General features: G+C 45.8%; 2 protein-coding genes, 1 non-coding gene and 3 pseudogenes across 9 annotated transcripts; 3 read left to right on the top strand and 3 right to left on the bottom strand.

Annotated features, from left to right (window-relative positions):
* The first annotated feature begins 549 nt into the window (after nucleotides 1-549).
* Nucleotides 550-65,583, top strand: ZNF341 (zinc finger protein 341). 6 transcript variants are annotated; one of them, XM_053574613.1, is made up of 15 exons: nucleotides 966-1,133; nucleotides 8,386-8,496; nucleotides 12,410-12,606; nucleotides 17,794-17,943; nucleotides 23,649-23,900; nucleotides 27,100-27,298; nucleotides 29,221-29,311; nucleotides 31,483-31,676; nucleotides 36,463-36,653; nucleotides 40,574-40,782; nucleotides 53,728-53,824; nucleotides 55,769-55,901; nucleotides 60,677-60,788; nucleotides 61,051-61,121; nucleotides 62,860-65,583. In XM_053574613.1, exons 1-15 carry the CDS (start codon nucleotides 1,103-1,105, stop codon nucleotides 63,390-63,392), a joined length of 2,571 nt encoding a protein of 856 aa, XP_053430588.1. In that variant the 5' UTR covers nucleotides 966-1,102; the 3' UTR covers nucleotides 63,393-65,583. The 6 variants fall into 6 exon arrangements, with proteins under 6 accessions (XP_053430592.1, XP_053430588.1, XP_053430589.1 ...); XM_053574614.1 differs by having other exon boundaries at nucleotides 27,100-27,277; XM_053574616.1 differs by lacking the exon at nucleotides 966-1,133 and adding an exon at nucleotides 4,010-4,049.
* Nucleotides 20,519-20,625, top strand: LOC128574291 (U6 spliceosomal RNA). Its single transcript, XR_008376668.1, has one exon. It is a non-coding gene; the product is annotated as a U6 spliceosomal RNA (small nuclear RNA).
* A 1,010-nt stretch (nucleotides 65,584-66,593) lies between the features above and the next one.
* On the bottom strand, nucleotides 66,594-68,493 carry LOC128573924 (serine/arginine-rich splicing factor 10-like; annotated as a pseudogene).
* Nucleotides 68,494-80,040: 11,547 nt separating this feature from the next.
* CHMP4B (charged multivesicular body protein 4B) lies at nucleotides 80,041-140,534 on the top strand. Its single transcript, XM_053573949.1, has 5 exons — nucleotides 80,041-80,402; nucleotides 132,487-132,664; nucleotides 134,686-134,800; nucleotides 137,790-137,916; nucleotides 139,658-140,534. The coding sequence occupies exons 1-5, from the start codon at nucleotides 80,213-80,215 to the stop codon at nucleotides 139,720-139,722; spliced, it is 675 nt and encodes a 224-aa protein (XP_053429924.1). The 5' UTR covers nucleotides 80,041-80,212; the 3' UTR covers nucleotides 139,723-140,534.
* Nucleotides 129,334-129,709, bottom strand: LOC128573632 (cytochrome c oxidase subunit 7B, mitochondrial-like; annotated as a pseudogene).
* LOC128573631 (40S ribosomal protein S8-like) lies at nucleotides 134,811-136,388 on the bottom strand (annotated as a pseudogene). The gene has a single exon (XR_008376502.1). The product of XR_008376502.1 is annotated as a 40S ribosomal protein S8-like (transcript).
* Nucleotides 140,535-142,248: the final 1,714 nt, after the last annotated feature.

The raw sequence follows: 142,248 nt of genomic DNA on the forward strand, positions 1-142,248 counted from the left end.
AGTCTATGGTAGGCCAGTTGTATGAGGATATGACATGGGCGAGATCCATGGCTAATGGTGATGAAGATTCTCTGACTGGACATAACTTTTGTGGGGTTTCAGAATCTTCTGCTAAGCCAATGTTTTTCAACCGTTTTTATCCCACAGCACACTTGAACCTACAGCTAAAATTCAGCAGCACGCTTAAATTAGGTTGATCCCCCCAAATTAAAGAATACACTCACTGTGCTTTGAATTTCTTTTGAAAAGAATCTTTAAACATTTTCATGGTGGGCAGGGCCTGTGGCTCATTGAGTAGGGTGCCCGCCGCATATACCGAGGGTGGCGAGTTCGAACCCGGCCCCGGCCAAACTGCAACAAAAAATAGCCAGGTTTTGTGGCGGGCGCCTGTAGTCCCAGCTACTCGGGAGGCTGAGGCAAGAGAATTGCTTAAGTCCAAGAGCTGGAGGCTGCTGTGAGTAGTGTGACGCCAGGGCACTCTTCCCAGGCGATAAAGTGAGACTCTTCCCCACACCTCCCTCCTTGGAAAAGGACTAGTGTACTTCCAGCCCTATGGCAGCAGTGCAAAGCAGGCCGTCATCCCTGCAGCATGAATGAAGACAGGGTCATTATGGGACTGGGGTCCGAATGAGGGGCGCATCTCATCCTGGGGAACCTGGATGCGGCCCCCAAGAGGTGGGGCTGGGAGTGGCTGAGGCGGGTAGTGGGATTTATGTGACAAAAAAGGGGTCCCACGAGCAGGGATGGAGGCCTGTGTGGAGAGGAAATGGAGGTTCTCAGAAGGTGGAATGGGGGTGAATATAAGAGAGCTTAAAGGGATCATGACCAGGCAGAGAAGGGAGGACACGTGGCTCCCAAAAGGCAGAGGTGAGGATCGCCGAGGGAGGAGAAATGAGAGGTCTATGAGAGGAGGCAATCTGCGCTGCACCGTTGGAGGGAATCCTCCAGGCCGGGTGGGCTGGGGGCTGTTGGGTTCCAGGGCCGTGGGCTCGGCGGCGGCTTCCGGGCGCCCCCTGGCGGTCCCTTCGCCGCCGCTGCGGCTCCCACAATGCTCGCGTAGCCCCGCTTCATCTCCCGCAGCGGAGACTGCGACGGCTTCAAGATGGCGCAGGCGATCTTTGAGGCCCTGGAGGGTGAGCTGCAGCGGGGCCGGGGGAGGCGGCTGTTCCGCGCTGCGCCCCCTCCCGCCGCGCCCTCGCAGCGCCCGGCCCAGGGCGCGCGGCGGCTGCGGGGCGGAGGGTGCCGGGGCCGGAACAGCCGCGGGGCGGAAGGGGCGCAAGCAGGAACAGCCGTGGGAGCCAAGGCCGGGCGGGGGTGGCGCGAGACGGGACCAGAACAGCCGCGGGAGCCGAGGCCCGGCGGGGGGCACCGGGCCCGGAACAGCCGAGGAGAGGTGGCCCGGCGGGGAGGGAGGCCGCGGGACCAGAACAGCTTCACGCCGGAGGCCCTCGGGCGGGCGTGGAGGGGTTCCTGGGGGGAACAACTGAGGGCGGCGGCCCGCCAGGCCCGGAACGACCGCAGCGAGGGAGGTGGCTCTGTCGACGCCAGCTGGCTAGGGCTGCCCAGAGGGGACAGTGGTGCGGGAGCAGCTGCAGACCTGGAGAGCCTGGCGGCCTGACCGCGGAGAACTTCTGTTGAGCCAGCCTGTGCCTGGTGCTGGAATGTAGTATCTTAAATTCAGATACCCAGGCGGCCCAGGAAAAGACAGGCGCCACCTGTATGCAAAATCGGGACTCGGGAGTTCACAGACCCAAACCAGCCCTGTACCATGCTGAGTTTTACGAACTCAGACCGAGAAACACTAGGTGCCAGCGATGTATCTGCCTTGGACGTTGTGCTCCCAGACCCAAGCCTGTAAACACTGGGTGCCCGTTGGCTGTCCTGTGCCCTGCATGATCCTGGGATGGGATTGTGCCTCGGGTTCAGAGACTTGTGGACTTTGGAGACAGCTAACACTGAGCGCCTCCATGTCCATTTGCTGGGCGTCAGGAAGACCAGCCTTAGCCGTTTGGGGCCATGGCACAGAGTAGATACCATGGGAAATACAGACCAAGAATGTTTTTTGGGGAGGGGATGAGATGGGTATAACAGTGTACAAACTGGATACTGGCCTGGCAGAATGAGGCTGAGGCTTTGAGTCCTGCGTCTCCTAGATCTCAGCCACTTAACCTTCTTGGTGGATCAAGAGTTTTCACCAGGACTCGGTGCGGCGCCCGTAGCTCAGTGGTTAGGGCACCGGCTACACACACCGGGATTGGGTGGGTCAAACCGGGCCCGGGCCTGCTAAACAACAATGACAACTGCAACAACAGCAAAAAAATAGCTGGGTGTTGTGGCAGGCAGCTACTTGGGAGTCTGAGGCAAGAGAATTGCTTAAGTCCAAGAGTTTGAGGTTGCTGTGAGCTGTGATAGTACAGTACTCCACTGAGGGCTCATAATGAGACTGTCTCAAAAAACAAAACAAAACAGTTTTCACTGGCAAATGGGTAACCCGCCCATCTAGAAGGATTTGATTTTAGGAATACTTATTGAGCCAGGCACACAGTCCCTGCCCCACAATTTGGTGGGAGAGAGAAATTATAGAACAAGTAATTAGTAGAAACTGTGGAATTATAGCCAGATGTGGTGGCCCAAGCCTATTATACTTGCACTCTGGGAGGCTCAGCGGGTAGATGGCCTGAGGTCAGGAGTTGGAGACCTTCTTTATTAAAAATAGAAAAACTAGTTGTGACTGGCACTTGTAGTCCCAGCTACTTAACCCAAGGATCTGACATTGTTGTGAGCTATGACACAGGGCACTCTACCCAGGGTATAGAGTGAGATTCTGTCTCAAAAAATAAATAAAGAAAAGAAAAGGGCTCAGTCTGTGGCTCAAGCGGCTAAGGCGCCAGCCACATACACCTGAGCTGGCGGGTTCGAATCCAGCCTGAGCCTGCCCACCAAACAACAATGATGGCTGCAGCCAAAAAAAAAAAGCAGGGTGCCTGTAGTTCCAGCTACTTGAGAGGTGGAGGCAGGAGAATCGCTTGAGTCAGGAGTTGGAGGTTGCTATGAGGTGTGATGCTACAGCACTCTACCAAGGGCAACAGCTTGAGGCTCTGTCTCAAAAAAAAAAAAAAGAAAAGAAATTGTGGAATTATAAGGTGGAAGGGAGGGGCAAAAACTTAACCTAATGGGTCCAATGAACACTATTTGGGTGATAGGTACACCTGTACCTGGGACTCAAACATTACAAAAGCAGTCCATGTGATGTTTGTACCCCCTTAATGTTTTGAAATTAAAAATTATTGGCCGGATGGGCGGCGCCTGTGGTTCAGTGAGCAGGGCGCCGGCCCCATATACCGAGGGTGGCGGGTTCAAACCCGGCCCCGGCCAAACTGCAACAAAAAAATAGCCGGGTGTTGTGGCAGGCGCCTGTAGTCCCAGCTACTTGGGAGGCTGAGGCAGGAGAATCGCCTAGGCCCAGGAGTTGGAGGTTGCTGTGAGCTGTGTGATGCCATGGCACTCTACCGAGGGCAATAAAGTGAAACTCTGTCTCTACAAAAAAAAAAAAAAATTATTGGCCGGGTGCAGTGGCTTGCGCCTGTCATCCTAGCACTCAGGGAGGGCGAGGCAGGTGGATTGGCTGAGCTCACAGGTTGGAGACCAGCCTGAGCCAAAATGAGACCTTGTCTCTAAAAATAGCCTGGTGCTGTGGCCGGTGCCTGTAGTCCCAGCTATTTGAATCACTTAAACCCAAGAGTTTGAGGTTACTGTGAGCTGTGATGCCATGGCATTCTACCAAGGGTGACAAAGTGAGACTCTGTCTCAAAAAAAAAAATTATGGTATTATAGGAAAGATAACAGTAAAAGAAGATGACCTTAGCTGGCCTTGTTGCTGTGAAGAAAATAAACAGGGAGTGGTGGATGTGGGGAGGAGTCAGGGGAAAGGGTCAAGGACTGTGGGAGATCCAGAGAAGAGGGTCATCAGAATGACCCAGGCAGTGGGAGCTGCATTTGCAGAGCCCTAGGGGAAGAGACGTCTCCTAGGATCCACAGTTCAAGTGTGGGTGAGCAGCTAGAGATGAGGCCTCACTGGGTTTGATGAAGCCTCTAAACTTTATCTTGAGATTAGTGCAAAACTAAGAAAGGGTTTCCAGCAGGGGAGCAGCACAATCTGATGTATGTTTTATAAAGTTCACCCAGGCTGCTCTGGGAAGACTGGAGGGGGCTGGAGTAGCAGTGGGAGGTGACTGATGAGGCTACTGAGATTGTCCAACGGAGAACTGATGGTGGCCTGGACTAGGGGACAGCAGTGGGGATGGAGAGAAAGTGGATTTGAGGCATATTTGAGAGGCAGAATAGGCTAGGCTTGCCAAAGGACTAGACATGGCGTGTGGGGAGGGAAGAGCAATGTGTTGAGGGAAGAATCCAGGGGTAACCCATGGGCTGTAGCTGGTGGACAATGGTGCCCTGTTCTCATGGATGAGGATTATTGGGAGAGAAATACATTGGGATGACACATTTCTTTGAGTTAATTTTTAGGCTGGATTTTAAAAAATGAAACTTTTGTAATTTATTTTTTTGAGACAGACTTTTGTCCAGGCTGGAGTGCAGTGGCTCGACTGTAGTTCACTGCAACCTGGAACTCCTGGGCTCAAGAAATCTTCCCATTTGAGGCTCTTGAGTAGCTAAGGAGTACAGGCATATGCCTCAAGCCTGGGTAATTAAAATACATTTTTTTTTGTAGAAGTGGAGGGTCTCCATGTATTGCTTAGGCTACTCTTGATTTGGGGCCTCTGATGATCCTCCATCCTGGTCTCACAAGGTAATGGGATTGCAGGTGTGAGCAGCCATTTGCATGGATGGCAAACTTTTTATTTTGAAATCTTTTTTTTTTTCCCTGTAGCTTTGCATGCAGTGGTAAGAAATAATAGAATGATTCCCATGTATCCTTTACCCAGTTTTCCCAAGTGGTACCATTTTGCAAAACTATAGTCTGTCAACACCAGTGAACCTACAGAAGAACAGTTGCATAACTATAAGGTGTTGCCCTTTCATAGCCATCCCCAGAATCTCTCCCCTTTTTCCACCATCCTTGATGCCTGGTACCCTAATCTGTCTCCCTTTCTAAAATTTTGTTGTTTCAAGAATGTAATATAAGTGGAATCGTGTAGCACATAACTTTGAAGATGGGCTTTTTTTGTCCATCATAATTTCCTAGAGATTCATCCAAGTTGTTGTATCAATAGATTTGTTCTTTTTATTTTATTTTATTTATTTTTTTGAGACAGAGTCTCACTCTGTTGCCCAGGCTAGAGGGCTGTGCTGTCAGCCTAGCTCATGGCAACTCAAACTCCTGGGTTCAAGTGATCCTCCTGCCTCAGCCTCCTGGGTGTCTGGTACTACAGGTGCCTGCCACAATGCCTGGCTAATTTTTTTTTTTTTTAGTAGAGAGGGTGTCTTGCTCTTGCCCAGGCTGGTCTCAAACTCCTGAGCTCCAGGGATCCTTCTACTTCTACCTCCCAGAGTGCTAGGATTATAGGTGTGAGCCACTGCACCTGGCTAGTTTGTTCCTTTTTTTCGAGACAGAGTCTCAAGCTGTTGCCCTGGGTAGAGTGCTATGGTATCACCGCTCGCAGCAACTCTTGGCTTAAGCAATTCTCTTGCTTCAGCCTCCCAAGTAGCTGGGACTATCGGTGCCTGCCACAATGCCCAGCTACTTTGTGGTTGTAGTTGTCATTGTCGTTTGGCAGGCCCAGGCTAGATTTCAACCTGCCAGCTCTGGTGTATGTGGCTGGCACTCTAGCCACATGAGCTACAGTCACCGAGCCGCTAGTTTGTTCCTCTTAATTGCTTAATAGTAATCCATGCTGTGGCTATTCCACAGTTTAATCATTCACCCATTGAAGAATAACTGAACTGTTTACAGTTTTTTACTCTTATAAATAAAAGTGCTATGAATGGGCAGTGCCTGTGGCTCAGTGGGTAGGGTACAGGCCCCATATACTGAGGGTGGCAGGTTCAAACCTGACCCCCACCAAATTGCAACAAAAAAATAGCGGGGCATTGTGGCAGGCGCCTGTAGTCCTGGCTACTCAGGAAGCTGAGACAAAAGAATCACATAAGCCCAGGAATTGGAGGTTGCTGTGAGCTGTGTGACTCCATGGCACTCTGCCTAGGGTGTTGGAGTGAGAATCTGTCTAAAAAAAGAAAGCAAGCTGGGCGGCCCCTGTGGCTCAAGGAGTAGGGCGCCGGTCCCATATGCCGGAGGTGGTGGGTTCAAACCCAGCCCCGGCCAAATAAAAAAAAAAAAAAAAAAAGAAAGCAAGCTGGGTGGCGCCTGTGGCTCAGTGAGTAGGGCGCCAGCCTCACATATCGAGGGTGGCGGGTTCCATCTCGGCCCCAGCCAAACTGCAAAACAAAAAAATAGTCAGGCATTGTGGTGGGCGCCTGTAGTCCCAGCTCCTCAGGAGGCTGAGGCAAGAGAATCTCCTAAGCCTAAGAACTGGAGGATGCTATGAGCTATGATTCCACAGCCTCTACCATGAAAATCTGTCTCTAAAAAAAAAAAAATGGCTTGGTGCCCGTGGCTCAGGCAGCTAAGGCGCCAGCCATATACACCTGAGCTGGTGGGTTCGAATCCAGCCCGCGCCCGCCAAACAACAATGACAGCTGCAACCAAAAAATAGCCGGGTGTTGTGTAGGGTGCCTCTAGTCCCAGCTACTTGGGAGGCAGAGGTAGGAAAATCGCTTGAGCCCAGGAGTTGGAGGTTGCTGTGAGCTGTGATGCTACAGCACTCTACTCAGGGCTACAGCTTGAGGCTCTGTCTCAAAAAAAAAAAGTGCTATGAACATTGATGTGCAGATTTGCACTCAAATGCTAAAACACTGAGAATTTTGCATAAAATGGTAGAAGATTTACTGAAGCTTATTCAGGTGAGCATGAACCCCAGGTTTGCCACTCAGATAATGGGGGTGAGTGAGACTGCCCCAGGACAGTGTAAGAGGGAGAGGAGAGAGTCCAGAAAGAAGGAACACTTCAACATAGGCGTACTTGGGGTGGACAGAAGAGAGTAAAGGAGGCTGGAAAGAGGCACCGGAAAGGTCAGAGGAGGCCCAGGGAGTCAGCTGGTTCATCTGTCGACCACAAATTCAGATTATGTTATTTATTGAGAAACAGAAAAGACAAGTGCATGTTAGAATATAAGGAAAGCAGGGGCGGCGCCTGTGGCTCAGTGAGTAGGGTGCCGGCCCCATATACCGAGGGTGGCGGGTTCAAATCCAGCCCCGGCCAAACTGCAACAAAAAAATAGCCGGGTGTTATGGCGGGCGCCTGTAGTCCCAGCTACTCGGGAGGCTGAGGCAGGAGAATTGCCTAAGCCCGGGAGTTGGAGGTTGCTGTGAGCCGTGTGACGTCATGGCACTCTACCGAGGGCAATAAAGTGAAACTCTGTCTCTACAAAAAAAAAAAAAAGAATATAAGGAAAGCAAGGATGTCCAAGTGTAGATTTGTAGGGTTTGCAGATGAATGAGACTGGGCAACATGATTTCCCAGGGGCTGTATCATTTAGAATTAGAGTCAGCTGTGAGTAAGAGAGGAGCCCAAGACAGTAGTGGCTTATGTAGATGGAAGGTTATTTCTTCATGTGAACATTAGGGGAAGGCAGTCTAGGATATGAAGGTTCTACAAAGTACTTACAGGCCTAGGATCTTTCCAGCTTTTCATCCTGCAACCCCTAGGGTTTGTTCTCACAGTTTAGGATGGTGGGTATAGTTCCTACCATCATATTGTTGTTCTAGGAAGCATAATGGAGGATGGAACAAAGAAGGGGGTCACATACCAGGCAACTTTTAAGGAGACTTCCCAGAAACTGCCATATAATACCATTACTGGCATCTTGTTGGCCAGAGTTTAGTCATTCCCTAGTTGTAAGAGAGGCTGGGAAGTGTAAATTTTTTTTTTTTTTTTAAATAGAATCTCACTATGTCATCCTCATTAGAGTGCTGCAGTGCCACAGCTCACAGCAACTTCAAACTCTTGGGCTTAAGCAACTCTCTTGCCTCAGCCTCCCAAGTAGCTGGGACTACAGGCACCAGCCACAACACCAGGCTATATTTTTTGTTGTAGTTGTCATTGTTGTTTAGCAGACCCGGGCTGGGTTCGAACCCACCAGCTCTGGTGTATGTGGCTGGCACTGAGCTGGAAAGTGTAATTTTTATTCTGGGACCATGTTTCCAGCCCAAAATCTTGGGTTCTATTACCATGGAAGTAGAAGAGAAAATATGTTGGGGCATAGCCAACTGTCTTTGCTGTGGAGGGTTGCAGTGTGTCTGGCTTGTAAAGGTGAAGTCAGAGCAGGATGCTGAGCTCACATCTCACAGAGGCTACATTTGTTTTTTCAGGGATGGACAATCAGACTGTTCTGGCTGTCCAGTCATTGTTGGATGGCCAAGGAGCAGTCCCTGATCCAACAGGCCAGAGTGTCAGTGCACCCTCTGCTATCCAGCCACTGGGTGAGTATCTGCTTGGGTTCATCAGTGGAAGCGTGAACGGTTCCTCATGAAGAATGGGATGAGGGGGCTCATGTGGAGGTGTGAACTGCCCACTGTGGGCCCTAGGATGCCTTCTGGTGTTTGAACCCTCTTCCTCCCAACCTGGATTTTTAGTCTCATGCCTTTCTTTACTTAGCTCTGGGGATACCCTCTCTCAGCCTCATAATGAATGTGGGAAGATGGAATTTTGATGTAGGGAGTGGTGGGAGCCCCAATGCTTGGCACCTTTGCCCTGGAAGTGGTTTTTTAGCCTCCTCTCTGTGGAAAGATCAGACTGAGCCTAAATTTCTTTGGTTTATAGGCCAGGCCCATGAGACACAGTGAGAGCAAGAGACTACTTTTGGAAGTTTCTGTGTGAATCTGTATATTCATTTATTCATTGCACAAACATTTTTGAGTACTTGGGGATCATACTAGGGACAGAGAGATACACACCTAGGTTTAAATCCTTGTCCCCATAGTTCCTACTCAGTTTCCACATCTGTAAAATGGGGGGTAATTGTCTTACCTTGTAAGAATCTTATGAGAATACTTGGGATTCAGTTTCAGTTGTTATAAATATGAAAGTTTCTTGTGGTTTCTATGAGATTAAAGTTTATTTCTCAATTACATAAAGTCCCTATGAACATTTGGAAGGGGTATGGTGACAATCAGACCCCTTCTTAATGTGACTCTATTGCCCTCAAGCTGCGTCCAGGGTGGCTGCTCCAGCTCCCATTTTGATTTCCACCTTCCAGCCAGCATGAAGGGAAGAAAAAAGGGAAGTTGCATACACAGTACACTTCTGTCCTTGTCCCATTGGTCAGAATTCTGTTACATGACATGCCTAACCGCAAAGAAAGCTGGGAAATACATTAACAAGGATGTCATGTTTCCCACTAACATTTGAATTATGCGTAAGAAGGAGATAATTAGAATTGAATAATAATTAGACATTTCTCCTGTAACATGTTAGGTGCTTGACATAGTGCATGGCTGTGGTAGGATAGTAATGGGTGTTAGTAACTGTAGCTGATCATTCATTTACTCAACCAAGATCTTTTTTTTTTTTTTTTGAGACAGAGCCTCAAGCTGTTGCCCTGGGTAGAGTACTGTGGCATCACAGCTCACAGCAACCTCCAGTGCCTGGGCTTTAGCGAGTCTCCTGCCTCTGCCTCCCAAGGAACTAGGACTATAGGCACTTGCTACAATGCCCGGCTATTTTTTGGTTGCAGCTGTCATTGTTTGGCGGGCCCGGGCTGGATTCGAACCTGCCAGCTCAGGGTATGTGGCTGGCACCTTAGCTGCTTGAGCCACAGGCACTGAGCCTCAACAAAATTCTTTTTTTTTTTTTGAGACAGAGCCTCAAGCTGTCGCACTGGGTAGAGTGCCTGGCGTCACAGCTCACAGCAACCTCCAACTCCTGGGTTCAAGCGATTCTCCTGCCTCCACCTCACAAGTAGCTGGAACTACAGGCGCCTGCCACAACGCCCACTGTTTTTTTGGTTGCAGCAGTCATTGTGTTTGGCAGGTCCGGGCTGGATTCGAATTCGCCAGCTCAGGTGTATGTATGGCTGGTGCCTTAGCCACTTAAGCCACAGGTGCAGAGCCAACAAAGATCTTTTGAGAACTCTTTTTTTTTTTTCTTTTGTAGAGACAGAGTCTCACTTTACTGCCCTCGGTAGAGTGCCATGATGTCACAGGACTCACAGCAACCTCCAGCTCTTCAGCGATTCTCCTGCCTCAGCCTCCCGAGCAGCTGGGACTATAGTCGCCCGCCACAAACCTTATAAGCCCAGGAGATATTGTAGTTATGGTGATAAAATAAGATACATTTCCTTCCCTTAGGGGATTTGCAGGCTGGTAGTGATGAGAAAACTGTAGAATGAGAGGTTTGCTAGAGGACGGAACTGTAGCCACTGATATTAGGAAGGCTTCCTGGAATTGGGCATGGGGGCTCACACCTATAATCCTAGCACTCTGGGAGGCCTAAGTGGATTGCTTGAACTCAGGAGTTCAAGACCAGCCAGAGCAAGACCAAGACTCCATCTCTACTAAAAATAAAAAACTAGCCAGGGTGGCGCCTGTGGCTCAGTGGGTAGGTGCCGGCTCCATATACTGAGGGTGGTGGGTTTGAACCCTGCCCCAGACAAACTGAAGCAAAAAAATAGTTGGGCATTGTGGCTAGTGCCTGTGGTCCCAGCTACTCGGGAGGCTGAGGCAAGAGAATCGAGAATCTCTTAAGCCCAGGAGGTGGAGGTTGCTGTGAGCTGTGATGCCATGGCACTCTACCAAAGGCAATAAAGTGAGACTCTAAAAAAAAAGAAAAGAAAAACTAGCCAGACATTGTGGTGGGTGCCTGTAGTTCTGGCTACTTGGGAGGCTGAGGCAAGATGATCGCTTAAGTTCAAGAGTTTGAGGTTGCTGTGAGCTGAGACGCCACAGCACTCTACCTAGGGCAAGAGAGAGAGGCTCTGTCTTTTTTTTTTTTTTTTTTGAGACAGAGCCTCAAGCTGTCGCCCTGGGTAGAGTGCTGTGGCGTCTCAGCTCACAGGAACTTCCAGCGCCTGGGCTTAAAGCGATTCTCTTGCCTCAGCCTCCCAAGTAGCTGGGACTACAAGTGCCCGCCACAACGCCCAGGTATTTTTTGGTTGTAGCCGTCCTTGTCTGGCAGGCTTGGGCTGGATTCGAACCCACCAGCTCAGGTGTATGTGGCTGGCATCTTAGCTGTTTGAGCCACAGGTGCTGAGCCTAGAGGCTCTGTCTTTAAAAAAAAAAAAGAGGAGGAGGCATTCTGGAGGAGGTGACATCCAAGCTGAGCCTTGTAGAAGCAGTTGTTCTGAGAGAAGAAGCTTGGCGTGGGGGTATGGGGTTATAAAAGCATAGAAGAGTGTGAACATATTTGGGGACTAATGAATAAATTCAGGAAGGATAAAGATTTTGAGGTTCTACAGGCAGTTGGATCTGAGGGAAAAACACGATTTTTGAATTTCTCAGCTTTGGAGTGAACCCACTTTACTATTTGCCTTTTTTTTTTTTTTTTGCGGTTTTTGGCCAGGGCTGGGTTTGAACATGTCACCTCTGGCATATAGGGCTAGCGCCCTACCCCTTTGAGCCACAGGCGCCACCGAGACAGAGTCTTAAGCTATCGCCCTGGGTAAAGTGCCATGGCATGGCAGCTCACAGCAACCTCATACTCTTGGGCTTAAGCAATTCTCTTGCCTTAGCCTCCCAAGTAGCTGGGACCACAGGCCCCCGCCACAATGCCTGGCCATTTTTTTGGTTGCAGCTATCATTGTTTGGTGGGTTCAGGCTGGATTCGAACCTGCCAGTTTCGGTGTATGTGGCTGGCGTCCTAGCTGCTTGAGCTACAGGTGCCGAGCCATGTTTATTTGTTTTTGAGACAGTCTCACTCTGTCCCCTGGGCTAGAGGGCTGTGGCTTCAGCCTAGCTTACAGCAACCTCAAACTCTTGGGTTCAAGTGATCCTCAAGCCTCAGAGTAGCTGAGGCTACAGGTGCCCGCCACAATGCCTGGCTAGTTTTTCTATTTTTAGTAGAAATAGGAGTCTCACTCTTGCAACGGCTGTTCTTGAACTCCTGAGCTCAAGTGATCCTCCTCCCTCAGCCTCCCAGAGTGTTAGTACCTAGTTGCACATGGCTGGCTATTCCTGCAGGTGCTGGTGTGGTTTTTGAAAGCTGCTAAGAAGCATATAGTTGATGCTTGACCATGCTTGCCGACTGATGGGGTACTGCTCAGATTGCTATTCTCATGGTCAGCCACAGGTCTCCTCCTGTTTCTCACAGTGATGCCTCCTGACTTATTCTTGTTTTTTGTTTTCATTACTCTGCTCCATCTGTGGCCCCTTCCCACTACTCCATGGTTATGACCCCTAGATGATGAGGATGTCTTTCTCTGTGGGAAGTGTAAGAAGCAGTTCAACTCGCTGCCAGCATTTATGACCCATAAGCGGGAACAGTGCCAGGGGAATGCCCCCGCCCTGGCCACAGTCTCGTTGGCCACCAACAGCATCTACACACCGTCAGCAGCACCCACAGCAGTCCAGCAGGCCCCACCTCCTGCCAATCGCCAGGTATTCATTCATTCATTTGTTCATTCATTCATTGAGCAAGTCTTTTTTGGTCACCTACTGAGTATTAGGCATTGTGCCAGGCTCTGGGATTACAGGTATGGGTGACACAGACCGAGTCACTGCCCTTATGGAGTTAGTAAGATGCATAGTACACAGACAAATAAAGATGTATTTTCTCAGCATGTTAAATGCAGAGGGGTGGGGATATCAAGGTGGGAGGTTCTGCCATATTGTATATGGTGCTTGGAGGAGAACTCTGAGAGGTGACATTTGAGTGGATACCTACAGAAGTGAGTCATGCAGCTAGTTTGGGGAAGAGTGATCCAGGTGGAGGGAGCAGCCAGGTGCAGAGGTCCTGAGGTGGGAGAGTGCTGAGTTGATATCACGAGCTACAAGGAAGTAAGAAAAGGAAGCTACAGGGAAATTTGACCCCTTGATCTGGGAAGTGTTAGTGGCAGGGCTGGATAGGAGAGGATGGAAGTTGAGAGAATGGGTCCTAGAAAATTGTGTGAGTCCTGTGGGCTTTTTTTTTTTTTTTGTAGAGACAGAGTCTCACTTTATGGCCCTCAGTAGAGTGCCATGGCATCACACAGCTCACAGCAACCTCCAATTCCTGGGCTTAAGTGATTCTCTTGCCTCAGCCTCCCGAGTAGCTGGGACTACAGGCGCCCGCCACAACGCCCGGCTGTTTTTGGTTGCAGTTCAGCCGGGGCCGGGTTTGAACCCGCCACCCTCGGTATATGGGGCCGGCGCCTTACTGACTGAGCCACAGGCGCTGCCCCGTCCTGTGGGCTTTTACTCACAATGAGATAGCAGTCAGAGAGGCAGGGTGCTGAGCAGAAGAGGGACATTCTCTGATGCAAACTTTAAACATGTCACTCTGGCTGCTGTACAGAGAATACTTTTTTTTTTTTTTGGAGACAGAGTCTTTGTTGCTCTTGATAGAGTGCTCTGGTGTCACAGCTCACAGCAACCTCAAACTCTTGTGCTCAAGCAATACTCTTGCCTCAGCTTCCCAAGTAGCTGGGACTACAGGTGCCCACCACAACACCTGGCTAGAGAATACATTTTGATGGGGTCAAGAAAGAAAGCTAGGGGGGCTGTTGTACAAATCCAGGGAATAGATGGTGGTGTTTGACCAGAGTGCTGGCAGTGGAGGTGATGAGAAGAGGTGAGATTTCAGAAACATCTTGATAATGTTGCTGACTGAGTTTGTGGATCAACTGGGCGAGGACTGAGATAAAGGAGAGTCAAGGGTGGCTTGTGTGTTTAAATTGCCATTAACTAGGGTGGCGCCTGTGGCTCAGTGAGTAGGGTGCCGGCCCCATATACCGAGGGTGGCGGGTTCAAACCCAGCCCTGGCTGAACTGCAACCAAAAAATAGCTGGGCATTGTGGTGGGCGCCTGTAATCCCAGCTGCTTGGGAGGCTGAGGCAGGAGAATCACGGAAGCCCAAGAGCTAGAGGTTGCTGTGAGTCCTGTGACATCATGGCACTCTACTGAAGGCCGTAAAGTGAGACTCTGTCTCTACAAAAAAAAAAAAAAATTTGCCATTAACTGAAATGGGGGTGTTTTTGGCAGAAGATTTTCTAGTAAGTCAGTAGTTCGGCTAGACAACATTGGATTTGAGATGCTCTTGGACATTTAAATGGAGACAGTGATGATCTAGAGAGTGTAGGAGAAGGCCAGGCTGCAGGTATCAGAGAAGCTTCTAGATTCCTCAATCAAGAATATAGTTCTGGAGCAAAGACACTCTGGGTGGAGGGCTCTTAAAGTTAAAGACTCTTCCATAAAGGGGGCTCAGGATGCCAGGTCAAGGGGACAGATTTCCTTCTAGCTTCCTTTTCTCTTCTTATTGCTTTAGAACATTATTTTCATCCATTATGTAGATATAATTCCTGCCATAAAAATAAAAGCATGCACTGAAACTTTTCAAGTTGCTACAGACATCTTTTTTGGAGACAGAGTCTAAATGCTGTCCTCAGTAGAGTGCTGTAGTATCACAGCTCGCAGCAACCTCAAGCCCAGCTGTATTTTTGTTGCAGTTGTCATTGTTGTTTAGCAGGCCCGAGCCAGGTTCATATCCACCAGCCTTAGTGTTATGTGGCCGGCTCCCTAACTACTGAGCCTGCCACAGACATCTTCTAACACAGAACATACTCATTTTTCTCACTCCTTGATTGTGAGTTTTGCTCAAAGGAAATATTCCCCTTCCACCCTTTTTTTCAATAAAAGGAGAGAGGGAAATTCCTCCAGTACTGGACAGGAAAAAACTTCAGAACACAGCAGTTGGTTGTGGGCAAGGAGAGAGTCCCCCTCCCACCCTCCTAAGTGACTTGGATAAAAAGTAGGATGTAATTTCTCATTTTTCTTTCTTTTTTTTTCTTTTTTGAGACAGAGCCTCAAGCTGTTGCCCTGGATAGAGTGCCATAGCATCACAACTCACAGCAACCTCCAACTCCTGGGCTCAAGCGATTCTCTTGCCTCAGTCTCCCAAGTAGCTGGGACTACAGGCGCCCGCCACAATGCCTGGCTATTTTTTTTTTTTTAGTTGTAGTTGTCATTGTTGTTTGACAGGCCCAGGCTGGATTCGAACCCGCCAGCTCCGGTGTATGTGGCTGGTGCCTTAGCTGCTTGAGCTATAGGCGCCAAGCCATAATTTCTCATTTTTCATCCCAGGCTAACTCATATGACATTATAAAAATAGAGGCAGACCAGAATCTATGCAACCTTTCCTGGCTATAACACAGGGCATTTCCCTAACCTGTCTGAGCTACCTTTGCTTGATTGAGGGCAAAAACATCACCTCTCTGAACAGAGACTCTGAACACTGGGACCCAGAGTCTCTGTAGTTGCTGGAGGTTTCACAGAGACAGGTCAACTAGTAAGATGCCAAGAGCCTATCAGTAAAGAAAAAGAGAAAACAAACAAAACAAAGCACCCTTTACAGTAGTCACTGGTGTTTTGACACTTTTTTTTTTGATACAGAGTATCATTTTGTCACCCTTGGTAGAGTAAGTGGTGTCATAGCTCACAGCAGTCTCAAACTCTTGGGCTCAAGTGATCATCTTGCCTCAGCTTCCCGAGTAGCTGGGATTATAGGCACCCACCACAATGCCTAGCTAGTTTTCTATTTTTAGTAAAATGAGGTCTCACTTTTGCTTAGGCTGGTCTCGAACTCCTGAGCTCAGGCAGGCTACCCACCTTGACCTTCCAGAGTGCTAGAATTACACACATGAGCCACTACATCCTGCCAGACACCTTCTTATAAGGTCTATCATCCTCACTATTGCCCTTTGTGTGACATTATTAATCTTACTATTAATTTATATGTTTTCAAGTAATACCTGTTTCCCTTCACCTTAATACCTGCTTCCCTTCACCTTTTTAAAAGTTAAAATTTTAGGCTCAGCACCTGTGGCTCAAGTGGCTAAGACACCAGCCACATACTCCTGAGCTGGCGGGTTCGAATTCAGCCCGGGCCCACCAAATAACAATGATGGCTGCAACCAAAAAATAGCCGGGCGTTGTGGCAGGCGCCTGTAGTCCCAGCTACTTGGGAGGCAGAGGCAGGAGAATTGCTTGAGCTCAAGCCCAGAATTGCTTGAGTTTGGAGGTTGCTGTGAGCTGTGATGCCATGGCACTCTACCCAGGGCAACAGCTTGAGGCTCTGTCTCAAAAAAAAAAAAAGTTAGAATTTTATTGGGGTGGTGCCTATGGCTCAGTGAGTAGGGTGCCTGCCCTATATACCAAGGGCGGCAGGTTCGAACCCACCCCAGCCAAACTGTAACCAAAAAAAAAAAAAAAAATAGCCAGGCATTGTGGTGGGTGCCTGTGGTCCCAGCTACTGGGGAGGCTGAGGCAAGAGAATCGCTTAAGCCCAGGAGTTGGAGGTTGCTGTGAGCTGTGACGCCATAGCACTCTACTGAGGGCATAGTGAGACTCTGTCTCAAAAGAAAAAAAAAGTTAGAATTTTACAAGTTAATGTCCCTCTGACAGTATTCCTCTGCCCCTACATAACTGTTGAGGGATAGCCTTTTTTTTCTTGAGACAGTTTCACTTTGTTACCCTTGGTAGAGTGCTATGTCGTCATAGCTCACAGCAACCTCAAACTCTTGGGCTCAAGTGAATCTCTTGCCTCAGCCTCCCAAGTGGCTGGGACTGCAGGAGCCTGCCACAACACTCAGCTATTTTTTAGAGACAAGCTCTTGCTCTTGCTCAGACTGGTCTCGAACTCCTGAGCTCAAGCAATCTACTGGCCTCTGTCTCCCAGAGTGCTAGGATTATAGGCGTGAGCTATCACGCCCAGCCAGGGATAGCCTTCTTGATTTAAGATACTTTAACATACTTATTTAAGTACCTGCAGGAATTATATAGTACTATTATTTCAGGGTTTAATAAAAAGGATATATAATTTATATATTGTTACATACCTTCGATTTTCATGTAGTACCTTTTACCTGCTGTGTGGTATTTTATGCCATGATTATATTGTGTACTTTTCTTTTCTTTCTTTCTTTCTTTTTTTTTTTTGAGACAGAGCCTCAAGCTGTTGCCCTGGGTAGAGTGCTGTGGCCTTACAGCTCACAGCAAACTCCAACTCCTGGGCTTAAGCAAGTCTCTTGCCTCAGCCTCCCAAGCAGCTGGGACTCCAACAGGCACCCACCACAATGCCTGGCTATTGTTTGATTGTAGTTGTTAGGTAGGCCCTGGCTGGATTTGAACCTACCAGCTCTGGTGAATGTGGCTGGCACCTTAGCCGCTTGAGCTACAGGCACTGAGCCTATATTGTGTATTTTTTCAATTCATTCCCCTATTTATAGTTTTTCACTATTAGAAGCAAGGCTATGCAGAATGCAGAATACTCTGGTTCTGGACTTCCTGTAGGCATGCCTAAGCGTTTCTCTAGGGTAGATACCAGGAAGTATTATTGCTAGGTCACAGGGTATGTGCCTTACAGGGAGGTGTAACTTATTCTCCTTGTTTGGTAGATGATTAAATGGAAGCTTAGCGAGGTAGAAGGATCTGCCTAGGTCACACAGCAGGGAGCAGCAGAGGTGGAAATGGAACTGAGGTCAGTGGGACTCTAGAACCTGGAACTTCTGCATCATGCTCTCAGCTTCCTTACAGAGCCTCAGACACATTCACACATCCTCTCTCATTCTCTTTCTCTCTCTCACCATCCAGATCTCCACATACATCACGGTGCCCCCATCCCCACTGATCCAGACTCTGGTGCAGGGGAACATCTTGGTGAGCGATGATGTGCTCATGTCTGCCATGTCGGCCTTCACATCCCTGGACCAGCCCATGCCCCAGGGCCCCCCGCCTGTGCAGGTAAGGAGGTGGCAGGCATTTTACACGGTCTTGGTCTTGCGTCTACACCTGAATATCAACTGTTGCAAATTCAGAATCTTTTAGAAAGAGGAGGGCCTGGCCTCAGCTCTTCCAACACTAAAAGGGACTGTCAATTTCTCCTTGGCCACCTCTGCTGCAGGAAGCTGTAACTTTCAGGTGGGGACCCAGAACCATGTGAGGTTTCACAGACATAGTCTGGCTATTTTTTTTTTTTTTGAGACAGCCTCAAGCTGTCGCCCTGGGTAGAGTGCTGTGGCATCACAGCTCACAGCAACCTCCAACTCATGGGCTTAAGCTATTCTCTTGCCTCAGCCTCCCAAGTAGCTGACTGCGGGCACCCGCCACAATGCTATTTTTTGGTTGTAGTTGTCATTTTTTTTTTGCAGTTTTTGGCTGGGGCCGGTTTTGAACTCACCACCTCAGGTATATGGAGCCAGCGCCCTATTCCTTGAACCACAGGCACCACCCCTGTAGTTGTCATTGTTGTTTGGCAGGCCTGGGCTGGGTTTGAACCCACCAGCTCTGGTATATGAGGCTGGTGCCTTAGCTGCTTGAGCTACAGGTGCCAGGCCAGTCTGGGATTTTGATTTCTCTTTTGTTTTGTTTGTTTGTTGGTGTATTTTTTTCTTTTCCTTCTTTTCTTTTTTTTTGTAGAGACAGAGTCTCGCTTTATGGCCCTCGGTAGAGTGCCGTGGCCTCACACAGCTCACAGCAACCTCCAACTCCTGGGTTTAAGCCATTCTCTTGCCTCAGCCTCCCAAGCAGCTGGGACTACAGGCGCCTGCCACAACGCCCAGCTATTTTTTGGTTGCAGTTTGGCCGGGGCCGGGTTTGAACCCGCCACCCTCAGTATATGGGGCTGCCGCCCTACCGACTGAGCCACAGGCGCCGCCCCCATTTTTTTCTCTTTTTTAGATATAGGATCTAAAAGAAGTCTATTGCCCAGGCTAGAGTGCAGTGGCATTATCTAAGCTCACTGCAACCTCATACTCCTGGGCTCAAGCAATCCTCCTGCCTCAGCTTTTCAAGTGGGTAGGACTAAAGGCATTTGCTACCACACCTGGCTAATTTTTCTGGGTTTTATAGAGATGGGGTCTCACCCTTAGTAAGGCTGGTCTTGAACTTCTGGCCAGACTCCTAAAGTGCTAGGGCATGAAGCCACCATGTCCTGCCTTGACTTCCTTTTCTTCTTTTTTAAAAAATATGTATTTATTTATGTATTTATTTATTTGAGACAGAGTCTCACTCTGTAGCTCTAAGTAGAGTGCTATGTCATCATAGCTCACAGCAACCTCAAACTCGTGGGCTTAAGCAATCCTTTGGCCTCAGCCTCCCTGAGTAGCTGGGACTATAGGTACCTGCCACAACACCCAGCTAGTTTTTCTATTTTTAAATTTTTATTTATTTATTTTTATTGTTGGGGATTCATTGAGGGTACAATAAACCAGATTACACTGATTGCATTTGTTAGGCAAAGTCCCTCTTGCAATCGTGTCTTGCCCCCCAAAGGTGTGGCATATACCAAGGCCCCACCTCCCTCCCCCATTCTAGTTTTTATTTTTTTTTTGAGACAGAGCCTCAAGCTGTCGCCCTGGGTAGAGTGCCGTGGCATTACAGCTCACAGCAGCCTCTAACTCCTGGGCTCAAGTGATTTTCCTGCCTCTGCCTCCCAAGTAGCTGGGACTACAGACACCTGCCACAATGCCCAGCTATTTTTCTGTTTGCGGCCATCATCGTTGTTTGGAGGGCCCGGGCTGGATTTGAACCCGCCAGCTCAGGTGTATGTGGCTGGCCCCTTAGCCACTTAACCCATAGGCGCCGAGCCTAGTTTTTCTATTTTTAATAGAGATGGGGGTCTCGCTGTTGCTCGGGCCAGCCTTGAACTCATGAACTCAAGCAATTCACCCACCTGAGTCTCCCAGAGTGCTAGGATTATAGGTGTGAGCTACTGTGCCCAGTCTTCTGTTTTTATTCTTAATGAAACTCCCACGTCCATTAGAAAAACATTAGAAAGTGTATGGTGTCTTCTTCCTTTGATGAGGGCTTTAAAAAAAGAAAGAAAATATACAGCGGCTTCTTGGGATTTTCAGGACGTGAGGGATCTGTGATCAGACCAGCAGAGGGTGCAGGTATTCTACTTCTCTCTCTGTCCCTGGGTTTTTCCTTCAGGAAAGAAATACTTTTGATTATGTCAACCTAGATTTTTTCCCCAAACATATTTGCCTGTGGAATCCAAGGAACACCAGGAGAAGGAGCACCCGTGATGAAATGCTGGTCAATGTCATCATTTTAACAGTCGCAAAGGATCCTATCATAAGGATCGACCATGCTCTGCCTACCCAGGTTTCTAAGTATGAGCATGTAGGTCATTGCCATTTTTTGCTATTATGAAAACCGCAGGCGTATCCATCCATGTACAGATATCTTTGCCTTACCTACTTGATTATTTCTGTATAATAAATTTATAGAAATCAGTCGTTCACTGTAGCTCACACCTGTAATCCTAAGACTTTGGGAAGCCAAGGTGGGAGAATCACTTAAGACCAGGAGTTTGGTGCTCACTTCGGCAGCACACATACTAAAATTGGTACGATACAGAGAAGAGTAGCATGGCCCCTGTGCAAGGATGACACGCAAATTCGTGAAGTGTTCCGTATTTTTATAAAAATACTAGAAGAGAGTGCAGGGAAAACCCTTGAAGAGATCGGTCTGGGCAAGTATTTTATGAGGAGGACCTCCCCAGGCAATTGAAGCAGCTTCAAAAATACGCTACTGGGACCTGATCAAACTAAAAAGCTTCTGCATAGCCAAGAACACAGTAAGTAAAGCAAGCAAACAGCCCTCAGAATGGGAGAAGGTATTTGCAGGTTATGTCTCCGACAAAGGTTTAATTACCAGAATCCACAGAGAACTCAAACATATAAGCAAGAAAAGAGCAAGTGATCCCATCTCAGGCTGGGCAAGGGACTTGAAGAGAAACTTCTCCGAAGAAGACAGGAGCATGGCCTACAAACATATGAAAAAATGCTCATCATCTTTAATCATCAGAGAAATGCAAATCAAAACTACTTTGAGATATCATCTAACTCCAATAAGATTAGCTCATATCACAAAATTCCAAGACCAGAGATGTTGGCGTGGATGTGGAGAAATGGGAACACTTCTACACTGCTGGTGGAAATGCAAATTAATACATTCCTTTTGGAAAGATGTTTGGAGAACACTTAGAGATCTAAAAATAGATCTGCCATTCAATCTTATAATTTCTCTACTAGGCATATACCCAGAAGACCAAAAATCACATCATAACAAAGATATTTGTACCAGAATGTTAATTGCTAAGTCATGGAAAAAGCCCAAGTGCCCATCGATCCATGAATGGATTAATAAATTGTGGTATATGTACACCATGGAATATTATGCAGCCTTAAAGAAAGATGGAGACTTTACCTCTTTCATGTTTACATGGATGGAGCTGGAACATATTCTTCTTAGTAAAGTATCTCAAGAATGGAAGAAAAAGTATCCAATGTACTCAGCCCTACTATGAAACTAATTTATAGCTTTCATATGAAAGCTATAACCCAGTTATAACCTAAGAATGGGGGAAAGGGAGGGGAGGGAGGGGAGAAGTGGGCGGAGGGAGGGTGATTGGTGGGATTACACCTGTGGTGCATCTTACAAGGGTACATGTGAAACTTAGTAAATGTAGAATGTAACTGTCTTACCACAATAACTAAGAAAATGTCAGGAAGGCTATGTTAACCAGTGTGATGAAAATATGTCAAACGGTCTATAAAACCAGTGTATGGTGCCCCATGATCGCATTAATGTAACAGCTATGATTTAATTAAAAAAAAAAAAAAAAAAGACCAGGAGTTTGATACCAGCCTGAGGATAAACTAGACCTTCTCTCCAAAAAAATATCATAAAAATTAGCTGGGCATGGTGATTCATGCCCATAGTGCCAGCTACTCTGGAGGCTGAGGCAAAAGAATGGCTTGAGCCCAGGAACTTGAGGTTGCAATGAGCTATGATGACACACTGCACTCTAGCCCAGGTGACAAGGCCAGATCTTATCTTTCTTTTCTCTCTCTCTCTTTTTTATTTTAATTAATTAATTTATTTTTTTGTAGAGACAGAGTCTCACTTTATGGCCCTTGGTAGAGTGCCATGGCCTCACACAGCTCACAGCAACCTCCAACTCCTGGGCTTAAGCGATTCTCTTGCCTCAGCCTCCCAAGTAGCTGGGACTACAGGTGCCCGCCACAACGCCCGGCTATTTTTTGTTTGCAGTTTGGCCGGGGCCGGGTTTGAACCCGTCACCCTCGGTATATGGGGCTGGCGCCTTACCGACTGAGCCACAGGCGCCGCCCCTCTCTCTGTCTCTTTTTTTTTAATTTTAGCATGAGCCCAAGTGGGCCCATGATGCTGAGAGTAGCAGCTAAGCAGAGAATCCAGACGTTGTCTTTAAAAAAAAGTAAAAATGTATAGAAGTTAGTGGCCGTGTTTCCGGGGCCCACAAGCACCCACACATTCAGTGATTCTCTAGAAGGGCTCTCAGGACTCAGAGGTGGTTGTACTCATGGCTGTGGTTTATTATAGCAAAGGGATGCATACCACTGATCTGTCAGGGGATTAGTTAAAAAGTACACACCAGATCTGCAAGGAAAAGAGACATGTCAGGTGGGATCTGGAGGAATGCAGCCACAGGTGTCCAATCTCTCTCTTTCAGGAAGAGGGAAGGACCTGTACACATATACTTCTTCCTCTAGCATGGAGTGCAGCAGTGTGTGTGCAGTGCTTCTTCCCAGGAAAACACACCCAAGACTCAAGGGCCAGGGATTTTAGTGCGGATTTGTCTCATAGACAGGTCACCATGATTCCACCAAAATTCCAGTCTGCCAGAAGGGAATAAGTCATTTACTATAAATCACGTTTTGTTTTACAAACAGGGTGAGGTGGTACAGTGTACCAGTGCCTTGTAGAGGCAAAAAGCCTATAAATAAAGAGAATATTCCATAATACCAGTAAAGAGCCAGTCTTGTAAACTCTTCTTTTTTTTTTTTAGAGACAGAGTCTCATTTTGTCGCCCTCAGTAGAGTGCTGTAGCATCATCGCTCACAGCAACCTCCAGCTCTTGGTCTTAGGCAATTCTCTTGCCTTAGCCTCCCAAGTACATTGGATCCAGTACATTGTATCCACTGTGCTGGGGATACCATGGGGTGCAAAACTAGACCCTATTGCTGTACAGTGCCTAGAGGCACCCGCCACAATGCCTGGCTATTTTTTTGTTGTAGTTTGGCCGGGGCCGGGTTTGAACCCTCTACCCTTGGTATATGAGGCCGGCGCCCTACTCACTGAGCCACAGGCACCACCAGCAAGCCCTTAAGATAGCAACATTTAGCCTGCTGTGCATGTATTAACTCTTTCTGACATAAAGTGGATCGTTTCTGCCTACTTTCATAGAGAAAAGGCACAGGAGCACCAAGGTGATGCCTACTCTTAAATCTCCCATGACTTTGTTTCTCTGTCTCCTCTCAGGCTTGTCCTGTGAGCTGCCCTGTGAGTGAGTAGCTGTTCTTTCCTCATGGCTGACTAAGGCAAATGTTCTTCCTTGCTGATGAATAAGATGGTTGGTATCAAGAGACTAAAATGCTTTAATTTTTCATTTCTGATTTCAGAGCAGCCTGAACATGCATTCTGTGCCCAGCTACCTCACCCAGCCTCCACCACCTCCTCCACCCCCTCCACCACTGCCCCCACCCCCACCCCCCCAACCCCCACCACCCCCACCCCAAAGCCTAGGCCCCCCTGGGCGTCCCAACCCTGGTGGAAATGGCGGGGTGGAGGTATACAGTGCCGCTGCGCCGCTGGCTGGGAGTGGAACAGTGGAGATCCAGGCGTTGGGGATGCAGCCCTACCCACCCTTGGAGGTGAGCAGAGGGGGTGAGGGGTGAGGCCGAGGGGGACATTGATAGTGGTCATCACAAACAGCCTGGACCTTTCCTGAGCACCAACTGTGTGCCAAGCACTGTGCTGGGGATACCATGGGGTACAAAACCAGACCCAGTTGCTGCCTTCGTGGAGTATACCACATCATGAGAGAGAAGCGCTTTAATCAAAGCCTCACCTGCAAATGAGAAGATGGGATGAAGTGGAGGTTATGGCAGAAATATAAGCTGCTCTTAGGTAATGCTCAGAATAGTCAGGGAACACCTGCCTTTGGTGAGAGGATTCTAAAAAATTATCTGCCTAAGTGTCTCTTACATTTTTTCATAAGCTAGCATCAACTAGCTATTGCTGAAAGAAATATCCATAAGAAGTGCTCCAGTGGCACAATTGGTTAGCGCACGTGGTACTGACAAAGAAATATCCATAAGATATAAATGACATATAGCAATAAATGTTTATTGTTCATGTGTTGACAGTGGTGGGCTAGATAGCTCTGCTGATCTTGGCTAGGCTTACCAGGCGTCTGGAGGTTGGCTGGCTGTTAGCTGCTCTAGAATGGCCTGGGCTGGGACATGTGGGATGATTTAATTCTGCTCTGTATAATTCTGGTCCTCCAGCAGGTTTCATGACCACAATGGAGATGAAAAATGGAAGCAGAAATGCCCAAGTCCTCTTGAGGTTTAACCTTGTAAGTGACACAGTGTCACTTCTATTGGCCAAGGCAGGTCACAAGGCTAATTAGATTTTAGGGACTACAGAAATAGATGCTACCTCTTAATGGGAAGAGCTATAAATTTACCCTGCAAGTCATGGATACAGGAAGTGTTGAAGGATTGGGACCATTATATAATCCATGTGCTATACTGATTCCCTGCTGACAAGCTCTGAGCTACAGGGTACTCTCAAATGCTGAGTTCATAGAACCATCCCAGACACTGGAGGTAGAGGGTGTGGTTATGACAGAAATAGTCTGCCTGCACTTGAAGTCACACTAACCCAGATTTCCCTAGAGTCCCGCCACACAGACATCCATCCATGTCAGGTAGTGTCTGACACACGGCATGTGATGTTATGAGAGCCTTCAAGGGGATTTGCAGGGAGAATAGAGCAGGCTTCCCTAGGGAATCTATTGAATTTGCTGACATGACTCTGGTGGCTTTGCAGACAGAGGAAACCAGCACAGGGAAACTACTGCTATTTATTTTCGTAAATAAAGGTGCTCTTCGAGGGCCCAGCCTGAATCTTACTCAACTTTGCATCCCGAGCACCTCGCAGAATACCTGGCCTGTTGTACACCTAGTATCCACTTAAATAGGGCCCCCACCCCCGACCTCAGTTTCTTCTTCTCCCAAATGGGAACTCTCCTTGGAGAGCTGTTGAACATAATGACAGCCTAACCCAGTGGCAGTCATGTAATTACTCAGTGATGCCTGGAATGATAAGAGAATTTATTCATGTGACAAATATTTATTAAGTGCCATAGTGGCTAAAGTTTAGCAGGAAAATAGAAACCATGCGAGGTTATTTCTGGCATTGGACTTTGATATAGGAAGTTAAGTGCTTGTAAAGCTGATAGAAGGGCTGGAGGAACAAAAGTCAGAGTTTGTGGGTTTCAAGTTCAGTGTCGTGGCTTAGCCTGCAGAGCCAGGGCACTGCCACTGCATCCAGAGTTGAGGGACCTGTAGGATTCTATTGCCAATGTCCTAGCTGCCTTGCAGTTCTCAGGGCAGTGATGAGGAGGGGAATGTAGAGTTCAGCCAGCCACTCCAAAGCTTATCACTGCAGATACCGTGTCTATGTTCCACCACAGCTGCTGGGGGAGAATGCTGGTTTCTAATTCACTTCTGCCTTCTATTTTTTTAGAGACAGAGTCTCACTTTGTTGCACTCAGTAGAGTGCCATGGTGTCACAGCTTATAGCAACCTCCAGCTCTTGGGCTGGAGGTGATTCTCTTGCTTCAGCTTCCTGAGTAGCTGGGACTACAAGTGCCCACCACAATGCCTGGCTATTTTTTGTTCCAGTTTGGCCTGGACTGGGTTCAAACCTGCCACCCTTGGTATGTGGGGCCAGCATCCTACTCACTGAGCCACAGGCACCGCCCCCACTTCTGCCTTCTAAATTCCATGCAAAAGCTTCTCAGGCACAGGACCTAATCTGTGTTGGCAAGGGAATATCGCTCTAAGCTTCCTGCCCTTGCATTTCAGGGGTGAGCATGGTAGGGTTTGGGAATGGTGCCAAGAAACAATAGACAAGATCTGGCAGAAGTACCTACTGATCCATGTTAGATGCTCACTGCATGCTTCAATGAATTCATTCATTTAGCCAATATCTATTGTGCGCCCTCTCCATGCCAGGCATTGTACAAGGCCTTGATAATAGTGTAGAGTGAGCAAAAGCAGACAAGAAGCCCTCCCCTGGGGAACTAGGTAGATGATAGACAAGATAAATAAGTAAAATATGTAATTTTAGATAAGTCTGAGGAGAAAAATAAAGCAAGAAAACGATAGGAAGTGAAATTTTGGATAGGACACCCTGGGAAGACCAATGAATGATGAATAAAGTTTTTACAATGCCCCAGTGTCATGATGTAAGCTCAGTGTTAACTAAATTTGAATGGCTCAGAATTCATTTGGTAATTTCTTGTGGATTCCACGTCAGTTCTTAGTCAAGAGAAGCCTGCTACTGTGACATTTTGTTATATCAGTAGACTAGCCGGTGAGGGCACAGTCCTTCTGGATTCTTGGTTCTCTTGTGCTAGAAAACTACTGCTGCTACTAACAATGCCAGTAATAATAGCTGATGTTTACTGAGTGTTTACCATATGCCAGCCAGTGTTCTGAGTCTTTTTACATATTACCTCATTTAATTCTCACAACCCTATGAAAGAAGTGTTATGATTCATCCCATTTTACAGATGTGGATACTGAGGCAGAGAAATTAAAAGATATCCAAGGTCACTCAGTTAGCAAGTGGTAGAGTCAAGATTTGAACCCAGGCAGCCTGGCTCCTAGCTGTTCTGACCTGCTGGCTTCATGAAGTCCTGAGGGGTCACCAGGTAAAGGGATTGGTGATGTAGGCGGGGAGAGGCTGAGGTTTGACAGAGGCAAATGAGTGCCCCTGGCTGGGCAGTTTTTCCCCTCCCTTCACCAGGATCTCTCCCTGACCATGCTGTCCTTCTAGGTGCCAAACCAGTGTGTGGAGGCTCCAGTGTACCCGACACCCCCGGTATACAGCCCCGGCAAACAGGGATTCAAACCAAGAGGACCAAACCCCAGTGCCCCCATGACCAGCGCCACCGGGGGCACAGTGGCCACCTTTGACTCTGTTTCACCAACGCTGAAGACCCGACGGGCTAAAGGTGCCAGGGGACTCCCGGAAGGTGGGCCCCCAGCCTGCCCTGGGCATCTTACCTCAGCATTGGCTAATCCACAGGCTGCTTGGTGCTGGTCTTGCCTTTTATGATGGTTGGGATGAAGTTTGATTGATGTAATGAAAAATCCAAAATAACAGTCACTTTAAAATGATAGAATTTTGTTTCTCTCCTGTGTAAATCAAGGCCAGAAGGAGACAATGTGGGGATTGTGTGACTGCATTGTCACTAGGCACGTGTGTTTCTTCTTTCTGTTCTGCCATCCCCAGAACATGGCATCAGTTAGCAGAGTGCCTCATCATCTGTGGTGGCTGCTGGAGTTCTAGTCATCAATTTTATATTCCAGGTAGTCAGAAGAAAGAAGAAAAGGATAAAAGGGGGCATCTCCCAGCTTCCAGAAGTTCTGTATGATATATATATATATATATATATATATTATTATTATTGTTTTTTTTTTTTGAGACAGAGTCTCACTTTGTCACCCTTGGTAGAGTGCCATGGCATCACGGCTCACAGCAACCTCAAATTTTGGGGGCACTAGTGATTCTCTTCCCTCAGCCTGCCAAGCCTGCCACCATAATACCTGGCTATTTTTAGGAGACAAGGTCTCGCTCTGGCTCAGGCTGGTCTTGAATCTAAGCTCAGGCAATCCCCTTCCTTGGCCTCCCAGAAGGCTAGTATTATAGGCGTGAGCCACTGCGCCCAGCCTTGTATGATATTTTTGCTTACATCTCCCTGGTGAAAACTTAGTCACGTGGCCATACCTGCACATCGCTGCAAAAGAAGCTGGGAAGTATGTCTTTTGGCCAGGAACATTGATGTTCCCATTATGAGGTTTATGAGGAGGGAAGAAGGGGAGAGTGGATTTTTTTTTTTTTTGAGACAGAGTCTCACTATGTTCCTGTCGGTAGAGTGCTGTGGCATCACAGCTTACGGCAACCTCAAACTCTTGCGCTTAAGCAATTCTTTTGCCTCAGCCTCCCAAGTAGCTGGGGCCACAGACGCCTGCCTCAACACCCGGCTATTTTTTTGTTGCAGTTGTCATTGTTGTTTAACTGAGCCGGGTTCGAACCTGCCACCCTCGGTGCATGTGGCCGGCGCCATAACCACTGTGCTACAGGCGCCAAGCTGGGAGAGTGGATATTAAGCAAGTAGCAGTGTCTGTCACCCCTTAGGAAATGCTAAGCATGGGGTAGGAGGTGGTGTTGGAAGCGGCAGGCAGATAGAGAAGAGAAATAGAGAATTTTTCAGTGGGTTTCTAGTCGTTTACTTCCTCCCTTCCTTCTAAAAATTGTTGAGCTAGGCTCTGTGTCAGGTGCTGGGGATCTAGTATTTTGGTCTATGATTTCTTCTGCCCTCAGTTATACATAATTCAATGGGGACAACAGTCTGAGAATAAGTTAATATTTATGGTTTGCTCTAGGAAGGAGGTTAGGGTCTCGTTACTGAGAATAACTCTGGAGAGGCTAGAGAATTATACAATCTATCAATGTGTAGAAGAGAAGCCTTGTGGGTATCTGCCAGACAAGACGAGCATTTCAGTCAGGTAAGAATAGCAAGTGCAAAGGCCCCAAGGTCGGACTGTGCTTGAGGTCTTTTAAGGTCAGGAAGGAGTCCACTGCTGCTAGATGGAGAGAATGATGTGGTTGTCAGGAGTTAGAGGATGCAGAGTGCTGTAGGCCAGAGCAGAGAGGTTGGATTTTATCGTAGGGCAAAGGGGAGCCTTTGAGGTATGTGCCTTGCTTTTCCAGCCAGAGCATGTCCTGGGGTCCCTTCCACGGGCACTGAAAAGCCCTGTGCCTCTTCCCCTGCCTGTGCATGGGGGTAGACTTCCCAGGCTGTTTACCATCTGGTTGGCTGGAGGCTGCCTGCCCTTGGTACCCCTGGCTGTGCCCCTGGCCTCACTGTCCCTCCTCCCACTTGTCTTTCAGCTGCTGGGAAGCCAAAGGCTCAGAAACTCAAGTGCTCATACTGTGACAAATCATTCACCAAAAACTTTGACCTGCAGCAGCACATCCGAAGGTATTCAGGCCTGGGGCAGGGGAACAGGTAGCTCCTGGGCAGGTCTGGCTAGAGGAACATCTGCGTAGAAGCGAGACTCCCTCCTCAGTTCCTTAGTCCCGGTGGTGATCCAGGCCTCATCCGTCCTATCATAGTGTTCATGCTGTAGTCCAGGTCAGGGTGATTTTCCCTCTTCTCTCCCAGGAGCAGGGCAAGGAACCTGTGAAAGCTGTGGGCGCTGCCCACTGGGACTGGGAAGGTCAGGGAGAGACGGGGTAAGGGAGGACATGTACTGAACTGAGAGGGACTTTGCAGATGTGTGAGGGGTGCCTTGGGCCTCTCTTCTGCAGAAGGGGCTGATCTGCCAGGGCTGCCTGCTCTGCAAACGTAACTGAGCTTTCTGCTCACTCAGTAGTAACCAGGACGTCTCTTATCCCAAGAACATGTAAGGAGCCCCTCTGGGCCTCAGTTTTTCTATCTGTGAAATGGAGGGGTGGGCTTGTTCAGGGTTTCTCACAGAGTGGGATACGTTGGTACATGAGATGATTTTAGGTGGTTCGTGGATACGGTATTGAAAAGTTCTAAAAGATGTAGTGAGAAAATGATTCCCTTTGCCATTTTAGTACTTAGAGAATCAATAGAGAAAGCTCAATTTGGTGCTAGTCTGTTTTTAACACCTTTTATATACTTGCTCATCTCTTAGAGAGAGAGGAAGCATGTGTGTGGATGCAAGCCTTAGATTCCTTATTTTTTTTTTTTGAGACAGAGTCTCATTATGTTGTCCTCAGTAGAGTGCTATGGTGTCACAGCTCACAGCAATCTCAAACTCTTGGGCTTAAACAATTCTTTTGCCTCAGCCTCCCAAGGAGCTAGGACTATAGGCACCCGCCACAATGCCCGGCTATTTTTAGAGACGCAGTCTTGCTCTGGCTCAGGCTGGTCTCCAACCTGTGAGCTCAGGCAATCCACCCGCTTCGGCCTCCCAGAGTGCTAGGATTACAGGCCTGAGGCACAGCACCTGGCAAGAAATTGAATTTTTTATTTCATTTTATTTTCGTAAATTTAAATTGAACTAGTCCCATGTGGCGTGCCTATCTTATTGGACGGTGCAGCTATAGGTCTTCCATTTTTTGTTACTTTATGGCAAGTGGTTTTTCATATACAATAACAAAAGGAAGGTATATTTTAAAATTATTTTCAGTTTTTAAAAAGTGAATTGAAAGGTTGGTCGTGGTGGCTCACACCTGTAATCCTAGCACTCTGGGAGGCCAAGGCGGGTGGATTGCCTGAGCTCAAAGGTTACAGACCAGCCTAAGTAAGAGTGAGAACCCATCTCTAAAAATAGCTGGGTGTTGTGGCAAGCACCTGTAGTCCCTGGTGAGGCTGGGGAGGCTGAGTCAAGAGAATCACTTGAGTTCAAGAATTTGAGGTTGCTAGGCTTGGCACCCGTAGCATAGTGGTTATGGTGCCAGCCACATGCACCAAGGCCTGGTGGGTTTGAACCCAGCCTGGGCCAGCTAAACGACAATGACAACTGCAACAAAAAAATAGCCAGGCAAAAAAAAAAAAAAAAAAAAATAGCCAGGCATTGTGGCAGGTTCCTATAGTCCCAACTACTTGGAAGGCTGAGGAAAGACAATCGCTTAAGCCCAAGGGTTTGAGGTTGTTGTGGGCTGTGATGCCACGGCAGTCTACCCAGGGCGACAAGAGTGTGAGGTTGCTGTGAGCTATAATGCCATGGCACTCTTCTCAGGGTGACAAAGTGAGACTCTGTCTCAAAAAAAGAAAAATAAAAAAAATAGAAAAGTGAGTTGATTTGAAAAAAATGTTAAATTGTGGTATAAGTGCTGTGCTGGGATAGCTAGGATATTTTCTCCTTCAGATAACAGAGTATCATTAAAATGGGCTTAAACAATTAGGAAATGTTTTCTTTCACAATATGAGGTGGTCAGAGAAAAGGTTCGCTTCAGGATTGGTTGATTCAGCACCTCTCTAGTGTGATCAAAAGCCCAGGGTTTTCCCATCTCTGGTCTGCCTGCCTAGCGAGAGGGCTTGTCCCTGCGGTGTCAGAATGGTGGCCAGCAGCATCTAGATGATGTTCTTTCTGGGTCTTGCTGGCAGCTGTGAGCACCTGGGCTGCGTCTATGTCCCTGTTCTCACAGGAGGATGCTGACAAGCCTTGTTTCCCACAGCCACACTGGTGAGAAGCCCTTTCAGTGCATTGCATGTGGTCGTGCCTTTGCCCAGAAATCTAATGTCAAGAAACACATGCAGACCCACAAGGTGTGGCCTCCAGGGCGCAGTGGTTGCACCGTTTCTCGTAACTCTGTGACTGTACAGGTCATGGCCCTGAACCCCAGCAGGCAAGAAGACGAGGAAAACACAGGTGGGTAAAAATGAGAAATGCTACTCTTCCCACCCCTCTGCTACTCCTCTGCTGCTTTGCAGCTTAATGTTGCTAGCTGTGTGACCTCTGGCAACCTCCCTGACAACTCTGGGCTTCAGTCTATTTTATCTATAAAATAGAAGACAGGATGAAAGGAAGGATGACTGATACACAATACAGTACATCATTAATACTGTACCCATGGGAGACATCACTAATCAATCACCTATCTTTTTTCTTTTCTTTTTCTTTCTTTCTTGTTTTTTTTTTTCTGGTCCTGGATTTCATCTCAGAATTTATTTTCAATATATTGCTCCAGGCAGTCACTGTAGTTGATCAAGAGGTGAAACTTATTTGACCTCCATGGGCTGTTGGTCTCTAGAGCCCCTTCTGCATTGTGGTATTCTCACCTAAGCCATCTTTTGGCCCTGAGCTAATGATCCTGTTGCTAATATAGTTTAGTTTCTCTCTTGTGTGGGGGTTGAGGACTTATTAGGTTTAGAGCAGTGCTGGTCAATAAAAACATAGTATGAGCAATATATACAATTTAAAATTTTCTTTTCTTTTCTTTTTTTTTTTGAGACAGAGCCTCAAGCTTTCGCCCTGGGTAGAGTGCCGTAGCATCACAGCTCACCGCAACTTCCAACTCCTGGGCTCAAGCGATCCTCTTGTCTCTGCCTCCCAAGTAGCTGGGAGTACAGGCGCCTGCCACAACGCCTGGCTATTTTTTGGTTGCAGCCGTTGTTGTTTGGCGGGCCCAGGCTGGATTCAAACCCGCCAGCTCAGGTGTATGTAGCTGGCGCCTTAGCCGCTTGAGCCATAGGCGCTGAGCCAATTTAAAATTTTCAATTTTTATGGCCAGGTGCAGTGGCTCATCCCTGTGATCCTCATAGTCTGGGATGCCAAGGTGGGAGGACTGCTTGAGCTCAGGAGTTTGGCACCCAGCCTGAGTGTCTCTTCTAAAAATAGAAAAATCAGTCAAGCACCATGGCAAGCACCTACAGTCTCAGCTTCTTGGGAGGCTGAGGCAGGAGGATCACTTGAGCACAGCAGGTTGAGGTTGCTGTGAACTGGGCTGAGGCCATGGCACTTTAGCCTGGGTGACAGAATGAAACTCTGTCTCAAAAAAAAAAAAAAACCCCACAGTTTTTCTTTTCTTTTTTTTTATAAACTCAAGGTTTTATTTTGGAGGCTTTTTTTAATGTTTGAGATAGAGTCTCATCTATGTCACCCTCGGTAGAGTGCTGTGGCATCACAGCTCACAGCAACCTCCAACTCTTGGGCTTAAGTAGTTCTCTTGCCTCAGCTTCCCAAGTATCTGGGACTACAGGTGCCCGCCATAACGCCCGGCTATTTTTTTTTTCTTTCTTTATTTTTTTTTATTGTTGGGGATTCATTGAGGGTACAATAAGCCAGGTTACACTGATTGCAATTGTTAGGTAAAGTCCCTCTTGCAATCATGTCTTGCCTCCAGAAAGTGTGATACACACCAAGGAAAACCCACAGTTTTTCAAATAAAAAGATGAAATTAGGGCGGCGCCTGTGGCTCAAGGAGTAGGGCGCTGGTCCCATATGTAGGAGGTGGTAGGTTCAAACCTAGCCCCGGCCAAAAACCACAAAAAAAAAAAAAAAAAGGATGAAATTAATTTTAATCATGTATCTCTGCAGTCCCCAACCGCTAGGGGTTAAACTGCTACCCATCCATGGCCTATTAGGAACTGGGCCACACAGCAGGAGGTAAGGTAAGCTTCATCTGTATTTATAGCCACTCCCATCACTCACATCATTGCCTGGGCTCTGCCTCCTGTCGGATCAGCAGCAGCATTAAATTGCTTTTTTGAGACAGAGTCTCACTGTGTTGCCCTCAGTAGATTGCCGTGGCTCACAACTCACAGCAACCTCAAATTCTTGGGCTGAAGCGATTCTCTTGCCTCAGCCTCTGAAGTAGCTGGGGCTACAGGTGCCTGCCACAATGCCCAGCTATTTTTTTGTTGCAGTTGTCGTGGTTGATTTTAGCTGGCCCTGGCTGGGTTCAAGCCCACCAGCCTCGGTGTATGTGGCTGATGCCCTACCCACTGAGCTACGGGTGATGCCAGCATTAAATTTTTATAGGAACTCAAACCCTGCTGTAAACTGCATGTGCAAGGGATCTAGGTTGTGCGCTCCTTATGAGAATTTAATGCCTCATGATCTGAGGTGAAACTGAGGCAGTGATGCTAGCACTAGAGAGCAGCTTCAAATACAGTGTGGGACCATCTAGTTGCAGGAAAACAAGCTCAGGGCTCCCACTGATTCTGCATTATACTGAGTTGTATAATTATTTCGTTCTATGTTATAATGTAGTAATAAGAGAAATAAAGTACACAATAAATGTAATGTGCTTGAATCGTACTAAAACCATCTTCCACCCCTACCCCAGTCCGTGAGAAAATTGTCTTTCATGAAACTGGTCCCTGGTGCCAAAAGGGTTGGAGACTGTTGATATATCTTATTTAACCCAGTATATTATCATTTTAATATATAATATAAATAAATTGTTAGATAGTTTTATGTTTGTTTTTTTTTTAGAGACAGAGTCTCACTTTGTTGTCCTTGGTAGAGTACCGTGGCATCACAGCTCATAGCAACCTCCAACTCCTGGGCTTAGTGATACTCTTGCCTCAGCCTCCCGAGTAGCTAGGACCACAGGCGCCCACCACAACGCCCGGCTATTTTTTGTTGTAGTTTGGCCAGGGCTGGGTTTGAACCCATTACCATTAGTATTTGGGGCAGTGTCCTACTCACTGAGCCACAGGCACCGCCCTTTATGTTCTTTTTAATACTAAATATTTGAAATCCATGTGTATATACATTTATAGTACATCTGGATTTAGATTGTCCATGTGTCTTTTTTTCTTTCTTTTTTTTTTTTTTTTTGAGACAGAGTCTCACTGTGTTACCCTGGGTAGCCATGGCATTATAGCTCACAGCAACCTCAAATTCCTGGGCTCAAGCTATCCTCTTGCCTTAGCTTCCTGAGGAGCTGGGACTACAGGTATCCACCATGATGCCTGGCTATTTTTAAAGGTGGGATCTCACTGTTGATCAGGCTGACCTCAAACTCCTGACCTCAGGTAATCCACCCATCTCAGCCTCCCAGAGTGCTACGATTGCAGATGTGAACCACCTTGTCCAGCCTGGACTGTCCACATTTCAAATTCTTGGTAGCCACATGTGTGTCATGACCACTGTATTACTGCACAGTGCAGTGCAGAGCCTAACTCCTTCCCATGCAGCCTCAAAGGTGAGCTGCCGGCCACGTGCCAGCTAACAAAGGGAGTGATTTGCGAGCAACATGTGGCCATTTTTATCTGATTGTCTCATTAGCACTTCCTGCTGGAACTAGCCCTACTATATGCCCTCTGTGTTCTTGTGAGCTCCTTAAGAAACCATTTCTTGCATTTTTTTCAAAACTCTTATAGTATCTAGTACCAAGTTTCAACCATTTAGCAGATATTTATGGAGAGCTACTATGCGCCAGGTCACTGGCCCTAACAGAGATGAGGTCAGAGGTCCCTGATGTCAGGAAAGGAGGGAACAGGTGTAGTGAGGGAAGGAGAAGGATACAGATGCTTATAATTGGAACAAGAGGCTGGAGGCATCATGAGTACAGCTAAGTGTGCTGTGCACAATTTTTAACAACCATGGAAAGGTCTGCGCAGTGTCCAAGAGGAAGGCTAGAGAGGGAAGGCTGAAGGTAATAGCTGCTTCTTAGGGTCAGGCGCTATGGCTTACGCCTGTAATCCTAGCACTCTGGGAAGCAGAGATAGGTGGATTGCTTGAGCTCACGAGTTTGAGACCAGCCCAAGCAAGAGCAAGACCCCATTTCAATTTTTTGAGACAGAGTCTTACTCTATCACCCTGATAGAGTCGTAGCTCACAGCAACCTCAAATTCATGGGCTCAAGTGGTCCTCTTGCCTCAGCCTCCCTAGTAGCTGGGACTGCAGGCACCTACCACAATGCCAGGCTAGTTTTAGAAATGGAGTCTCACTCCTGCTCAGGCTGGTCTCAAACTCCTGACCTCAGACAATCTGCCTGCCTCAGCATCAGTAAGAATCCATCTCTAAAAATAGCTGGACAGTGTGGTGGGTGCCTGTAGTCCCAGCTACTCAGGAGGCTGAGGCAAGAGAATCTCTCTCTCTCTCTCTTTTTTTTTTTGTAGAGACAGAGTTTCACTTTATCACCCTTGGTAGTGTGCCATGGCATCACACAGCTCACAGCAACCTCCAACTCCTGGGCTTAGGCAATTCTCTTGCCTCAGCCTCCCAAGTAGCTGGGACTACAGGCGCCCACCACAATGCCCAGCTATTTTTTTGTTGCAATTTGGCCGGGGCTGGGTTTGAACCCGCCACCCTTGGTATATGGGGCTGGTGCCCTACTCACTGAGCCACAGGCACCACCCATGTCTCTTGAGCCCAAGAGTTTGAGGTTGCTGTGAGCTATGACATGACAGTACTCTACTGAGGATGACAAAGTGAGACTCTCTCAAAAAAATTAAAAAATAGCTGCTTCTTAACTGGGAAGTATTTCAGTACCTTAACATCAGGAATGGCTGTATCAGTGCACACCAGCCCAAGGTGAGCACAGCACTTCGAGCATGGAGTCCAACACCAAGCACGTAGTAAATGACAGGTGAACACAGAAGGGGATGCAGTGGGTGTTCTGTGAGTCCTGAATGGTGTGTCTCCTTGTCCCAGCCCTTCCTCAGCCCTTCCCAATGGCTTCCTTGTCTGGCTTTCTCCATAGGGTTAGGCCAGCCCCTGCCAAGTGCGCCACAGCCCCAGGCCTTGCCCACGGCAGGTGAGGATGAGGGAGACAAGCTGGAGCCCAAGCAGGTGGTCCTCATTGACAGCTCCTACCTGTGCCAGTTCTGCCCCAGCAAGTTCAGCACCTACTTTCAACTCAAGTCCCATATGACCCAGCATAAGAATGAGCAGGTAGGTGGGCGGTGTACAGATGGCAAGGGGCCATACCTCCCCAGGGTAACTGCTGCCTGTGCTGGGGTCTTGAATGTTGCCTGGAAAGGGGCGAGAGTCAATTGAATCTTCTTCCACAGCTCTTTTTCCTCAGGATAGATTCCTAGCAGAGGGGTGATGGAGTTAAGAGAGGTTACCCTTGGGACAAATCACAGAAAACTTAGATTCAAACTGGCTTAAATAATTAGGAAGTTTATCATCTCACCTAACAAGAGACCCAAGATAGGGAACCCCCAAGCCTGAGACAGCTGACTCAACCCAGCATCCGGTACCCTGTGTCTTTCTAGCTCTGGTCTCTGCTGTCTCAGGTCTGCCTTGTCCTTTACTGATGGTTCACCCTGTGGTCCTGGGATGGTGGTCACTCTTTCCAGGCAGCAATCCAAACACCATGACCAAAAAGGGGTTATCTGGGCAGCGCCTGTGGCTCAAAGGGGTAGGGCGCCGACCTCATATGCCGGAGGTGGTGGGTTCAAACCCAGCCCCAGCCAAAAAAAAAAAAAACTGCAAAAAAAAAAAAAGGGGGGGGGGTTATCTTTTCTTTCTTTTTTTTTTTTTTTTGTGGTTTTTGGCCGGGGCTGGGTTTGAACCCGCCACCTCCGGCATATGGGACCAGCGCCCTACCCCTTTGAGCCACAGGCGCTGCCCAGGGGGTTATCTTTTCTATGTCTTTTTTTTTTTTTTTTTTTTTTTTGAGACAGAGGCTCACTTTGTCAGCTTCTGTAGAATGCTGTTCCATTATAGCTCACAACAACCTCAAACTCTTGGGCTCAAGCAATTCTCTTGCCTCAGCTTCCCTAGTAGCTGGAACTACAGGCGCCCACCACAACACTCAGCTATTTTTTTTTTTTGAGACAGAGTCTATGTCACCCTCAGTAGAGTGCTGTGACATCACAGCTCACAGCAACCTCAAACTCTTGGGCTTAAGCGATTCTCTTGCCTCAGCCTCCCAAGTAGCTGGGACTGTAGGCGCTTGCCACAGTGCCCAGCTATTTTTTTGTTATAGCTGTTATTGTTTTTTTGTTTATAGCAGGCCCAGGCCGGGTTTGAACCCACCAGCCCCAGTGTATATGGCCAGTGCCCTAACCACTAAGCTATGGGTGCCAAGCCAGGCTATTTTTGTTGTTGTTGTTGTTTGTTTAGCAGGTCCAGGCCAGGTTTGAACCCACCAGCCCTGGTGTACATGGCCAGTGCCCTAACCACTGAACTATGGATGCTGAGCCTTCTATGTCTTTTTTAGCAGCCAAGAAACATTCCCTAGAAACACTCCATGGATCTACTGTTGGTCAGAGCCTGTGCAGGTGCTTTATCATTTAGGAATGTTTTATTATCCTGCCCATAGTAGAAAACTGGCTTAATAGAGTTTTATTTCTCTCACATCAAAAAAAGTCAGTGTTAGGCTTGTATAGTGGGTCAGATATGTCATTATAGACTCAGGCTGCTTCTGGCTTTCTGCTCCGCCATCCTTTGCTTATGGCAGTCATCCTCAAGGTTGCAGATTGGCTGCTGTATCACCATCCACTGCATCTGTATTCCAGTCAAGACAAATGTAAAAAGCAGAGAGAATTTCTCCAAGGAAGATTTTGCCTTTGCATTCTGTCATCCCCAAAGACTACTGCCTGTGTGTCATTGGCTAGAAAGGAGTCACATGGCTGAGCTAGATGTAAGGGGCCAGGGCAATCAAGTGTTGTAACTTGGCATGTTGCTACCTTGAGCAAATCAGGGTTCACTTCGTTGGGAACAAAGAATGTGTGACACTGTGTAGGCAAGCAGCAGTATGTGTTCCTTATCAAAGTATAATTTTCAAAATGTTAAAAACAATACAGATGGGCGGCACATGTGGCTCAGGGGGTAGGGCTCTGGCCCCATATACCAAGGGTGGCGGGTTCGAACCTAGCCCTGGCCAAACTGCAACAAAAAATAGCTGGGTGTTGTGGCAGGCGCCTGTAGTCCCGGCTACTCGGGAGGCTGAGGCAAGAGAATTGCTTAAGCCCAGGAGTTGGAGGTTGCTGTGAGCCGTGTGATGCCACGGCACTCTACCGAGGGCAATAAAGTGAAACTCTGTCTCTACAAAAAAAAAAATAGCTGGGTGTTGTGGCGGGCGCCTTTAGTCCCAGCTACTCGGGAGGCTGAGATAAGAGAATCACCTAAGCTCAGGAGTTGGAGGTTGCTGAGAGCTATGACACCACAGCACTCTACTGAGGTCGATAAAGTGAGACTGTCTCTAAAAAAAAAAATAAATAAATAAATAAATAAAACAATACAGATGAGACTTGAACATGAATCAGAATTTTACTTAATACAGTGATGAGGGAACTGGAAGGATGACAAACCTGGTTCAAAAGAGGATTTGAGATGCTGATATCTATACCTAGTAACCGTCAGTGAAATAAAGGAATACTGAAGTCAGATTGCGAAGTTAAATACAATCAGGTTAAAAATCCTACAAGATAGCAAAGCCCATGACTTTTGGGGTTATCTTCTCTAGCTGACAAAAATCAATGCTTTGGATCAGGTTTTTGTAAGTTAGCATTTAATTTTACTTCATCCCCAGAAAGTGAGATGAGCCTAAGTAGGCTTAGTAAAAAGCAGTTCTCAAAAGTGAGGTCCCCAGGCCAGCTGCAGCATCATCACCTGATTATTCCTTGTTAGGAAGGCACATTTTCAGACCACCCAGATCTGCTGAATCAGATACTCCAGGGGTGGCACTCAGCAATCTGTGGTTCTGATGCCCTCTCAAGTTTGAGAGCCGCTCCTCTAGTATGACATTAAAAAGCCTCGCAATCATTTTGTCACCAGGTCTTGGATAATTTTTCTAAATATATTGGCTCGCCGCTTGTAGCTCAGTGGCTAGGGCTCCAGCTTCATACACTGGAGGTGGCAGATTTGAATCCAGCCCGGGCCTGCCAAACTACATTGACAACTATAACCAAAAATAATAGCCAGGCATTATGGCGTGCATCTGTAGTCCCAGCTACTTGGGAAGCTGAGGCAGGAGAATTGCTTAAGCCCAAGAGTCTGAGGTTGCTGTGAGCTGTGACACTAAGGCACTCTACCGAGGGCAACATAGTGAGACTCTGTCTCAAAAAAAAAATGGCTTGGTGCTGTAGCTCGTAGCTCAAGTGGGTAGGGCACCAGCCACATACACAGGAGCTGGAGGGTTTGAATCCAGCCTGGGCCTACCAAACAACAGTGACAACTACAACTTAAAAATAGCCAGGCATGGTGGCGCCTGTGGCTCAAGGAGTAGGGCGCTGGTCCCATGTGGCGGGTTCAGACCCAGCCCCGGCCAAAAACCACAAAAAAAAAAAAAAAAAATAGCCAGGCATTGTGGCAGATGCCTGTAGTCCCAGCTACTTAGGAGGCTGAGGCAAGAGAATCGCTTCAGCCCAAGAGTTTGAGGTTGCTGTGAGCTGTGATACCACGGCATTCTACCCAGGGCGACAGCTTGAGACTCTGTCTCAAAAAAAAAAAAAAATATATATATATATATATACCCATGCTACACAGAGCCTGAGGGGAGGGTAAAGGGGCCATTGTCACTGGCTGGGAGGAGAGAATCATCACAATAAAACCAGAGCTCCATTTCTATACTATGAAGAATAGAGTATGAATGTTTTTATCACAACAAATAAGTAAGCAAGGAAATGGTTATGTTAATCAGTTAGATGTAATCATTCCACGTGGTATATCAAATCAGCATATTGTATCCCATAAATGCGTAAATGTACACAGTTATTATTTAATAAAGAATTAAAAAAAAACAGGCCTCCAGCAGCAGGGGAGCAGGGGGAACAATGTTGGGGTCCTCCAGCAATGTCCTAGGCCATGCCACAGCAGGGGTAGCTCTCCTGCTTCCTATCACCTGCCTTTTTCCCCCCAAGGTATACAAGTGTGTGGTCAAGAGCTGTGCCCAGACATTCCCAAAGCTCGACACATTTCTGGAGCACATCAAGAGCCACCAGGAGGAGCTGAGCTACCGCTGCCACCTCTGTGGCAAGGATTTCCCTTCACTATACGACCTAGGTGTGCACCAGTACTCCCACAACCTCCTGCCACAGCACAGCCCCAAGAAGGACAGCGCTGTCTACAAGTATGTGCTCTCCCACTCCCTTCTCCCCAGGTGGACGGCGGGTAGGCAGGGGCACAGTGGTCTGTGGCCTTGGTGCTTCTGACTGCTCAGGACCAGTGAGTTACTCAAAGGGGCACGGAGGCCCCCAGCTGGGATCTAGTCTGACAGAGTTGGTCTGGGCCTTGGCACTAGGATGGAGGAAAAGATATTGGCTGTCTTTATATTATTATTATTATTATTTTGAGATAGTCTCACTCTGTTGCTGTGGGTAGAGTGCTGTGGCGTCATCATAACTCACAGCAAACTCAAGCTCTTGGGCTTAAACGATCCTCCTGCCTCAGCTTCCCAAGTAGCTGGGACTACAGGCGCCCACCATGATGCCTAGCTAATTTTTCTATTTTTAGTAGAAATGGGGTCTTACTCTTGCTCAAGCTGATCTTGAACTCCTGAGCTCAAGCAAACTATCCGCCTCACTTTCCCAGAGTGCTAGGATTACAGGTGTGAGCCACCATACCTGGCCATCTTTTTTTTTTTTTGGATAGTGTCTTACTTTGTTCGTCTTCCAGTATGGTCATAAAGAAGTTCTCTTTGGCAGAAATGGTGAAGGGCTTCCTCAGTTTTGCCACTTGCTTTTAATCCTCAGATTTTCAAATAATCTTCTTTGAAGGTATCAATCCTGTGATCATCATTGTTGAGTTTCTTTCTCTTGAGTATCTTCCTGTCCCTCTGCCAGGCCCTCCTTTGCAAATGGTATTATCTGTAGATATCTAACATCACTTTCATGACTTCATGAAATCGTACATTTTTGCCTTGGAGTCATTTTGTTTTGTATTTGTCCTGTGTGATCTGAGAGCAGCTGCTTCATAAAGCTTACACGTGCAGATGGTGGTGAAAGGCGAGGAGGGGGTTTGTCTTGAGGTTCCTTCTAGCTCATTAGTGAATGTTTTCATGTTAGAATGGCTTCTCTGGGCAAGGCGAGGTTACTCACACCTGTAATCCTAGCACTCTGGGAGGCCAAGGTGGGTGGATTGCCTGAGCTCACAGGTTCAAGACCAGCCTGAGCAAGAGCAAGGCCCTGCCTCTAAAAATAGCTAGGTATTGTGGTGAGTGCCTATAATCCCAGCTACTGGGGAGGCTGAGGCAAGAGAATCGCTTAAGTCCAAGAGTTTGAGGTTGCTGTGAGCTATGATGCCGTGGCACTCTACCAAGGGTGACAAAGTGAGACTCTGTCTCAAAAAAAAAAAAAAAGAAAAAGAATGATTTCTCTGTGCAGACTTGTATCTGCAGGTATTTGGCTGATGACTCTGTTAACGAGGCCCCCTGTAACTCCTGAGTGAGGTTTCTGAGGTTCAGAAATAAGTTATTCTGGGTATAGACCTTGAACTTAGAATGCATAGACTGCTCAGGGAGACAGGTGTATAAATAAATGCTACCATACACACATATATAAGGTATGTAAGTATCACAGTGGAATGCAGGTAAAGGAAGCTGTCTCAGGAGCAGTGGTATTTGAAATGGGCTTTGAAGGATGAATAGGAGTTTGCCAGGTAGACAATAGGTGGGATGGAGTGTATTCCTAGCAGAGGAACAGCCAGTGTAGAAATAGAAAATAGCAAGTGTTTTAGAATGATTTTTGTGTAGAAATGGGAAGGGGATATTTAGATGGGACTTGTAGGAGAAAGTGGGGCCAGGACATAAAAAGCCATATAGAGAGCTTTTATTTATTTATTTATTTATTTATCTTTTAAGGTTTCACATTTGGGTGATAATTTTTTTTTTTTTATTGTTGGGGATTCATTGAGGGTACAAGAAACCAGGTTACACTGATTGCATTTGTTAGGTAAAGTCCCTGTTACAATTGTGCCTTGCCCCCAAAAGGTGTGTCACACACTGAGACCCCACCCCCTCCCTCCTTCCCTCTCTCTGCTCTTCCTTTCCCCCAGCTCCCTCCCTCCTTCTCTCTGCCTCTGCTTTCCCCTTCCCTCACCTCCCACCGTGTCATTAATTGTCATGTCTATCAAAATTGAATACATAGGATTCATGCTTCTCCATTCTTGTGATGCTTTACTGAGAATAATGTGTTCCACTTCCATCCAGGTTTATACAAAGGATGTAAAGTCTCCATTTTTTTTTTTTTTTTTTTTTTGAGACAGAGCCTCAAGATGTTGCCCTGGGTAGTGTGCTGTGGCATCACAGCTCACAGCAACCTCCAAGTCCTGGGGCTCAAGCAATTCTACTGCCTCTGCCTCCCAAGTAGCTGGGACTACAGGTGCCCACCACACCGCCCAGCTATTTTTTGGTTGCAGCCATCATTGTTGTTTGGCGGGCCCAGGCTGGACTTGAACCTGCCAGCTCAGGTATATGTGGCTGGCGCCTTAGCCGCTTGAGCCACAGGTGCCAAGCCAAGTCTCCATTTTTTTTAATGGCTGAATAGTATTCCATGGTATACATATACCACAGCTTGTTAATCCATTCCTGGGTTGGTGGGTATTTAGGCTGTTTCCACATTTTGGCAATTATAAATTGAACTACAGTAAACAGTGTAGTGCAAGTGTCCTTATGATTAAAGGATTTTTTTCCTTCTGGATAGATGCCCAGTAATGGGATTGCAGGATCAAATGGGAGGCCTAGCTAGAGTTCTTTGAGTTTTTTTTTTTTTTTTTTTCTTTTTTTCAGTTTTTGGCCAGGGGCAGGCTTGAACCCACCACCCCTGGTATAGGGGACCAGGCTTGAATCCACAGTTTTGAGATTTTGTGATGTGGGCCATTCTCGCTGGGGTTAGATGATATCTCAGGGTGGTTTTGATTTGCATTTCTCTAATATTCAGAGATGATGAGCATTCTTTCATGTTTGCTAGCCATTTGTCTGTCTTCTTTAGGGAAGGTTCTATTCATCTCTCTTCCCCATTGATATATGGGATTGTTGGCTTTTGTCATGTTTATTAATTTGAGTTTTCTGTAGATCCTAGTTATCAAGCTTTTGTCTGATTCAAAATATGCAAATATCCTTTCCCATTGTGTAGGTTGCTTTGGTTGTTGTCTATTTGCTTTGGTTGTTGTCTCCTTAGCTGCACAGAAGCTTTTCAGTTTAATTAAGTCCCATTTGTTTATTTTTGTTGTTGTTGCAGTTGCCACGGCAGTCTTCTTCATGAAGTCTTTCCGCAGGCTGATATCTTCCAGTATTTTTCCTATGCTTTCTTTGAAGATTTTTATCATTTCATGTCTTAAATTGATCCATCTTGAATCAATTTTTGTGAGTGGAGAAAGGTGTGGGTCCAGTTTCAGTTTTTTACATGTGGATATCCAGTTCTCCCAGCACCATTTATTGAATAGGGAGTCTTTCCCCCAGTGTATGTTCCCCAGTGTATATTGGTTTATCGAAGATTAGGTGGTTGTAAGATGTTAGTTTCATTTCCTGGTTTTCTATTTGATTCCAAATGTCTATGTCTCTATTTTTGTGCCAGTACCATGCAGTCTTGACTACTATGGCCTTGTAGTATATAGCCTAAAATCTGGTACGCTGATGCCCTCAGCCTTGTTGTTTTTTTTTTTTTTTTTGAGACAGAGCCTCAAGCTGTCACACTGGGTAGAGTGCTGTGGCATTACAGCTCACAGCAACCTCCAACTCCTGGGCTCAAGTGATTCTCCTGCCTCTGCCTCCCAAGTAGCTGGGATTACAGGCACCTGCCACAATGCCTGGCTGTTTTTTGGTTGCAGCTGTCATTGTTATTTGGCAGGCCCGGGCTGGATTTGAACCCGCCAGCTCAGGTATATGTGGCTGGCACCTTAGCGGCTTGAGCCACAGGTGCTGAGCCAGCTTTGTTTTTATTACTAAGAACTGCCTTAGCTATACGGGGTTTTTTCTGGTTCCATATAAAACGTAGAATCATTTTTTCCAAGTCTTGAAAGTACAATGTTGGTATTTTAATAGAGATGGCATTGAATTGTAGATTGCTTTGGGAAGTATAGACATTTTAACAGTGTTGATTCTTCCCAGCTATGAGCATGGTATGTTCTTCCATTTGTTAATATCCTCTGCTATTTCCTTTCTTAAGGTTTCATAATTTTCTTTTCTTTCTATTTTTTTTTAGGGACAGAGTCTCACTTTGTCGCCCTTGGTAGAGTCCTGTGGTGTCACAGCTCACAGCAACCTCCAACTCCTGGGCTTAGGCGATTCTCTTGCCTCAGCCTCCTGAGTAGCTGGGACCACAGGCACCCGCCACAATGCCTTGCTATTTTTTGTCGCAGTTTGGCCGGGGCTGAGTTTGAACCCGCCATCCTCGGCATATGGGGCCAGCGCCCTACTCACTGAGCCACAGGTGCTGCCCCATATTTTCTTTATAGAGGTCCTTCACCTCTTTTGTTAGGTATATTCCTAGGTATTTCATTTTCTTTGAAGGTGTGGTGAAGGGAGTTGTGTCCTTAATTAGCCTCTCATCTTGACTGTTATAGGCCTATACAAAGGCTACTCACTTGTGGACATTGATTTTATATCCTGAGACATTACTGTATTTTTTGATGACTTCCAGGAGTCTTGAGTCTTTGGGATTCTGTTAGTATAAGATCATATCATCAGCAAAGAGGGAGAGTTTGACCTTCTCTGCTGCCATTTGGATGCCCTTTATTTCCTTGTCTTGCCTAATTGTACTGGCTAGAACTTCCAGCACTATGTTGAATGGTAATGGTGACAGAGGGCAACCTTGTCTGGTTCCAGTTCTAAGTGGAAAGCTTTCAGTTTTACTCCATTCAGTAAGATATTAGCTGTGAGTTTGTCGTAGATAGCTTCAATCAGTTTAAAAAATGTGCCACGTATGCCTATACTCTTCAGTGTTCTAAAGAAAAGGATGTTGGATTTTATCGAATGCTTTTTCTGCATCTATTGAAAAGATAATATGGTCTTTGTTTTTGCTTCTGTTGATATGGTGGATAACGTTTATGGACTTGCATATGTTAAACCAGCCTTGCATCCCTGGGATGAAACCTACTTGATCATGATGTATGACTTTTTTAATGATCAGCTGTAATCTATTGGCTAGGATTTTGAGAGAATTTTTGAGAGGATTTTTTGAGAATTTTTGCATCTTTATTCATTAGTGAAATTGGTCTGAATTTCTCCTTGTTAGTTGGGTCTTTTCCTGGTTTTGGTATCAGGGTGATGTTTGCTTCATAGAACGTTTTGGGGAAGATTCCTTCCTTCTCAATTTTTAGGAATAATTTCTGCAGTATGGGAATAAGCTCTTCTGTGAAGGTTTGATAGAATTCTGGTGTGAAGCCATTCAGACCAGGGCATTTTTTTGTTGGGAGATTTTTTATCATTTCTTTGATCACAGTGCTTGAAAGTGGTCGTTCAGGAGCTCTTTATCTTCCTGGCTAAGTCTAGGGAGAGGGTGTGATTCCAAATATTGATCCATTTCCTTCACATTGTCAAATTTCTGGGCATAGAGTTTCTGGAAGTATTCAGAGCTATTCAGAGATACAAGATAATCTCTTGTATTTCTGTGGCATCAGTTGTTATTTTCCCTTTATCATTTCTGATTAAGGATACTAGAGATTTTCTTTTCTTTTTTTTTTTTTTTGTAGAGACAGAGTCTCACTTTATGGCCCTCAGTAGAGTGCCGTGGCATCACACAGCTCACAGCAACCTCCAACTCCTGGGCTTAAGCGATTCTCTTGCCTCAGCCTCCCGAGTAGCTGGGACTACAGGCGCCCGCCACAACACCCGGCTATTTTTTGGTTGCAGTTTGGCTGGGGCCGGGTTTGAACCCACCACCCTCGGTATATGGGGCTGGTGCCTTACCCACTGAGCCACAGGCACCGCCCGAGATTTTATTTTCTATTTCTAGTTAGTCTGGCCAAAGGTTTATCTATTTTTTTCAAAAAACCAACTCCTTGTTTCATTAATTTTCTGAATGATTCTTTTGTTTTAAATTTCATTAATGTCTGATTTAATTTTGGATATTGCTTTTCTTCTGCAGGGTTTTGACTTCGATTGTTCTTCTTTTTCCAATTCTATAATATGCCTTGTGAGTTTGTTGATGTGCTATCTTTCTGTTTTTCATATGTAGGCACCTAAAGCAATAAATTTTCCTCTCAGGACTGCTTTTGCAATATCCCACAGGGTTTGGTAGTTTGTGTCTTCCTTGTTGTTATGCTCACGGAAGTTAATGATTTACTCTAATTTCTTCCTGTACCCAGCTGTCATTCAGCATAAGGTTGTTTAATTTCCATGCCTTTGTGTGGGGTTGAACGTTTTTGTAGGAGTTGAGTTCCACTTTTAGTACCTTATGGTCTGAGAAGATGCAAGGTAAAATCTCAATTCTTTTGATTCTGTTGAGGTTTGTTTTGGTGTCCTGGGATATGATCAATTTTGGAGAATGTTCCATCGGGTGATGAGAAGAATGTATATTCTTTATCTTTGGAATGGAGTGTTCTATATACATCTATCAAGCACAGTTGTTCTAGGGTCTCATTTAAGTCCCTTATATCTTTTTTTTTTGAGGTCCCTTATATCTTTTTTTTTTTTAAGTCCCTTATATCTTTGTTTAATTTCTGTTTAGAGGATCTTTTTTGAGAGGAGTGTTAAAATACCCTGTTATTATGGTGTTATAGGATATCATATTGCTGAGACTAAGTAAGATCTGTTTTAAGAATCTGGGAGCAGGCAGTGCCTGTGGCTCAGTGGGTAGGGCGTTGGCCCCATATACCAAGGGTGGCGGGTTTAAACCAGGCTCCAGCCAAACTGCAACAAAAAAAATAGCCAGGCGTTGTGGTGGGCGCCTGTAGTCCCAGCTACTTGGGAGGCTGAGGCAGGAGAATCGCTTGAGCCCAGGAGTTGGAAGTTGCTGTTAGCTGTGATGCCATGGCACTCTACCCAGGGCGACAGCCTGAGGCTCTGTCTCAAAAAAAAAAAGAAAGAAATATCTTCTTCTTGTATTTTTCCCTTCATCAATACGAAGTGACCATCTTTGTCTTTTTTGACTTTAGTTGCTTTAAATCCACATGTATCTGAAAATAAGATTGCAACCCCTCTTTTCTTCTGGATTCTGTTTCCCTGAAAAATTGTCTTCCAACCCTTAACTCTGAGTTTTAATTTATATTTTGAGGCAAAGTGTGTTTCCTGCAAACAGCAAATGGATGGCTTGTGTTTTTTAATCCAGTCAGCCAATCTATGCCTCTTCAGTGGGGAATTCAAGCCATTAACATTTATTGAGATAATTGATAAGTGTGGTAGCATTCTATTCATCTTATTTTGTGAAAGTTCAGGGGCAGCACCTGTGGCTCAAAGGCGTAGGGCGCCAGCACCATATGCCAGAGGTGGTGGGTTCAAACCCAGCCCTGGCTGAAAACTGCAAAAAAAAAAAGAAAGTTCACTGCTTAGTTGTGTCTTTTGCATCATTGTGGAAGCTAGGTTCTGTTCTTTAATTTCTAGGTGCTTACTTTGCTGGTGGTCCATTGTGATGGTCAATGTGTAGAATAGGTTAAAATATTTCCTATAGAACTGGTCTTGTTGTGGCAAATTTTCTCAATGTTTGCATATCAGTTAAAGATTTGATTTCTCCGTCAATTTTAAAGCTTAGCTTTGTGGGATATAGAATTCTGGGCTGGACATTGTTCTGTTTAAGTAGATTAAAGGTAGATGACCATTGTCTTCTTGCTTGAAAAGTTTCATTAGAGAAGTCTGCAGTAACCCTGATGGATTTGCCCCTGTAGGTCAATTGGCGCTTACTGCTGGCAGCTTGCAAAATATTTTCTTTTGTCTTAACTTTGAACAGTTTCATCACAATGTGTCTTGGAGAAGCTCTATTTAAGTTGAGGTGACCTGGGGTCTGATATTCCTCTGAAAGGAGTCTGTCAGAATCTTTGGGAAATTTTGATTTATAATGTTCTCTAGAATGGCTTCCATTCCTCTGGGGCATTCTTCCCCTTCTGGGATACCTATAACTCGTATGTTTGAACTCTTCATAAAGTCCCATAATTCTGTCAGTGAACATTCTGCTTTCTCTCTCTTCTTTTCTGCCTCTTTGACTATATGAGTTATCTCAAGAGCTTTGTCTTCTATCTCAAGAGCTTTGTCTTCTACCTCTGAGATTCTTTCTTCTGCATGATCTAATCTGTTGTTGATACTTTCTGTTGCATCTTTAATTTCCCTAATTGCTTCAGTTCCTTCAGCTCTGCTATATCCTTTCTATATTCTTCACATTGTTCATCTCTTATTTGATTCTGTTTCCAAAAGGATTTCCTTTTCGTTATTTTCCACTTTCTCAGCAATTTCCTTCATTGTTTTCATCATCTGTATTTTAAATTATCCTTCTGTCATTTCTAACATTTATAGGTGGAATCCTCTGAAGTAGCTACCTCACAGTCCCTTGGGGGGGGTGCTCTGGACTGGTTTTCCTCTTTCTTTTTCTTTTTCTTTTTGAAACAGAGCCTCAAGCTTTCACTCTGGGTAGAGTGCTATGGCATCGCAGCTCACAGCAACCTCCAACTCCTGGGCTTAAGCGATTCTCTTGCCTCAGCCTCCCAAGTAGCTAGGACTATAGTTGCCCACCACAACGCCCGGCTATTTTTTGGTTGTAGTTGTCATTGTTGTTTGGCAGGCTTGGGCTGGATTCAAACCTGCCAGCTCTGGTGTATGTGGCTGGCACCTTAGCCACTTGAGCTATAGGCGCCGAGCCGTCTGGACTGGTTTTTTATGTTGCCAGGATTTTTCTGCTGATTCTTCCTCATGAGTGTATTCTTTTACCTGTTTCCTTGCCCTAATTTTCCTTTCACTTTCTCTTGCTCTTTAATTTACTGTGCCTGTGGCCTAAGGTTTTTGTTTTTTTTTTTTTGTGATTTTTGGCCAGGGCTAGGTTTGAACCTGCCACCTCCGGCATATGGGACCGTTGCCCTACTCCTTGAGCCACAGGCACTGCCCATGGCCTAAGGTTTTGATGAGTTCTTTTGGTACAGGACCAGAAGGATGAGAAGATTGAAGAGCAAGAAGGGAAAAAAGATTTAAAAAAAAAAAAAGGAAAAAAGAGAAAGGAGGTGGGGTATGTAAATGGGAATATTGACAAAAAGAAGAGAGGTGTAGAAAGAGGGAGACAAGAGTAAGATAGGTATATAGTAGGGTACTTTGATCCAACCTTAAACCCCCCCAACCTCTGGGAGTGCTGGGTTGGGTGGTTCCCTTGAGGTCAGCAACTCTTTGCCTGCCTGTTCTGACACAGTACCCCACCTCCACCAAGTAGAGTGAAAAGACAAAAATAATATAAATGGAACCAAAACAAACATGCAAAAAACCTTACAGGATAAAATTGGGGGAAAAAAACAAATAATAGGGGCAGAAACACTAGCAAAAATGAAGTTCTATTGTCAAAGAAAGCAACAATGGAAATTTATATTTAAACTAGAAAAATGAAGAAAGAAAAAAAAGAAAAATCTAGAGGGAAAATGTAGAAATAAAACAAATAAAAAACAAACTGAAAACCAAAAACAAAGCAGTATATATATCTTGCTGAATACTGTCTGGGCAACAGGTGATCTTCTGGGGTATGAGATGTTAATCACAATGCTGATACAACTGTACAAGAGGGAGACTGGAGGCCTCTGCTGGTTTCTTAAACCCCACAGGATTGGGACCCTAAATCTCTCCTCAGCCTGGTTAAAAGACACTTTAAACTGTTAACCTTGGCTAAGCAGAAGCTTTCCCAGGAAAGCACTTGTCCCTGGGATCTCTCCTGGCATGGCTGCCCACTTAACCAGTGTGCCAAAACTGGTCTCACACTATGCCCCGGAGGGCCAAGCATGTAATCTGCCAAACACTGAAATCTCCGCACCTCAGTCCCTGCCTTTTGGCTGCTCAGTCACTAGATTACTAGCCCGAGATCTCTGGGCCCAATCCTCGCATTGTGACCCTGAGGGCGGGGCCTGCAGGGGCAGTTCTCCCAACTGTGGCTGCGTGGGTGGCCCACAGCCGAACAATATTAGCTCCATTCCGGCTCAGTGCTCAGTCCGGGGCCCTAGACAACGCTTCAAGTCATCCACACTCTCGCCCACGTTCTCCCAAAGTAGCTCAACCAAGTGCCCAAGTCCAAAAAAACAACAAAGCCCACAGGTAAAGCCTTACTGCTTATAATCTTGCTGTTGCTGTAAGTGGGTGGCCTCCCACCAAACGAATGCACGCTACCACTTGCCAGTTCTTCACTGCTTTTGTCCTCCTCGTGGGGTCCAGAAGTCTCTCACTGTCTCCCTGTGTCCCCAAAGATATGTTTCTGGGCAGATCCGACCAGCCAGACATGCCTGGAGTCTTCTCTCCCCAATCTCACCATGCCCGGTTGCAAATAGGTTGTTACTCGGCTGCTATTTTGCTCCTCCTTATATTTATTTTTTGAGACAGTCTCACTCTGTTACCCAGAAGTGCCATGGCGTTAGCCTAGCTCACAGCAACCTCTAACTGGTGGGCTTAAGCGATCCTCCTGGCTCAGCCTCCCAAGCAGCGAGGGGTACAGGTACCTGCCACAATATCTGGCTAATTTTTTCTATTTTAAGCAGAGACTGGAGTCTTGCTCTTTCTTGCTCAGGCTTGAATCTCAAGTGATCCTCCCACCTCAGCCTCCCAGAATGCTAGGATTATAGGTGTGAGCCACTGCATCTGGCCATAGAAAAGCTTTGAGAAATTGACAGAAGGACTGGAATTCAAGAAATGGGATATAGGGCAACTTGTCCCAGGGGAGAAGGGGAGATGGGGTCAAAGAGGCCAGCCAAGGGGCGGCACCTGTGGCTCAGTGAGTAGTGCACCAGCCGCATACACCAAGTGTGGCAGGTTCAAATCTGACCCTGGCCAAACCGCAACAAAAAAATAGCCAGGCGTTGCGGCAGATACCTGTAGTCCCAGCTACTCAGGGGGCTGAGGTAAGACAATCACCTAAGCCTAAGAGCTGGAGGTTACTGTAAGCTGTGATGCCATGGCACTCTACTGAGGGCAACAAAGTGAGACTCTCTAAAAAAAAAAAAGAGGCCAGCCAAAGGGCAGAGATTTCTAGTCAGTGATGAGTAATTCCCATTTGTGTTTAGGGAGAGCTTTCTTTTATTTTTGCCCTTACACTGTGTGGATTATCTGCGAATTCCTAGGGCAATGTGACTTTCTAGGGTGAGATGCCAAGCTCTGACTTAGGGACATTGATTCCTATAATCCTGGGAGGTAGGTGGTATTCTCCCCATTTTGAAGATGACAACACTGGGGCTCAGAGAGAAGTGACCTGCCCACTAGAGTAACAACATCAACACAGAGCTAAGACTCAAATCCTAGTCTGAGACCTTGAAAGCCTCACAGCTCTGGGATTTTGATTTGCTGGTTGAGGATTACACCCAGTGCTAGCGGCCCTGTGCAATTGTCTTGCAGGACCAGAGAACCAGTGGCCCTTTGTAGATGTTGGAGCTGCTGTCCTAGCCCTAAAGTAAGGCCTCAGTAGGCAGGCCACCATCTGGATGTCCAGAGGTTCTAGTGGCTGGGCGTGGTGGCTCATGCCTGTAATCCCAGCTCTCTGGGAGGCTGAGGTGGGTGGATCGTCTGAGCTCATGAGTTTTAGATCAGCCTGAGCTGGAGAGAGACCCCATCTCTAAAAATAGTCGGGTGTCGTGGCGGGTGCCTGTAGTCCCAGCTACTTGGGAGGTTAAGGCAAGAGAATCCCTTGAGCCCAAGAGTTAGAGGTTGCTGTGAGCTATGATGCCATGGCACTCTACTGGAAGCAACAAAGTGAGACTCTTTCTCAAAAAAATAAAAAAATAAATAAGGGATCTAGAACCACATGGCTGTACTTAAATCCCATCTTGACTACAAACCATAAGAATGACTTTGAGCCAGGTATTCAACCATTCTGAGCCTCAGTTTTCTCATTTGTGAAATAGGGATCACAGTGGTGCCCACCCTATTGAACTATTTATAAGGGTCAGGTAAGACAGGCTGAGGCACTTAGACATGGTACCTGGAACATGTAGGTGCTGAATAAATGTGATTGCTACAGTTATTATTGTTTGTATTACTAAATACAGGTTTGGCTACATGCAATAGAGCCCCAAAATGACAGTGGCTTACACATGTAAGAGTTGATTTGAGCAGGGATGGTGGCTTTGCCATATTTTCAAAGTTTAGACCCCTTCATTCTGGTTCCTCTGTTCCCATAAGCCACATTCCCTGGCCTGCCTGAGGATATATTCCCAAACCTCTCAAGTGAATTTTTTGTGCATGCAACTATATCATTACTATATTTTTTATTTAAAAATAAGATTTATCTAGCTTGGCTTGGTGGTGTACAACTATAGTCCCAGCTACCTGAAAGGCAGAGGCAGAAGTATTGCTTGAACCCAGGAGTTTGAAGTTGCTGTAATGATCACGGCACTCTACCCAGGGCAACAGAGCAAGACTCTGTCTAAAGAAAAAAATAAAAATAAAAAATAAAGGCTTCCTCTGGCTGCCCTGTGGAGATGGACTACAAGGGGGACCGTGGGAGCAGACAGGTCAGTGAGAAGGCTACTGCCCATGTCTGAACAAGAGGTTATGTCAGTTCAGATGAGGACAGAGGCAGTGGCCATACAGAAGAGTAGATGGATTTGAGACTGAGTCATTAATAAATATAGATTTTTGGCCAGGCCCGGTGGCTAACACCTATAATTCTAGCACTCTGGGAGGCCAAGGTGGGTGGATAGCTTGAGCTCACGAGTTCGAGATCAGCTTGAGCAAAATTGAGACCCCTGTCTCTACTAAAAATAGAAAAACTGAGGCAGGAGGATCGCTTCAGTCAGAGTCAGAGGTTGCTGTGAGTTATGATGCCATGGCATTCTATCCAGGGTGACAGCTTGAGACTGTCTCAAAAGAAAAAAATATATATAGCCTTTTGTGTCCTGATGTCACCCTTGGGGTGGGGGGCTTGTCCCTGTGTCTGCTGGGTCTCCTTTCTCACCTCTCCTGCTTCTTCCCACTTAGGTGTGTCAAATGCGTCAACAAATACTCCACTCCTGAAGCCCTGGAACACCACCTGCAGACCGCCACTCACAACTTCCCCTGCCCACACTGCCAGAAGGTGGGTGCCTGTAGCCACATAGGAGCAAGAAGGTGGAGGGTACACACCTCACCCTTTCATCCTCCCCTTCTATCTCAGTACATGTAGGTTGGACTCAAGGACTTCTCCATAGATGACACTGTATCTTTGAAGAGCAAGAGCTCTGCTGCCCATCTCAGCTGCTACATTCCAGGTGTGGCCATTCTGGGCTGCTGCTGAGCCAGGCGAGGATGGGCCATATAGGCTGAGGCCTCTCCTGGGTCCAGGCCCGGCCTCTGAGCAACCACCTCCCAGCTTCCTAATGGATTATTATCCTTATTATTATTGGTTGTTCTTGTCGGTGACTCTGGAAACCCTCACTAAAACCTGTTCCTAATATTATCAAATATCCAGGAAGTGTTCCAATACCCAGCTATCTCAAATCATCATGACTTTTTTTTTTTTTTTTGAGGCTAAGTGTCACTGTATCGCCCTTGGTAGAGTCCCGTGGCATCACAGCTCTCAGCAACCTCAAACTCTTGGGCTCAAGCTATTCTCTTGCCTCAGCCTTCTGAGTAGCTGGGATTATAGGTGCCTACCACAATATTCGGCTATTTTTGTTGTTGTTGTTATTGCAGTTGTCATTGTTGTTTTAGCTGTCCCAGGCCAGGTTAGAACCCGCCACCCTTGGTGTACGTGGCCGGTGCCCTATCCACTGAGCTACAGGTGCCAAGCCCATCATTACTTTTGTAAACTTTAAATCAGGTCCATAAGTTGTGATAGACTGATAACTACATAAGTTTCTATTAATCAGCAGTTCCCCAACCATTGCTTCTTTTTTTTCCCCCCCTTTTGTTTGCTAAAGAAACTGAGCCATTGGTCCTGTGGAGTTTCCCACAGCCTGAATTTTGCTGATTATGTCCCCCTAGTGTGTTTAATTTGTTTCTGCATCCTGCTCATTTTCTTACAACCTTACATAGCAGATTTTCCAGGGCAGCCCTGGTTTCACTTTGGCCTCATTCTAGATGTTTCTAATTATATAGCCTAATTTTGAGCTTTGGAATTTGTGATTCAAGTAAAAGATATCATGAATTGAGCAAGATTCATGTGCCAGACACTATTCTGAGCATTTTACCTGAATTGACTCATTTATACTCTAGGAGGTAGGTGTACTCTTACTATCCCCATATGACAGATGGGGAAACTAAGGCACAGAAAGGTCACCCAGCTAGGAAATGATGGAGCTAATAAGTAGTAGGGCAAGTTGAGTCTGTGCCCTTGACTACCACTTTACCAAGTGAATGAATGAATGAATGAATGCCTTTTCTTTGCTTGAATTGAAAAGAGATTTTGGCTTCTATGTTTTCTGGTTTTTAATTACCTTTGCATTCATTCCTGTAGTTATTTGTTCATTTTTTCCATTCATTCCTCTACTTGTCAGTTATTTGCCTCGGGCCCTGTGCTGGGGAACGAAAGCTCTTTGTCCTCTTGGAGTTCCTGTGTAAGCAAAGGGCTGTCATCCAGTGGGTTAAATGCTGACTTAAAAGTATGGGTGGACATTCAAAGGCAGAATTTGCTTTGCCTGGCATGCCATGAAAGAGTCATGGATGGCTTCAAAAAAGCAGTGACACTGAGTTTAGTCTCAAAGTTGAGGTCTGAGTAGGAATTTGTCAGAGAGAAAGGCCCTCTGGGTAGGAAGAATATCTTGGATGGAAGCTCAGAGCAGGAATGTTTTAGCGGGGCTCATGGGTAAGTGGTGGGAACCATGAAACTAAGAAGATAAAAAAAAAATCTGAGGGCTGAGTCTGAACTCTAGCCTGGGTGACAGAGTTAAAAAATTAAGATCTGAGGGCTGAGTCTGACACCGTGGGCCACGGGCCCTGGGGGTCAGAAAGAAAGGTATCTCCCTAGGGCTGGAAATGAAAGGCCCTTGAGCTGAGGGGCCCTGGTGAATCAGACTTGAAGTCCACACTTCTCTTCTGCCAGGTATTTCCTTGTGAACGCTACCTGCGGCGTCATCTGCCCACCCATGGCAATGGGGGCAGGTTCAAGTGCCAGGTATGCAAGAAGTTCTTTCGGCGGGAGCACTACCTCAAACTGCACGCTCATATCCACTCAGGTGGGTGCTCTGCCCCCTCCCAACTCCTGTCCAGCCCCCTCCTTCTCAGACCATTCCCACAGGGCAGCTAGAGATGTCTTTCTAAAACATACAAATGGGGCGGCGCCTGTGGCTCAGTGAGTAGGGCGCCAGCCCCATATGCCGAGGGTGGCGGGTTCAAACCCAGCCCCGGCCAAACTGCAACCAAAAAATAGCCGGGCGTTGTGGCGGGCGCCTGTAGTCCCAGCTGCTCGGGAGGCTGAGGCAAGAGAATCGCGTAAGCCCAAGGGTTAAGAGGTTGCTGTGAGCCGTGTGACGCCACGGCACTCTACCCGAGGGCGGTACAGTGAGACTCTGTCTCTACAAAAAAAAACAAACAAAAAACTAAAAAAAAAACAAAAAACAAACAAACAAAAAAAACATACAAATGATCAGGACATTCTCTGCTCCAAACTTCCCAGTATTTTCTGTTTTGTCCTGTTCAATTTTAGTTTTTACAGTAACCACCAACAGGTTGTGGTTTGTAGTTTGCAGCTGGAAAAATACTCCTAATTCCCTTCCCCAAAGGTAACTCTTTTTTTTTTTTGAGACAGAGTCTCAAACTGTCACTGTGGGTAGAGTGCCATGGCGTCATAGCTCACAGCAACCTCAAACTCTTGGGCTTAAGCGATTCTCTTGCCTCAGCCTCCGAAATAGCTGAGACAATAGGCACCCACCACAACGCCCAGCTTTTTTTTTTTAGTGGTCTAGTGTGGCTTATTTTGGTTTAATTGTATATCTGTACAACATGCTTCCTTACTTTTATGAAAAATAAGCACATGATACACTGTGTGCCCTTTTTTTCATATCAATATACCTTGTTCTCTGACAGCACCTTGTTTTTCACAGCTGTAGTATCCCTGTGTGGACTTTTTTTTTTTTTTTTTGTAGAGACAGAGTCTCTCTCTATGGCCCTCGGTAGAGTGCCGTGGCCTCACACAGCTCACAGCAACCTCCAACTCCTGGGCTTAAGCGATTCTCTTGCCTCAGCCTCCTGAGTAGCTGGGACTACAGGCACCTGCCACAACGCCCGGCTCTTTTTTGGTTGCAGTTTGGCCAGGGCCGGGTTTGAACCCGTCACCCTCGGTATATGGGGCCGGCGCCTTACCAACTGAGCCACAGGCACCGCCCCCCTCCGTGGACTTTTTATCTGGTTTTAGTCAGTTCTGTATGGATGAACACTTAAATTATTTTTCACCTATAAGTTTGTACACAGAATGTGATGTGGGTCCCTTTGCAAGCTTTCTGAGTATATTTGTAATGTACGTTTTTAGCAGTGGAAATGCTAGGTTAAAGTGTATGTGCAGTATTAAGTTTTAGTTTGGGATAATGGTAAGTTCTAGAGATACATGGTGGTGATGGTTGCACAACAGAGCAAATGTACTTAATGCCACTGAACTGTACACTTAAATGTGGCTAAAATGGTAAATCTTAGGGTATATGTATTTACCACATAAGTGCTCCTACTTAGCACTTTGGGAGGCGTTGGTGGATCACTTTATCAGCCAAGGTGTGAGACCAGCCTGGGCAACCAGCAAGACTCACTTTTTAAAAAATACAAAAAACTAGTCAGGTGTGTTGGTGTGGGCCTATAGTACCAGCTACTGGGGAGACTGAGTCAAGAGAATCACATGAGCCCTGCAGCTTGATTTGAGATTTCAGTGATTAGGCCGCTGAACTCTAGCCTAGGTGACAGAGTTAAAAAAAGAAAGAGAAGTTAATTTGGATAGATATTACCAAACTATTCTCTTTATGGGTTTTTAAATTATTATTCAAAAGTGATATGTGCTCATAAAATGGAAGCAGACTGGGCACGGTGGCTCATGCCTGTAATCCTAGCACTTTGGGAGGCTGAGTGCCAGGTGGATTGCTTACACTCAGGAGTTCAAGACCAGCCTAACCAAGAGTGAGACCCTGTTTCTATTAAAAATAGCAAAAATTGGATGGCGCCTGTAGCTCAAGGAGTAGGGGCGCCAGCCCCATATACCAGGGGTGGTAAGTTCAAGCCCAGCCCCGGCCAAAACAGAAAAAAAAAAAGCAAAAATTAGGTGGACATTGTGGCAGACACCTGTAGTCCCAGATACTCAGGAGGCTGAGGCAAGAGGATTGCTCAAACCTAGGGGTTTGAGTTTGTGTGAGCTATGACACCATGGCACTCTACCCAGGGCAACAGAGTTAACTCTGTCTCAAGGGGAAAAAAATGGAAGCAATATAGAAGTACATAGAATAGGGCAGCGCCTGTGGCTCAAAGGGGTAGGGCGCCGGCTCCATATGCTGGAGGTGGCAGGTTCAAACCCAGCCCTGGCCAAAAACTGCAAAAAAAAAAAAAAAAGAAGTACATAGAATAAAATGTTAAATTCTTCCTTTCTCTCTCCTAACACTGCCACCCCTTCTGTATCTTCTTTTGAGACAGAGTCTTACTTTGTTGCCCTAGTTAGAGTGCTGTGTTGTCATAGCTCAGAGCAACCTCAAACTCTTGGGCTCTTCTTGAGTCAAGACCCACACTAGACCAGGAGTTACCTTTGGGGAAGGGAATTAGAAGTATTTTGCCAGATGCAAACTCAAGTCATCTTCTTGCTTTAGCCTCCTGAGTAGCTGGGACTATAGCTACACACCCAGCTAATTTTTTTCTATTAGTAGAGACAGGGTTTTGCTCTTGCTGGTGTTAACTCCTGAGCTCAAGTAGTCCACCCACCTCAGCCTCCAAGAGTGCTGGGAGTGCAGGTGTGAGCTGCCACGCCGGCTGTATCTTCAGTATATATACAGAAGCACATGGCTAGGGCTTTGGGAGTTATGAGGATTGTGTTTTTTCTAACAAAAATGGGACCATGTTAAGTTGTTCTACAGTTTTCTTTCTCCCCTGGGAATATGTCTAGGAGGTTTGTCCAAATCAGGAAACACAGATTGACCTTAATCTTTTTAAGGATATAGTGCATTCCAATGTAAGAACCAGAATTTCCAAATCAACTGGATTGGCTTATTTATTGAGACAGAGTCTCACTTTGTCGCCCTCAGTAGAGTGCTATGGTGTCATAGTTTACAGCAACCTCAAACTCCTGGGCTCAAGTGATTCTCTTGCCTCAGCCTCCCAAGTAGCTGGGACTACAGGTGCCCACCACAATGCCAGGCTTTAATTAATTAATTTATTTTTGAGACAGTGCCTCAAGTGGCATCATAGCTCACAGTACCCTCCAACTCTTGGGGTCAAGTGATCCTCTTGCCTTAGGTTTTTTTTTTTTCTTTTTTTTTTTTTTAGTAGAAACTGGGTCTTGCTTTTTGTTCAGGCTGGTCTTGAAGCTATGCACCAGCCTCAGCCTCCCAGAGTGCTAGGATTACAGGTGGGAGCCACTGCACCCGGCCTTCAGTCAGTCTTCTCGTCTATAAAATGGAGATTGTGGTAGTACTTGTCCCATGGTTTCTTATGAGGGTTCAGTAAGATAGTGAGATTTCCTCCTTCCCCATGGTGGACGCCATTGCAGCGAATGCCATGACCTTCCACCCTGCCCAGCAGGCCACACCTCAGACTCACCCTTGGCTCCTCTCTTGTTCACACAACCCATGGTCAATCCATGGGCAAGGGCTGCTGTTCTACTTTCCCAACATAGCTTGTCTTGAACAATTCTTGTCTATTGTACACCAATGTGTATTGTAACACACCTGTCTATTGTATCCACACTCACTTCTGTCAGCCAGAGGGAGCTTGTTGTTTTTTTTTTATTGAGACAGAGTCTCACTTTGTCACCCTTGGTAGAGTGCTGTGGCATCATAGTTCACAGCAACCTCGAACTCTTGGGCTCAAGTGATTCTCTTGCCTCAGCCTCAGATGTCCACCACAATGTCCGGCTATTTTTTGTGTTTGGTTAACAGGCCTCGGCTGGGTTCGAACCCACCAGCCCCGGAGCATGTGATCGGCACCCTAACTACTGAGCTACTGGTGCCTAAGAGGGAGCTTGTTAAAACCTTAAGTGGATCCTACGTGCTCAGGCCTGTAATCTTAGCACTCTGGGAGGCTGGGGAGGGTGGATTGCTTGAGCACAGGAGTTGGAGACCAGCCAGAGCAAGAGCAAGACCCCATCTCTACTAAAAATAGAACAACTAGCCAGGTGTAGCGGTACACACTTATAATCCCAGCTACTTGGGAGGCTGAGACAAGAGGATGGCTCAAGCCCAGGAGTTTAAGGTTGCTGTGAGCTATGATGCCATAGCACTTTACCTGGGGCAACATAGTGAGACTCTATCTCAAAAAAAAAACCCCAAACTAAAAAACCTTAAGTGGATCCTGTCCTTTCTCTGCTGAGGGCCTTGCATGGCTTCTCATTTGGTTGGAGTAATAGCCAAAGTCCTTAGCGTGCCCTCCCAGGTCCTCCTAGTAGGGCTTGGCTGCCTTGCTGACTTTGCCTCCTGCCTCATTGTCCCTCCACACCCTCAGTTTCAGCCGCACTGGCCTTCCCGTTGGACCTCAGACACCAACGTGTTTCTACCTCAGGGCCTTTGCGCTTGCTTTCCCTTCTGGGCTGGAACCCTCTCCCAGGTCTCCACATGGCCTGCTCCCTTGTTATGGCAGGTCTCTTCCACCCGACCACCCTAAGCCCCTGCTCTCCCTGGCAAAACAAAGTCAGGAGGAGTAAGAGAGGCTGTTTTCCCCCCAGAACATGCCCCCAGAGGAGCTGCTGCCCTGAGTGGTCAGTGGGGACCAAGGCCCTGTATTCAGACCCCTTATGGGGCTTTTGCTCTCCCTGCCTGTGGGTCTTCTGCAGGTGAGAAGCCCTACAAGTGCTCAGTGTGTGAGTCTGCGTTCAACCGCAAGGACAAACTGAAGAGACACATGCTGATCCATGAGCCCTTCAAGAAATACAAATGCCCCTTCTCGTGAGTAGAGACTGCCATGCAGCAGGGTGGGGGCAGGTTCCCCAGAGGGACCGCCGGGGAGGATGGGGCTGAAAGTCAGGCCTGAGGGCGGAAGGCCTCTCTCCTTTTATCCTGTCCTGGGTCCTGCTAACCTCACTCACCCTACTTCTTGCCCACTCCTTAGGATGGACAAGGGTATTCCTCATGCCCAGGGCTATTAGAGGGGCCAGCAAGAGAGTCCTAAGCTTAGGAAGCTCTCCTTGACCATGGCTTTGGGTTTTAGGACACACACCGGCTGCAGTAAGGAGTTCAACCGGCCGGACAAGTTGAAGGCTCACATCCTCTCCCACTCTGGTAAGGGACTCGTGGGCCTGCCAGGAGGGTCTTGTTCAGCTCAAGTTCCTTGGGCCAATCCTACCAGGAAGAGAAGGAGCAGACACATCCCATGAGGCTTATTTTCCCTGCATGCTACATTCCAGCCAACAGACTTTCACTCTTGTAGGCTGTAAGTCAGGCTTTTGTTGGGGACCTTACGGTGAACAGAAATGAATCACAGTCCCCCAGTTCAAGCTGACTTGAGAAGAGATAACTAAACCAGAGTTTAAACTAAACTTAGATCAGATTCCAAGCAGATCTAAGATCTGGCCTACTAAGTTTCCTTGGTAGAGCAAACCAGGATCTATAAACCACTCCTCGGTTTCCCAGCAACTGTGCAGAGCAGCTTGGCCGACCTTCCATATACTGTTTGATTTTTCAACCCTGGTACCGGTGACATTTTAGGTCAGATAATTCTGTCTTAGAGGGCCATCCTGTGCCCTGTAGGATGTTTAGCAGGATCTCTAGTCACCCACTGGGTGTCGGTGGCACACCTGTCCGCCCCTACCACCACATACAGCTTTTACAACCAAAAATATCTACGGGTGTTGTCAAAAGTCCTCTGAAGTATAAAGTCACCCCTGTTTGAGAACCACCTTTTCCAGAAAGAATCTAGTGGCTAAAGAAAGTTTGAAAACTGGGAGAATAGATCAAGGATTTGGAGACAGAGGTGCTAGGGTTGAGCCTTGGTGCTGCCACTTTCCTGCTGGGCAGCCTCAGACAAGTCACTACCCCTCTTGAGCCTCCATCCTAAGGAGGCTGAGGGGCCTAAAGGCATTTGTGGAAGGTGCCCAGATTGAGTGGGGGCTGGAGTTGACTTCACAGTGGTCATGGAGGCACCAGTGATTCATTCAGTGAGTAGTGACTCTTGGGAACTGACTGCATGTCAGGCAGTGGGTGTGCTGAGAGAGCACCAGACAGGCAGAACCCTACTCTGCCCTCTTGGGAAAGCTTAACATATTTAGTGTAGGAAACTGAAAAGAACCCATGAATAAATAAATACATAACAGCAAAGTATACAGAGTGCAAAGACAGAAATAAACACGGCGATGGGCAGAGTATGAAGGCTGTGGGCATTAGGGAAGCCTCCGTGAGGAGATGACAGCCTGCTGAGTCTAGAGGGATGAGAAGAGCCTGGAAATACCTTTCCAGGGTGAGGGGATAGCAATGCTAGTCTTGAGGCAAGGGGTGTCTGGGGGTGTTCAAGACAAGGAAAGGTGGCGGTAGGCCTGGAGCCCAGATGGGCCTGAGAGGTGAAGGGATGATCATACAGTACCATGCCTGTGGGAAATTTGGTTGGGGGGCGCTTTGCACAGGGAATGTCGTGATCATTTGTATGTTTTACAAAGAGGCCTCTAGCTGCCATGTGGAGAATAGTCTGAGGGGCCCTGGGTAAGGGAGGCAAATAGGTTAGGAGGTTGCTGCTCTGGTCATCCAGATGAGAAAGTTAGCTAAGACTTAGGGATTGAGCAGGTTGTTCCAGGCAGAGGGAAACAGCAAGTGCAAAGGCCCAGGGGTAGGAGCCAGTGTGGTACATGTGAGGAGAGTAAGTGTGGCTGTCACTGAGTGAGTAGCTGGAGAAGGTAGGAGATGAGAGTAGAGGACCCTGGAGCCAGATCCTACAGATGCTCATAGGACCGGAGACTGGATCCCAGTACGGGGCACTGTTACAGGGTAAGGTCCGGGTACTCCCCCTTGACGTCTCCTTGCTCCCCAGGCATGAAGCTCCATAAATGTGCCCTGTGCAGCAAGTCCTTCAGCCGCCGTGCCCACCTCGCCGAGCACCAGCGCGCCCACACAGGCAACTACAAGTTCCGCTGTGCTGGCTGTGCCAAGGGCTTTTCTCGCCACAAGTACCTCAAGGATCATTGCTGCCGCCTTGGCTCCACAAAAGACAAGGACCTGCAAGCCCGGCGGCCCTCCCGGAGGAGGGCAGCTCCCCGCAGCAGCAGCAGCAGTGGTGGGCACAAGGTGGTCACCCCCTTGCCTGACTCACTGGGGCTGGAGGAGCTGAAGGACACAGGGACTGGGCCAGTGCCTGAGGCTGCCCCAGGCAAGCCGCCCTTTGCAGAGCCAGATGCTGTGTTGTCTATCGTGGTGGGTGGTGCAGTGGGTGGAGAACCTGAGCTGGTGGTGCCTGGACATGCAGAAGGGCTGGGCTCCAACCTGGCGCTGGCGGAGCTTCAGGCTGGGGCCGAGGGCCCATGTGCCATGCTTGCTGTACCCGTCTACATCCAGGCCTCAGAGTGATGGGCCTGGGATGTTTGCTCCCATAGGTTGGCCTGATACTTACATTTGGGCCCAGGGCTTCTGGGGGAAGACAAGAGATCTTTCCCCTTGGAAGGAAGAAGTCCTTTTGAATGTCATTCATAGACCGTGGCCTGGGGCATGCTCCTGTGTCCCTTATCCTGCTGGAAAGCCCTGCAGCATTCTGGCATCTGGGGCAGGACTGCCTATGCTCTCTGAATGGCACAATGGCAGAGAAATGGTCTGAACCTGAGCAGCCCAGGGTCTGTCTGGTCTGGGCTGGGGGTTGGGTCACCTAAGATAGAAGACAGGATGGTCCTAGCTACTCTACCTCCAGGCTGCCTTGGGATGGCTTCTGGCCAGCTGCTCTTCAGGAGGCCTGACATGGTCAGAGTCCTGTCTTTATCTGTTGGACTTTTTCACAGACAGTTCCTCACAGTGTCCTTAGACAACTCTGTGATGTAGACTTTTAGGAAGCACTCAGCTATCATGGCTAGAGTGCAGCTATAGACCACATCTGGCTTCAAATCCAATAATTGCCACACACTTGCTGTGTGATCTTAGGCAGGTCACTTCACCTCTCTGATCCCTGTGTTTCTCATCTGCACAGTGAGGCTTATGATAGTACTACCTCATAGGGTTGTCATGGACCCAGTATAATGAAATGTGCAAAGGGCTGGCATGGTGCCCAGCATTTGGAAAGTGCTCAATAAATGGGTCCAAAGGGCTCAGGCCTGAGCCTTGGCAGTTTCTTTCTTAGCTCCTAGGTGGCAACACTAAAGCTTGTGGGGCCTGAGGGAGTCCCATGCCCCTTCACAAGCCAACAGCCATGAGGAGGTCAGCAAGGAGGGAGCAGGTTTGGTGCTCCCAGGAGAGTTATTACAGAACGTGATCCATGGAAACACCCAAGGGAAGGGGTTTATACTCGCTTGTGAAAGTTCACCTAAGCCTCACCCCAAACCTTTTGGAATCAAACTGACCAGAGCCAGAAGTCCTCAGGCGGGTGGGTGTCTGTATGATCGTCTATACCCCCCTGTCTGGCAGCCCTTGCCGCTAGTCCAGGTGGGAGGCAGGAAGGACAAAAGGGGCCTTGACCAGTATTTCCCCATGTATCTTCGCAGCTGCTCTCTGGGCCACATTACTTCTATTATAGGAAAAGGGACATGCCAGGGTAGTCTGACTCAGATTGATGGACTGAGTGTCGCAGTTTGGCCGGGGCTGGGTTTGAACCCGCCACCCTCGGTATATGGGGCCGGCGCCCTGCTCACTGAGCCACAGGCGCCACCCGATGGACTGTCTTTGAAGGCTAGCATGACCCTCAGACATCTGTGTTGTGACCCAAGGTTGGATTTCAGAGCCTGGCCTGATTTCCCATATCCTCAGGAAGGTTATGATGCGGCAAGAAGGACAAGTTGATGGGGTTGAGTGAAGTCTTTAAGTGTACCAGTCTTCAAACAAGCCAGAGGAGGATTAGTGACAGGAAGTCTCAGAAGGGATGCCATTGGGTGGGGTCTTGGCATGAAGTGCTTTGATAGATAGTTAGGGGAAGGCATGCCAGGTAAGAGTAAGGCACGAACAAAGACCCCGAGCTGTGACGGTGCAGAGCCAGTCATGTTCTGGGGCCAGCAAATGGCCCAGGGTGACCGGAAGTTTTGGAGGAATAGTTGGATAATAATAATTGCTAATTTTTCAAGTCTTCTCCATGTGATGGACACTGTCACATCGCCTCAGCTTATCAGGTAAATGCTATTTCTTTATTTTACAGATAAAGAAAAGTAGGCACAGAGAGCCAAGTTCCTAGCCCTAGCTCATACAGTTAGTAAGCCACAGAGCTTGGATTCAAGACAGCATGGCCTGCCTGCAGGTGCTCTTAGCCACTTTGCTCTGTTGAAATAGGGGTTAATCAAAAAAAAAAAAGAGAGATCCTTGAGTGTTGGCTTAAGGTATTTGTACTTTATTCTCTGCATAAGGAAGACACTAAAGATTTTTTTTAATCGTAATAATGATATTAAAGGAAGTATTTAAAACCTCATCTCCATACTAATGTGATTATTTAAGTTGTATTTATGTTGCTTTTTCCTGTACACATGCATGCACATTTATTAGAACTAACATTTATCAGGTGCCTCTCAGGTGCCTGGCACTGTCCCAAGTGCTTTGAAGTATAGGCTACTTTTGTGTGTGTGTGTGTGTGTGTGTGTGTGTGTGTGTGTGTGACAGATCCTCAAGCTGTCGCCCTAGGTAGAGTGCTGTGGCATCACAGCTCACAGCAACCTCCAACTCCTGGGCTCAAGTGATTCTCCTGCCTCTGCCTCCCAAGTAGCTGGGACTACAGGTGCCTGCCACAATGCCCAGCTATTTTTTTTTGGTTGTAGCCGTCATTGTTGTTTGGCAGGCCAGGGCTGGATTCGAACCCGCCAGCTCAGGTGTATGTGGCTGGCGCCTTAGTCACTTGAGCCACAGGCACTGAGCCTATTTTTTTTTTTTTTTTTTTAGTAGCGGCTACTTTTAAATACTCCTGTAATCCTAGCACTTTGGGAGGCTGAGGCAGGTGGATTGGTTGAGCTCATAAGTTTGAGACCAGCGTGAGCAAGAGTAAGACCATATCTTTCTCTTTTCTTTTTTTTTTTAGTTTCCAGTAATTTATTTAGGACCTGTTACCCATGAATCAGTATAAACTTATTCATATTTAGGGATTAGTTTCCACAGTACAAAGTTCAATTTCCTTTTATTTGTCCTAAAATGCTTTTTTTTTTTTTTTTGTAGAAACAGAGTCTCACTTTACCGCCCTCCGTAGAGTGCATGGCGTCACACAGCTCATAGCAACCTCCAACTCCTGGCTTTAGGCGATTCTTTTGCCTCAGCCTCCCGAGCAGCTGGGACTACAAGCGCCTGCCACAACGCCCAGCTATTTTTTTGTTGCAGTTTGGCCGGGGCCGGGTTTTAACCTGCTACCCTCAGTATGTGGAGCCAGCGCCCTACTCACTGAGCCACAGGCGGCACCCTACTTTTTTGGTTTTATTTTTTGAGATAGCCTCAAACTGTCACCCTGGGTAGAGTGCTGTGGCATCACAGCTCACAGCAACCTCCAACTACTGGGCTCAAGTGATTCTCCTGCCTCTGCCTCCCAAGTAGCTGGGACTACAGGTGCCTGCCACAACGCCGGCTATTTTTTATTTATTTTATTTTATTTATTTATTTATTTTTGGTTGCAGCCGTCATTGTTGTTTGGCAGACCAGGGCTGGATTTGAACCCACCAGCTCAGGTGTATGTGGTTGGCACCTTAGCCGCTTGAGCCACAGGAGCTGAGCCTAAAATGCTTGCTTTCAAACTTGAAGGGACTTCAATTACTCCATGCAGTTTTTGATAATATTCTTTTATCTTTTCAGACCAGAGTCAAAATATTTGTACAGTATTCATACTGCAGCACCTTCCACCCATCCTTTGGTCGCTTGAACTACCCTTCTTTGGTTCTTTATCCACTTTCAGATCTCTCTTGAAGTGTAGTGAGCAGAACTGTACTGGGTATTCCAGCTGCAGTTTGGTCTTAAATAAAAGAAGGATGTTTGTCAGTTTGGTTTTCTTTATTCTTCTCGGTGGTATATAGGATTTCGTTAGTTGAACTGGATGTAGTAGCTTACTGGGCCAAATTTTCAAGCGAATAATACAGTAGTTCCCAGGTCTTTTCCCTGGGTTGTAACTTAACAGCGCATACTGTATGTCGCACCTTTCCTCTCTCACTAAAGCATTGTCTCTCATTTTTCTTCTTGCTTACTTAGCTATCAGTGTCGGAATGGCTTCTGCTACATGTGGTCTTCCAATTAGTCTATTTCTAGGACTATAGGATCTTCTATAGTTGTAATCAAAAGACCGACTCCTTGATCTCCTTCTTTCATAACTTTGGCTTCTAGAACATTTATATCTATCATAATCATCATAGCGTGAAGAACTATACACATTTCTTCCTTCCTTGGCTTTCATCTGATTTGATGTCTTCCAATCTTCCTGTGCAAACTGTATTTCAATTTGCGATCCACAAATCCATTTTCTTTTTCTTTTTCTTTTTTTTTTTTATTAAATCATAGCTGTGTACATTAATGCAATCATGGGGTACAATGTGCTGGTTGTATATACAATTTGAAATGTTTTCATCAAACTGGTTAACATAGCCTTCATGGCATTTTCTTAGTTATTGTGTTAAGACATTTATATTCTATACCTAGTAAATTTCACATGTACCCTTGTAAGATGCACCGTAGGTGTGGTCCCTCCAATTACTCTCCCTCCACCCATTCTCCTCCCTCCCCTCCCTCTCCCTTTTCCCCTTCTTCTTGGGCTATAATTGGGTTATAGCTTTCTTATGAAATTGGTTTCATAGTAAGACTGAGTACATTGGATGCTTTTTCTTCCATTCTTGAGATACTTTGCTAAGAAGAATATGTCCCAGCTCCATCCATGTAAACATGAAAGAGGTAAAGTCTCCATCTTTCTTTAAGGCTGCATAATATTCCATGGTGTACCTATACCACAATTTATTAATCCATTTGTGGGTCCATGGGCACTTGGGCTTCTTCCTTGACATGCAATTATGAATTGGGCTGCAATAAACATTTTGGTACATATAACTTTGTTATAATGTGATTTTTGGTCTTCTGAATATATACCTAGTAGAGGAATTGTAGGATTGAATGGCAGGTCTATTCTTAGATCTCTTAAGTTTTCTCCAAACATCTTTCCAAAAGGAACGTATTAGTTTGCATTCCCACCAGCAGTGTAGAAATGTTCCCTTTTCTCCACATCCACGCCAACATCTCTGGTTTTGGGATTTTGTGATGTGGGCTAATCTTACTGGAGTTAGATGATATCTCAAATACAAATCCATTTTCTGTCCAAATTATGCAAAGCATCTTCAGCATTATGAACATGCTCAAATTGAACATAAGCAAATCCTCTTGACGGCGTGTGTAGAAATTAAGTGGAAGGTAGACATCAACTATAGGACCATAACCACCAAATTCACAACGTAAATCTTCAGACCTAGTGTCGGCCGCCACGTTCCGGATGAACAGAGACATGTTGGGGTGGGCACAGGTAGCGGGACATGACGCTGTGGGGTGAGTCTCTGCCCAGGGCACTAACTGAGACCATGTCTCTTAAACGTAGCTGGGCAGCCGGGTGCGGTGGCTCATGCCTGTAATCTCAGAACTGTGGGAGGCTGAGGAGGGAGAATAGCTTGAGCTCAGGAGTTCAAGACTTGCGTGAGCAAGAGTGAGACCCCGATTCATGAAAAAAAGGAAAAAACTGAGCCGGCGCCACTGCAAGTGCCTGTAATCCTAGATTCTGGAGGCTGAGGCAGCAGGATGCCCACAGCCCGAGTCTGAGGTTGCAGTGAGCTACAACACCACTACACTCTGCTCAGGGGCATAGGGTGGGACTCTGTCTCAACAACAACAACAACAACAAAAGTAGCTGGGCATTGTGGCGGGTGCCTGTAGTCCCAGCTACTCAGGAGGCTGAGGCAAGAGGATCCCTTGAGCCCAAGAGTTTGAGGTTGCTGTGAGCTGTGACGCCACCTTATTCTACCAAGGGTGACAAAGTGAGACTCTGCCTCAAAAAAAAAAAAAAAAATTGGTTTCTGATCTCTTCCAAAATGAAATCCAAAATTTCCCCCATAGATTTCACAATTACAATGTGGCCCTACCTAACTCTTTAAACTTTCTTGTCTGAGACAGAGTCTCACTATGCTGCCCTCGGTAGAGTGCTGTGGCATCACAGCTCACAGCAACCTCAAGCTCTTGGGCTTAAGCAATTCCCTCACCTCAGCCTCCCGAGTAGCTGGGACTATAAGTGCCCGGCTATTTTTGGTTGCAGTTGTCATTGTTGTTTAGCAGGCCTGGGCCGGGCTTGAATCCGCCAGCCTCGGTGTATGTGGCCAGCGTCCTACTCACTGAGCTATGGGCACCAAGCCTAACTCTTCGAACTTATATCACACTACTCTTTCCTTCTCTCTCCCCCACCCCAGCCACATGAGCCTTCTTGCTGCTCCACCATCATCTGAGCTAATTCCTGCCTCACAGCTTGGCAGTTGCTATCCCCTCTGTCTAGAATGCTCTTTCTCCAGATTTTCATATGGTGGCTCCCTTCCTCTTTCACCATTGTTTGAAAGTCATTTCCTCAGAGAGGCCTTCTTTGGCCAATGTGTTTAAAATAGCCCCCACCCCCATCATTCTCTCATTCCTTCTCCTGTTTTATTTTTATTCATTATCCTCGACATTATGTCAGACATTTCTTTTTTTTTTTTTTTTTTTTGCAGTTTTTGGCGGGGCCAGGTTTGAACCCACCACGTCCAGTATATAGGTCTGGCGCACAACTCTTTGAGCCACAGGCGCTGCCCAGACATTTCTTTATTGTCTTTATCTTTATTGAAACAACTCCATAGTTTGCAACTTTATTGAAACTCCACAAAGGCAAGGAGTGCCTATGAATTGTTTAGTCAATATTTGTTTTTTGTTTTTTATTTGAGACAGAGTCTCACTTTATTGCCCTCAGTAGAGTGCTGTAGCATTATAGCTCATAGCAACCTGAAACTCCTGGACTCAAGGGATCCTCTTGCCTCGCCTTCCCCTGTAGGATGGGACTACAGGTGCTCGCCACAATGTCCGGCTATTTTTAGACTCAGGGTCTCGCTCTTGCTCAGGCTTGTCTTGAGTCCGTGAGCTCAGGCAATCCACCTGCCTCAGTCTCCCAGAGTGGTAGGATCACAGGCGTGAGCCACCACACCCAACCTTCAATGTTTGTTAAATGAATGAACAACAACTTTGAGAGAACAAGGCTGGCTTTACCCATCTCCTCTTCTCACCCCAGGGAGGGCCAAGGGTGAGTTTTCCCCAGTAAGAATCTGCCATTTAGGCTGAGAAATTGTTTACTTGAAGTCCTGGGAAATAATGTCTGACACAAAGGACACATTCCTTTGTCTGAAAGGGAGCAGAGAATATCTGGGACAAATGACTGAGGTGGGGAGTTGCAAGTCTTGGTTGACAGAGCAGGTGTCCCTGTGCCCCAGGAGAACCAGCTGGACCAGTTTAGTATCCCCTGTGGAGGAGAGGTAGAAGTGGCAGCTGCTGGTGCTTCCAAAACCCAGAGCTGTCAGCAAGTGACCACCATGGCTCTCAGGGCCTACTTACCACAAGTGCCTGGTATATACTTAGGCACAGAACCCTGAGAGGGGAAGGCAAAGCCCTACTTCAGGGCCTTGGGTCTTTTGTAGAATCACAGAGAATAAACTGAGGCCCAAAGAGAAAAGGGATCTTGTCCAAGGTCTCATCATGGCCTCCCAGGTCACTGCTACATCAGTCCATTCCTTTATTCATGTAACAAATATTTACTGAGTACTGACTACGTGCCAGGCACAGTTCCAGGCATTGATGATACATCATGAGCTAAACAATGATCTGTAGAGATCCTGTGTGGAGGAAGCAGAAGATAAACAATACACCAAGTAAATAAGTTATATATCATGTTAGATGGCGAGGAGTACTGTAGAAAAACAAAACAGGTGAGTAGAAGTTTAGGGAGTGTGGGGTGGGGGGCGCTGGTGTTTGAGGAACAGCAGAAGGGCCAGTGTGGCTGGAGTGAGGTACTGGAAGGAGGGCACAGAGATTGACAGGAGGATCATGGAGGGACCTAAGGGACTATTTTATTTTTATTTTTTATTTTTTTTTGAGACAGAGTCTTACTATGTCTCCCTCGTAGAGTGCCGTGGCATCACAGCTCACAGCAACCTCAAACTCTTGAGTTTAAGCGATTCTCTTGCCTCAGCCTCCCAAGTAGCTGGGACTACAGGCACCCTTCACAATTCCTGGCTATTTTTTGTTGCAGTTGTCATTGTTGTTTAGCTGGCCTGGGCTGGATTTGAACCTGCCAGCCTTGGTGTATGTGGTTGGCACCATATCCACTGTGCTACAGGTGCCAAGACCTAAGGGAAATTTTAAAGGACTTTAGGTTCTTTTGGGGGTTTTTTTTGAGACAGAGTCTCACTACGTTGCCTTCAGTAGAGTGCTTGGCATCACAGCTCACAGCAACCTCAAACTCTTAGGCTTAAGTGATTCATTCTCTTGTCTCAGCTTCCCAAATAGCTGGGATTACAGGCGCCCGCCACAACGCCCAGCTATGTTTTGTTGCAGTTGTCATTGTTGTTTAACTGGCCCCACCTGCCACCTTTGGTGTTTGTGGCTGGCACTGTAACCACTGTGCTATGGGTGCCGAGCCAGGACTTTAGGTTTTACTTTCAGTGACATGGAGCCCCTGGAGGGTGTGCGTGGTGTAGTAAACGGACCTGACTTTTTTTTTTTTTTTTTTTGTAGAGACTGAGTCTCACCCCATGGCCCTCTGTAGAGTGCCGTGGCCTCACACAGCTCACAGCAACCTCCAACTCCCCGGCTTAAGCGATTCTCTTGCTTTAGCCTCCCGAGCAGCTGGGACTACAGGCGCCCGCCACAACGCCCGACTATGACCTGACATTTTTTTAAATTTTTGTTTTATTTATTTACTTTTGAGAGAGAGTATCATTTTGTTGTCCTCGGTAGAGTGCTGTGGTGTCATAGCTCACAGCAACCCGAAACTCTTGGGCTCAAGTGATTCTCTTGCCTCAGCCTCCCAAGTGGCTGGGACTACAAGCGCCAGCCACAATGCCCTGCTATTTTTAGAGACAGGGTCTTGCTCTTGCTCAGGCTGGTCTTGAACCCATGAGCTTCAGGCAATCCACCCGCCTTGGCTTCCCACAGTGCTAGGATTACAGACGTGAACCACTGCGCTGGTCTTTTATTTATTTGAGACAGAGTCTCACTCCGTTGCCCTGGGTAGAGTGCTATGGCATCATTATAGCTCAAAGCAACTTCGAACTCCTGGGCGCAAGCAATCCTCCTGCCTCAGTTTTTCTGTTTGTAGTAGAGATGTGGTCTTACTCTTGCTCAGGCTGGTCTTGAACTCCTTGGCTCAAGCAATCCTCTCAGCCTTCCAGAGTGCTGGGATTATAGGTGTGAGCAACCATGCCTGGCCCTCTCACACTTTTTTTTTACAAGGAATCCTGATGCAGCCTCAAAATCTTCTTAACCCATCAGTCCAGGTGGCCAAAACCTGGGGGTTGGTACGTAAGAGTAAATCAGAGTTTTCTGCTTTTATAACCTCGAAATATGTTCCTAGACTCCCAGAGTTACAGCATGAGGGAGTCTGTTACCATCCTCAGTTTATCTCTGTTTATGAGACTGATGGTGGAGCAGCTGCAAAGTTCATATGTTCTTTGGGTAATGACTCAAACCCAGCAAGTGTTTTGTGCCTGGGGGTAACAAGACTTAGGTAAGAGGTGAGGGGCCAGACCACTTAGATGTGGAAGGGAAGGATTGCTGTACCCATTAGGAGGCGACTGAAGCCTCCTTGTTTTTATTTTTTGCTTTGATAAAAATATTGCAATATCCCAATTACAGAAAAAACACAAGTATGACTTCTGTTTCACAATTAATTCTGGTATGGATTCTTTCTTTTTCTTTTTTTTTTTTAGAGACAGAGTCTCACTTTATGACCCTAGGTGGAGTGCGTGGCATGGTGTCACAGCTCACAGTAACCTCCAACTCCTGGCCTTAGGTGACTCTCTTGCCTCACCCTCCTGAGTAGCTGGGACTACAGGCGCCCGCCACAGTGCATGGCTATTTTTTATGTTGCAGTTTGGTCGGGGCGGGGTTGAACCCCCCACTCTTGGTATTTGGGGCTGGCGCCCTACCCACTGAGCCACAGGCGCCGCCCTGGTATGAATTCTTGTCAGTGTTAGCATGTCTCTCACATTTGATTTTTTGTTTTGTTTTTATTTTTATTTATTTATCGATTGGTTGATTGGTTTTTTTTTTTAGAGACAGAGTCTCATTTTGTCGCCCTCAGCAGAGTGCCATGGTGTCACAGCTCACAGCAACCTCCAGCTCTTGGGCTTAGGTGATTCTCTTGCCTCAGCCTCCCGAATAGCTGGGATTACGGGCGCCCACCACAACGCCCGGCTATTTTTTTGTTACAGTTTGGCCGGGGCCGGGTTTGAACTCGCCACCCTCGGTATATGGGGCTGGCGGCCTACTCACTGAGCAACAGGTGCTGCCCTATTTCTATTTATTTATTTTTTGAGACAGAGTCTCGCTATGTCACCCTTGGTAGAGTGCTGTGGCATCAAAGCTCACAGCAACCTCAAATTCTTGGGCTTAAGTGATTCTCTTGTCTCAGCCTCTCAAGCAGCTGGGACCACAGGTGCCCACCACAACACCCGTCTATTTTTTTGTTGCAGTTGTCATTGTTGTTTAGCTGGCCCTGCCACCCTCGGTGTATGTGGCTGGCACCCTACCCACTGAGCTATGAGCACCACCTTGTTTTGGTTTTATTTTGAGACAGATCTTATTTTGTTGCCCTGGTTAGAGTGCGTGGCTCACATACTCTTGGATTTGAGCAATCCTCTTTCCTCAGCCTCCCAAGTAGCTGGGACTACAGGCATATGCCACAATACCTGGTTAGTTTTTTATTTTTATTTTTATTTATTTATTTATTTAGAGACAGAGTCTCACTATGTCACCCTCGGTAGAGTGCTGTGGGCTTAAGTGATTCTCTTGCCTTAGCCTCCCAAGTAGCTGTGACTACATATACCTGCAACAACGCCCAGCTATTTTTTGTTGCAGTTGTCGTTGTTTAGCTGGCCTGGACTGGGTTCGAACCCACCAGGCTTGGTGTATGTGGCTGGCGCTGTAATCACTGTGCTACGGGCGCCGAGCCTACTTTTTTATTTTTAGTAGAGACGGGGTCTTGGTCTTTCTTAGGTTGGTCTCAAACTCCTAGCTCAAGCGATGCGCCCGCCTCAGCTTCCCAAAGCGCTGGGATTACAGATGTGAGCCACTGTGCCTGGCCCATCTTTCACATTTGAAAAACTTCTTCCACTCTATGAGGTTGAGTAAAAGGAACTCTAACATCTTCTGGGAATGGCCACCTGTATGTGCACGCAGGGATTGTGGCAGATTAAAACAACAACAACATCCAACACATAGTTTTTGTCACATGTAGATCATAGTCTGAGGGAGGAGACAAGACTCATGTATGTGAAGTGATAGGAAAAATCCAACTAAGCTCTCATTTATGTGAAACTCTGCTCCAAAGCAACTTTATGTATTTGAAAGGTCCAGGAAGGAATGAGAAAGACCTTTGAAGAGCCATTTTGTTCTTCGCTGAGAATTAGTTTACTCCTTGTTCTCATGTCAGACTAACAAATACAAAAGTATGGAAGCAGCAAATTAGAATGGTGGATTAGGGGAAGTATTGACTACTAGATGCAGGCTCACTGCTGACGGATGGGGAAGTAATTCTCTTCTTTTTTTTCAGACATAGTTATATTATGTCCCCCTCGGTAGAGTGCCGTGGTGTCACAGCTCACAGCACCTCAAACTCTTGGGCTTAAGTGATTCTCTTGCCTCAGTCTCCCAAGTAGCTGGGTCAACAGGCGCCCTCCACAACACCTGGCTGGGTGGTTTTTTTTTTTGAGACAGAGTCTCACCTTGTACAGTGCTGTGGCGTCACTCGCATCAATATCAAACTCTTGGTCTCAGGTGATTCTCTTGCCTCAGCCTCCCAAGTAGCTGTGACTACAGGCACTGGCCACAAGGGCCTGGCTATTTTTTGGTTGCAGTTGTCATTGTGGCTTTAGCTGGCTGGGGCCAGGTTTGAACCCAGCTTTGGTGTGTGTGGCCGGCGCCCTACCCACTGAACTACAGTCCACCCTGGCTGTTTTTTAGTTATTGTTGTCTTTGTCGTTTAGCAGGCCCTGGCAGGGTTCAAACCCTCCAGGCCCGGTGCATGTGGCCGGTGCCCTAACCATTGAACTATGGGCACGAAGCCTGGGGAAGTAATTCTTGATAGCAAAGATAAGGGAAAACAATGAAATGTGGCCCCACAACTAGCTGGGCCAGTTTTCTACCTCTACTCCCCCTCACCCATTCCTTAACATTTATCCTTTTGAAAGTTCTGAGTGTCCCCTAGTTCAGTTGTTATTGTCCATAATGATGATCCAGAATACCTAGGAATAAAATACATATATATATATATATATATATAAAATTTTGAGACAGAATCTCACTTTGTCACCTTTGGTAGAGTGTCGTGGTGTCATAGCTCACAGCAACCTCAAACTCTTGGGCTCAAGCAATTCTTTTTCCTCAGCCTCTCAAGTAGCTGAGACTATAGGCACTGGCCATAATGCCCAGCTATTTTTAGAAATAGGGTCACATTATTGCTCAGGCTGGTCTTGAACCTGTGAGCTCAGGCAATCCACCCGCACCCAGAGTGCAGGGATTACAGATAATACATATTTTTAAGCACCTGCTGTGTGCCAGGTCTATGTAATTAAGCTTCACATTCTGTATCTCACATAAACTTTGAGGAAGTCCGGTTATCATTTTCAATTTACAGTTACAGAAAGGGAGGGACAAGGAGTAGAGGAAGTACTTTGCCCAGGTAAGTAGTCAAGGCAGGTTTGGACCTTTGCTGTCAAAGTGCAGTGTCAATGCTGCTAGCCTCTACTACATTTCAAAGAAGTGCTGAACATGTAACCCCAGCTCACACTTGTAATCCCAGCACTTCTGGAGGCTGAGGCAGGAGGATCTCTTGAGGCCAGGAGATTGAGGGTGCAGTGAGCTATGGTCACACCACTATGCTCTAGCCTGGGTGACAAAATTAAACCCTGTATCAAAAACAACAAAGAACCTGTTAGGTAAATAAAGAGTAGAAAGGCATTCCAGGTAGAGGGAACAGCATTTGCAAAGACAGGGCTAGTAAGTTAAGCTAGACAGTCACTCACTTTACTGATCTATAAAATAAGAACAGTAGTATATGTCATCGGCTGCCTATAAGAATTAAATGTGATAATACATGTAAAGCACTTTACACATTGTCTGGATCATAGATTGTGTACTGTGTTAGTTATTGTTTTTTTTTTTTTTTTTAGAGACAGAATCTCACTTTGTTGCCCTTGGAAAAGTGCTGTCGCATCATGGCTCACAGCAACCTCCACCTCCTGGGCTTAGGCGATTCTCTTGCCTCAGCCTCCTAAGTAGCTGGGACTTCAGGCGCCCACCACAATGCCCGTATTTTTTGTTGCAGTTTGGCCGGGGCTGGGTTTGAACCTGCCACCCTCAGTACATGGTGCCGGCGCCCTACTCACTGAGCCACAGATGCCGCCCTTTGTTGTTTACTTTTTTTTTTTTTATTTTCTCCCACAGCCGCCTCCCTTTGTTGTTTACTTTTTTTTTTATTATTATTTATTTATTTATTTGCAGTTTTTTGGCCAGGGCTGGGTTTGAACCCGCCACCTCCAGTATATGGGGCCAGCACCTTACTCCTTTGAGCCACAGGTGCCGCCCTGTTGTTTACTTTTTTGAGACAGAGTCTTACTTTGTTGCCCTTGGTGGAGTGCTGTGATGTCACAGCTCAAACCTCAAACTCTTAGGCTCAAGTATTTCTCCTGCCTCAGCCTCCTGAGTAAACTAGGACTACAGGTGGCCGCCACAACGCCTGGCTAATTTTTCTATTTTCAGTAGAGACAGGGTCTCGCTCTTGCTCAGGCTGGTCTTGAACTCCTGAGCTCAGGTGATCCACCCACCTCAGCCTCCCAGAGTGCTAGAATTACATCCCAGCTATTCTTGTTTTTTTTAACGGAATAGTCTCCCCCACATCTTATGTTCCAAGATCCCCTGTGGATGCCTGAAAACATGGAGGGCAGAATTATATACTATATTTTTTCTCTTTATATATGTACAGCTATGATAAAGTTTAATTTATAAATTAGACACAGTAAGAGATTGATAATGTAACTAATAATAAAATGGAACAATTATAAAAATATACTGTAATAAGTTTTGTGAATGTGACCTCTCTACCTCTCTCTCTTTAAACATATTACACTGTACTCATGCTTCTTGTGATGATGTGAGGTTATAGAAAGCCCATGTCATGAGATGAAGTGAGGTGAATGACATAGGCATTGTGATATAGTGTTAGGGTTGCCATTGACCTTCTGATGGTAAATCAGAAGGAGACTTATCTGCTTCCGGTGATCTCAGATCATCAAGCTATATGATGATGTCATGAGTTGCATATCAGGAGCAAATGGTGTGAATGGATGGTTGAGGATCCTCAATAGCAAGGGTTTTTTGCTGAAAACTTTGGAAGAACCTTATAATTAGAAGTTATTGTCTTTTTCTTTATAATTCATGGAAGTGCTATTGCAGAAGCTATAATCCTTCAGTGGTCATTTGGGTGACTTTAATGCTGTGTTCCATCCAAGGATTATATTCTATAATATCTTTTAATGTCTGTGAAATCTGAAAGATTTCAGCAACTTTCAGTCATGTCCACGTTGTTGGTTCTGCTTAGGTTACTTCTTCGCTTTCCTCTTTCTCTTATAGATGACTGGACAAGTTCTTCTAATGTTTAATTGGTTAACACAATGGCCTTCAATACGTTCTTCCATTTCTTCACCAAGCATGCTGGCAAATCCTTGTCCACCAACTTGTCTTGCTGGAGACTCTCAATATAAATACAACTTTATATATTTCTCTCTTTTTCTTTCTTTTTTTTTTTTTTTTTGGTAGAGACAGAGTCTCACTGTACCGCCCTCGGGTAGAGTGCTGTGGCGTCACACGGCTCACAGCAACCTCCAACTCTTGGGCTTACACGATTCTCTTGCCTCAGCCTCCCAAGCAGCTGGGGCTACAGGCGCCCGCCACAACGCCTGGCTATTTTTTTTTGTTGTTGTTGTAGTTTGGCCGGGGCTGGGTTTGAACCCGCCACCCTCGGCATATGGGGCCAGCGCCCTACTCACTGAGCCACAGGCACCGCCCTCTTTTTTCTTTTTTTTTTAAATTAAATTAAAAAAAATTTTTTTTGAGACAAAGTCTTACTTTGTTGCCCTTGGTAGAGTGCTGTGGCGTCACAGCTCACAGCAACCTCAAACTCTTGGGCTCAAGAGATTCTCTTGCCTCAGCCTCCCAAATAGCTGGAACTACAGGCACTCTACCTGGCTATTTTTAGAGAGGAGGTCTCACTCTGGCTCAGGCTTGTCTGGAACCATGAGCTCAGGTAATTCACCCTCCTCTGGCTCCCAAGTGCTAGAATTACAGGTGTGAACCACCGTGCTCGGCCTAACTTTATATTTTTCAATCCAAACCTGTTCCTGAGTCTGTGTAATCATCCCTTATTTGTCATAAATAGGTTGGCGTCACTTGTTTCAGGGAATTCCTTGAGGAAGTCTTCATATAGGCTCAATGCTTTCAGGTGCAACATGTCACATCTTTTTGTTAATGACTTCCATCCACAGATTTAATGCTTTTTCTTTTTCTTTTCTTTTTTTTTTTGAGACAGAGCCTCAAGGTGCTGCCCTGGGTAGGGTGCTGTGGCATCACAGCTCACAGCAACCTCCAACTCCTGGGCTCAAGCGATTCTCTTGCCTCAGCCTCCCGAGTAGCTCGGACTACAGGCGCCCGCCACAACGTCCGGCTATTTTTTGGTCGCAGCCGTCATTGTTTGGTGAGCCCGGGCCGGATTCGAACCCGCCAGCAGAGGTGTATGTGGCTGGTGCCTTAACCGCTTGAGCCACAGGTGCAGAGCCAATTTAATGCCTTTTCTATCTTAAGCGCTAATGTACAGTGGCTGTAACTTTTGCAGTTTGAAGTTCAACAGCAAAACTAGCATGAATTTCTTTTTGCTTCTTTATAATTTCACAGGGAAAAGACTCGTTCTAACTGTAGATCATAGCAGCCTAAGCATACAATTTTTTCCTCTTTCCTTTTTAAGTAGAGAACTTCCACCTTTTCTCTTGAAAGAAGCCCTTCATCGCTTCTTTTGGCATATCTGAATTACCAGCATCACTATTCTTGCACTTTGGGGCCACTGTGAGGTAAAACAAGAGTTACTTGAACACAAGCATTGTGATACCCCACAGTCGATCTGGTCACCGTGAACAGGTTGGACAAAGGGATGATTAACATCCAGAGCAGGCTGGCTTGAGATTTCATTATGCTACTGAGGAAGGAAATCTAAACCTTATGAATTGTTATTTCTGGAATTTTCCATTTAATATTTTCAGGCCTCCGTTTGTGCGGATAACTAAAACTACCGAAATCAAAACCGCAGATAAGGGGGGGCTACTGTGCTTACTAAAATAGATAATGCTACTACTTAGCTTATATGACCATTGAGTTGACAGAGTTGGAACTGGAGGCACCTGTTGCCTTCAAGATGTTTTTAAGGCAATTTTACATGAATATACAACAGCCATAGCTATATTCTACATTAACAATAAAATTTTAAGCACTGTTGTGTATCTAACGCCTGTGTATCTAGTTATTTCTCTCCCTGTTCTTCTACCCCTACAGAGCAAGGTCCAAGTAAACTACATTTCCCAGAATGCCATCATGCCTTTTGACCCCAGCTAGACCAAAAAAACACGACTCCAGAGTGCCTCCGGCCGGAAGACTATAGCCTCCCGGCATGCAGCGCGCCTCCTTCCATTAGGTTTGAGGCGCGGCGGGCGCGTTGCCCGGCGGGAGTTGTAGGAAGTGGTGCGTTGCCCTGACGCCGGCCGGGCCGGGCGTGGGGGCCTGTGGGAGGTGGCGAGGCCTGGCCCAGCTCCGGGGCGGAGGCAGAGGAGAGGCCTGCGGCGGCGGGGAGCGGCCGGACTGGAAGCGGTCGCCGGAGCCGAGCCGAGCCGAGCCGGAGCAGGCGGCGAAGGCCGGCGCGGCGAGCAGCAACCATGTCTGTGTTCGGGAAGCTGTTTGGGGCTGGAGGGGGTAAGGCCGGCAAGGGCGGCCCGACCCCCCAGGAGGCCATCCAGCGGCTCCGGGACACAGAGGAGATGTTAAGCAAGAAGCAGGAGTTCCTGGAGAAGAAGATCGAGCAGGAGCTGACGGCTGCCAAGAAGCACGGCACCAAAAACAAGCGCGGTGAGTCGGCCCGGCCCCTTCAGACTCCCCAGAGACTCTCCTTAGCCTCTCTGGGCCCGGACTCTCCCTTCGTCAGACTCGCCTCGGAGTCTGCTCCGACCCTGGAACTCTCCCCTGGGAGCGGGACTTCTGGTTTGACTCCCCTGACTCCCTTCAGTGTCTCCCCAAGACTTGAACTCTTCCTTCTACCATCAGACTCTCATTCCACCCTCTTAGGCTCTCCCTCCTCTGCCAGGCTCCATCAGACCCTGATCTCACAGCACTTTCCTCCGCCCTCACTCTGTTGCTTTTCTCTTTCGTCTTTTCCTCCTCCCTTTGGCCTCACCCACCTTCCCAGCTGCTGCTGGTGCCTCCTTCTTGGCTCATTTCTGCCTTCCACCATAGCGTTTATTTGCTTCCTGGTCCTATCCCAGCTCTTTCCCCATTCCTCTGTGGAGTCTGTGATCTGCCCCAGCCTCTCCCCATCCCCCTAACTCAGAATTCTCCTTGAAAAGCCTCCTCGATGGCGAGAAAAGGGGACTGGTTCCCGTTCTGTTTACTTGCTGAGTGAACGTGAGCAGTTGCATTCCCTTTGAGGCCTCTGTTTCCCCACCTATCACCCAGGGTTTGGCTTCCGTGAGGCCTAAAGTTCTTCCAGCTTCTGTGATTCACTTTTTGTTGCCTTACAGCCTGGCCTTATCTGAGTTTCCCGTTGTGCAACCCTTCACCGGGTGACTCACTGCTTCCCCATCCCTCTGAACCATAAATACTGTATGTACTTCATGCCTGCCTTCCCTTGACTCCTCCCTAGCCCCCACTACAACCGAGTATTCCACCTTGATACACGTTTACTTTTCTTCCTGTTGTGTGGCTTTCTGGGCATTCTTAGTGCTTTGTATTTTTCTTTTCCTTTTTTTTTTTTTTTACCACTAGACAAGGAGGGATGTATTTTTCTAAAGTAAGATGAATGTGAAGATGCTTTAATAACTGTAAAGTAATTTAGATATGTTACATGTTTGATTTTGTTGTTATGGCAATGTGAGCGTGAATCATAGTGACAGCCCTCCCCCCATTGGGGTTTAAAAGTTACACAGACAACTTTTTAGCCCAGAAGCCTGCCAGTAACTAGCTGGTGAACTTGAGCTAGTTAAATTACCTTTCTGAAAGGAAGATTATGGATTTACAAGGCTCAGGACACAGTGGGAGCTAAATAGATGTTTTCTTCATTCCGACAGAAGAACAAAATAGCCTATCCTGAGAGACCTCATCTGCTCATAGTCAACATTATTCTGGAAATTCTTGTTTGAGTGCTTACTGCATGCAGTGTATTCACAGGGGTGAATAAAATACAGCCTTCACCCTAATGAAGGAGAAGACAGAAATAGGAAAATAAATGAGGAAAATAATTGTCTAAAGAAAACGAAAAAAGATGATCAGATAGGGAATGATGGGGCGGGAGAACTGCCACTATAAATAGAATGGTCAGAGAAGGCTGTTTTGAAAAGGTAAAGTTTGTTTTTATTTATTTATCTTTTTTTGAGTTAGAGTCTTACTATGTCGCCCTCGATAGAGTGCTGTGGCGTCATAGCTCACAGTAACCTCAAACTTTTGGGCTCAAGCGATTCTCTTGCCTCAGCCTCCTAAGTAGCTGGGATTACAGGCGCCTGCCACAATGCCCGGCTATTGTAGTTGTCATTGTTGTTTGCAGGCCCAGCCAGGTTCAAACTTGCTAGCCCCAGTGTGTGTGGCCAGTGCCCTAACCACTGAGTATAGGCGCCAATCCTGAAAGGGTAAAGTTTGAACTGAGCCTTGGGAAGGAACCAGCTCTGTAAAAATCTGGGGAAGGAGACGTCCAGGCAGGGAGAAGAACACAGGAAAAAGGTCTGGAGGTTGGCAGATTTTAAGAAACAGAAAGAAGACTCCTGTGTCTGGAATGTAGTGATTTAAGGGAGAGTGATATGAAATAAGGGGGTGGGGATTAGACGTTGAACTTCTTTCTAAAGAGTTTGGATTTTATTCCAAATGGATAGAAAGCCATTGGTGGGTGATATGGTGGAGTGTGTCCTAATCTTTGATAGGGTTTTAAAAACATCATCTGGCTGCTTTTTTGGATAGTGGGGTGTGGGTGAGGGTGGGAGCAAGGAGAACAGTGAGGAGGCAGTTTAGTTGTCCATTTGTGGCCTATGATTCCAGTTTTAGCTTGGAGATGGAGAGGAGAGTTACATTTTGTTATTGCTAGATTTTTTTTTCTCATGACTGTCTCAGTCTGGCTCCTCTGATGTTCATGGTAATTAGAGTCATTGTTTTTAACCTGTCTGCATTTTGAAATGCTGGAGGAAAGTGTTAGTTTACCTCTTCCGCCATCTCAGAGGGCTCTTCTCCTATGGTCTTTTGGTCTGGAGCTAGTTTACTTTGTGAGTTTTAGGGGAGATTTAAGCTGATTGGCTTTCAAGAGGCTTGGAGAGAGGCTGCCAGCAGGTAGTGGAGAACCAATCTACTTTGCTGAAAGCAATCTGTCTTCCTGAGTTTGCCTGAGAGCATAAGAGCTACTATATTTCTTTTTAACGTCCTCTGGGGAAAAGGTCTTACCTTACCGGACTGGATCTGCTTACTGGACGAGTGTGGTAAGATGTTAACACCACTACATACCAGTCGGTTAGTTTACTGATTGACTCACCACTGTACTAGGAACTCAGGATTGGAAGTGTGTATATGTATGTTTGTGCGGGGTGGGAGGTAATTATAACAGTGCAGTAACATGAGTTTATACCTGGGCTGAGGCTGTAGAGCAGGAGGTTCCTGTCCAGAAGGAAAGGTTAGTTAAGGGACTGGCAGAGGAAGGAGAATGTGAGATGGGTCAGCAAGGAGTTTGATGTGTTTGGGGAGCAATGAGAATGTCTTCACTCAAGTCTGTGGGGTGGGACAGGAGGTAAGTAACACTGGAGAATGGCTTGTAATCTTTAGATCTTAACCTAGAGGTGGTGAGTAGCCATTGGCCATCATTTAAAGCAGAGGGTCATATCGGCTTGGAATTTTGAGCATGTTCCAGCAGCAGCTTAAAGGAAGGAGTGTAGACTGACCCGGAAGGGACTGGAGGTAGGAGTCCAGTAAGGGATAAGGATAGAGTGTTAGAGATCTGTATTTGAGCTGTACTTTCATCACTTAACTAGCCATGTGCCTAGGATATGTTACTCTGCACCTTGGATTCTTCCTCTACAAATCACAGTGCTAGTGTGTGCCTTATAGGATTAAAACATATTGTGTATGCAAGGCTGGGTACGGTGGCTCACGCCTGTAATCTTAGCACTCTGGGAGGCCAAGGTGGGTGGATTACTTGAGCTCACTGATTCGAGACCAGCCTGAGCAAAAAGTGAGACCCCATCTCTGCTAAAAATAGAAAAACTGAGGCAAGAGAACTGGTTGAACCTAAGAGTTGTAGGTTGCTGTGAGCTATAACACCATGGTACTCTACCTAGGGCAACAGCTTGAGACTCTGTCTCAGAAAAAAAAACATATGGCTTGGTGCCTGTGGCTAAAGCAGCTAAGGCACCAGCCACATACACCTGAGCTGGCAGATTCGAATCCAGCCCAGGTCCACCAAACAACGATGACGGCTGCAACCAAAAAATAGCCAGGTGTTGTGGCAGGCACCTGTAGTCCCAGCTACTTGGGAGGCAGAGGCAGGAGAATCCCTTGAGTCCAGGAGCTGGAGTTGCTGTGAGCTGTGATGCCATGGCCCTCTTACCCAGGGCAACAGCTTGAGGCTCTGTCTCAAAAAAAAAAAAAAACACATTGTGCGTGCAAAGCTTTTAGCACAGTGCCTGCGGTGTGGTAATTGATCAATAAATGTTTGCCATTATCATTACTGTAAGGAGACTTGTAATTATTCAGGTGGGAACAAAGGGCCTAATGTAGAAGCATGGAAAACTGGAAGAGAAATAATACATGTCAGAGACTTTCTGAAGGAGAATCAAAGAGACTTGGTGATTTATTGGAGTTATGGGAGTAGGCAGGATGAAGGTGAGAAGTCGAGGGTAATTTTCACATTTATAGCTAGGGCAACTGGGTGGATGGTGATGCCATTGTCCCAGTTGGGAAACACAGGAAGATGAGCAATACTTCATAATTGTATAGTCCTTTGAGGTTTGTAAAAGACCTTTTTTTATTTCGTGTGAGTCTCACAGCATCCAATGAGACTGAGTTCCGAGAGGTAGGATGTGATGATCACATTGACTTCTGTGCCCTAATACCTAGCACCATGCCTAGCACATGGTTAATGCTCAGTATTTTTTTTTTTTTGCAGTTTTAGGCCGGGGCTGGGTTTGAACCCGCCGCCTCCGGCATATGGGGCTGGCGCCCTACTCCTTTGAGTCACAGGTGCCGCCCTCAGTAAGTATTTTTCAAACAAATGGAAACAATCTTTTGAGTATGTTCTGCTATTCCCTTTGTACAAACAAGAAAGTGAGACCCGAGAGGGGATGTAACTCAACTCAGACCAATTCTTCTGATGGCTGTGTGCATCTTGTGTTCTGTTTATTCTCTTGATGGCCAAAGGTGTCATCATGGCTATCATCATAGCTCAGCTCATTAAACACTTGTTCAAAGTGTGTGCTGAGTGGGAAAAAGAGAAGTGAAATAGAACCAGGCTCTGCCTTATGGCATGTATAACCAAATGTGGATGTTATCTTTTTTTTGAGGCAGAGTCTTACTTGGTCACCCTCAGTAGAGTGCTGTGGTGTCTTAGCTCACAGCAACCTCCAACTCTTGGGTTCAAGCTATCTTCTTGTCTCAGCCTTTCAAGTAGTTGGGACTATAGGCACCTACCACAAGCCCAGCTATTTTTTGAGACTTGGAAGCCTCAGCCTTCCAAGTGCTGGGATTACAGGCGTGAGTGACTGCACCAGGCCTTGATGCTATCTTTTTGGCATACACATTGGAAAGATGATAAATTGCCTTGAATTGTTCTGAAGCAAACCTCAGAACTTGGATAGATTATTTGCAATGTGTAGATATGTCCCAGGCAGTGGTTTTAGTTAGGGACAGAGAGCAAAATTTGGATTGCATGTTTTTTTCAAATTTCTCTTTCTTTCTTGTAGTCATATATTTATTATCAAGCATTTGGCAGGCTTTTACTGTGTCCTCGGCCCCATGCTTGGTGCTGGGAGTACAGAGATAAACCAGACACGGTCTCTGCCATCCACAGGACTTAAATATTTGTCACTTATGCAATAATAGTTATCTCATGTGGCTATGATAAGGATTAGCTATAATAGATGAAGAAGTGTGGTACATTGTGGCTATTGAGTAAGTGTACGTTCCTTTTCTGACAAAGTTATCATTGATCAGACTTCTTTGGTTTTTTTTTTTTTTTGTAGAGGCAGAGTCTCACTTTACTGCCCTCGGTAGAGTGCCGTGGCGTCACACGGCTCACAGCAATCTCCAGCTCTTGGGCTTACGTGATTCTCTTGCCTCAGCCTCTGGAGCAGCTGGGACTGCAGGCGCCCGCCACAACGCCCAGCTATTTTTTGGTTGCAGTTTGGCCGGGGCTGGGTTTGAACCCACCACCCTCGGTATATGGGGCCAGCGCCCTACTCGCTGAGCCACAGGCGCCGCCCTGGACTTCTTTGGTTTAATGGTCAAAATGGAAAAGTTCTTCACTTTGAGCTGGATGGAAATCAGGATTAAAGTTTAAATGAACTGACAAAAATCACCCAACCATGGCTCAGAGGGTAGGGGGCCAGCCACATACACTGAGGCTGGCAGGTTCAAACCCAGCATGGGCCAGCTAAAGCAACAATGAAAATTGCAACCAAAAAAAAAAAAAAAGCCAGGCATTGTGGCGGGTGCCTGTAGTTCCAGCTACCTGGGAGGCTGAGGCAAGAGAATCGCTTAAACCCAAGAGTTGGAGGTTGCTGTGTGCTGTGAGCTGTGACGCCACGGTACTCTACCCAGGGCGACAGCCTGAGACTCTGTCTCAAAAATAAAAAACACCCAAACTTAGGTCTTTTTGTTGGTAACTTTCTAAGTTGTACTCTGTTGGTTTTCTCCCTAGGAAAGACGATCAAAGATTCTTCTCTTTTTTCTTTTTCTTTTTCTTGTTTTTTTGAGCCAGGGTTTCACTATGTCGCCTTTAGTAGAGTGCTGTGGCGTTACAGCTCACAGCAACCTCAAACTCTTGGGCTTAAGTGATTCTCTTGCCTCAGCCTTCCAAGTAGTGGGACTACAGGTGCTTGCCACATGCCCAGTTATTTTTTGATTGCAGTTGTTTAGCTGGCTCGGGCCGGGTTCGAACTCACCACCTTCCGTGTATGTGGCTGGCGCTGTTACTACTGTGCTGTGGGTGCCGATCCAGATTCTTTTTTTTTTTTTAAGGCATGGTAACTAGTTAAGGAAATGTGTACCTTAGGTGGTTCAAATTTCCCTTTTTTCCTGTTGTAATAAAGAAGAAAAGAACTTATAGAAAGGATCATATTTTAGGATCAGTTTTATAAGAGAATTGTATGAGATTAAAAATGAGACTGGTATCTCAGATACCCTACGCTGGTACATTTCTGTGGGTTTATGGATGCAAATAAGTTCATTTACAGGTTAATTTAAGTTCATCTGATGGATGCATAGGGGCCAGGAGCTCATGGGAAATATAGCTTCATTAAGTTGTGCTCTTGCTGGAGCCAGGCTGGCTCTCTCATGTTTAATAAAGTCACTCTGAAACATCAGCATCTGGGTAGATACCTTAATGAGTTAAATTTATATTGAATGTGGCCTTTTGGTTCTCTGGAGTCAAATGTCAGATTGAAAAGCACAGCGTTTTAATGGTGCATGTGCCAGCAGGCTATCTTATCCCAGAGGCCCAGGGATGGAAAACCTGAAACCCACCCAGGGAACTGAGCAGTAGGAATTTCCCTTGGTGATGCTTAAGTTTCTTGTTTGAAAAAAAATGGTTGGCCAGATTGGGTTTGGTTTACTTCTTAAGACAGATGGAGTGTCAGAGGCCGTATGTGTTGGTTGTCCAAACATGCCGACGTCTTTAATTCTAATGACAAAATCTTTTTTTGCCCCATTTGGCAGAGAGATTAAATATTTTTAAGTGCCTACCAGAGTAGGTTTATAATGTGATTTGAAATTCAAGATAGATTTTGTTTGGAAGTTTAAGTAAGTGTGAAGACCTTTTGAGTAGGACTGTTTTGCTTGAGGAAATCTTGAGTTGTCCAGAGTTGGGTTTGAGTGTGGAGAGCAAGGTCCTAGAGAGCACCCTATGAAGATGGGTGCAGCTGTCAGTCTCTGAGGCAGAAAGCCAGGATCTGATCTGTTTACAGTGGTCCAGAGCTCTGATGGGATGCCAGGGCCCACCTGAAAGAAGAGGCCTTGAGGAATTTCAATGGATAGGAAAGGTTTATAAAAACTTGGTTCTCTTACTTAGGATTGTTTTTATGCTGTGCCACTGTCTTTAAAAGAGAGTAGATAATTAAGAAAACACTTTAGATTGGTCATTTCGAGCATGGATGTTTATATTAATATTTTGAAGGAAAATTTGAGCATAGCAACAGGAAACAACATACTGGTCTATTTTGAAGCTCTTTGGCTCTAGTCAGCAGACATTTATTGCATTTTCTCTAGGAGGAAGTCAGTGTGGTAGTGTAAGCAAATGATTCCTGGTTTGAATGCAGCTTGACCACTCATCAGCAGTACCTTGGCAGTACTTACCCTCTCTGAGTCTCAATTTCCCTATCTGTAAAAAGGGAATACTAATAGTACATAGCATTATTTATTATTATTATTATTATTATTGTTGGGGATTCATTGAGGGTACAATAAGCCAGGTTACACTGATTGCATTTGTTAGGTAAAGTCCCTCTTGCAATCATGTCTTGCCCCCAGAAGGTGTGGCACACACCAAGGCCTCACTCACCTCCCTCCTTCCCTCTCTCTGCTTCCACCCCCCCATGATATTATTTTTTTTTAAGAGACAGAGTCTCACTGTACCACCCTCAGGTAGAGTGCCATGACATCACACAGCTCATAGCAAACTCTAACTCTTGGGCTTGCACGATTCTCTTGCCTCAGCCTCCCGAGCAGCTGGGACTACAGGCACCCGCCACAACACCTGGCTATTTTTTGGTTGCAGTTTGGCCGGGGCTGGGTTTGAACCCGCCACCCTCGGCATATGGGGCCGGCGCCCTACTCACTGAGCCACAGGTGCCACCCAGTACATAGCATTATTATATGAGGGTATGAAATAAGACAAAGAATGTGTAGTACCTAGCAGACGGCCTAGCACATACATAGGAGAGATGTAAATGTTTCCTTGGTTTCCTAGATAGCCTTCTCCCCACAAAGATTCATAGTTCAGGGAGGAAGACACATACAAAAGGCAAACCATAGCAAGTGTATAAACGAAGTGTTAGAGGAAAATACAGCAGGAAGAGATTAGTTCATTTTTGAGATTGGGAGGTCATCTCACCCAGTCACCCATCCATGCCCAAATTCTCTTTGTGGTATTCCTACCAAGTGATTGAACCAATTGAACCCCTGTGTTGACAGGATTTATATGAGGAGGTACTCTATTCTCTCACACTACAACATAGTCTGTCCTTGGACAGCTCTGACTATAAAATCACCTTTCTTATTTGGAACTGAGATCTGTCTTCCTAAAGTGCCTCCCTCTGCTACAGAATGGGGTGGTACCTCCATAGGCAAGCAGCCTGGGCTGGTGGAAAGAATATGAGATTTAGTGACAGAAGGCTTGGGAGAAATTCCAGTTCTGACAGTAGAAAATAGGCTTTTAATTCAGCCTCTTGAGGCCACAGAGAACAGGTCTGATCCCTCTTTGACATGACAAATCAAGGAAGGTGGTGCTTATGTCTCAATCTCTTCTCTAGGACAGCCCTTTATTTGACTGCATTGCCTATTCCTTCCTTATTACCCTCCTTTGGATTTTCTCCTGTGCTACTTACTCCTGAGGTGTGGAGTGGACAGAACTGAATACACGTGCTCTAAATATTCTAGCTAAGTTCTGAGCAGCACAGCCCAGAATATGCAGGGCCAAAACCATTTCTTTAGGAATTAATTTGGCCTGTGCCCTGATAATTCCTGTATCACTGAGATTTATTCCCCCCAAAGCAATCATATTTTCCTGGGGTCTTCCATTGGTAAAGGGATAAGTATTTAGGAACCTTAAACTAAAGTTTTCTTGACATTTCTCTTTTTTTGTCACCCTGGTAAAGTATTGTGGCTTCATCATAGCTCATAGCAACTTTAGACTCAGGCTCAAGTGATCCTCTTACCCCAGCCTCCAGAGTAGCTGGGGGCGACAGGTGTCCACAACCACTCTTAGCTATTTTTTTTCTATTTTTATTAGTGATGAGGGTCTTACTCCTGCTCAGGCTGGTCTCGAACTCCTGAGATCAAGGAATCCTCTCACCTTGTCCTCCCAGAGTGCTAGGGTTACATACGTGAATCACCACACCTGGCCTGTTTGACCCTTCTTAAGGAGTCTTAGCTGAAGGATTGAATGATTTAAGTTCTTAACAAGAGCATCTGGCTGGCTTGATTCCCCCATAGCTGATATTTCTAGCTCTGCCTCCTCCCTCTTCCTTACAAGGGCAAAGCTGGCTAGAAGGCTGGAGTGACAACTGTCAACCCCAGTTGCTCACAACTCATGGGTTGGGAACTGATTGACACATTATATCATGAGATTCAAGAGAACAGCAGGCCTCAAACTCAGGACTTTTCCTGAAGCCATGAACTGTCTCCACACTTGAGATGGAAATCTTCACACTCGTGGAAATAAAAAGCCAATAGGCTACCTGGAGTCCTCATTGTTGCAAAAGCCAATAGGCTACCTGGAGTCCTCATTGTTGCTCTCTCAACAGCTGTGCACTTGGGCATCTGTGATAAAAGAAGAGCCATTTGGCTGGAAACAAGCTTTCAGTTTCTAGCATTAGTTGGTAAATGGTGCATGGGTCCAAGGAGAGTTTAAAATAATGGTCTTGAACTCGAGAATCTGTGTTTGTAGCACTGGGCTTCATTGATAAGAACCATTATTCTTACTTCAGAGGTAAGACTTAGAGAGGCCAGGCTATACACATGTTCTCTGAAAAAGAACCAGCTACTCTTAGGAGCTAGATCTTGTAGTTGGCATCCAGGATGGGGTTGTTTGTTACTGTCAAATGATGATGGGGAAAGGAAAAGGGTTGTTAAGTTTCATGCAATTTGGCAAACATTCTCATTATTCATTGCGAAAGACTATTTGAAGGGATTGCATGGGACATAGAGTTCTTACCCTCTAAGTGCTCCCAATCTGGTGAGGGCTGAAGGGAAAAGACAGTGCACAACTATCTGATCCATAATCAGGCATGTTATCTATTGCACTGTAGGAGAATGAACACCATGCTTATAAGAACAGTCAGTGGTTGTTGAGGGAAATGCTGAGATCAGGACAGTCTCCTGGCTGGCCTAGAGATATTTTGCAACCTGGGGACAAGCCCTCAAGTAACTTTGCTCTAATGAAAGGAGATTGGTTGCTCGTTTGATCCTTAAGCACATAGCCCTTGTATGTGATTACTACACTCCCCACACCTGTTTTGGATTGTTTCAATAAATAGCCACTGTGGAGGTTACTCAGGGCTCTCCTGCACCTGTGGTGAGCCTCACTTCTTGCAAGCTTGTACTTTCAATCTGCATACTGACTGTTTCTTGCATGGGGCACCAATGACATAGCATTTCTGACAAGTGGTGTAGTTGGCAGGATGCCGGTCGCAGACTGAAGGGGAAATAACCCTCTGAATAAGTGAGATCTTTGGCAGTTGCACCTGGCAGGATAATGGTCAAGGACCAAAGGGGAACGACACTTGGAGCAAGTGAGACCTTTGGCAAACAGCAAGAGGGAGATTACAGGGAGGCAATAGGTAACACCCCAACCTGGTCAAGGACCAAAGAGGAATGACACTCAGAGTAAGTGAGACCTTTGGCAAACAGCAAGAAGGAGATTACGGGGAAGCAATGGGTAACTCCCCATCCCTAGAGTTGCAACAGCCTAATACTGATGAGGAAGATAATGTTATAGTATTGAAGGAGAAAGATAAAAAGACAAAGATGTAAGAGAATATGAGGAAGATAATATTATAGTACAGAGGGTTCAATCAGAGAAAGGGAAAAATAAGAGAAAAAAGAAAGATGTAAAAGGATACGAGTCTATAGACCCTGTGTCCTCTTGTCCATTGCCACTTTCGCCCATCAGTAAAAAACAGGATAATAAACTGAATAAAATTCCCAAAAATAAAAAACACAAAACTTAAGAGAGTTCTTCTAGTTTTTTCTCAGAAGAGGAAGTATGTGATACAAATACTAATAAACAAAGAGATACCTTAATGACTATCATGGCAACTCAGATTAAACAGAAGACCAATTGAACAGTCTCACAGGTGGGCGGCACCTGTGGCTCAAAGAAGTAGGGCGCCACCTGGTACACCAGAGGTGGAGGGTTCAAACCCAGCCCTGGCTAAAAACTGCAAAAAAAAAAAAAAAAAGATGAATAGTCTCACAGTTAAATGCCAGAATTGTGGGAAGCTAGGCTATATGCGAAAGAGTGTTGGAAAAGGAATAGCAATCAGAATACCAATGGGAAAGGCAATCTCTCATTCAATAATCAAAAGAAACAAGGAGGATGTAAACCCCCAGGTGCAAAAAGGGGTTCCATTGGGCAAATGAGTGCTGCTCCCAATTTGATAACAATGGAACACCTTTACAGCAGAGAAACTATCAGTCGAGCCCAACCCAGGGCCTACGGGCAAAAAATACCGGTATGGGGATCTACCCATTCACCAGCAACTTTAGCCCGTCCAATTCCTTTTGCATGTCACCCCAGGTAGTGCTGCTTTAGATTTACCAGCACGTGATAAAACCTGAGATGTCTGAATGGGAACCTGGTTATGTGCTACATTGAGTGGGGTCAGGGTTTTACTCATATCATTACAGAACAATAAGACAAGCAGTGGCTTCCTGCCCACTGGATCAAACCTCAACATCAGCAAGAGACTGCACCAATACTTTGACGAATCTCTTTGCTAACCCCTTCTACTGATACAAGGTTCCTTCATTTCAGCCTGAACAGGGAATCTCAATTTCCTGGGCCTGGGTAAATTTCAGGAAAAAAAATACCCTAACATTTTACTTCAAACTATCAACCTGGATTTCCGTTTACTGTGAACCCTGGATCAACCTCCTCTGAAGAACCTTTAACTTCCCCCTCGCCCCCAATGTCACCATCCATTTTTCAGCAGGAAGGAGTTTGGAGTGGTCAGCGCCCCTTTTCCCTAATGACAGTTGGAGCTTCTGTTCGGAGAGATACGGAGTTCCACCACTCAATTCTAAACATTTTCAACAGTATGGTTAATCCCTCTCCCTTTTCTTCTGTGAAGGCCCTTACTGGCTTCACTGGTGTAATTGTGTTAATTATTTTGTGTTTTTTTGTTCCTTTGCCTAGCTAGAAGGAGAGCTGCACCATGAGAAGAACAATCTTAAACAGAAAGGGGGTATGTAGGAGAATGAACACCATGCTTATAAGAATAGTCACTGGTTGTTGAGGGAAATGCTGAGAGCAAGACAGTCCTAGCTGGCCTAGAGATGTTTTGCAGCCTGGGGACAAGCCCTCAAGTAACTTTGTGCTCTAATGAAAGGAGATCAGTTGCTTATTAGTAAGCAGGTGTTGGACCTTGATCATTTATGGTGCTTTAGGGTGGGGGTTGAGCCCGTGGGAGAATGAGCATGTAGCGATCCTTAAGCACATAGCCCTTGTATGTGATTACTGGGCACTCCTCACACCTGTTATGGATTGTTTCAATAAATAGCCACTGTGGAAGTTACTCGGGGCTCTACTGCACCTCTGGTGAGCCTCACCTCTTGCAAGCTTATACTTTCAATCCACGTACTAGCTGTTTCTTGCTTGCGGCACCAGCAACATAGTGGCTCTGACCTTGCACCACTGGTCTCTTGACAACATCTCTAAATTAAGGCCCACTGCCACTGATATTCAGGCAGAGTATGGCAGGAGGAATGAATTCTAACTGGGAGACCCTAGGACAATGCCAGGGCATAAAGGGGTTCTTTTGAGTTGGGACTTGAGAGATGAGTGGAATCTGGGATAGAGGAAGTGGGTGGGACCTAAGGCACAGAGATTAGCATATATGCTAAATGTATATGTGAGAGTTTGAGGAGTAATGGTAGTTTAGGTGGGTGAGAGTTTGGGCTGTAGCCTCCCTGAGGAGGCCTTGGATGCCAAGCTGAGAAAGCTCTATTAAATTGAATGTAATGAGGCACATAACCAAATGGACACTTGGTGCCACCCCCCTGCATCTCCTGTTGAAGTCTCCTGTTGGCAGGCTTTCTGTCCATTATTACCTGAGGGAATGAAGTGGGTAGGGAGGCTGTTCCCTTATAAGAGAAGTCCCATTGTTCACCACTATGTCCTCTTATTACTTCTCCCTGGTTCTCCTCCTTTATTTGAATTCCAGCCATCCTGGATCCTGGGCAGCTGGGTAGAGACAGAATGGCAATTTTTCTGTCCTCTAAAAGTGTCTCAGGTTACATGCCAAAGGTAAAACAGGCAAATCCTCCCCGCTTAAACTAGTTTGACCCAGCCTTGTGAATTAATCAGGTCCTTGGCTGCCTTATATTGTGCATTTTACTCCCAGCTGCCTGCCTGGGTTGCTCAATTAGTCGTCATCTTTAGTCTTCCCTGCATGTTTATATTTGATGCTAAACAGAGCTAGTTGCTTCTTTTGGCTGATGACAGTGAACTCTATTTCTGAAGACAGATTTCAAGTTCAGCCCAGATTATACTATCCCATTCCTAAAAATTTGAGAACTAACTCTTCTCCCACCTCTCTCTCCCCTTTCCTGAGCTCTTAGCCTCCTACTTGCTTTCCTGTCCCTGGGTGCTCCCTCAGTTGCCCTGGATGGTCCTAGGATTTTGAGACAACGTGCATCCAAAGTACAGTTCTGACTGTCACTTTGTATACTTGAACAACTGCTTGCTCACCTCTGGGCCTTTTGTTCTCTCAATAACAAAATGAGAAGGGTGGATTAAATAAGTGCTAAGATTCCTTCCTGCTCTAACATTCTCTCAGCCAACAAATGCCATAGTACAGTACTTTTCCTGATCCTTTACCTCCAGAGCAACAGTTCTCAACCTTTGGGTGGCGACCGCTTTGTAGCAATGAAAATACATCCAGCTAAAAAAAAAAAAAAGAAAATACATCCAGCTTGGGCAGCACCTGTGGCTCAAAGGAGTAGAGCGCCACCCCATATATTGGAGGTGGTGGGTTCAAACCCAGCCCCGGCCAAAAAAAAAAACTACAAAAAACCAAAACAAAACAAAACAAGAAAGAAAATACATCCAGCATATCAGATATTTACATTATGATTCATAACAGTAGCAAAATTACAGTTATGAAGTAGCAACGAAAATAATTTTATGGTTGGGGGTCACCACAACATGAGGAACTGTATTAAAGAGTTGCGGCATTAGGAGGCATTAGGAAGGTTGAGAACCACTGTTCCAGAGAGCTAGGTATTGCTCTAAGCAGTTTCGTTACATAGCAAAGATTGAGTAGATCATCCTTCATTTTATCTATTAACAAGCTTGGGTATATGGTATATCCTTGCTCATTGTAGAAGTTGAAGGCAGCCACAGGCTGTTTTGTAGAAGGTGCTGGACATTTTTCCATTTTGATTCCTTGGTTCAGAGGCTAGAGCTGCCATAATGGTTTTTAGCTGCTCCCCTGAGCCTCTGTCCAGGAGAGCAGCACAGATGCTGCCTTGTTTGCTTCAGTGTCCTGTCTCTTTACTGGCAGCCTTTTGGCAAATCAGAGGCACAGTTTTCTGTTGGGGCTGAACAGGCTCAAGCCCTACTGGACAAAAAAAGCCTAGCAGTGATCAGGTAAGCACACTGGGGTACACCTTTCTGGCAGGACTTGACTTCATTACTGACTTACCTTTGGGGCCACATGTTTCAGGAGATATGTCTCCTGTGTGAGCATAGTGAAAAAAGTACCAGCTGCTAAGGGCTGGCGTGACTTGAGTCATTTTAAATTCAGTCTTTAAAATGGCGATTAAAGAGACAACCAACGATGATGTGAGTGTCCAAAAGAACAATAGGCTTTTCTGCAAAGGCCTAGTGTACTTAGTGTAGGTTCTGGCTCCGCCGTGAGCAGCTAATCCTTTTAGGAATATGGAAAACTTTTTTTTTTTTAAGAACATGGAAAACATCCACTTGATTCTAAATTAGGGCCTTTAAAACCTCAAGTCCTGGCTCAAGTGGCTAAGGCACCAGCCACATACACCTGAGCTGGCTGGTTCGAATCCACCCTGGGCCGCCAAACAACAATGACGGCTGCAACCAAAAAATGGCTGGGTGTTGTGGCGGGTGCCTGTAGTCTCAGTACTTGGAAGGTGGAGGCAGAAGAATCACTTGAGCCCAGGAGTTGGAGGTTGCTGTGAGCTGTGGTGCCACGGTACTTTACCCAGAGCGACAGCTTGAGGCTCTGTCTCAAAAAAACCCCCCAAAACCTCAAGTCAATACTAGGGATATTAAAATAGCTCTCTTCCTTTCATTAATTCGCATAGTACCTTCCTGTCTCCTATTTTCTCTGGAAAGTCTGAGAAACTTCAGAGTTCATCTTGCCTATACAGAGGGAAACCCTACCCAGAGAGGTTAGATGGCCTGTTAAAAGTTAGACAACTCAGGCCAGGTGTGGTGGCTCATGCCTGTAATCTAGCATTTTGGGAGGCCGAGGCAGGTGGATTGCCTGAGCTCACAAGTTTGAGACTAGCCTGAGCCAGAGCAAGACCTTGCCTCTAAAAATAACCACGCGTTGTGGCAGGTGCCTATAGTCCTAGCTACTTGGGAGGCTGAGGCAAGAGGATCTCTTGAGTCCAGGAGTTTGAGGTTGCTGTGAGCTGTGATGCTATGGCACTCTACCAAGGGCTACAAAGTGAGACTCTGTCTCAAAAAAAAAAAAAAAAAAAAAGTAACACAGTGAAGGCAAAGCTGGTACTAGAACCCATGGCTCCAATCTCATTCCAGTGAGTTCTGCTGCTGCCTCACTTGCTTCTCAACAGATGCTGTGGTTGCATGTACCCAGCCTTGCCAGAATGGTTTGGACCGTTAACCAATGGTTTGGTTGCCACGCAGAAAGCCAGCTGACAGGAGAGATGGAGCAAACAGTTGCTATTTTAGGGGGTTGTTTTTCTTTCAGTTATAACTGGCTCTTCGTGGTTAGGCAGGCTGGCGCAGGCTGGGTGGAGGATCACAAACCCTATGTCGTGTTGCTCTTACATTTCTGACTGTTTGTGTAACCAGACTGAACAAGACACTGTCTTTCCCTGGATCACAGGTTGCTCCCATGCAAAAGATTGGAATAAATCCTACTTTTAGGCAGTTTTACAGGACTCTGGAGGAGGATTAGGAAGGCTATAAAGAAACCTAGGAAAAATTGGTATATAAATAGTAATTTGGGGAGTTTCTTCTTCTTTTTTATTTTATTTTATTTTGAGACAATCTCATGCTGTCGCCCTGGGTAGAGTAACGTGGTATCATAGCAACCTCAAACTCCTGGGCTCAAGAGATCCTCTTGCCTCAGCCTTCTGAGTAGCTAGAAGGCCTGGCTAGTTTTTCTATTTTTAGTAGAGATAGGGTCTTACTCCTGCTCAGGCTGGCCTCAAACTCCTGAGCTCAGATCATCCACTCCTTTGGCCTGCAAATGTGTATACCCATGTAACCACCACCTAAGACACATTTATAGCACTCTGGCAGTCTTGATGGTTTTTATAGCAGCTTAGGACTGTAGAAGAGAGCAGTATTTATTTATTCTGGCCCCTTTTACTTTTTTATTATTTTTTATTTTTAGAGACAGAGTCTCACTTTGTCACTCTGGATAGAGTGCTGTGGAGTCACAGCTCACAGCAACCTCCAGCTCTTGGGCTCAAGTGGTTCTCTTGCCTCGGTCTTCAGAGTAGCTGAGACTACAGGTGCCCGTCACAACACCTGGCTATTTTTTGTTGCAGTTTGGCTGGGCCGTGTTTGAACCCGCCACCCTCGGTATATGGGTCCGGTACCCTACTCACTGAACTACAGGCACTGCCCTGGTCCCTTTTACTTTTTTTTTAGTTTCCACACATAGCATTGATCTGATCCCCTTTCAGAATCTCAGAGGCCATTCATTTTACTGTTACTCATTCAATATGTTTCCCAGGCATCTTGTATGAGAGGGCACTATGCTAGAAATTGTTGGGAGTATAGAGATGAAGAATTGTTGGCCTCTATCTTAGGCTCACAGCTCATCAGGAATTATGATTAGAATCCAAGGGAGAAAGTGAGAGGGAATTGGGAGGAGAGGTTACTTCTTGTTGGGAGAGGAGAGGGTATGTGTATTTATGTAGGTTAGAATTTTCCCCAGTCCTCTTAATGTTCATAAACACAGGGAGAAGTCCAGATTCAGCCCTTTCTTGACCAGTTCTTTGCATTCTCAGACTATGTTGGGGACTTGGAGAAGTGCAGACCCAGCTGGAAAATCAGAATCTTTGGTGGTTTTTTAGCTTTGCCTTTCCCTTGGGAAGCAGGAGTGAACTGGGGCAATATTGAAGAAAGCAGAGACACTTCTCTTGCCTTCTTTTGCTCCTAAACTCTAAGGATTTGACTTCCTTCCTGTCTTGGATCTTAAGTCTGTAAGACCACAAATCTACTTTACATCTTTTGTATTAGCCTGGGTGGAGTTGAAACACATTCTTCTTAGTAAAGTATCACAAGAATGGAAAAGCAAGTATCCAATGTGCTCAATACCAATATGAAACCAGTAGACAATCTAATACATGCCCACATAAGAGAAAAACTCAATTCAATTCAAGTTGGGGGGAGGGGGAAGGAGGGAGCCAGATTGGCATGCTCCCACTTAATGGGTACAGTATAAGGGTATACAGCATAACTCTTGGATGCAGGACACTACAATAGGGATTCTACCTAACAAATGCAAACATTGTTACTTAATTGTACTCTCACGTTATTCTGAAATTTAAAAATAAAAAGACCACAAATCTTATGTGAATTAATTTTGGTCTGGATTTTTCTGCTCCCTTTGGTCAAGTAGTTTAAAACATCGAATTTTCAATTTCTTAAGTGAAAACAGACTCAGAGAGGACTTATCTGATCCTTTCCATGTATGAGAAACAAGTTTTTATTTTAATTGCTAATATAGGCACATATGGCTCTGTGGTTGGTAGGAGGGATGAAGGCCATATGCAAAGTAGATGCCTGATGATCCTTTTCTTTAAAGAAAGTCTCTGGAGATAGTCAAGAGACTACCCTGCTAAGGCAGAGTTAGTCTGAAGACATAACACTCTAGAACATCTAAATATTACAGAGTCATATCTTGGTACATGTGTAGACAGTAGATAGGAAAGGATGAAGGGCGGATGATTCAGATTCAGCTTGGCTGATCCTTCTTTAGGTTCTGATGAATTACTGGGTCTTGAAAATACTAAGGGGAAAGAAAAAAGAAAATACTAAGGGACTTGGGCAGCGCCTGTGGCTTAGTGAGTAGGGCACCAGCCCCGTATACCGAGGGTGGCGGGTTCAAACTCGGCCCTGGCCAAACTGCAAAAAAATATATAGCCGGGCATTGTGGCAGGCGCCTGTAGTCCTAGCTACTCAGGAGGCTGAGGCAAGAGAATCGCCTAAGCCCAGGAGTTGGAGGTTGCTGTGAGCTGTGTGATGCCACGGCACTCTACCCAGGGCGATAAAGTGAGACTCTGTCTCTACAAAAAAAAAAAAAAGAAAATACTAAGGGACTTGAGAAGTCATCTGGGTCCATTCCCCCATTCCCATTTTATAGATGAAGAAAGTAAGACTTTGATCTGACCAGAATTGCCTGGCGGCACAGCTGGAACAAGAGCCAGATCTCTTGTCCCATGGAGTGTAAATATAGGTTCTAGAGGAGTGGACTGCTCAGCAGTATTTGGAAGGAAGAGGGTGGAGTTAAGGCCTGGAATGGTGGCTCACACCTGTAATTTTAGCACTTAGGGAGGCGGAGGTGAGTGGATCTCCTGAGACCAGCCTTAGCAAGAGGGAGACCCCCGCCTCTAAAAATAGCCAGGCTTTGTCGTGGGGGCCTATAGTCCCAGCTACTCGGCAGTCTGAGGCAAGGGGATCACTTGACCCGAGGAGTTCGAGGTTGCTGTGAGCTATGATGCTATGGCAAAAGAGGGTGACAAAAGAGGGTGGGGTTGAGGGGAAGATAGATGGAATGGCATTTAATGATTCTTCCCATCACTTGAAGCCAGGAAGAGCAAGGTACAGAAAAGAGGGAGGAAGAGGTGAGAGTGGGAAGACAATGAGGTTGTCAGTTATCTAAGGGGAAGGCCCTGGAACGCCTTTAGCTTGGGCTGCAATAACAAAATACTTGAGACTGGGTGATAAAATGACAGAAATATACTTTCTCACAGTTCTAGAGACTTGAAGTCCAAGATCAAGGCTCTGGATGATTTGTTTTCTGGTGAGAGTTTGATTTCTGGCTTGCAGATGGTTCCCTTCTCTGTGTCCTCACATGGCCTTACTTTGGAGTATGTGTTCCTTGTGGGGAGTGAGTGTGCATTGTGGGGAGTAGGTGGAGAGAAAGGGAGAGCGCTTCTTTTATAAGGCTACCAGTCCTATCAGATTTGGGCCACACCTCTATGATCTCATTTAGCCTTAATTACCTCCAAAAGGCCACATTTCCAAATATAGTGACATTGAGGGTCAGAGATTCAACATATGATTTCTGGGAGGGGGGGACACAGTTCAGTCCATAGCACTCCTTTTTTTTTTTAACTACTTTAGAACCCTTGAGGTGTTGTTTTCCTTGGTAGAAAGGCTGCTTTCTGACATTCCTTTCTTTACATTCTTTTCTAAACAATAGATTATAATTTAGCACTGTTGTGAATTGTATGAGGAAACAGATTATTTTCTTTCAAATTTTCAGTTTCTGGGAAAACCAGATAGCAAACTCATGTCCCAATTTGTTTTTGGTTTTTAATTGTGGTAAAATATATATAACATAAAATTTCCCATTTTAACCATTTTTAGGCGTATACTTCTGTGGCATTAAGTACATTCACATTGTTATGCCTGATGGGTTTTTATTCTTAAGTAAAACAGTTCTTCAATGTTGTGTCTGCCATTAAGATTAGCTATTTGATCTCTCTCAGCCTGTGTCTTCATCTGCAAAATGTGAATATAACAGTAATAAGGGCTCTGGAGTCAGGCAAACCGGGTTTGAATTCAGGCTTCCTTACTTGCTAACTATAGTCTTTTAGTTGCAGGTGGCAGAATGCCAGGTCCATACCATTTACCTTGCAGAAAAGGGATTTATTGACTCACATGACTGTGGGAAAGGGCAGAGTGGAGCTGGTCTCTTTCAGCCAGTTAACTCCATTTTTACTGACTCCCCCCCCCCCCCCAGTCTGGGCCACAGCTGCAGGCCTCTCTCTGGCTTGTAGCTTTATTATTTATTTATTTATTTATTTGTAGAGACAGAGTCTCACTTTGTTGCCCTCTGTAGAGTGCTTTGGTGTCACACTGCTCACAGCAACCTCCAACCCCTGGGCTTAGGCGATTCTCTTGCCTTAGCCTCCCAAGTAGCTGGGACTATAGGCACCTGCCATAATGCCCGGCTATTTTTTTTGGTTGTTGCAGTTTGGCCGGGGCCGGGTTTGAACCCGCCACTTTCGGTATATGGGGCCAGTACCCTACTCACTGAGCCACTGCAGCCACCCAGCTTTATTTTTTTTTTAAAGAGGTCTAGAATGTGGGCTCCCTATGGCCTGGAACTCCTGGGCCAAGCAATCCTTCTCTGAGCCTTCTGAGTAACTGGGACTACAAATGTGTACCACCACGCCTGGCTAACTTTTTTGTAGAGATGGGATCTTGCTGTGTTCTCAGGGTAGTCTTGAGCTCTTAGCCTTAAACAATCCCTCTGTCTTGGCCTCCCATAGTGCCGAGATTATAGGCATGAGCCACCACTCCCAGCTGGTTTATATCTTTGGTTCCTATGGGAAAGTCTCCTCCTCCTTCCTCCATTTCTCTCCTAGCTCTCTTAGAAATATCCCGGAAAAGGATTCTCATTAGTTGTGGGGGTTATGTGCTCATGATTTGACCAATTGCCATAATTTAGGGGGGAGAAAGGTATCTTGTGGTATCTCAGCTTGGATTACTTCTCCACCCACCCTTATAGCCCCAGGAAGACAGGGCCTAGTTGCAAAGTTGAGGATTAAGGGGGTTGCTTCTTAGCAATATAGTTGCCTCTTTGCTTTTCTCCTTATCTCTGGTAAGAGTATCCTGCTCCTTGGGCAGCACCTGTGGCTCAGTGGGTAGGGCACCAGCCCCATATACCAAGGATGGCGGGTTTGAACCTGGCACTGGCCAAACTGCAACAAAAAAAAGCTGGGTGTTGTGGTGGGCTCCTGTAGTCCCAGCTACTCGGGAGGCTGAGGCAAGAGAATTGCCTAAGCCAAGGAGTTGGAGGTTGCTGTGAGCTGTGACAGCATAGCACTCTACAGAGGGCAATAAAGTGAGACTCGGTCTCAAAAAAAAAAGGAGTATCCTGCTCCTGGGCACCCGTAGCTCAGTGGTTAGGGCACTGGCCACAAGGTTCAGGGCTGGTGGGTTCAAATCCGGCCTGGGCCTGCTAAACAAAAAAAAAAGAGGCTTCTGCTCATGTATTCTTTCCAAGTTCTATCAAGGCTTGCAGGGAAGGCAGGTGACCTGAATTCTCGTCCTAGGTCTACCCTTCCACCATGCTTTCCTTCAGCAGGGGTTTACTGAGCACCTCCTCTGTGCTTATACAACTCCTTGGGCCTTAGTTTTCTTTGTCTGTACAAGGTTGGATTTACTCTCCAAGGGAATATTTTTCCAGCTAATTATTCCTCATTGAGTACCTACTGTGTAGCAAGGCTGCTGAGATGAGTGGGACACTCTCCCTGCTTCCAGAAGCTCGCATTCTAGTTAAATGGCATGAAGTATGAAAAGAGAGATGCAGTAGGGTTCCAGGGCTCTGAGATTCTGTACCCCAGTTTTGTTTTGTTTTTTAGAGTCTCACTTTGTCATCCTTGATAGAGTGCTGTGATGTCACAGCTCACAGCAACCTGGGCTTAATTCTCTTGCCTCAGGCTCCCAAGTAGCTGGGACTACAGGCGCCCTCCACAACACCCGGCTATGTTTTTTAGAGATGAGGTCTCGCTCTGGCTCAGGCAATCCACCTGCTTCAGCCTCCCAAGTGCTGGGATTACAGATGTGAACCACCACGCCTGGCTTGTACCCCAGTTTTGATGGATCACAGCAAGACTACTTTTTCCCAGGAGAGAGCCAGCTTCTGATAGCTCGTTTGTCCTCCCATTTCTTGCTGCCATTTGGCAAGGAAGATGATTTGTCTCTGTGACCCACTAATCGTGTGTCTCTTGATTCCAAAAGAGAAAAGGCTGATTTGCTTTTGCCTGTTGCTTTACTCTTCTAACAAGTGGTCATGCTGGTAGTACTTTTCTGCTGGCATCCCTGTCTCTTCCCCACTTCTCCAGACATCCCTAGCCCCCAGACCTCTGTTGTCATCTCTGTTGCCAGGGTGCTCTGCTACTTGCTCAGGCAGAAAGGGTTTCTAGTTGTTGGCATTGATTCAGCTGGAAGCAGAGAATGAAAAGCCATTTGGAAAAGAAAGAGCACCCCAGCCTGGGAACAGAAACCAGAGGCAGACTGTTTCTCCTTTGTCTCAGCTAAGAACCTGGTCGCCTCATTTAAGCCTGACTAAGAGCATCCAGCCTGGGACCTGGCTGGTGGGGGAAGGAGTTCATTCATTCCACTGGCAGGAGCAGACCAAAGCTCCAGAGCCAGTCATAGTTGTTCAGCATAAATGTTTGCTGCTGTAGGTAATTAACTGCCTTTCTATGTCTGGGGATGGGGAAGAAATTAACTGTTTTTTTGTTTGTTTTTGATTGAGTAGTCACATAAATGGTAAATAATTTTAGAAGTGCCTTCCTCCCAGCCATTTCATGTCTTTCCCAGTGATGACCAAATAAGGCCCTGAAATAGTCTTTGCAGTTACAAACATACTGTACCTGTATGTTCTCCTAACAACACACATGCATGAATGTTAGCAATTAGGTTACTTTTGAATTCTGTACTCTTGATTGTTTTGTAAAAAATGATTTAAATTCTACCCATTTGGAATTCCCTGAACTCCATATTTGTCATACGGATTTAGAGATGCTAATTTAAATTTCAGTTTCTAATTTGAATTTTGAAACCGCCCCCCTCCCCAAAAGACCTAGGAGAATTATTTCTGCCTCCCTTATCTGTATTCTCTTCCCTGAGTAACTGGTGTCACTAGTCTGAGAAATGGCATCTCCATCCCCTGGTTGCTCCAGCCCAGGACCCTTGAAGTCATTCCTGTTCACTATGTTTCCTTCTCTTGCACGTTGAGTTGATACAAGCTCAGCTTTCCTCTTGGTGTCTTTCAAGTTCAGCTTTTCTTGGTTGGCCTATATCTGCTGCGGCCTTTGTTCAGGTGTTTGAAATCCATACCATCTAGATATCGCAGGCCATTGTGTGGCCTTTAACCCCCCAAGCAGCCAGAGGGATAGTCCTGAAATGTAAATCTAATCACATTCCTGTCTTGTTTAGAATCTCTCAATGGCTTTCTACTAACCCCAGGATAAAGTCCAGCAGCTCCTTAACAAAGGTATACAAGTCTGTTCTTGATTTTCTCTCTTCAAGAAAGAAAGAAAGAGAAGGCCTTTTGTCTTTCCTTCCTCCCTCTCTTTATTCTTTCACGCCTCTCTGTTTTCCCCTGTTTGGAAAATGTCCTTCCTGGCTATCTCTTAACATCCTTTAAGATATGTGATAACCCCAAAGATTAGGTTCCCATAGTTCCCCACCTCTAGACTCCCGTAGTTCTCTATGCCTTACCTCTGTCATCGTATGTAGTATCACATTGTCCATCTTTCTGCTGCTCTTGTGAGTTCCTTGGGACTATTATCATTTTTGTTCCCAGTTTCCTAGCAAAGTGTCATGAGCAAGGTATAATTCTTGATACAGTAGAAGAAGCATGAATTTTATTTTATTTTATTTTTATTTTTTTGAGACAGAGCCTCAAGCTGTCACCCTGGGTAGAGTGCTTTGCCATCACAGCTCATAGCAACCTCCAACTCCTGGGGCTCAAGCAATTCTCCTGCCTCCACCTTCCAAGTAGCTGGGACCACAGGCCCCTGTCACAATGCCCAGCAATTTTTTTTTGTTTGTTTGTTTGCAGCTGTTGTTGTTTGGCGGGCCTGGGCTGGATTCGAACCCGCCAGCTCAGGCGTATGTGGCTGGCACCTTAGCTGCTTGAGCCACAGGCACCGAGCCTGAATTTGGGTTATTTAAGGAATTTGTCCACTTCATCTAAGTTGTCAAATTTATTGACATGAAGCTGTTCATATTTCCTTTTCATCTTTTTGGTATCTGTGAAATCCATAATTACATCACATCTGTCATCCTGATATTCAGAATCTTTTTTTCCTAATCAGTTTGGCTAGAAATTCATTATTATTGATCTCTTCAAAGCATCAGATTTTTATTTCATTGGACTTGTCTTTTATTGCTGTTTTCTGTTTTATTGATTTTTCACTTTGATCTTTATTCCCTTTCTTACACTTATTTTGGATTTCATTTGCCCTCTTTTTTCTAAATTGTTTAGGTAGAAGCTGAGGTCAATTTGAGGTCTTCTTTTCTAGTATAGACATTTATTTCCCCTAAGGTACTACATCAGTGGCATCACACAAATTTGTTTTTATTTATTTTTTATTTTTTTGTAGAGACAGAGTTTCACTTTATGGCCCTAGGTAGAGTGCCATGGCATCACATAGCTCACAGCAACCTCCAACTCCTGGGCTTAAGCGATTCTCTTGCCTCAGCCTCCCACGTAGCTGGGACTACAGGTGCTCGCCATAACACCTGGCTATTTTTTTGTTGCAGTTCGGCCGAGGCCGGGTTTGAATCTGCCATCCTCGGTATATGGGGCCAGCACCTTACCAACTGAGCCACAGGTGCTGCCCATTGTTTTTATTTTTTTTAATTTTTATTTATTTTTTTGAGGCATAGTCTTCCTCTGTTGCCCCACAATAGAGTGCTATGGTGTCATAGCTCACAGCAACATTAAACTACTAGGCTCAAGCTATCCTCTTACTTCAAGAGTAGCTGGGACTACAGGCATACACCACCATGCTCAGTTAATTTTTTTCTTTTTTTTGAGGTTTTTGGCTGGGGCTGGGTTTGAACCTGCCACCTCCAGTATATGGGGCCGGAGCCCTACTCCTTTGAGCCACAGGCGCTGCCCATTTTTTTCTATTTTTAGTAAAGATGAGGTTTCACTCTTGCTCAGGCAGGTCTTGAACTCCTGAGTTCAAGTTCAAGTACTCCACCTGCTTTGGCCTCCAGGACTGACAGGATTATAGGCATGAGTCACTTCACTCAGCCTGAAGTGTATTTCTTGTAGGTAGTGTATAGTTGAGTTTTTTTAATCCAGTTGAACAATCTCTGCCTATTATTATTATTATTATTATTATTTTTAAGAGACAGAGTCACACTTTATTGCCCTCAGTAGAGTGCTGTGGCGTCACACAGCTCAGAGCAACCTCCTACTCCTGGGCTTAGGCGATTCTCTTGCCTCAGCCTCCCCAGTAGCTGGGACTACATGCGCCCGCCACAATGCCCAGCTATTTTTTTGTTGCAGTTCGGCCAGGGTTGGGTTTGAACCCACCACCCTCAGTATATGGGGCCGGCACCCTACCCACTGAGCCACAGGCAGCACCCAGGGTTAGATTTAAATCTCTTACCTTGCTGTTTTTTTTCTTTTTTTAATTTGTCTAACATGTTCTTCACATTTTTTTCCTTTTGACTTCTTATGGATTGAGTTGTTGTGTTTTGTTTTTTAGGGTTTTTTTTGACACAAGATCATAATCTGTCACTCAGGCTAGAGTGCAGTCATCATCACTCACTGTAAACTCAAACTCCTGGGATCTAGCTATCCACTTGTCTCAGTCTCCTAAGCACCTGGGATTACAGGTGGACACCACCACACCTGGCTAATTTTTCAAAATTTTTTTTTTTTTTTTTTGTAGAGACAGAGTCTCACTTTATAAGGCCCTCGGTAAGCCGTGGCATCACACAGCTCACAGCAACCTCCAACTCCTGGGCTTAAGCGATTCTCTTGCCTCAGCCTCCCGAGTAGCTGGGACTACAGGTGCCTGCCACATAGCCCAGCTATTTTTTGGTTGCAGTTCAGCCGGGGCCGGATTTGAACCCGCCACCCTCAGTATATGGGGCTGGCGCCTTACCGACTGAGCCACAGGTGCCGCCCAGTTTTTCAAATTTTTATTTATTCATTTATTTATTTGAGACAGAGTCTCAAGCTATCACCCTGGGTAGAGTGCTGTGACATCATAGCTCATAGGAACCTCCAACTCTTGAGCTCAAGTGATCCTCTTGCTTCAGTTTTTCTCTTTTTAGTAGAGACAGGGGTCTCTCTTTTGCTCAGGCTGGTCTTGAACTCATGAGCTCAAGCAGTTCACTGTCCTCAGCCCCCCAGAGTGCTAGGATTATAGGCGCGAGCCACTGTGACCAGCCTCACACGTGTCTAATTTTTCTATATTTTGTAGGCACAGGGTCTTGCTCTGTTTCTTAAACTGATCTTGAACTCCTGCCCTCAAGCACTGGGATTACAGATGTGAGCCACTCCGCCCAGTCAATGGATTGAGTATTTTTTATTCCATTTATATCCTTTGAGGACGTAAGACTCATGAACATTTATATACCTTATTAGCTATAACTCTTTGTTCTGTTATTTTAGTGTTTGCTTTAGAGTTTATAATAGACATCTTTAACTTACTGTAGTCTATTTTCAAATAATATTACTACCTCGTACATAGTATGCCTTACAGTATATAGTAGAACCTCTATAAGTTGACCATCCAAGGACTGTAACTAATGGGTCGACATATGGAGGTGGTTAATATAAAGAATTAGGCCTGTTGTACTGATATGTACTTGTACTTTACTTTCTTGTACAGCTATTATTGGAGAATATTATATGAAATCATACATAATTAAAACACAGTAAAATCATACATTCAGTATCATACTAAGTCAGTACGCTTACTATTTTCTTATGGTTTAATCATTCTTTCTGAAAAAAGAGTCCATCATGGTTTGCTTCTTATTCTTTTTTTTTAAAGTATTCTCTTTATTATTATTATTATTATTATTTTTTTTTTTTTGCAGTTTTTGGCCAGGGCTGGGTTTGAACCCGCCACCTCTGGTATATGGGGCCGGTGCCCTACTCCTTTGAGCCACAGGCACTGCCCTGTTTCTTATTCTTATTACAAATTTATGTGGAGAAAACGTTCTCAACACTGGCTACACCACTCAGCATACCTGGGCATTTTTCCACAGCAGATGACTTCAACTGCATTATCAGATGCCTAATATCCTATTCTTGTGGAGTCTCGACAATTTGTCATCCTCACTTACTTCTTCCACTTCATCAGCTGCTTCCAGCACTTTTATGCTGATCTGTACTTTGGTCAAAATTGCTTGGAAAACTGCTTCTGAATCAGGTTCATTACAGGTTGCAACCTCATCATTCACTGCAATAAAGATTCGAAATCTACTCCTTCAAATTCTGTCATAGGAGATGAACCGTCTGAAGGGGCCAAAACATCATGGTCTTAGATTGTGACAGATCCAACTTTCTTGACACACTTCTGTATGATTTCTGGCTGAACTTTATTACAAGCAAAACTGACAAAAAGGACAGCACCCAGAGTAATAGCTGATGTAGCAGATGACGTTGCTTCCACAGGAGGACCACAGGTTTGTGTTTTAGTAAGGACCTGAAGGAGCTGGGCTTGGTAGTGTGTGTTAAATGTTTTGATGATGTCTTGGTCAAGAGGCTGGATTTTTGAGGTTATGTTTGCGGGCAGAAATTTCACTGTCACACTTGTGAGATGATTCACTTGCAGGTGGCCAGGACAGTTGTCTACTGTCAGTAGAATAGACTATTTCTTGTTCTTCATTTCTCGGTTGATACCCCTTACCCACTCCTCAAATAGGACACCAGTCATCTATGTGCATTTGTTTGATTTCCAAGTGACATGGAGGTCTTCGGGCTTCAGATTCTAGAATGAGAGTGGCTTTGCCAATTTACCCATCACCAAGGGCTTTAGTTTCTCTCTACTTGAGCTAGCTAGCACAAAGCAGAACTATGAAATATTCTTTGAAAAGTTTTTTGCTCTTACATTTGTCACCCTTCATGATGAGGCTCCTGTCAGGCATCACCTTGAAAAAGAGTCTAGGCTCAGCCCCTGTGGCTCAAACGGCTAAGGCGCCAGCCACATACACCTAAGCTGGCAGGTTCAAATCCAGCCTGGGCCCGCCAAACAACGACAGCTGCAACCAAAAATTAGCCAGGCGTTGTGGCAGGTGCCTGTAGTCCCAACTACGTGGGAGGCAGAGGCAAGAGAATTGCTTGAACCCAGGAGCTGGAGGTTGCTGTGAGCTGTGATGTTACAGCACTCTACCCAGGGTGACAGCTTGAGGCTCTGTCTCAAAAAAAAAAGAAAGAGTCTACACTCATCAGTGTTAATGATGTAGTCATCTTTGAAGCTTCTGGCAAAGTCCAGGAACTTTTGGATGAACTCTTTTACAACTTTTACTGGAACTTCACTGGTTTCACCTCCCAAGAGTTTCTGGGAGATCTCATGCTGCAGTTTAAATTTTTTTTTTTTGTAGAGGCAGGGTTTTACTTTATCGCCCATGGTAGAGTGCCATGGCATCACACTGCTTACAGCAACCTCCAACTCCTGGGCCTAGGCGATTCTCTTGCCTCAGCCTCCCCAGTAGCTGGGACTACAGGCACCTGCCACAATGCCCAGCTATTTTTTTGTTGCAGTTTGTCTGGGGCCGGGTTTAAACCTGCCACCCTCGGTATATGGGGTTGGTGCCCTGCCCACTGAGCCATAGGTGCCGCCCTGCAGTTTAAATTTTTCAAGCCAGCCACTTGATGCTTGGAAATCTGTCACCCCAAATTCCTGTGTGAATTTTTTAGCAGCTTCTTGGATCAGCCCAGTTAACTGTCCTCATTATTTGAACCAGCTTAATGTGGCTTCATTGACTTTATGGAAGGAAGTTTTCGTCTTCTGCTATAGTTCTCCACTTTCCTTACCATATCTCTCCGTGTACTCATGTTTATGTTTTTGGATGTTACTAACTATAATCTCGCTAACACCAAAATATTCTGCCATCTTTCTTTGGCTGCTGCTTTCCAGAAAATGTAGAAGATCAGGGTGGCGCCTGTGGCTCAGTCGGTAAGGCGCCGGCCCCATATACCGAGGGTGGCGGGTTCAAACCCGGCCCCGGCCAAACTGCAACCAAAAAATAGCCGGGCGTTGTGGCGGGCGCCTGTAGTCCCAGCTACTCGGGAGGCTGAGGCAAGAGAATCGCTTAAGCCCAGGAGTTGGAGGTTGCTGTGAGGTGTGTGAGGCCACGGCACTCTACCGAAGGCCATAAAGTGAGACTCTGTCTCTACAAAAAAAAAAAAGAAATGTAGAGGATCAGCCTTTTCCTTCACTGTCAGATCTGTGAGTTCTTTCCTTTGGGCCATCATGTTTCGAGTAACTGAGATTTTTCAATAATTGTAGGATATACCTTCAATTCAGACCAGACCTTCACGTTGAAAAAATCTTTTGTGATACATGATAAACATTAGGATGCTAGGCCTAATCCAACACGTGGTAATAATAAAACATGAGGCTTGGTGCCTGTGGTTCAAACGGGCATACACCTGAGCTGGCAGGTTCGAATCCAGCCCAGGCCCGCCAAACAATAATGACGGCTGCAACCAAAAAATAGCCAGGTCTTGTGGCGGGCATCTGTAGTCCCAGCTACTTCAGAGGCAGAGGCAGGAGAATCGCTTGAGCCCAGGGGTTGTTGTGTGCTGTGATGTCAAGGCACTCTACCCAGAGTGACAGCTTGAGGCTCTGTCTCCAAAAAAAAAAAAAAAAAAAAACCATGAAAAAAGAACTTACAGGCTTGGCGCCTCTGGCTTAGCGGCCAAGGCACCAGCCACATACACCTGAGCTAGCGGGCTCGAATCCAGCCTGGGCCCGCCAAACAACAATGATGGCTGCAATCAAAAAATAGCCGGGCATTGTGGCAGGCGCCTGTAGTCCCACCTACTTGGGAGGCAGAGGCAGGAGAATCGCTTGAGCCCAGGAGTTGGAGGTTGTGTGAGCTGTGATGCCATGGCACTCTACCCAGGGTGACAGCTTGAGGCTCTGTCTCAAAAAAAAAAGAAAGAAAGAAAAAAGAACTTATACTAAAGAAAAAGTAATATATCTCAGGGGCAAAGCCCACACACCACCTTCTACCTCTTGGTGTAGAGTAGACTCAACTGGTCAAGTTACAGAGGTTTAAATTAATACTGTGTGTTACACTCGAAGTGGTCAGCTTACAGTGGTGGTCAATATATAGAGGTCAGTCTTCCATGAGTACATGTGGTATATGTCCAATCTATGAAAATTAGGTCAATTTAAGGAGGTGGTCAACTTTGGAGATTGTACTGTATATACCTTACAGTAGTATACTCTTAGCTTACATGCAGTCGTTGTCATGTTTTACTTTTACATACGTTAGTTATAAACCTCATACTACATTATTATTATTTTTGTTTAAAAATATTTAATTAAAAAGGGGGTAGGTACAGTGGCTCACACCTGTAACCCTAGCATTCTGAGAGGCCAGGGAGGTGGATTGCTGGAGCTCAGGAGTTTGAAACCAGCCCGAACAAGAGCAAGACCCTGTCCTTACTAAAAATAGAAAATAGCTGGGTGCTGTGGCTGGTGCCTGTGGTCCAAGCTACTTGGGAGGCTGAGGCAAGAGTATCACTTAACAGAGTGAGACTGCGCCTGTGGCTCAGTGAGTAGGGCGCCGGCCCCATATGCCGAGGGTGGCGGGTTCAAACCCAGCCCCGGCCAAACTGCAACAACAACAACAACAAAATAGCCGGGTGTTGTGGCGGGCGCCTGTAGTCCCAGCTGCTCGGGAGGCTGAGGCAAGAGAATCGTGTAAGCCCAAGAGTTAGAGGTTGCTGTGAGCCGTGTGACGCCACGGCACTCTACCCGAGGGCGGTACAGTGAGACTCTGTCTCTACAAAAAAAAAAAAAAAAAAAAAAAAAGAGACTGTGTCTCAAAAAGAAAAATTAATTTTAAAGGTTTGTTTACTCATGTCTTTATCCTTTATGGTGCTCCTCATACCTATGTGTAGGTATGTATTTTTTGCCTGATTATCATTTCCCTTTTACCTGAACGATTTTGTTTAAAATATTTTGTAGTGTACGTTAGCTGGTAATAATTCTTTTAGCTTTTCTGTGTCTGACAAAGCCTTTATTTCGCCTTTATTTTTAAAAGATTTCACTCAACTGGATTTAGAATTTGAGATTAACAATTTTTTGTTTTCTATTGGTACTTTAAAAATATTGCATCCCTGCCTTCCTGCTAGCATTTTCTGTGAGAAATCTCTATCATTTTTATCTTTGTTTCTCTGAAGGTAGTGTGCATTTTTTGTTGCCTTCAAGATTTTCTTTTTGAAAGAAACAATTTTTGAACAATTTTATTATGATATGCTTTGGTGTATGTTGTTTTCTTTGTGTGCTGAGAAACCTATTGGTTTCTGGCTTCTCTGTCCCTGGCTTCTCCTTAACTTTTTAAAAATACAGAACCTAGTTATAACTTTTGAGAGAGAGTCTCACTATATCACCCTTGCAGAGTACTGTGGCGTCACAGCTCACAGCAACCTCAAACTCTTGGGCTTAAGCAATTCTCTTGCCTCAGCCTCCCAAGTAGCTGGGACTATAGGCACCCACCACAACGCTTCTTTGGTTCTGTGGGTTTATAATTTTTATCAAATTGGAAATTCTGTAATATTTTTTTACCTACCTACCCCCTTGAGGATTTTAGCTACATATATTAAGTTGCTTTAATTTATCCCACAATTTGTTGGTGTTCTGTTCATTTTTGAAACTTGTTTTTTGGGGGGGGGTTTGGAGACAGAGTCTTATTTTGTCACCCTCAGTAGAGTGCTATGGCATCATAGCTCACAGCAATTTCAAAATCTTGGGTTCAAGTGATCCTCTTGCCTCAGTTTTTCATTTTTAGTAGAGGCGGGATCTCATTCTTGCTCAGGCTGGTCTCAAACTCGTGAGCTCAAGCAATCCAGCATCTTGGCATCCCAGAATGCTAGGATTACAGATGTGAGCCACTGCACACAGTCTCTCTGTTTATTTTTAAAATTATTTTTTTCTATGTTTCATTAGGGATACTTTCGTTTTTTTTTTTTTTGGAGACAGAGTCTCAAGCTATCACCCTGGGTAGAGTGCCGTGACGTCACAGCTCAAAGCAACCTCCAACTCTTGGGCTTAAGCGATTCTCTTGCTTCAGCCTCCCAAGTAGCTGGGACTACAGGCACTTGCCACAATGCCGGCTATTTTTTGGTTGTAGTTATCATTGTTGTTTGGCGGGCCTGGGCTGGATTCCAGTGCGTCAGCTTTGATGTAGCCACTTGAGCTACAGGTGCTGAACCTCACTGGGGATACTTTCTATTGCTGTGCATTCAAATGTACAAATCTTTACTTCTGCTATTAATTCCATCTAATAATTTTAATCTCTAGAAGCTCAATTCGGGTCTTATCTTTCAGATATCTCATGTATCTCTTTAACTATTTTATTTATTTATTTATTTATTTTTTGAGATAGAATCTCACTCTCTTGTCCCAGGCTAACCAGGCTAAAGTGCTATGGTATCAAAGCTCACAGCAACCTCAAACTCCTGGCAATTCTTCTGCCTCATCCTCCCAAGTAGCTGGGATTACAGGCACTGCCATGATGCCTGGATAATTTTTCTGTCTTTAGTAGAGACAGGGGTCTAACTCTTGCTCAGGCTGGTCTTGAACTCCTGAGCTCAAGCAATCCACTCACCTCAGTTTCCCAGAGTGCTAGGATTATAGGTGTGAGTAATTGTGCCTGACCAATTTTTTTTTTTTTTTTTTTTTTAAAGACAGAGTCTCATTTTATTGCCTAGGCTGAGTGCAATGGCACAATCACAGCTCACTGTAGCCTCAACCTCCTGGACTCAAGGAATTCTCCCTGAATCAGGCTCCCAAATAACTGGGATTACAGGTGTGCATCACTGTGCCCAGTTAATTTTTACAATATTTTGTAGGGATGAGGGGGTCTCACTATTGGCCCTCCCACTTTGGCCTCTGAAAGTGCTGGGATTACAAGTATGAGCCACTGTCCCTGGCTTCTCCTTAACTTTTTAAAAATATAGAACCTAGTTATAACTTTTCTTTAGAGACAGAGTCTCACTATGGTAGAGTGCTATGGCGTCACAGCTCACAGCACCCTCAAACTCTTGGGCTTAAGTGATTCTCTTGCTTCAGCCTCCCAAGTAGCTGGGACTACAGGCACCTGCTGCAATGCCTGGCTATTTTTTTGTTCCAATTGTCATTATTGTTTAGACGGCCCGGGCTGGGTTTGAACCCACCAGCCCTGGTATACGTGGACAGGGCCCTAATCACTGAGCTATATACGCTGAGCCTATTTACCTATTTCTTTTTGCATGCCTGATAATTTTTGATAAGGTGTCAAATGTAAATTTTACCTTTTTAGATATTGGATATTTTTGTATTCCTATAAATAAATATTTTTTTTACCTTTGTTTTGGGCATGGTTTCCTTCATAGCAGTTTATCCTTTTGGGTCTTGTGTCTAAGTCATTAGGCAGGTTCAATGAGACAAGACCCTCTTGAAGAACCATGAATTATGAGGTTTTCCAATCTGGCTGAGGAACAAGTACTATACCTAGCCCCATGTGAGCACTTAGTATTATTCTCTGTCGTCCTTTTGAGTGGTTCTTTCCCTGGCCTTATAGGCCTTAACATGCATGTACTGGTCAGAATTCTTGTGAATATTTGAGGAGACCCTCTGTGGCTCTTTGGAGCTCTCTTTCTCTGTAACTCTCACCTCTGGTACTCTGTCTTGTGAACTTCAGATGTTTTGATCTCCTTAGACCAGGCATCCTCTAACTTTTTTTTTTTTTGTAGAGACAGAGTCTCACTGTAACCGCCCTCGGGTAGAGTGCCGTGGCGCCACACGGCTCACAGCAACCTCTAACTCTTGGGCTTACGCAATTCTCTTGCCTCAGCCTCCCGAGTAGCTGGGACTACAGACGCCCGCCACAACACCCGGCTATTTTTTTTTTTTAGTTGCAGTTTGGCCGGGGCTGGGTTTGAACCCGCCACCCTCGGCATATGGGGCCAGTGCCCTACTCATGAGCCACAGGCGCCGCCCAACATCCTCAAACTTTTTAAATGGGGCCAATTCACTGTCCCTCAGACTGTTGGAGGGCCAGACTATAGTTAAAAAAAAAAAAAAAACAAGGGCGGCGCCTGTGGCTCAACGTGTAGGGCGCCGGTCCCATATGCCGGAGGTGGCGGGTTCAGGCCCAGCCCCGGCCAAAAAAAAAAAAAAAAAAAACAAAAAAAAACTGTGAACAAATTCCTATGCACAGTGCACATAGCTTATTTTGAAGTAAAAATCAAAATGGGAACAAATATAATCACGCTGCTTCATGTGGCCCACGGGCCACAGTTTGAGGACCTCTGCTGAGAGTTTAGACTCTCAGTTCAGGAAGTCTGCTGGACTCTGCCTATATTTTTCCTCTGTGCACCTTGGCTAGGAAGCTCTCAGATCAATAAACTGGGGGTGGAGCGGTGCCGTGGCTCAGCGAATAGGGCTCCGGCCCCATATACTGAGGGTGGCAGGTTCAAACCCAGTCCCCAGCCAAACTGCCCCCCAAAAAATAGCCAGGCATTGTGGCAGGTGCCTGTAGTCACAGCTACTTGGGAGGCTGAGGCAAGAGAATCATCTAAGCCCAAGAGCTGGAGGTTGCTGTGAGCTGTGATGCCATGGTACTCTACCAAGGGTGACAAAGTGAGACTCTGTCTCTAAAAAAATAATAATAATAAATAAATAATTGGGGATGGTCATAGGGTTCACCTTTTTTTTTTTCTTTGTTTTTTTTTGGAGACAGAATCTCACTGTGTCGCCCTGGGTAGAGTGCTGTGGCATCACAGGTCACAGCAACCTCAAACTCTTGGGCTTAAGCCATTCTCTTGCCTCAGCTTCCCAAGTAGCTGGGACTACAGGCGCCCGCCACAACGCCTGGCTACTTTTTGGTTGCAGTTGTCATTGTTTGGCAGGCCTGGGCTGGATTCAAACCCGCCAGCTCTGGTGTATGTGGCTGGTGCCACTGAGCTATAGGCACCGAGCCTCACCTTGTTTATTTCCTAGCTTTTGTAATCATTGTCCTTTTTTTGCCTGATGTCTATTGTCTCAAAAAATGTTTCATTTATCTTGAGTGAGGGGTAAAAATTGGTCCCTACATCCTATCTTGGTTAGAAGCAAGAGGATGATTGTGGATTTGAATCCTGGTTATTCACAAGCTTTGATTGTTTAGCAAGTAACTTAATTTTAATCTCTCTGTGCCTCAAATCTCTTCATCTCTACCATAGGCTATTAAGACTTAATTCTTTTTTTTTTTTTTTTGTAGAGACAGAGTCTCACTTTATGGCCCTCTGTAGAGTGCCGTGGCCTCACACAGTTCACAGCAACCTCCAACTCCTGGGCTTAAGCGATTCTCTTGCCTCAGCCTCCCGAGTAGCTGGGACTACAGGCGCCCGCCACAACGCCTGGCTATTTTTTGGTTGCAGTTTGGCCGGGGCCGGGTTTGAACCCGCCACCCTCGGTATATGGGGCCGGCGCCTTACCGACTGAGCCACAGGCGCCGCCCTAATTCTCCTTTTTTTTGAGACATAGCCTCAAGCTGTTGCCCTGGGTAGAGTGCTGTGTCATCATAGCTCACAGCAGCCTCAAACTCCTGGACTCAAGCAAGTCTCATGTCTCTACCTCCCAAGTAGCTGGGACTACAGGTGCCCACCACAATGCCTGGCTATTTTTTGGTTGCAGCCATCATTGTTCTTTGGTGTGCCCGGGCTGGATTCGAACCCTCCAGCTCAAGTGTATATGGCTGGCGCCTTAGCCGCTTAAGCCACAGGCACCGAGCCCTTTTTTTTTTAGTCAGAGTCTCACTTTGTAGCCCTTGGTAGAATGTCATGGTGTCATAGCTCACAGCAACCTTGGGCTCAAGCAATTCACTTGCCTCAGCCTCCTGAGTAGCTGGGACTACAGGTCCCTGCCATAATGCCCGGCTATTTTTAGAGATGAGGTCTTGCTCTTGCTCAGGCTGGTCTTGAACTTGTAAGCTCAGGCAATCCACCCGCCTCAGTCTTAATTCTTCATTTTCAAAATGAAAAAACAACATACAAAGTTATGAACAGGTATTAACTCCTGTTGGTACATGAGAAAAGAAGAATCCAGGATCACCGTTTAAGCTCCAAGCTTTAGGAATTGAGAAGAAGAGGGAAAGTTCCTGGGAAGAATGCTGAGGAGAAAGTGGCTGTGGAGGCAGGGAGCCAACTCTTCCTGTCCCTCCTAAGGCTGTCGGGAGAGAGGAGTATCAGAGAGAGAGGAGGGCAGCAGTGCTAGAACTTGTGAGGAGATGGAGGATGAGGGTGTCTGGGTTCACATTCTAACTACAACTACCTCTGCTTCCTGAGTGACATTTGTGACAGACATTGAATCTAACTACTAATTTCTTTGCCCAGCTAGAGCAGCCAGGTTCAGAGGCTAAAGAGAATCTCTGATCTTTCTATAACTCAGTTTGTGAAAACAGAGAAACTGCTAATTTCATTGGGCAAGAAGAACTTGATCATGGCTTATTGTACCCTCAATGAATCCCCAACAATAAAAAAAATAAAAATAAAAAAAAAAGAAGAACTTGATCATGTAAAATACTCAGGAAATGGGAGTATATGGATATTACATTTTCAGAATCACATGGAGTCCACCAGAAAAAGCCTCTTGTGTTTGTTTCAACCCAGTTACTGGAAATGTATTCAATATATTGGAGCTGGAGGAAGACCTAGGCAAGTGTCTCCGATCAGTGGCTGTGAGCTGCATGCTGATTTTGAGGACTTTTTTTGCTTACCTGTGTTGTCTCATATCATGAAAAGTATGCAGGAACCTTTTTTTTGCTAATGAGCTTTAGTTAGTGTTTGTATGTTTAATGTGTGGCCTAAGACAACTCTTATTCTTCCAGTGTGTAGGCAAAGGGAAAAAAGGTTGGTCACCCCTGAGTCCTAGAGAGACCATCTAATCCAGTGGTTCTCAACCTTCCTAATGCCATGACCCTTTAATACAGTTCCTCATGTTGTGGTGACCCCCAACCATAAAATTATTTTGTTGCTCTAGCAACAAAAATAGTTTGAGAACCAAATCCACCCTTCCCTTATCTTTGCTAGGAATCTGAGGCCCTAAAATTGATGGGCCTTGATCAACAACATAATTTAGTCATGACAGAGTTGGAACTAGAAGCCAGATCCAGGATCACAGGATCTGTGTTGCAGGTTCTGTCTAGACACTAGTCTCTCCTGGAGTAGTAACAGGAGCATTATTTATTCAGGCACCTGGTTTGGTTTCCTCCTTGTCTATGACCTCTGATCATTTCTGTTTTGTTTTTTTTTTTGTAGAGACAGAGTCTCACTGTACCACCCTCGGTAGAGTGCCGTGGCCTCACACAGCTCACAGCAACCTCCAACTCTTGGGCTTAAGCGATTCTCTTGCCTCAGCCTCCCGAGTAGCTGGGACTACAGGCGCCCGCCACAACGCCCGGCCATTTTTTGGCTGCAGTTTGGCCGGGGCTGGGTTTGAACACCCGCCACCCTCGGTATATGGGGCCGGCGCCTCACCGACTGAGCCACAGGCGCCGCCCTCTGTTTTTTTTTTTTTTATAGAGATAGGGTCTTGCTCTTGCTCAGGCTGGTCTTGAACTTTTAATCTCAAGCAATCCTCCTGCCTTTATCCTTCCAGAGTGCTAGGATTACAGGTGACAACTACTGTGCCCAGCCTATAGTCTACTCTTAGGGAGCATGTGGTTTCCATAGGGAGAAAAGAAACAGGATATACACGAGGGAAGAAGACATTTATTCTTTAAAACACAGAGAAAAAGGCCCAGTGCCCATAGCACAGTGGTTATGGTGCCAGCCAGGTGCACCGAGGCTGGTGGGTTTGAAACCGGCCCAGGCCAGCTAAACAACAATGACAAGTGCAACAACAGCAGCAACAAAAATAGCCAAGTGTTGTAGCAGGCACCTGTAGTTCCAGCTACTTGGGAGGCTGAGGCAAGAAAATCTCTTAAGCCCAGGAGTTAGAGGTTGCTGTGAACTGTGATCCACAGCTCTCTACCAAGGACAATGTAATAAAACTGTGACTCAAAAAACAAAACAAAAAAAACACACAAACTCCTCAACTATGTAGAGTCATCAACCTAAGTATAGAAGGGATGATAAAATGATTAGATTTTATCACATACACTTTTAACTAATTTTAAAATTACTATTAACTTTTTTTTCCTAGTCAGAGGTTTTCACAGCCTAACCTCATGGTTTACCAGTTAATAGAGAGTTTCTGGGCAGACTGGGCTGCCCCCTGGTTGCCCTTTATACCAGACTGCTGACTTATGGAATATGGGATGGGGAAGGTACTGGAGGCTCTCACTTCCCCAGGCTGAGGCAGAAGTAGGTCCAGTGTCCTGCTTGGTGCAGGGTAGGTGGTTCCTCCATGGAGAAAGAACATACCCTTTGCAAACAGGCAGCCTAGCTTTGATCCAGCCTGTCACTACCTAACTGTATGATTTGGATAGGTGGTAAACTCTTTGACTCAATATCCTGATGTTTCAAGTGAGACATTAGCATTAATACGTACCCCATCGGGTAGCGCCTATGGCTCAAAGGGGTAGGGCACCAGCCCCATATGCCAGAGGTGGCGGGTTCAAACCCAGCGTCGGCCAAAAAAAAACTGCCAAAAAAAAATAAAAATGAAAGAAAAAAAAACCTACCCCATAGAGTTGATGGGAAGAGCCAATGAGCATTGGCTAAAGAACCAATTGATAAAGTACCATTGATCCAGTCGTGGTGCCTGGTAGCCAGGAAGCCCTTCATAAATGTTAGGTACTGTTATATTTTTCTCCACCGTGCCATAGCTATATACTTGTTCTTAGAAGAACACAATAGGCTAGGAGATGGGACAAAACAGGACAGGAAGGTCCAAAGATCCCCAGGGAGGATGTTGGACACAGGCAAGAAAAGAGAGGCAGGGAGGGAAAGAAACAGGCAAGATGGAGAAAATGCTCACATGAATTATTTTCATAGATTATCTTTCTTAATCTGTGCTTGGGGTAGTGGTATCACTTCCATTTTGTACCTGACAAAACACATTCAGAGATGTAAAGTAACTTACTGACGTTTATCTGGTGTCAGGACTAGGATCTGACTTAGTTTTCTAGCACCAAGCCTCATATTCTTTTCTCTGTGCCCCCGTAATGGTAGGCATCAACCAAGGGCAGAGATTGATGGAAGCTGGCATGGGTCAGATGATCAGGAGGTTTTAAATTGGATTTCTCAAGCTATGTTTCACAGATGTCAGTATGTGTGTTGTTGGGTTTGTCTTTTTTTGTGTGTGTGTGGGTCATTGGAGTGTTGGCATTCTCTTTCTATTAAGGTGGGCTCTGAGGCCAGGTGCCATGGCTCATGCATGCAACCCCAGCACTTGGGAGGCCAAGGCGGGTGGATTGCCTGAGCTCATGGGTTCGAGACCAGCCAGAGCCAGAGCCAGAGTGAGACTCATCTCTAAAAATAGCTGGGTGTTGTGGCAGGTGCCTTTAGTCCCAGCTGCTTGGGAGGCTGAGGCAAGAGAATCAGTTGAGCCCAAGAGTTTGAAGTTGCTGTGAGCTATGACGCTACAGCACTCTACCAAGGATGACAAAGTGAGACTCTGTCTCAAAAAAATAAAATAATAAAACAAAATGAGTTCTGTGATGTTAATAATACCAGTGATCAAAATTTACTGAGCGCTTAATGCATGTTACATCCATACCTCATTTTAAGCCTCATACTTTATTATTATTATCATCAGGACTAGTGAGGTTAATTTGCTTAAGGTTACTTTTTTTGTTTTTTTGTTTTTTTTTTTTGTTGTTGTTGTTTTGTTTTTTCCAGACAATGTCTCACTTCGTCACCCAGGGTAGAGTGCCATGGGTAGCTCACAGCAACCTCAAACTCTTGGGCTCAAGCCATCCTCTTGCCTCAGCCTTCCAAATAGCTAGGACTATAGGCACCTGCCACAACACCCAGCTATTTTTTAGAGACAGGGTCTCACTCTTGCTCGGGCTGGTCTCGAACTTGTGAGCTCAGGTGATCCACTCAGCCTCACAGAGTGCTAGGATTACATGCGTTAGTCACCATGTCCGGCCCTGCTTAAGGTTACTTGGTGGAACTGAAACTGTTAAGTTGGACAACTGTATTCTCTAAATGACCATTGGAACTAAATGTGACTGAGCATTCCTAAGCTTATTTGACTGTGGAGGTGTTTCATCATGCCTTTTATAGAACACACTTTGTATGTCCTGTTTAAATGATTTTGGTGCAGTTTGATATTCTGCTAGTTTGTTGATTGTGGGGCTTATTTCTTTCATCTTTGTCCATATTAAACAGATAAGGGACTCCTTTCTTTCTCTTTAGAATTTTCCCTTGCAGTGAGTACTGCACTCCCTGTGTATTTGCTGATGAAGTCAGCAGGGTTTCAGACTACGATTTCCTGGTCAGACACAAGTACTTATTTTACCATCTCTAAATGGAGTGCATTAGCTCCAGGCCTTAGAGAGCAAATTAGTGGAATAGGGAGATACATCACAGAGAAGGAGGCTGCTCTGAAAAATGCTGTCTGCACCTCTAGCCTGAATGCTGCTATGTGGGATTAAATACAGAAAAGTCAGGGATAACATTCCAAGGCTTTTGCAGGATGAGGTCCTCTGTCCTGCTGGTGAGTAGGGGACACTGAGCAATGATAGATACAGAACAGTCCCTGTCTGGGCTTCCAAGGTGCATTTTGGTTTCTGAGAACTTTCTGTGGGCCCTATAGGTCCATGATGTCCCAGCCACCCTTATATAGGGAAAAGAAATGAGAGCCCAGCCCTGTCTTGTCTTCAGAACTGTCAAGAGCACTCATTTGGTGAAGATACTCTCAAACCAGACAGATTAGTACCTCTTTTCCATTCTGTTTTTCTTTTTCTTCTAACTGGGGTTTCAGGAAAGCAAGTTGGTAACTTTCCTGTTCTTTCTTTCTTTTTCCATTTTTTTTTTTTTTTTTTTTTGTCAGTTTTTGGCTGGGGCTGGGTTTGAACCCACCACTTCTGGCATATGGGGCCAGCACCCTACCCCTTTGGGCCACAGGCGCCACCTCTTTTTCCTTTTTTAAATTTCAGGTTGAGGGTACAAAGAAATAGGATGCAGTGTTTGCATTTGTTAGGTAGAGTCCCTCTTTTTTTTTTTTAAGCGACAGAGTCTCACTTTATCACCCTCAGTAGAGTTCTGTGGCGTCACAGCTCACAGCAATCTCCAACTCCTGGGCTTAGGCGATTCTCTTGCCTCAGCTTCCAAGTAGCAGGGACTATAGGTGCCTACCACAGTGCCCGGCTATTTTTTGTTGCAGTTTGGCCAGGGCCGGGTTCAAACTTGCCACCCTCGGTATATGGGACTGATGCCCTACCCACTGAGCCACAGGTGCCGCCCAGAGTCCCTCTTATAATTCTATCCTGGACTTCCTGGTTCTTTCATGTGTCAGTACTAGCTTTTTTTTTTAAGACAGAGTCTTACTTTGTTGCCCTCGGTAGAGTGCTATGGCATCACAGCTCACAGCAACCTCAAACTCTTAGGCTCAAGTGATCCGTTTGCTTTAGTCTCCTGAGTAGCTGGGGCTAGAGGTGTGTGCCGCCAAACCCAGCTAATTTTTGTATTTTTAGTAGAGATGGGGTCTCAACTCAAGCAGGCTCCTGAGCTCAAGCAGTCTACCCATCTCAGCCACTGAGCAAGGCTAGCATGAGCTTTTAAATGGAATTTGCAATGAGCGGAGTTTGGAAATTGGATGTTAGAGCATTAGGCAGACTGTTTTCCTTGTGGCAGGGCAAACTGCTGATTTATTTATAGAACTTCAAGATGGACTTCAGAAGGCTGAGGCGAGTGGATTGCTTGGGCCAGGAGTTTGAGACCAGCCTAAGCAAAAGTGAGATTCCGTCTCTACTAAAAATAGAAAATTTAGCCGGGTGTTGTGATATACGTCTGTAGTCCTAGCTGCTTGGGAGGCTGAGGCAGGAGGATCACTTGAACCCAGGAGTTTGAGGTTGCTGTGAGCTAGACTAACACTATATATAGCACTCTAGCCCAGGAGAAAGAGCAAAACTCTGTCTCAAAAAAATAAAATAAAATAAAACGTATTTATACTAACTTAATTTAGAGATAACAGACTTGAGGTGGTAGAAAGAGCCCTGGGCTGGAGCCCTGGGTTCTAGTTCACTGACTCTCTCTGGGGTCCTGGTAAGCTATGCCACCTTTTCTAGGTATAATTTTTTTCCAGTTATCTAATGACAGGGATTAGACTCCTAATAAGAGTCCTTTGAACCTCATCTACTCCTGACACCAAGATCGTAGCTCTTAACTTGGGCAAGGTTTGGTGGGATCTCTCATGCTATGTGATACAAGGATGGTTACTAATAACCATCCCTACAGGAGGATGGATTTCTTTCTTTCTTTTTTTCTTGAGACAGAGTCTTACTTTGGTGCCCTGGATAGAGTGCCATGGCATCATAGTTCACAGCAACCTCAAACTCTTGGGCTCAAGCAGTCCTCCTGCCTTAGCCTCCTGAGTAGCTGGCACTCCGGGAGCCTGCCACGATGCCCAGCTAGTTTTTCTATTTTTAGTAGAAATGGGGTCTCACTCTTGCTCAGACTGGTCTCGAACTCCTGCCTCAAGTAGTCCAACTGCCTCATCCTCCCAGAGTCCTAGGATTCCAGGCATGAATTACCAACCTGGCTGGTTTCTTTGACTTTGATGGTTAACTGTGTTATTTTGGCTTTGGATCTTTTCTTGCCATACACACAGGGCAGATGACATCCTTTTCTCCTTCCCTTGTCCAGAAAATGGAATAGTGGCTTGAGGGCTTCTCCTGGATGAGGATAACCTGGACATCTGAGATTTATTTACTCATGGGCACAATGAGCAGGGAGCAACTGAGTCATTGCTGGAGGTAGGCATGGCAGGATTTCTTCAGTGTTGTCAGCTACCTGCCTGCTAGTAGCCCAGGTATGACCAGGCTGCTTAGGGTTCAGAATGCACACTTGGGCTGGAGTCCTGGGGTTGCATTTGTGTCTAAACGTCTTCTGGAGCATGTTTGTGTTTGCTGTGTCATTCATGCTTAGAGTGGGAAAGCAGAGGCTCTCTTCTTCCCTCCCAGCACTGTACTCTCTACAAGTGACCTCAACGGTGGACTCTTCGGTCTTCAAAAGGACTGTAGCTGTTTGTTTAGTGAGAGTGGATTATTGGGCCCTTATTCCCCTTCATGCCCAAATGTCTCAATACTAGTAATAGGTTATGACTTCTTAGCTTCTGTTAATAGGCCCTGGCTATTTGCCCCATATTGAACATCCCCAGATCTGGGGCAAGCATACTTGCCCTCCTTGGCAACTTTTCAAAGAGAAATAGAGTTTGTGTAGGAGAAAGGAACTTCCTATCCAGTTGTATTGAACTGATGCCTTCTCTGAAAATGATTCCTGTAGTCTAATAGTCGCCTTGCAAAAAGAGTTTCCAGTCCTGGATGAATGTCTTTTCAACTAGTATCTCTGCTTAGGGTATCTCTTTTGTATCTTTCCTCTTAATAGCTGTTTGGAGGGTCTAATGAAGCAAATGTCTGGAGACCAATGTTTATTTCAACATGGTTAGAGTTGTTTTTGCTTCAGCTTTCAGAGCCGATAAAGCTGGTTATTAGATTCTGTAATTGCTGCTGTAATTACTCTCTTGGAACCAGCAAAGGCATAATTAAATATGGAGATTCCAAGGACTATTTTTTTCCCATCTAAAAGCAACCTCTCAAACTTCTCTTAGCCTGGGTTAGATTTCAGTTCTCAAAGCCATTGTGTTATAAATTATAAATGACACTGGGGGTTCTTTGGCAGAAAAGGGATTTCTTTGGATGTCTCATTCTTAAATATTTTATTTAGATGAACAGTTCCTCTTTACCCAGTGCTTGTTTTTTTTAATCCAACCATGAGACGTTTGGAGAAGTTAAGGCAAGACATTAAGAGCCACGTACATTGCTGGTGGGAATGTAAAATGGTATTGCTGCTATAAAAACAGTTTAGCACTTCCTCGAAAAGTTTTACCATGTGACCTAGCAGTGCCACTCCTGTGTACATACACAAGAGAAATAAAAACACATCCACACAGAAAGTTGTACATGAATGTTTACAGTAGCATATTATTCATGATAGCCAAAAGACGGAAGCAATTCAGATGAACAAATGATTTTACAAAGAAGTGGCCGATACATACAGAATATTTTGTAAAATTTGGTAATGAATATTTTGTAAACAATGGTACATTTAGCTATTAAAAAAAAAGAGAAGGTGTTGGGCAGCGCCTGTGGCTCAAAGGAGTAGGGCAGCGGCCCTGTATGCCAGAGGTGGCGGGTTCAAACCCAGCCCTGGCCAAAAACTGCAAAAAAAAAAAGATGTTAAGAGCCAGGGTATATTTATACAAACATTGGATGGCCCTTTAGTTCCCTCTTCTCAACCTTTTTAGCACCAGGGGCTGGTTTCATGGAAGACCATTTTCCCATGGATTGAGGGGTGATTCGAGCATATTGTATCTCCACCTCAGATCATCAGGCATTAGATTCATAGAAGGAGCGTGCAACCCAGATCCCTCACATATGCAGTTTACAGTAGGGTTCCCATACTCCTATGCCGCTTATCTGATAGGATGGAGCTCGGGTGATGGGGAGTTGGGTAGCTGCTGTAAATACAGATGAAGCTTCACTTGCCTTCTGCTTATCACCTGCTGTGTAGCCTGGTTCTTGGCCTAGGGTTGAGGACTGCAGCTTTAGACTTTGGCTGCATACAGAAGCAAATTTTTGTTGTTAGAAATAAGGTTGGGATGGAGGAAGTTTTACTTTAAGGGCGTGGTGGCTCATGCCTATAATCCTAGCACTCTGGGAGGCCAAGGCAGACTAATCGCCTGAGCTCAGGAGTTCAAGACCAGCCTGAGCAAAAGTGAGACCTCATCTCTACTAAAAATAGAAAAACTAGCTGAGCGTTATGGCAGGCGCCTATAGTTCTAGCTACTGAGTTTGAGGTTGCTGTGAGCTATGACACCACAGCACTCTACCCAGGGTAACAGAGTGAGACTCTGTCTCAAAAAAAAAAAAAAAAAAGTAGTGGTATTTAGGAAGAGTGCCATTTCCCTTGTGAAGCATTCTGGTTCCTCTTAAGCCTTTACTTTGCCCGATGGTGTGCCACAGCACTGTGCCACATGTTTATAAAATACTGGAGATGGTTCAGGTGCTGTGAATATTTATGTCTATGTGCATTCCTGCAGCCCAGATGCTGACCCCATGTTTATACTCAAGGTTACTTTATTCATGAAGCATGTTGGGAGATTCTAAGGGGAAAAATTAATCATGTAGCCTTTCTCTTTGGAGACAGTTGAGAAATATAGAAGTTAGATTGGGTAAAAAAAATATATATGTCAACAGACCCTGCTAGACACCTGCTAGACGTGGTCTGAGATAGTTTAGGAAGAGGCTGTGTGAACCCTGCAGGCAGGAGGGGGAGACCTGGAGGGCCAAGCTGTTTGCTTTGGACACTTTTCCACAGTCTCAGAGAGGACAACCTTACAGCAGGGTGCTTGCTAGAAGTTCCTGTTTTGTGGGGCAGGAGAGATGCAGGGAGAGGATCCTGTCAACCTTTTAACAAGATGTTATCATTTCTCCTCTGAATCAGAGGTGCACAAGAGATAAATAGCGATGCATCCTACATGAAGATCCCTGCGTGGAATATATGAAAACTTTATAAAACAGATGAAATCAGAGATTCAATTTAATACATATCCAACTGTGTGCCAGTCATTGTGCTGGATGTTGGTCTACAAAGATGAATTATATGAGCTTTATTTAATTCCTGTGGGGAAGGTGTCTCTTGCTTACTATTTACTTCCAGATAATTTTTTGCTTGTGGGATTTTTAGAAGTGGAGGTGGCAGCCAGAGAAATTTAGAATTGGCATACAAGGAGTCACTCCCAATTGAAAATGTATTAGAGAAAAAGATAAAGCAATTCTAAATCTATGATGTTAATAGGGAGATAATTTTAGTTTATTTTTATTTTGTTCTTTTATAGTGAGGCAAGAGAGTAAAAGCGGAGCTAAAGATCTGTCCTGGCCACTCTGAATAGGCATTAGCCAAACAGTCTGTAACACTCCTACCTCTACTGTAGCAGATGTCTGTGTTACCTGTGTATCCTTCCCTTGGTATGTGCTGGGCCTAGATAGTAACCTTGTAACTTCCTTCACCTTCCCTCACCTCTGAAGACAGGTAGCCCACCAGGTGTCAAGGGCACGGGCCAACCTGACCTTCCCTTGAGTCCCAAGACTTTCACGTTTGTCAAGTCCCTCACATCCTTTATGACTCTCGCGTGCACCCTAGCCCTAAAAAATGTATAAAAGAAAGGCAAGAGATTAAGTCGGTGGGCTCGGTTTTTAGGACACTAGTCCGCCGAGTCTCCCAGCTGGAATAAACTCGCTGCTTCCTCTATCAACTGGTGCCTGGAGTCTTCTGTCTGCGTCAGTTTTCCTGCTATGATAGAAGACATTAACAAATGGAAAGTTTTAGTTTAAAAAATAAGAATTAGCTGACGGAAGAAAATCAGTTTCAGAAACATTTTATCAAGGTCCTGCTACCCTCAGGACACTGAAAAGCAAGGCAGTTCTGTCTTCTCAGTGTTTGAGAACCGTCTCAGAGACACTTGTTATCATTTTGAGTGTGGTGGGGAAGAGTGGAAGGCTGGAGGTTATGTAGACCCCGAGTTGAGTCTTCCCCTTCTCATATGCCTTTCTGACCCCCAGTCTCCTTGTTCAAATGGGATCTTGGACCTCTGCCTTATGGATGGGTGCTGGAGAAGTAAGTGAAATTAAGAGGTGGATGGGACTACCCCCTTGCTTGGTTACCTGGCAGCAGGTTCTTGGAAGGCCTTGATGAATCTTGGGTGCTGAGGATGGCTGGAGGGGACCTGGCTGTAGGACACTGGCCTCTGCCCTGAGGAGGCTTAAGAACCACTTGGTGATTAGGGTGTGTCTAGGTAAGCAGCACAACACCAAGGAAGTCATAAGAAGCAGGTTTAGCCCAGGGGCACTTGCAGGACTCTCCTGGGGCATCTTCCCTCTGACATTTTTGTCTGTGGCAAAGGGAGTTATGTACAGCTGACCCAGCCCAACCATTCCTTCTGTCGGAGTCTGTGCGGAGCCCTGAGTTTCCTTCCTATCTTTGATGCTCATGGTAGAAAAGCAAAAAAAAAAAAAAAATACTTCCCAGCCCGGCCAGGCTATGAATTAAATTGATGTAACATTGATTAACAGGAGAAAAACCATACTTAGTTACATACTTAGTTAGGGAAGTTCCACAAAGTATGAGGCTTGAGGGAGGGTCAGACGGCTGAAATTTATATAGCATCCTGAGCTACAGAAAGGAATAGGGGCTTAGGGCTTCTAGGGGATGATGGAAACACTATGTTATGGGCACAAGTTATGGGCTCATGAGGGGAGGAATTGTATGGTGAGTAAACTTGTGTTGTTATGCAGATGTGCAGATAAAAAGTCAGATAATAAAAGTTTCTGGAGCAGCTACCTTCCTGATACAGGTATTTTTAAGTCTAGATTTATGTTATAGATGTGAATTTCTTTTACAAAAGTAGCTTTTTGGAGCTACTTCTATGTCTGCAGTTTCTTAGAATAACCAGCGTTACTGAACCAAACTGGGGTCCACTCACCATGGAGGTAAAGCCAGACACTGAAGCCAAGCGTTGTAGTGAGGGAAAAATAGGCTTTACTTGCCGGGTGCCATATAAGGAGAAGGGAAGCTAACACTTAAAACCTGAACTCCTTGATGGCTTACAAGCTGGGGGCTTTTAAGGCAGAGGTACATTTCAGGTGGGAAGAATTACAAATGAATACATGAAGTTATATGTTGGTTTGGCTCAAAAGATGGGATATCCTGAAGTGTGTATGGGAATAGAGGTGGTGATTGTGGATTCAGAGATTCTTGTATTCCTGGAAAGGAATGTTAAGATGGCTACGGAGGGCCCTCAGGGGGAAATTTAGAACCAAGATGGGTAGTCAGAGTTCAGTTCCTCGGTTTCCTCCTTATCTATATTTTTCATCTGGTCCAGATTTCTGAAAAACTCAAGAAAACTCAAGAATGTATGTTAAGATAGCATCATTTAGTTCCTGTAGAGAACCAAAACACCTGGTTTGGGGGGTGGGGGTGGGGGGAGAGTCTTCATTATTTTCAGGTTGCCCTTTCACTTTTTTTTTTTTTTTTGAGACAGAGCCTCAAGCTATTGCCCTGGGTAGAGTGCTGTGGCATCACAGCTCACAGCAACCTCCAACTCCTGGGCTCAAGTGAGTCTCCTGCCTCTGCCTCCCAAGTAGCTGGGATTACAGGTGCCTGCCACAATGCCTGGCTATTTTTTGGTTGCAGCCATCATTGTCATTTGGCGGCCCGGGCTGGATTCGAACCCGCCAGCTCAGGTTATTGAGCCACAGGCGCCAAGCCTGCCCCTTCACTTTTTTTTTTTTTTAAGGTTTCAAATGTACTTTATTTCAATAATGCCATATTTTAATGGGTACACAGTGCTTTTACTTGGCATCAATTATGAGTTGGTTCTGAAACAATTCAGTATTACACCAGCTGGGATGATTACTGATCTTTCCATTCCTTTGGGGTGACTCTGCCAACAGGGGACAGGTTCCATTCTATTCCAGTTTGTGTCACTGCATATGTCCATACAGCAATATAGAAAGTGGCTCCACTAGCTAATACAGCATTACCATATTTATCATGAAAATCAGGTGTTCGGTTCTGGTGGCTCGCCCTTGCCATTGTTTACTGAATGTATCGAATTTGGAGACGACTTAGTGGGGTCTTGGCCAAGAAAAACATCGTGAAGTTGAAAATGGAACTGCAGCAATTCCAGGTGATAGTTCAGTGCAAATTGACTTCAGATTCCCTTCCTGCCCCTTCACTTTTTTTTTTTCTTTTTTTTTTTTTGGCCAGGGCTGGGTTTGAACCCGCCACCTCCGGCACATGGGACCGGCGCCCTACCCCTTGAGCCACAGGCGCCGCCCTCTGCCCCTTCACTTTTTAAGGCTAGCCAGGCACCTGCCTGGAAATTCTTCCAAAGGAACTCAAGATTTACCTTAATCCAATGCATGGGGGGCCTCTGCTCTTCTCACCAGCTCAAACTATGCCAAGAATTATATTTTGAGGGTGGCATATTTTGGTCCTACAGTCATATTTTAGGGTAGTATGTCCTGAGCCCCAACGCCATGTAAGATTGTGTTAGAGATACTTTTCAGTGTTTCTGAAAAGAGGGGGTCTTGAGGCAGTAAGGGGAAGGAAGTCTGTGTTTTGAGAAGGGAGATGTGGTTTTAGCCCCAGATCTGCCACAAATACACCTTGGTCAAATTGCTTACCTTGATTGTACCTTAAAAGGAGATGATCTCTTACATCCTTAACATGCTGGGAGGCTCAGATAGATGATGGATATCATTGGCCTACCAAATGGTCAGACTCTAGATTTGTCAATGACAAGTTCGTCCTTTTAGTTTTTGTTGTTTTCTATTATTAATCTAAAATAATCAAAAGGGCCTGGATCTAGATTAAAAACAATATTCAAGCACAAAGTTGAGGACAGGCTACCTTGTAAGCACAGATTCCAAAGAATGGAAGTCAGTGTTCCAAAGTGTAGAAGTTTGGGATCACTTACTGATACAGATAAAACTTAGGGAAGCTTAACAGAATTTCAACATCTTTCTATACAAAGCTATACAACAATCCATAGTTGCAATGATCTGATTAGTTAAGGCGGTCTTTTTTTTTTTTTTTTTCAGGGAATATATACTTAACATTCCACACTAAAGATGTAGCAATCATGGGGTCTTTTGTACCATCTGTTCTGAGTTAGATAGGTACAAGACAGAAAAGGAGGCAGTTACAACAAAGATCAGTGATTGAAAGGGGGGGGGGCTGGTCTCTTATTCATTTATAGAATAAGAACAATGAGGAAGAGAATTAAACTATAATTTAAGAAGCAGAATTGTAAGTATGTTATATAACTTAAGTTCTCAGATCTTAACTGTGCCCCCCTTGGCACAATAAATTTTATGGAGACTGCTGTAGTAGCCATCTTCAGGCATGAGGCTTTTTGCTTTTGAATAAAGCAAAGTATGAGATTACTGGGTCAGAGGGTAAGAATATTATTATGGCAGTTGCCGTTTGTTCCCGTGCTACTTTTCAGAAGCATTGTAACAATTTAGAGAGTTGTCAACTTGGTGTGCAATAGCATTTTAACCCAAACTGATCTGGTATTTGGTATAGTTATTTTTGTAATTTAGTTGGCATAAAATGGTATTTTAAAGTTTGCTTTATGGGGTGGCGCCTGTGGCTCAGTGGGTAGGGCTCCAGTCTCATATACCAAGGGCGGCGGGTTCAAACCCGGCCTCAGCCAAACTGCAACAAAAAATAGCCAGGTGTTGTGGCGGGCGCCTGTTGTCCCAGCTACTCAGGAGGCTGAGGCAAGAGAATCGCCTAAGCCCAGGAGTTGGAGGTTGCTGTGAGCCTTGATGCCACAGCACTCTTAAGTGAGACTGTCTCTTAAAAAAAAAAAGAAAAAAAAGTTTGCATTTCTTGTACCCTCAATGAATCCCCAACAACAACAACAAAAAGTTTGCTTTATAATAAATAATTAAATCAGGCTGGGCACAGTGGCTCAGGCCTGTAATCCTGGCACTTTAGAAGGCAGAGGCAGAGAATTACTTGAGCCCAGAAGTGTGAGGCTGCAGTGAACTGTCATCATGCCACGGCCCTCCAGCCTGGGTGACAGAGTGAGAACCTATCTCTTAAAAATAAATACATAAAATAGGGCAGCGCCTGTGGCTCAGTCCGTAGGGCACTGGCCCCATATACCGAGGATGGCGGGTTCAAACCCGGCCCCGGCCAAACTGCAACCAAAAAAAAAATAGCCGGGCGTTGTGGCGGGCGCCTGTAGTCCCAGCTACTTGGAAGGCTGAGGCAAGAGAATCACTTAAGCCCTGGAGTTGGAGGTTGCTGTGAGCTGTGTGAGGCCACTGCACTCTACCGAGGGCCATAAAGTGAGACTGTCTCTACAAAAAAAAAATAATAAATGAAATAAATAAATACATACATAAAATAAAGCGCCTGTGACTCAAGGAGTAGGGTGCCAGCCCCATATACTGGAGGTGGCAGGTTCAAACCCAGCCCTGGCCAAAAAAAAGCCCTTTTAGGGGGTTAGGGGGAATGTTTACATACTTTTTTACTCCTCACAGCTACCCTCGACCCCACCCTCGCAGAGAATCTAAATAGTTGACCTAAGTCTGTCACTAAGACTTGAGCCTAAGGCAGTTGACCTTAAAGTGCTCTGGGTCCGTGTGTGTGTGTGTGTGTGTGTGTGTGTGTGTGTGTGTATTTATCTTTTCCTTATGTCCTTGTTTATTGGCTGTGTTTTGAGGTGTTAATTTTGTATAGTTTTCTTAGTAAATTGAGAATGTTCTTTGTGTAGAAGAGATTGTTAACTTTATACTACAGTGGTAGCAACAACGTAAGTGTATCTGGTTAGAACTGAGGAGAAGCCTCAAGTGAACACTAGGACATCACCCTGTGTCTGGGCTCTCTAAAACCCTGTTTTCTCACCCATGCAGCGGCCCTCCAGGCACTGAAGCGCAAGAAGAGGTATGAGAAGCAGCTGGCACAGATTGATGGCACATTGTCAACCATTGAGTTCCAGCGGGAGGCCCTAGAGAACGCCAATACCAACACCGAGGTGCTCAAGAACATGGGCTATGCTGCCAAGGCCATGAAGGCAGCTCACGACAACATGTACGTGTCCACCTGCTGCTGGGAGGAGGCATTTGCAGGGCAGGATACTGCTGGTCCTGGAATGCCTTGTGCCCAGGCTGTGGCTTTGGATGGATGGATCCCTTGACTCACCCATTCAAGCACCTGAGTTTGTTTTAATTTGTATTCTTTTGGGGAATTTCTTATAAAATAGATGATATGCTGCCTTTGGAAATAGATCTCATGGAATGAAAAAATATTTTCTGAGTAATTCAGAGTTTTTGTGATAAGCATAGTTTCAAGCTGGCAAGGTGCTTGGAAAGTCCTCTTACCCAAGCTTCTGATTACCCATTTTCCCCACCCAAGGTGGGGAAACTGTGTCCCAGAGAAGAAAGTTGACTTGCCCTGAGTTATATGGGAACTTGGATAGAACTACAGTTAGAGTCAGTGTCCATACTTTTTCCTGATGCTTTCAGGGGCCTTGAAATTGTGGTACATCCAAGGGCAGTGAATTTGTTCTTACGTCTGCATTTGATGGAATTTTCTGCCTCCTCCCTTGCTCTCAGGTTAAGAACATTGTTTCGATAGTATGCTTGCCCTGAGCAGTCCTCCCTCTTCTATATGGCTCCTTTTGTTTTCTTTTTCTTTCTTTTTTTTTTTTTTTTTGAGATAGAGTGTTATTATGTTGCCCTCCATAGAGTGCTGTGGCATCACAGCTTACAACAACCTCAAACTCTTGGGCTTAAGCAATTCTCTTGCCTCAGCCTCCCAAGTAGCTGGGACTACAGGCGCCCCCCACAACACTCAGCTATTTTTGTTGTTGTTGTTCTTGCGTTGTTTTAGCTGGCCTGGGCCGGGTTCGAACCCACCAGCCTGGGTGTATGTGGCCGGCGCCATAACCACTGTGCTACGGGTGCCAAGCCATATATAGCTACTTTTCATGAGCAGTGGCCTAAGAAACTAGATAACTTAGTTTGTTATGATTATAACTAATGGACAGGGTAACTAGACTCTGATGTGGACCTCCCCTAGGAGCAAAATCCTGCATTTGTTTTAGTGCTTAGATTTGATGGCATATATTTACAGGTGCTTGGAGACCTTTTTGCTTCCTTTAGGGTATTCAGCTTGTGCTAGGGATTGGCAAAATACAATCTGCCATTTATTTTTACAAATAAAGTTTTATTGAAATACAGCCATGCCCAATAATTTACATATTGTCTATGGCTGCTTCTGTACTGTACAGCAGGGACGAATATTTATAGCAGAGACCTGATGGCCATAAATTCTAAAGTTTTTACTGTCTGGCCCTTTGCCAAAAAAGTTTGTTGATGCAGCTTTAGAAATGGGGGGTAGTCGCAAGAAGGGTAACATTCAGGTAAGTGAAGCGTTGCCTGGGGTGCATGTTCACTGGGCTGAGCAGTGTGAGTGAAGTCCGCATCTGCTTCATTTCTATATTTTCCCAGATGCCTGGCACAGAGCACATCTCATAAACACTGTAAGCGTTGAAGTATATGAGTATATACTATGTGGAATAATTGTATGTTTGTACGATTGACAGTGTATAGAAAACAATTCTGCACATTTGCCTTTCCTTTTTGGCTAGTAGAGGATTCATGAATGGATTTGAGTAGATGGGAAGGACTTGTCAGGTGGCAAGGCTATATTTTGTGATCTGTGGTTTTACTGTCCCCCTTGCCCTACAGAGGTGCTCTTGGCTTTGAAGAAGAGCTATTGGCCCAGGAGTTAAAATCCTGTGCTCTCATCTGACATGTTTACTAATTTGCATTTGGGACCTTGACTGTGCCACTTAACTTTGCTAAACCTTATTTCCTTAGGATGTTGGAGGAGGTTGTATTTTAAGGACATTTCCATCCCTTTGATTCTGTGATTATATTTTAAAGTGTTGTAGGAAGGCAATAAATGACATGTAATTCCTTGTAGGGAGTAATTATAGGGGGTGGGACTGGGAAGTTGATTGCGTGGAGTGGCATTTCTGCTCCTTCTTGCAGGCCTTCTTTACACAGACCAATCAATTGATCTGACATCTGTCTATTTCATTAAAGGGACATCGATAAAGTTGATGAGTTAATGCAGGACATTGCTGACCAGCAGGAACTTGCAGAGGAGATTTCAACAGCGATTTCAAAGCCTGTAGGATTTGGAGAAGAGTTTGACGAGGTGAGTGGTTTTATACAGATCACATAAGCTTCATAAGTGACACCGAAGCTGCTCCTTGATGTCCTCTTGAAGGCACTCAGGCAGAGAGTGTTTGGTTTGGAAATCACCGGTTCTACCCCTCCAGAGACTTGGACACAGACCATGGTATTAACTCTCCCTGAATCCCTGGATTATTCTCCACCCCCGACACAGGGTCTTGCTTTGTCACCTTGGCTAGAATGCCATGGCTTCATCATAGTTTGCTGCAACCTCAGACTCCTGGCCTTAGCCTCCTGAGTAGCTGGGACTATAGGAGTGCATCGCCATGCCTGATTACTTTATCTATTTTTTGTAGAGATGAGATCTTACTATGTTGATTGGGCTGGTCTCAAACTCCTGGTCTCAGGTGATTCTTCCACCTCAGCCTCAAAAAGTACTAAGATTACAGGTGTGAGCCACTGTGCCCCACCTGAATTCTGGATTATTTTATTTTATTTTTTTTTTTGAGACAGAGTCTTACCGTGTTGCCCTCAGTAGAGTGCCATGGCGTCACAGCTCACAGAAACCTCAAACTCTTGGGCTTAAGCAATTTTCTTGCCTCAGCCTCCCAAGTAGCTGGGACTAGAGTTGCCCACCATAACGCCGGCTATTTTTTTTTCTAGTTGTCATTGTTGTTTAGCAGGCCTGGGCTGACTTTGAACCCACCAGCCCTGGTATATGTGGCCAGCGCTCTAACCACTGAGCTACGGGTGCTGAGCCTTTTCTTTTTTTTTTTTCCTTTTGCGGTTTTTGGCCAGGGCTGGGTTTGAACCTGCCACCTCCAGCATATGGGGCCAGCACCCTACTCCTTTGAGCCACTGGCACCGCCCTTTTTTTTTGGAATAATGAACGTTTATGACATGAACTAAGACAGGAAAGAGGAAGGCTTTTTGCCTGTAGCACAGTGGGTATGGTGCCAGCCCTGTGCATGAAGGCTGGCAGGTTCAAACCCAGGGCCAGCTAAAAAATGACAATGGCAACCAAAAAAAAGATAGGAGAGAGGAAGAATTATTTGCCTTTCTGGGCCTTGATTTTCCTCAGATAGAACTCCAGCTCTTTGCCTTCTAACACATAGCTATCTGCTCGGCCACACTGGCCTGGTCTTGATGCAATGCACGCAAGAAGCTTGCCCTGCTGGAACTGCTCCTGCAGAAGACTGCTTATTTTGGCATTCTTTTTCCTTTCATCATATTTCTTCTGAATTTTTTTTGAAGGTTTTTTTGTTTAAAATCTCTTCTACTTCTGGAGTCAGCTGGGTTCCTTTCTTGCGGCCTAGGTGCAGTGCATAGTGGGACTCTGAGTCAATAAGCACAGTGCAGTTCTTCACCAAGGTCTTGATCCTTGTTTTCCTAGTACAACACATTGAGCCCCAAGAGAAGTTTCCCACATTCAACCTCAGGGCACGGTATTTCTTGTTACCTCCCCGAACATGGACTATATGTATTTGGCAGAGGCCAGTCTTAGTGTTAGCTGCGGGGCGTCCCAACTCATACTTCCGCTTCTTATGGTAGGGCTTTCTCTTGCCCCCAGTCTTGCGGCACTTGTGCCAGTTGTCTCAAGAGATGCCCATTGCTCTGCGCTGGCTAGAAAGAGAAAACATAAAGACTCCCCTCCCCTTTTTTTTTTTTAGAGACAGAGTCTCATCTTGTTGCCCTCGGTAGAGTGCCATAGCATCACAGTTCACAGCAACCTCCAACTCCCGGGCTTAGGCGATTCTCTTGCCTCAGCCTCCCGAGTAGCTGGGACTACAGGCACCCGCCACAACGCCCGGCTATTTTTTGTTGCAGTTTGGCCGGGGCTGGGTTTGAACCCGCCGCCCTTGGTATATGGGGCCGGCATCCTAGCCACTGAGCCATAGGCACCATCTTTTTTTTAATTTTTTTTTATTTTTTGATTCAGGGTCTCACTTTGTCATCCTTGGTAGAGTTCTGTGGCATCATAGCTCATAGCAACCTCAAACTCTTGGGTTCAAGCGATTCTCCAACCACAGGTGTCTGCCACAATGCCCGGATATTTTTAGAAACAAGGTCTCACCCTGGCTCAGGCTGGTCTCGACCCCATGAGCTCCATCCGCCTTGGCCTCCCAGAGTGCTAGGATTACAAGTGTGAGCCACCATGTCTGGCCCCCTGAATTCTGGATTTTGAGGGACATTTTCCCAGTTTGGGGTAAAAATTCAGGTAGAGTAATGGAAACTTCGTTAGGACCCTTTAGACAATTGGTTTCAACAGTTCAGCTTTCTGTGATGAGCCCTGGGCTCAGAGATTAGGTGGCAGAGATGACATGCCTGGAGCAGTTTATAGGGTTTACCTTCAAACTACTCAAACATGAAGCCAAGGCAAAGCCAGGGAGGAAGCATTTACATCTGACCCCTGAAGGATCTGTGTGGATCTTGGCCACTTAACCAATTAATGCTGTAGCAATTTGGAACCTTCAATCTCTTTAGTTTCATAATACAAGATTAGCCCCTGTTTAAAGTACTTTATTATGTGCTAGATTAAGAGTCTCCTGAAGATCAGTTCTTTTCTGCTAAACCTAATCTTTAGGCTTTTCTGACCCCTACTACATAACTAAGTAAACAGCTAAGAATAAACTTACCCTTAGCTCTCAGTACCAGGGTTTTCGCATTTCAGACTGGAGTTTGATGGAGTAATCAAGTTAATTTCAATTCAGGAAACATTCCTGAGTATACACTCTTTGTGCCCAGCTCTAACATAAAGAAGTAGGAATGAAAAGACGCTCTCTCCCAGATGCTCACAGTGTGGCGCAGGACATCAGTGATGCTTGACAGTGTATTACATTCTCCAGCAGAAGCTTGTTCAGGATGTTTGCGTCACAGGGTGGAATCTGGAGTTCGTCTCCCTTCTGACCTCTTCACAGGGTGTGCGTGTCCATTCAGTGTCAATAAAAGACATGACTGCAGGGGCTGGAGTTCCCAGGGAGGGTGCTCACTCTTGTGTTTCCTTTTACCAGGATGAACTCATGGCAGAATTAGAAGAACTAGAACAGGAGGAACTAGACAAGAATCTTCTGGAAATCAGTGGACCCGAAACAGTTCCTCTACCAAATGTTCCCTCGATAGCCCTACCATCAAAACCTAGTGAGTACTTTTTTTTTTAAACAGTCTCACTTTGCCCCCTTGGTAGAGTGCTGTGGCATCATAGTTCACAGCCATCTCAAACTCTTGGGCTCAAGCGATTCTCTTGCCTTAGTCTCTCAAGTAGCTGGGACTACAAGCGCCTACCACAATGCCCAGCTATTTTTTTTTTTTTGTAGAGACAGAGTCTCACTTTATGGCCCTCGGGTGGAGTGCCGTGGCCTCACACAGTTCACAGCAACCTCCAGCTCCTGGGCTTAAGTGATTCTCTTGCCTCAGCCTCCCGAGTAGCTGGGACTACAGGCGCCTGCCACAGAGCCCACCTATTTTTTGGTTGCAATTTGGCCAGGGCCAGGTTTGAACCCGCCACCCTCGGTATATGGGGCCAGCGCCCTACTCACTGAGCCACAGGCGCCGCCCATGCCCAGCTATTTTTTAGAGACGAGGTCTCACTCTGGCTCAGGCTGGTCTCGAGCTCATAAGCTCAGGCAATCCACCTGCCTCGGCCTCCCAAGTGGGAGGATTATAGGCATGAGCCACCATGCCTGGCGATAGTGAGTACTTCTTATCTAGAGTGATGATGCCACATGGTGAATGCTTTTGTGGTCCACTGGCTTTGGTTTGGGTTCTGAGCTTGCCCAGGATTGAGAACCAGTTAGGATCCATTGTGATGACCATGGAGACAATGTCACCTAGAACAGGGTTTCTTAATCTCGGCACTATTAACACGGCCAGATAATCCTTTGGGCAGCAAGATGGGGAGTGGGGACTGGGTTGTCCTGTGTGCTGTATATGTATCACCCCTGGCTTCTATCCACTAGACACTAGTCGTGTCCACTCCTGAGTTGTGACAACCAAAAATGTCTCTAGACATCCCAGATGTCCCCTGGCAGGGATTGGAAGGATCACCCCTATTGAGAACCTCTATTCTGGAATGATTTTTTTCGTATGTTACCAAACAAGAGAAAGTTGCAGGCACTGTGCAAAGGCATGAGAGTTTAAGTCTAGGACAGTTCTTGCTCCTTATCTTAGAACCCTGTGCTGTACATATCTGAAAAAGCCCAGGGCCTCAGAGCCAGCCCCTCTGGAAAGAAAATAGCTTTGGTTCTTTCAGAGACCTGGTTCTGTAAAACTCACATGTATTTCTTCCTCTTCCTTCTCCCTCTTCCCCCCAACAATATTTCATCCCCAGGTAGAAGTATTCCACACATAAGGCCCAGAAAAAGTGAGGCAGTTCAATACGGCTTGGAGAGAGAGCCTCAGGAGCAGTGTGTGGCTGGGTTGTGGTCACATCCCTCTCCCATGTATAAAGAGGAAACAACCTCCTCAAATAGTCAGCTACCTGCAGACCTCTGGAGGTGTGCACAGGTGGTTCAGATACTTGAGAGGAAGGGAGGGGGTTTTGGCAAGGATTAGATCTCTTTGGGGTTCTTCCCTCTGTCACCCCACCTTGGAAGCCGTGAGGCTGAGGCTTCTCGGGAACCCTCATGGACTCTCAGTGTAGAATCCTTGTTTCGTCTGGCCCTGCTGGCCGTGGAGATGAGGTGCTGCAGAAAGCTTGCCTGGTTTTCTGTTGCAGCCTTCAGGTACCGAGAAGTAATCTGCAAACAGCCTGGAGAGCAGTCTGCCTGCAAGGGCGGGCCTGCTTGGTAGACACCACGTAGCATAGCCCTTGCTCCCAGCCAGAAAGTGTTGAAAGCACCATAGCCAGCCCTCCTAAATAACCTTTCCTTTCTTCACACAGCCAAGAAGAAGGAAGAGGAAGATGACGACATGAAGGAATTAGAGAACTGGGCTGGATCCATATAACTGGGCCGGCACAGGCTGGGTGGGCCCAGACAGACTCTGCTGGCCTGCGCAGTGAGCAGGCGTGTGTGTGCGCGTGTGCGCAGGGTAGGCAGGCTGTGGTGCAGGCAGGTTCCATCGCTCTCCAGTCTCACTCCAAAGCAGTAGGGCCACATTGCTGCTCACTCTCTGCATAGCATGGTCTGCACCGGTGGGATGGGTTGGGGGAGGGGCGGGGTGGGAGGTGCCTGCTGTTTATAATGTTGAATTTCTGTAAAATAAACTGTATTTGCAAATCCAACATTGAGCTTCTGGACTACGCTGACTCCACTGCTGAATCCTCAATGGAAAGGGTCGACCATTTGCAGTTGAAATGACCTGAAAATGTAGCCTCTGTCCTTTTAAGTCAGTTGACTTGTCACACATCTCTTTGTATACTTGTATGGTACTGGCAGAAAAGTCGTTTTTTAAAAGCCATAGGCTTTTCCTTGTCCTTAGCTGTAATAATGCATCTGATTTGGATTTCCTCGAGAGCTGTATTTCTGTCCATCACTTGTGTACTGGCTCTGTGTTTACCACTCTGACCCACTCCTTACTCCTACTCCCCTGGTGTTTTGGAATTTGTGGCACTAATTTGAAGTGGATGGTGTTCTCTTGAGAGCAAGTGAGATTGTTAGAATTAAGTTCCAGCTATACAGTTTTCTAACATAGCTCTAAGGTCCTTGTTGCTGTTTGTGATAACTGATAGATAACTCATTGAAAACATGTGCATACATTTATATTCAGATGAAATTATGGTTTGCATTGTCTATTAAATATCTCAATTAATTTTCATACTTTGCTGTTGTGTTCAATCAATCATTTGTCTTGGGAACTGACCCTTTCCAGGCTAGCAGGGATTACAGTGGAGTCTGTGGAAACATATGGAAGACTTAACTATGACATATATCAACAGTTTGAACCAAAGAGCCGAGCCTGTCTTTCTAGAAATGGCCCTTACCTTTCTTGCGCCCTTTAAGCACAGTTCAAGGTGAGGCGGTTCTTGTGCAGCTCCAGGGTCTCCCCTGTATCTTCTCCGCCAGAGTCCATGGGCAGAGCCTGCAGGAGCCTCTGCCTATTGGAAACAAGGGTGTTCCCACCAGCCAAGGTCCACCTGGTAACACTGGAGAAAATGGCCTTTCCCATGGGGAGGCCGTGGAGGGCAGTGACTGAGAATCTAGGACACAGGGGTCATCATAGGTCTGCTGTGACTTACCATATGACTTCAGCCCAGCCCCTTTCACTCTACTTTTCTTTATTCTTATGTCCCCTTGAGAACCTGAGGAATGCTGTACACTCTCTTCAGAGAAGTAGGGCTGTACATGTTCATCCTGAATTCTGCATACAGATTCGAAGCACTGAGAGGACACTTCCTGTCAGCCTCTTCAGAGTTCAAAATTAGACACTGTTATTGCTCATTGGGTACCCTGGGGCAAGTTGCCTACTCTTCCCGGGTCTCATTTTCCCATCTGGAAAGCAAGAGGATGGGACCAGATCATTCTAGAGGTCTGTCTGTGTGAAGCAGGATACACCCTGTTCCTCACCCCTCATTGCTCCTCTTCTCAGGGCTGCCACACTTAGAATTGGGACTTGATGACAGTGGGTTGAAATTTTGACTTATACAAAGGTTGGGTCTGACTATTTTCAGAAATTATTTCACCTCAAGAAGAATCTAGTAGCTGTGCTTGCTGCCTGCTTCCACCCTCTCAGTTGGCGTGGCCCTGGGCAACACGTAGTACATGAGATTCAGAATGGACCTTCTTTATTTTTGAGACAGCATCTTGCTCCATTGCCCTAGGGTAGAGTGCAGTGGCATCATCATAGCTCACTACAACTTCAAACTTCTGGGCTCAAGAAGTGATCCTCCTGCCTAGCCTCCTAAGTAGCTGGGATAGGTGTATGCCACCAAGCCTGGCTAATTGTTTCTATTTTTGGTAGAAATGGGGTCTTACTCTTCCTGAGGCCACTGAATGGACCTTCTTCTTTTTTTTTTTTGAGACAGAGTCTCACTCTGTTGCCCAGGCTAGAGTGCCATGGCATCAGCCTAGCTCATAGTAACCTCAAATTCATGGTCTCAAGTGATCCTCCTGTTTCAACCTCCCAACTATGCTGGGACTATAGGTTCCCACCATCAGGCTAGCTAATTTTTCTATTTTTAGTAGAGACAGGGTCTCGCTCTTGCTCAGGCTGGTCTTGAACCATTGAGCTCAAATGATCGTCCTGCCTTGACCTCCCAGAGTGCTAGGATTACACATGTGAGTCCCTGCCCCCAGCCAAAAGTGAACCTTCTTAAGCTCCTCTCATCAGCCTAGGGGGCTTCTCATTCTTGAGAATTCTGGGTGGGGGAACTTGTAGACTCAGCCATTCAGCTCTGGCAGGTCCAGAAACCAGGTTCAGGGCAGGGGTTGGGCCTTCTTTGAGAAATAGTTGCTTATTTCTACTGGAACTGTGCCTTGTGGTAGGGCCTGTGGGATGCAGTGTTCGGTAATACACAGCCTCTTTCCTGTTCCT

The sequence above is a fragment of the Nycticebus coucang genome, chromosome 21 (genome assembly GCF_027406575.1).
Source record: "Nycticebus coucang isolate mNycCou1 chromosome 21, mNycCou1.pri, whole genome shotgun sequence".
Taxonomy (NCBI): domain Eukaryota; kingdom Metazoa; phylum Chordata; class Mammalia; order Primates; family Lorisidae; genus Nycticebus; species Nycticebus coucang.

Bases quoted from the DNA above. Each gene is read 5' to 3' on its own strand.
- ZNF341 (XM_053574613.1), top strand. From the start codon at position 1,103: ATGGCGCAGGCGATCTTTGAGGCCCTGGAGG. The intron at 23,901-27,099 runs GTGAGCAGAGGG...CTGTCCTTCTAG, and splicing joins AGCCCTACCCACCCTTGGAG to GTGCCAAACCAGTGTGTGGA. The intron at 31,677-36,462 runs GTGGGTAAAAAT...CTTTCTCCATAG, and splicing joins AGAAGACGAGGAAAACACAG to GGTTAGGCCAGCCCCTGCCA.
- CHMP4B (XM_053573949.1), top strand. From the start codon at position 80,213: ATGTCTGTGTTCGGGAAGCTGTTTGGGGCTGGAGGGGGTAAGGCCGGC. The intron at 80,403-132,486 runs GTGAGTCGGCCC...TCACCCATGCAG, and splicing joins CGGCACCAAAAACAAGCGCG to CGGCCCTCCAGGCACTGAAG. The intron at 132,665-134,685 runs GTACGTGTCCAC...ATTTCATTAAAG, and splicing joins AAGGCAGCTCACGACAACAT to GGACATCGATAAAGTTGATG.